This window comes from Tetrahymena thermophila (genome assembly GCF_000189635.1).
Source record: "Tetrahymena thermophila SB210 genomic scaffold scf_8254764, whole genome shotgun sequence".
Classification (NCBI taxonomy): domain Eukaryota; phylum Ciliophora; class Oligohymenophorea; order Hymenostomatida; family Tetrahymenidae; genus Tetrahymena; species Tetrahymena thermophila.
The window spans coordinates 121896-266074 of NW_002476523.1; the positions used below are offsets into that span (position 1 = coordinate 121896).

At 22.1% G+C, this 144179-nt stretch overlaps 39 protein-coding genes across 39 annotated transcripts; 22 read left to right on the top strand and 17 right to left on the bottom strand. All coding sequences in view use genetic code 6, as the record gives it.

The window, feature by feature from the left end:
* Window positions 1–211: 211 nt before the first annotated feature.
* Window positions 212–6439, top strand: TTHERM_00633110 (hypothetical protein; the record flags this gene model as incomplete). The annotated part of the gene is made up of 6 exons (XM_001010049.2): window positions 212–837; window positions 907–1638; window positions 1696–1937; window positions 4293–5928; window positions 5985–6226; window positions 6279–6439. 6 exons carry the CDS (start codon window positions 212–214, stop codon window positions 6437–6439), a joined length of 3639 nt encoding a protein of 1212 aa, XP_001010049.2.
* A 453-nt stretch (window positions 6440–6892) lies between these two features.
* On the bottom strand, window positions 6893–13562 carry TTHERM_00633120 (transmembrane protein, putative; the record flags this gene model as incomplete). The annotated part of the gene is made up of 9 exons (XM_001010050.2): window positions 12448–13562; window positions 12019–12317; window positions 11137–11649; window positions 10888–11070; window positions 10542–10763; window positions 9872–10486; window positions 8861–9818; window positions 8209–8560; window positions 6893–8156 (listed from the first exon to the last, which is right to left on the bottom strand). Exons 1-9 carry the CDS (start codon window positions 13427–13429, stop codon window positions 6893–6895), a joined length of 5388 nt encoding a protein of 1795 aa, XP_001010050.2. The 5' UTR covers window positions 13430–13562.
* A 549-nt stretch (window positions 13563–14111) lies between these two features.
* On the bottom strand, window positions 14112–18858 carry TTHERM_00633140 (hypothetical protein; the record flags this gene model as incomplete). The annotated part of the gene is made up of 7 exons (XM_001010052.2): window positions 17714–18858; window positions 16862–17510; window positions 16393–16812; window positions 16134–16337; window positions 14684–15121; window positions 14506–14621; window positions 14112–14409 (listed from the first exon to the last, which is right to left on the bottom strand). The coding sequence occupies exons 1-7, from the start codon at window positions 18766–18768 to the stop codon at window positions 14112–14114; spliced, it is 3180 nt and encodes a 1059-aa protein (XP_001010052.2). The 5' UTR covers window positions 18769–18858.
* An 852-nt stretch (window positions 18859–19710) lies between these two features.
* TTHERM_00633150 (60S ribosomal protein L36a) lies at window positions 19711–21476 on the bottom strand (the record flags this gene model as incomplete). The annotated part of the gene is made up of 4 exons (XM_001010053.3): window positions 19711–19834; window positions 20725–20821; window positions 21187–21292; window positions 21474–21476. 4 exons carry the CDS (start codon window positions 21474–21476, stop codon window positions 19711–19713), a joined length of 330 nt encoding a protein of 109 aa, XP_001010053.1.
* A 3805-nt stretch (window positions 21477–25281) lies between these two features.
* Window positions 25282–28524, top strand: TTHERM_00633160 (tristetraproline, zinc finger protein; the record flags this gene model as incomplete). The annotated part of the gene is made up of 4 exons (XM_001010054.3): window positions 25282–25745; window positions 26251–26383; window positions 26817–27073; window positions 28329–28524. 4 exons carry the CDS (start codon window positions 25282–25284, stop codon window positions 28522–28524), a joined length of 1050 nt encoding a protein of 349 aa, XP_001010054.3.
* A 3046-nt stretch (window positions 28525–31570) lies between these two features.
* Window positions 31571–32713, top strand: TTHERM_00633170 (7 transmembrane receptor (secretin family) protein; the record flags this gene model as incomplete). The annotated part of the gene is made up of 3 exons (XM_001010055.3): window positions 31571–31995; window positions 32099–32409; window positions 32472–32713. 3 exons carry the CDS (start codon window positions 31571–31573, stop codon window positions 32711–32713), a joined length of 978 nt encoding a protein of 325 aa, XP_001010055.1.
* Window positions 32714–33128: 415 nt separating this feature from the next.
* Window positions 33129–35270, bottom strand: TTHERM_00633180 (hypothetical protein; the record flags this gene model as incomplete). Its single annotated transcript, XM_001010056.3, has 7 exons — window positions 33129–33309; window positions 33409–33549; window positions 33716–34380; window positions 34443–34679; window positions 34733–34796; window positions 34865–35024; window positions 35159–35270. 7 exons carry the CDS (start codon window positions 35268–35270, stop codon window positions 33129–33131), a joined length of 1560 nt encoding a protein of 519 aa, XP_001010056.2.
* Window positions 35271–36574: 1304 nt separating this feature from the next.
* On the top strand, window positions 36575–37657 carry TTHERM_00633190 (ER lumen protein retaining receptor; the record flags this gene model as incomplete). Its single annotated transcript, XM_001010057.3, has 2 exons — window positions 36575–36664; window positions 36869–37657. 2 exons carry the CDS (start codon window positions 36575–36577, stop codon window positions 37655–37657), a joined length of 879 nt encoding a protein of 292 aa, XP_001010057.2.
* Window positions 37658–38392: 735 nt separating this feature from the next.
* On the bottom strand, window positions 38393–39682 carry TTHERM_00633200 (hypothetical protein; the record flags this gene model as incomplete). The annotated part of the gene is made up of 7 exons (XM_001010058.3): window positions 38393–38512; window positions 38761–38833; window positions 38886–39018; window positions 39084–39198; window positions 39249–39396; window positions 39449–39507; window positions 39617–39682. The coding sequence occupies 7 exons, from the start codon at window positions 39680–39682 to the stop codon at window positions 38393–38395; spliced, it is 714 nt and encodes a 237-aa protein (XP_001010058.2).
* Window positions 39683–40747: 1065 nt separating this feature from the next.
* Window positions 40748–41679, top strand: TTHERM_00633210 (protein kinase; the record flags this gene model as incomplete). Its single annotated transcript, XM_001010059.2, has 2 exons — window positions 40748–41489; window positions 41621–41679. The coding sequence occupies 2 exons, from the start codon at window positions 40748–40750 to the stop codon at window positions 41677–41679; spliced, it is 801 nt and encodes a 266-aa protein (XP_001010059.2).
* A 1883-nt stretch (window positions 41680–43562) lies between these two features.
* Window positions 43563–45798, bottom strand: TTHERM_00633220 (hypothetical protein; the record flags this gene model as incomplete). Its single annotated transcript, XM_001010060.2, has 7 exons — window positions 45529–45798; window positions 45256–45476; window positions 45112–45199; window positions 44912–44989; window positions 44614–44803; window positions 44193–44554; window positions 43563–44123 (listed from the first exon to the last, which is right to left on the bottom strand). The coding sequence occupies exons 1-7, from the start codon at window positions 45697–45699 to the stop codon at window positions 43563–43565; spliced, it is 1671 nt and encodes a 556-aa protein (XP_001010060.1). The 5' UTR covers window positions 45700–45798.
* Window positions 45799–46461: 663 nt separating this feature from the next.
* On the top strand, window positions 46462–47942 carry TTHERM_00633230 (hypothetical protein; the record flags this gene model as incomplete). Its single annotated transcript, XM_001010061.4, has 6 exons — window positions 46462–46670; window positions 46770–46850; window positions 46912–46950; window positions 47001–47072; window positions 47194–47280; window positions 47336–47942. Exons 1-6 carry the CDS (start codon window positions 46600–46602, stop codon window positions 47940–47942), a joined length of 957 nt encoding a protein of 318 aa, XP_001010061.3. The 5' UTR covers window positions 46462–46599.
* An 861-nt stretch (window positions 47943–48803) lies between these two features.
* On the top strand, window positions 48804–49179 carry TTHERM_00633240 (hypothetical protein; the record flags this gene model as incomplete). The annotated part of the gene is made up of 2 exons (XM_001010062.2): window positions 48804–49046; window positions 49111–49179. 2 exons carry the CDS (start codon window positions 48804–48806, stop codon window positions 49177–49179), a joined length of 312 nt encoding a protein of 103 aa, XP_001010062.2.
* A 79-nt stretch (window positions 49180–49258) lies between these two features.
* TTHERM_000633249 (hypothetical protein) lies at window positions 49259–49675 on the bottom strand (the record flags this gene model as incomplete). Its single annotated transcript, XM_012796111.1, has 2 exons — window positions 49259–49469; window positions 49596–49675. The coding sequence occupies 2 exons, from the start codon at window positions 49673–49675 to the stop codon at window positions 49259–49261; spliced, it is 291 nt and encodes a 96-aa protein (XP_012651565.1).
* A 1584-nt stretch (window positions 49676–51259) lies between these two features.
* Window positions 51260–52840, bottom strand: TTHERM_00633250 (transmembrane protein, putative; the record flags this gene model as incomplete). Its single annotated transcript, XM_001010063.3, has 1 exon — window positions 51260–52840. One exon carries the CDS (start codon window positions 52838–52840, stop codon window positions 51260–51262), a length of 1581 nt encoding a protein of 526 aa, XP_001010063.1.
* A 272-nt stretch (window positions 52841–53112) lies between these two features.
* TTHERM_00633260 (hypothetical protein) lies at window positions 53113–54154 on the top strand (the record flags this gene model as incomplete). Its single annotated transcript, XM_001010064.1, has 3 exons — window positions 53113–53449; window positions 53868–53955; window positions 54052–54154. The coding sequence occupies 3 exons, from the start codon at window positions 53113–53115 to the stop codon at window positions 54152–54154; spliced, it is 528 nt and encodes a 175-aa protein (XP_001010064.1).
* Window positions 54155–54529: 375 nt separating this feature from the next.
* Window positions 54530–56425, top strand: TTHERM_00633270 (FAD-dependent oxidoreductase; the record flags this gene model as incomplete). Its single annotated transcript, XM_001010065.2, has 3 exons — window positions 54530–54850; window positions 54971–55179; window positions 55858–56425. The coding sequence occupies 3 exons, from the start codon at window positions 54530–54532 to the stop codon at window positions 56423–56425; spliced, it is 1098 nt and encodes a 365-aa protein (XP_001010065.2).
* A 2511-nt stretch (window positions 56426–58936) lies between these two features.
* On the top strand, window positions 58937–61214 carry TTHERM_000633271 (kinase domain protein; the record flags this gene model as incomplete). Its single annotated transcript, XM_012796112.1, has 8 exons — window positions 58937–59075; window positions 59275–59616; window positions 59713–59889; window positions 59949–60007; window positions 60076–60198; window positions 60367–60668; window positions 60720–61131; window positions 61194–61214. The coding sequence occupies 8 exons, from the start codon at window positions 58937–58939 to the stop codon at window positions 61212–61214; spliced, it is 1575 nt and encodes a 524-aa protein (XP_012651566.1).
* Window positions 61215–66019: 4805 nt separating this feature from the next.
* On the top strand, window positions 66020–66654 carry TTHERM_000633273 (hypothetical protein; the record flags this gene model as incomplete). The annotated part of the gene is made up of 3 exons (XM_012796113.1): window positions 66020–66074; window positions 66325–66394; window positions 66513–66654. 3 exons carry the CDS (start codon window positions 66020–66022, stop codon window positions 66652–66654), a joined length of 267 nt encoding a protein of 88 aa, XP_012651567.1.
* Window positions 66655–67683: 1029 nt separating this feature from the next.
* On the bottom strand, window positions 67684–68085 carry TTHERM_00633339 (hypothetical protein; the record flags this gene model as incomplete). Its single annotated transcript, XM_001471152.1, has 1 exon — window positions 67684–68085. The coding sequence occupies one exon, from the start codon at window positions 68083–68085 to the stop codon at window positions 67684–67686; it is 402 nt and encodes a 133-aa protein (XP_001471202.1).
* A 2465-nt stretch (window positions 68086–70550) lies between these two features.
* Window positions 70551–84069, top strand: TTHERM_00633340 (cation channel family protein; the record flags this gene model as incomplete). The annotated part of the gene is made up of 15 exons (XM_001010072.2): window positions 70551–70683; window positions 70805–71672; window positions 72199–72308; window positions 72809–74511; window positions 74579–74967; window positions 75636–78229; window positions 78617–78942; window positions 79020–79397; window positions 79712–80106; window positions 80188–81016; window positions 81317–82230; window positions 82287–82431; window positions 82564–82963; window positions 83015–83629; window positions 83699–84069. 15 exons carry the CDS (start codon window positions 70551–70553, stop codon window positions 84067–84069), a joined length of 10170 nt encoding a protein of 3389 aa, XP_001010072.2.
* Window positions 84070–85304: 1235 nt separating this feature from the next.
* Window positions 85305–85871, top strand: TTHERM_00633350 (ciliary basal body-associated B9 protein; the record flags this gene model as incomplete). The annotated part of the gene is made up of 1 exon (XM_001010073.3): window positions 85305–85871. One exon carries the CDS (start codon window positions 85305–85307, stop codon window positions 85869–85871), a length of 567 nt encoding a protein of 188 aa, XP_001010073.1.
* Window positions 85872–87329: 1458 nt separating this feature from the next.
* Window positions 87330–87698, top strand: TTHERM_00633360 (histone H2B.1; the record flags this gene model as incomplete). The annotated part of the gene is made up of 1 exon (XM_001010074.3): window positions 87330–87698. The coding sequence occupies one exon, from the start codon at window positions 87330–87332 to the stop codon at window positions 87696–87698; it is 369 nt and encodes a 122-aa protein (XP_001010074.1).
* A 1814-nt stretch (window positions 87699–89512) lies between these two features.
* Window positions 89513–91944, top strand: TTHERM_00633370 (hypothetical protein; the record flags this gene model as incomplete). Its single annotated transcript, XM_001010075.3, has 3 exons — window positions 89513–90033; window positions 90697–91192; window positions 91270–91944. 3 exons carry the CDS (start codon window positions 89513–89515, stop codon window positions 91942–91944), a joined length of 1692 nt encoding a protein of 563 aa, XP_001010075.3.
* Window positions 91945–92437: 493 nt separating this feature from the next.
* On the bottom strand, window positions 92438–92866 carry TTHERM_00633380 (hypothetical protein; the record flags this gene model as incomplete). The annotated part of the gene is made up of 1 exon (XM_001010076.1): window positions 92438–92866. The coding sequence occupies one exon, from the start codon at window positions 92864–92866 to the stop codon at window positions 92438–92440; it is 429 nt and encodes a 142-aa protein (XP_001010076.1).
* Window positions 92867–93974: 1108 nt separating this feature from the next.
* On the top strand, window positions 93975–100497 carry TTHERM_00633390 (hypothetical protein; the record flags this gene model as incomplete). Its single annotated transcript, XM_001010077.2, has 18 exons — window positions 93975–94129; window positions 94292–94415; window positions 94571–95226; window positions 95289–95710; window positions 95765–96018; window positions 96087–96317; window positions 96372–96843; window positions 96910–97303; window positions 97411–98015; window positions 98216–98376; window positions 98436–98578; window positions 98642–98756; window positions 98832–99045; window positions 99227–99579; window positions 99633–99926; window positions 99997–100122; window positions 100202–100318; window positions 100408–100497. 18 exons carry the CDS (start codon window positions 93975–93977, stop codon window positions 100495–100497), a joined length of 4926 nt encoding a protein of 1641 aa, XP_001010077.2.
* Window positions 100498–101103: 606 nt separating this feature from the next.
* TTHERM_00633400 (peroxisomal membrane protein) lies at window positions 101104–102015 on the top strand (the record flags this gene model as incomplete). The annotated part of the gene is made up of 1 exon (XM_001010078.2): window positions 101104–102015. The coding sequence occupies one exon, from the start codon at window positions 101104–101106 to the stop codon at window positions 102013–102015; it is 912 nt and encodes a 303-aa protein (XP_001010078.2).
* A 1782-nt stretch (window positions 102016–103797) lies between these two features.
* TTHERM_00633410 (hypothetical protein) lies at window positions 103798–105686 on the bottom strand (the record flags this gene model as incomplete). Its single annotated transcript, XM_001010079.2, has 10 exons — window positions 103798–103906; window positions 103970–104053; window positions 104176–104268; window positions 104520–104630; window positions 104685–104777; window positions 104901–104993; window positions 105050–105145; window positions 105210–105308; window positions 105395–105481; window positions 105682–105686. The coding sequence occupies 10 exons, from the start codon at window positions 105684–105686 to the stop codon at window positions 103798–103800; spliced, it is 870 nt and encodes a 289-aa protein (XP_001010079.2).
* A 3191-nt stretch (window positions 105687–108877) lies between these two features.
* Window positions 108878–110399, bottom strand: TTHERM_00633420 (hypothetical protein; the record flags this gene model as incomplete). Its single annotated transcript, XM_001010080.2, has 7 exons — window positions 108878–108986; window positions 109068–109151; window positions 109277–109369; window positions 109610–109720; window positions 109776–109868; window positions 109994–110086; window positions 110143–110399. The coding sequence occupies 7 exons, from the start codon at window positions 110397–110399 to the stop codon at window positions 108878–108880; spliced, it is 840 nt and encodes a 279-aa protein (XP_001010080.2).
* Window positions 110400–116239: 5840 nt separating this feature from the next.
* TTHERM_00633440 (hypothetical protein) lies at window positions 116240–116751 on the bottom strand (the record flags this gene model as incomplete). Its single annotated transcript, XM_001010082.2, has 2 exons — window positions 116240–116509; window positions 116650–116751. 2 exons carry the CDS (start codon window positions 116749–116751, stop codon window positions 116240–116242), a joined length of 372 nt encoding a protein of 123 aa, XP_001010082.2.
* A 225-nt stretch (window positions 116752–116976) lies between these two features.
* TTHERM_000633479 (transmembrane protein, putative) lies at window positions 116977–118029 on the top strand (the record flags this gene model as incomplete). The annotated part of the gene is made up of 1 exon (XM_012796114.1): window positions 116977–118029. The coding sequence occupies one exon, from the start codon at window positions 116977–116979 to the stop codon at window positions 118027–118029; it is 1053 nt and encodes a 350-aa protein (XP_012651568.1).
* Window positions 118030–118898: 869 nt separating this feature from the next.
* Window positions 118899–121838, bottom strand: TTHERM_00633480 (transmembrane protein, putative; the record flags this gene model as incomplete). Its single annotated transcript, XM_001010086.2, has 4 exons — window positions 118899–119589; window positions 119643–120158; window positions 120646–121022; window positions 121113–121838. The coding sequence occupies 4 exons, from the start codon at window positions 121836–121838 to the stop codon at window positions 118899–118901; spliced, it is 2310 nt and encodes a 769-aa protein (XP_001010086.2).
* Window positions 121839–122323: 485 nt separating this feature from the next.
* On the top strand, window positions 122324–125054 carry TTHERM_00633500 (hypothetical protein; the record flags this gene model as incomplete). Its single annotated transcript, XM_001010088.2, has 7 exons — window positions 122324–122422; window positions 122505–122636; window positions 122730–122964; window positions 123061–123184; window positions 123770–124225; window positions 124704–124752; window positions 124821–125054. 7 exons carry the CDS (start codon window positions 122324–122326, stop codon window positions 125052–125054), a joined length of 1329 nt encoding a protein of 442 aa, XP_001010088.2.
* Window positions 125055–126445: 1391 nt separating this feature from the next.
* On the top strand, window positions 126446–129847 carry TTHERM_00633520 (dual specificity phosphatase domain protein; the record flags this gene model as incomplete). The annotated part of the gene is made up of 8 exons (XM_001010090.3): window positions 126446–126736; window positions 127323–127500; window positions 127924–128222; window positions 128402–128477; window positions 128755–129002; window positions 129109–129250; window positions 129360–129503; window positions 129783–129847. The coding sequence occupies 8 exons, from the start codon at window positions 126446–126448 to the stop codon at window positions 129845–129847; spliced, it is 1443 nt and encodes a 480-aa protein (XP_001010090.2).
* Window positions 129848–130635: 788 nt separating this feature from the next.
* TTHERM_00633530 (proteasome subunit beta type protein) lies at window positions 130636–132667 on the bottom strand (the record flags this gene model as incomplete). The annotated part of the gene is made up of 9 exons (XM_001010091.3): window positions 130636–131005; window positions 131068–131271; window positions 131331–131392; window positions 131497–131671; window positions 131774–131888; window positions 132108–132119; window positions 132185–132296; window positions 132410–132494; window positions 132606–132667. The coding sequence occupies 9 exons, from the start codon at window positions 132665–132667 to the stop codon at window positions 130636–130638; spliced, it is 1197 nt and encodes a 398-aa protein (XP_001010091.3).
* Window positions 132668–133807: 1140 nt separating this feature from the next.
* On the top strand, window positions 133808–134284 carry TTHERM_00633550 (hypothetical protein; the record flags this gene model as incomplete). Its single annotated transcript, XM_001010093.2, has 1 exon — window positions 133808–134284. Exon 1 carries the CDS (start codon window positions 133835–133837, stop codon window positions 134282–134284), a length of 450 nt encoding a protein of 149 aa, XP_001010093.2. The 5' UTR covers window positions 133808–133834.
* Window positions 134285–135221: 937 nt separating this feature from the next.
* On the bottom strand, window positions 135222–137016 carry TTHERM_00633560 (hypothetical protein; the record flags this gene model as incomplete). The annotated part of the gene is made up of 2 exons (XM_001010094.1): window positions 135222–135761; window positions 135850–137016. The coding sequence occupies 2 exons, from the start codon at window positions 137014–137016 to the stop codon at window positions 135222–135224; spliced, it is 1707 nt and encodes a 568-aa protein (XP_001010094.1).
* Window positions 137017–137973: 957 nt separating this feature from the next.
* Window positions 137974–139358, top strand: TTHERM_00633570 (iron-sulfur cluster assembly accessory protein). Its single transcript, XM_001010095.2, has 4 exons — window positions 137974–138172; window positions 138294–138465; window positions 138561–138673; window positions 138757–139358. The coding sequence occupies exons 1-4, from the start codon at window positions 138023–138025 to the stop codon at window positions 138790–138792; spliced, it is 471 nt and encodes a 156-aa protein (XP_001010095.2). The 5' UTR covers window positions 137974–138022; the 3' UTR covers window positions 138793–139358.
* Window positions 139359–140977: 1619 nt separating this feature from the next.
* TTHERM_00633580 (hypothetical protein) lies at window positions 140978–143448 on the bottom strand (the record flags this gene model as incomplete). Its single annotated transcript, XM_001010096.2, has 3 exons — window positions 143053–143448; window positions 142336–142957; window positions 140978–142155 (listed from the first exon to the last, which is right to left on the bottom strand). The coding sequence occupies exons 1-3, from the start codon at window positions 143392–143394 to the stop codon at window positions 140978–140980; spliced, it is 2142 nt and encodes a 713-aa protein (XP_001010096.2). The 5' UTR covers window positions 143395–143448.
* Window positions 143449–144179: the final 731 nt, after the last annotated feature.

Genomic DNA, 144179 nt, shown 5'->3' on the forward strand with positions numbered 1-144179 from the left:
TTTATTAAACAATAAGACAGAATCAATAGATTTTACTACTAATCCATTCGCTTTCAATGTAAAATCTAGATCTAAAAGCCTTTATAATTTGAATTATTAAGTTTTTGTTACAGCATTATTTTAAAACGAGACAAAAACCTAATCAATTGGAATTACCTTTTAAGCTTGTTAGGATCCTGATTTAATTGATTACTATTGCTTAGATTAGCTAATGTTTGATGGTGAAATCGAAGAAGAGTAAAAATTAGAATTATACAACAAGGATTACAATTACAAGTTAAACACCATTATTTTTAATGTGGGTAATTGCTTTCCAAATTTTTAGTCAGATTGTTATTTACAAGACGAATTGGATTAAATCATGAATAGTGGAGTAATTTCAATAAAATTGCCAATATCTCAGTTTAACATATAATCTAAAGATATGGAGTGGTCATATCAAACTTTTACTTTTTACACTTCCTCTAATTTAGTTAACTAGCCAACAATCGGGATGTAAAAATAATATGTCTTTGTAAAAGATGGAATGTTTATTCAATCCTAGCATGTTTATTAGTCTCCTGTGAGCTATAGAGTTGATAATTCAAATATAAATAGGACATATCTGGTAGAAAATAATAAGTATGCTCCTTATTTTAACTTGGAATTAGAAATAGATTAAAAATATCAAAAGATAAATATTTAATATCCAACTTTACCTTCCATTTTAGCATAAGTTAATAGCGTTTTCAATCTTTTAATGGTTGTTGGTATTATATTGAGATACATTTCATTTAAATCTATTAATTAGTACTTCTTTATGATTGCTTTACAGAATATGTTCTAGGAAACATACTTGTAACTATTAAAATATAACAAAATTTGCTAGCATTTACCTTAAAATAATTTAAAATTAATTAAAAAAAGCTGTATTACTCAAAATTAAAGTGGAAAGTATTAAAGAGATTAAAAATAATCTATATCCTAAGCAAAGTATTTCGAAGATAACTAAATAAAAGAAAATTTCTAAAAATAATTTTAGATAAAATAGAATTTAAAAAACTCAAATGACTAAGAAGAGAGCTAAGAAATAAATTTAGAAAATTATGAGAATTAATCAATCTACTAGAACCAATTTAAAGAAACTTAAAATGGTGTTTTTGGACCAAAAATTGTCAAAAATTAAAATGGAATCTCATAAAATGGGAATTTGTGTCAAGTAAAAAGATAATCTTAATAAAATTAAGAAACTAAAAACGAGCTTGATATGTTTATGATAAGCTTTTAGGATATAAAGACAGATGAAAATTAATGCATAAAGGAAAAAATTAATCTTTAAAAATAAAATTCAATATATTCTCAAAAGCAAATCTAAGTAATTAACACCGATTCAATTAAAATACTCTTCAAAGATATTTAACCAGCAGCTAATTTCTATAACTAACTAAAATAGAAAAATAAATCCTCACCTAAACAAACACCTAAAAACAAGTTAAAGTAAATTAGTAACACCTTAATTCAGACATAGTCAACAAATCTCAGATCTACTTAAAATGATTATAAAGCATAAAAAAGTGCTTAAGATTCATAAAAAAAGCAATGTTGCCCAAAAAAAGAAAAATAATAGAAAATATTGGAAAGAATCCTTTTTGGTTTTAAGTAATTTAAACTTAAAAAAAAAATATTTCTAATTTAAAATATATATTTTAAATAAAGGATGTTTAACAAGAAAGAACAATTAGAATCAAAAGGTTTTTCTTTGAGAGACAAAAATAATATTTAAGAGCTAGTTGAAAAAGATTTAGACATATATTAATTCTATAAAGACATAATATTTTTAAAAAAAGCAATAACGATTCTTCTAACACATGAATAATTAGCTTCTCTTCATCTGATAGGGTGTTCAACTAATTTATTTGAATTAACTAAGAAAAAAACTGGCAGCTAAATTTTAGAAGGTAATCAATCAATTAATCAGCCATTATTTATTTATCATAAATATATTCAATCATTTATTTTTTGTTAATTTTTTTCATTATTTGATTTTATTTAATTAATTAATAAAAAAGAATTTGAAAGTAGTAATCATTTTGAAAAATAATATGCAATCTTATTATCAGAAGAACTCTAATAAATATATATTCAAAATTTTATATAAAAATGTTCTAGCTCTGAAAATCTTAATGAAATAGATAGTAGAATTTTATCATCGATATGCAAAAGCTATTTTTATTGAATCAAATAATAGCATGAAGTCTTTAATCATTTTATTTTTTTATTTTTATATCAATGTAACAAATTTTATTTTTTAAATAATAAAATCAATTTTATTCTTAATTTTTACAAATTTTACTCTAAATTGTTTATATATCTAACAGTTTAAAAAAAATTTTTAAATTAATAAAAATAATTTTATTTAATTAGTATATTAAGGTTAAAAATAAAAATGGAATGCACTAAAAAAATAATAACTATAGTAAGTATTTATGATAAATAAAAAACACAAATAAAACAATTTTAAGTGTGCAAATTTTCAGTAAATTTTAATCATTAGCTATTTTTTCTTAAAATGAATGAGATATAAACTCACAAATTAATTTTATTTTAACCTTTTAGTAATTTCTCTTCAGTAAAACATCTTTAAAAATTTATATGTTTATTTATATGAATTAAAAATAAAAACAACAACAATAAAAAGACAATTATTATAATATAATCATTGAATAACTAAAATTGCTTTTATAATTTTAGATATAAAATTAATTTAAATTTTGACTTTAGAGGATCTTAAAGTAGTAAGTTAACAATTAATTTTATTAAAAGGCACATAAATATTGACAATTTTTTTCATTATAAACCTATTATTTAAATTAAGAGGTAACTAACTATCTAACCAAAGAGTCAACTAAAATATTTTTTAATATATTTAGCAATATAGAAACTTTACATAATAAAAATAACATTTAAATAAATTCATTTTAATTTTACCTATAACCTAAACAAACAAGCTGAAAGCAACTTAATTTAATTAAGTATATCAAGCATGCTATTAATAGAAAAAAAAGACCATATCTAACTAAATTAAAATTTAAAAAACTAAAAGACATTATAAAAAATATTTTTATTTATTTTAATGATTACTTATCTAAACCTGATTCATTTAAAAAAGGATTTTCATGGAAGATGAGTCCTTAAAATCAAAAGATTTTTCTTTAACTAATAAAAAAATTAAAGAGTAAATAGAAAAAGATTTAAATATATTTAAGTCGATAAAGATTTATTTGATATTCTTAAATAACATGATCCTTCTAACACATGAATGATTAATTTTGTTCCTTCTAATTGATTGGGTGTTTGTTCAGCAAATTTATTTATTATTTCTAACAAAAATAAAATACTAAAAGCTAGAAATAAGAAGGTAATTAATTAATTAACTCCTTATTTTATTTAATCTAATAAATTTTATTTGATTTTACTCATCTTTAAATAGAACTATAGAATAATTGTCATCTAACTAGAAAAATCTTTTAAGATTAATTTGTCTAAAGAGCTGTATGTAATAGATATATATTTTATATTTATAAAAAGACATGCGCGCAAATTCAGAGAGAGAGTATGAACGAAATTGCTAAAATATTTTATTTAAAAAAGCTATCTATTATCTATATAATAAAGGAAGAAAATTATTTATTTGTTATGTAAGAAATTTATAGCATAATTTGTATTTTTTTTAAAACAGAATTGAGCTTTTAATAAGATTTTCTCTTGCTTTATCAATTAATGCATCATCCTTCTTAATTTTATTTGAATTTATAAAATGTATATTACTAAAAAGAAAGAAAGAAATGCTGTAATTAAATTCTGTAAAATTAGAAACTTGCTATAAAATTTTTTTAATGGTAAAAATCAAGATTTGAAGATTTACTGAATAATATCTAAATCTATAAGCTTACAATATATTTGTATTAATTTTTACTAATCCCTTTCCTTAAAATAATTAAGTATAATAAATTTATTTGATTAAATTAGATAATTTTTGTAAAAACTATAAAAAAAAGTAAAATTAATTATCATTAAGAATAAAAATAAAGATATATACACATATATATATATATATATATATATAGATAGATACTGATTGAATATGTTATTAACAAAATTAGATTTATTTTCTAGCTAATTTAATTTTAATGTTAGAGGTTCTAAAAGTGGAAAGGGAACAATCAGTGGCTCATTAACTTCAATTTCTATTTTTATTATCACACTTTTATATTTCATTTATTTATTTTAACAGTTTGTTAATAATTAAATAGAACCTATTTTTAGGTCTTAAACCATAATAAACAACTCAGTTGAATCAGTAGATTTTTTTTCTAATGTCTTTGCATTCAGAATGAGTTTTAGAGGTGCATAAGAATACCAATTTTAATATAGTTAAATTGAGTTATTAGCTTAATTTTAAAATGGTACAATAACCTAATAGTTCTAGATTAGTACAAATAATTGTTCAGATCCTAATTTAATTGGATATTCATGCTTAGGTGATATTATAATTGAAGATAATGAATATCAAAGTGTCTTATAATAAAAATAAGAATTATATGACAAGAAAAATAACTATAAATTAAATTAAGTCTTAATAATTATAAAAGGTTGCAATGCTTCTACTTCATCTGATTGTCCTTCTTAAGATGAAATAAATGCTTTAATGAATAAAGGAATTGTTTTTTTAAAACTACCAATTTCTTAATATAATACATCATAAAAAAGAATGGAATAATAGTTTGAAACTTTTTCATTTATAACTTCTTCTGATTAAATTAAAACACCTTTCATAAATATATAAAATTAATTAACAATAGTAAAGGATGGTATATTTATTCAATCTGAAGAGGTTCATTAATCTCCTATTAACTATAACATTGATAATCAAAATGTTAATAGATAGTTCTTTTCTGACGATCTAGATTAGGCTCTATATTGCTTTATAACATTGTAAATAGATTAAAAAATATAAAAAATATCTATTTAATATCCGACTCTGCCTCAAATTATAGCTGAAGTAAATGGTTTGTTTAGCCTATTAATGGTTGTTGGCTTACTTATGAAATATGTTTCTTTAAAATCTATGGAAAAACATTTTTTTATGATTGTTTTAAAAGATATTTACCAAGAAACATATTTATAAATGCTTAAACGCAATAATTTAAACATGCCAAAAATATTAAATTATATTAAAATAAGTAAATAAAATAGTTTAATTTAAGGTAAAAGTGGCTAGTAAGAAGTTAGAGTTTAACAAAATTTAATATTGGCAAACTAAATTAAAGAGTAAAAACCTTCGAAAATTGATACTAATTAATTTTTATAGAACTAAAATATAATCAATGACTAAGCAGACAGTCAAGAGATTAATCTAGAAAATTATGAAAATTAATCAATTTATTAGAATTAATTTAAAGAGCGAACAGATGGAGTTTTTGGACCTAAGATAGTTAAAAATACAACTGACTAAACTGAAATTTTACATAAAGCAAATGTTTAAACTTAATGTAAAAATGAACATGACACGTTTATAATAAGTTTTTAAGATATCAAAACTGATGAAAATTAGTTTATTACAAAAACACATTTCTAAAACTAGCATTCAATATTTTCTTAAAGGTAAATATAAGCGATAAGAAACGAAACAATAAAAATACTCCTTTAAGATACTTAATAAGATAAAAATATTGATAAATCAAAAAAGTAAATCGATGATAATTTATCGTAACAAAAATCTTAAGCTTAAATAAAAAATATATGCGTTTTGACTTAAACAACAAAAGAATAATTTACTTAAAATTAGAAAAAATTAAATAATAAAACTCATGATAATTAAAAAGAGAATTGCAATAATTAATAAGAAGAGAACTCAAAAAAACTTGAAAAAATAATTCATTCTTTTAAGTAAGTAACTTAATTTTTTTACAAATTTTAATAAAAATAATAATATTTTTAAAAAGGATTTGTTAATAAGATAAATACTTAAAATCAAAAGGCCTTCCTTTAATTTATAAAAATATGATTTAAGAGCAAATTGAGAAAGATTTGGATATATATTCATTATATAAAGATTTAATATTCTTAAAAAAGGCTATAGCAATACTTTTGACATAAGAACAGATAGCCTCTATCAATTTAATTGGGTGTTCTGTTGATTTTTAAAATCTGACTTAAAATATCAGTAATCATCAAACAGAAGAAGGTAATTAAGATTTATCTAAATAAACTAATTTAACTTTATTTTAATAAAAAAGGTTTAAATAATCATTTTGAGTAATCTCTTGCAATTTTAATGTCAGATGAATTGTAAACCAAGTTTATGCAAAATTTTATAGAAAGATGCTCTAATTCAGAAAATTTAGATGAAATTGATAAAAGAATTTTATCTTCTATATGCAAAAGTTATCTAGACTGAGAAGGAAAATAATTAGAATAATAATAATTTATAAAATTTGCTATCTATCTATCAATTCTTTTGTATTTTTGATAAATAAAAATTCAAATTCTTCTTTTTATAAATTTGCATAAGCAATTTTTATATATTTTCAAATCATTATTTATTTATTTATTTATTTATTTATTTATTTATTTATTTATTTATTTATTTCAGTTTCACTTATAAGTTAAATGAGCTTAAGATTTGAGTTTTTTAGTAAAATAAGAAAGGTACCGTCTGTACTCATGTTTAAGAGTGATTTGTATTTAAGGATGGTTTTTATTTAGGCATAAATTTTTTATTAAAATATTAACAATTTTTATAAAATAAATTAATTATATTTTATTAAATGTTTACATTAAGATATATAGATAAATTAGTTATAGTTAATTATTTTAATATATATTATTTATATAATATTTACATATAAACTCATAAAGAATATTCTTTTTTTACATAGTTGGAAATGAAAGGATTTTCATGAATGAATTCATAAGAAAACAAACCATAGATTTATCTTGTTTCGTAGATATGATTAGCTAAGTAATTGTAATATTTATTCCACAGGATTAGAAAAGTAATTGAAGCCAATATTAATACAAAAATAAATATTCCAAGCAGATAATTAGTATACTAATCGTAGTATCGATTAGCTTCAGATATTATAAAGTTCCCAATCATCAAAGGGACTAATCTAATGTATTGATACATTTTAATAAACTAAGCCCCATTATCTTTCTTATAAAGACTAGCCAAAGAAGATATAAAATTTTCTGTTGTTTACGAAACTTAGTACATTTGCTTAAAATCTAATAAAATGCTAATCATTGATTGTAAACCTAACAGGTATCCATTGTTCCAAATACCATTTAAAATTGTAGAGCAATCTGATAAATCAATTTAATTTTGCTCGTCTATATAAGTTGAAGAATATTTTTAAAGAGGCTGACAGATGTTATCATTCATAGTTGTTTCGACAATTTCTTAATGAAGTGCCTTATCATAAATATTGTTTTAATTTGATTCATCTTTGAGTAAAGTAATGATTTTATTTGTAGTAGTTTATATGTATGAATAGGTATCATCCAGCTATTGATCAAGTCCATTTAAAAGATTTTAAGGACGCTGTTCGTAAGTAGCTGTTTATCTTAAGAAATTAAATGCTAAAATAATGGGAGCTTTACCTCTAAATGAGTAAATTTGACCTAACTCATTAGAGCTATACTAAAACTTGCTGATAAAATTATCTGTGATAACAAAATTAGTGATAGGATAGAGTGAAAAAAAGCCAAATAGCAAAGATGCTAAAAATATCAATGCAATATTCATCTTTTAAAGGTCATTTGTGGAAGAAGTTGTTCTCTTTTTCATTTAATTATTTTCTTTATTAACTACTACCTAACTTGCATGTCCTTGAAGTATATCTTAATTTATAAAATATTCGCACTAGCTAATTCTTTCTTTGAGTAAGTTAGGCTAAAAAGTGCAAAACAGCTTCAAAATTTATTCTTTTTTGTATTGTATGTAATAATAAATTGGAATGACCTGAAAAGCCATTAAAAATGTAAAAATCTCCAAAAGCACTATTTAAGTAATTAAAAATTAGTTCATCGTATTTATTTGATCATTCATTTCCTCCACCTATAAGTCAGCTATATCTTAAAATGTGTGTAAGATGTCTTTTTAATTGTAATGTCTAATAATAATTTTTTAAATATTATTTTTTGGTGTTTAAAAATATTGTTTACATATAGCGAAGAAAAACTTCTGTCATTTTCTAGGAGTACATGTACAGATTTTGAGCCATAGCGACTAAACTGTAAATTTTTTTTAATACAAGAGTTGATGAAATATTTCTCTAATTAAAAACTATTATAGATTGATATTCAGTTCTTAGATATTTACCATATAGAGTATTTTAGTCTTAATTTTCAAAATCAACCACTGAATTTTTAAATTATTATTAAAGTACTAAAGGTTGATCTTTCACGACTAAATATTCCTAAGCAGTAAGTTTATTTTCAATAATTTAATTATTGTACATTTTAATATATTCTGTATGGGCAATAATAGAAATAAAAGAATTCATAATTTCATATCCTTTTGTATTTTAAATAATGTTCAAATTAATTAAAAAATATTAAAATAATTAAAGCTCTTTTTTAATTTATTTATTTGTTTGTTTTTTTTAGGGAGAGTAAATAAATTTTATAATTTAAGATATTTATTTTTATGATGATTTAAAAAATAAAAAATGTAGTTCAATTAAATTTTCTTATAAAAGTATACAAAATTTTCAAAATATTTTTATTAAATAAAACAGAAAACCTATTTTTAAATATTTTTAAACTAAAAAATTTAGAAATTTAGAGATGAACTTAAAAAATGAATTTTAATTACCTTTTACTAGATTAGAATTAAGAACTTTTGTGTGTTAGAATTCATTGTATTATAAAATATATAATACACTAACGAATATGATTAGAACACTTATTTTGAAAAATCCTGTCAGATAAAGAAGTTTCATAGTTTTGCTTTAGTGATTTCTCGACACTGCTGTTAAAAGTATAGATTTAAGTGTATGATATTCGCTCATGCCACTTGAAACAGAACTTGCTTGATTGAATTAATGGTTAGACTCTTTTTTTGTTCCAATCATAGTTTTACTTTATTTATTAGTATGCTATTATGATTTCCAAAACTCACTATTTTACTCTTAAGGAGTATTTGAAAGTGTTTGCTAGTCTTGTTTAATGCGATTATTTTTTACATTATTTATAAAAATATGTTCAATATGATTAGGAATTATTTAATTTGATAATATATTTTTTTATTCTTTGGAGTTTTATATTTCATTTAATTCTTATATTTATTAGCTATCTTGTATCGAATCTCCCTAATCACTCTTAGAGTTGAAAATATATTCGAATAAATCCGAGTGACCTATTTGTATTTCTTCTTATTCTTAAGCTTCAAAAATTGCTTCATTTGACATCAAGCCTTTGGTTTCAAAAAGAGGAAAGTTATGCTAATGCTTAGTTGACATTATTGGAGTACTGATCGCATTTAGATTTTAATCAAAAGATTAATCAGATTTAATATCTACATTGATATGTAATTTTTCTTGAAGGTTATTTATTAGCTTTCTGTTAGTATTTTAATACTAAGCCATAGTAATTTCATTTTGGTTAGACTCAGTAAGTTTAGTTACATTAATTGCGTCGTTGTGATTTTCATCACTACCATTATTTTCATTATTTTATTAATTTTCTTTGTTGTTAAATATTGATTTATGTGATACAAAGCTGTGTCTTTAAATTTAGCTTTATTTTTAATGCTTTACCTTGGTTTTAATATCCTACGAAATATTAAAATAATTATTTTCAAAGAATATTTTTAATTTAATTTTACATTGTTTTGCGATTTATGGATTAGAAAATCTAAAGAATTCAGCATTTTTGGAGGCTGCTACTACATTAATTCATTAATGTTTGTACTATTTTGGTTTTAAAAATCTTATTCTACTTCAAAATATTATCTAATTTTTTCAATTTCTTTACTGAGACTCCTCAAATGTTCTTTAATATCTGATTTGTGTCTCATTAGCTACAATCTTTCTATTTAAACAAACCCTAAAGCAAAATTTTTGTAGGAAGTTTGAAGTTTTCCTACCCTAAAAGATATAGAGTAAAATTTGTAATCATGAGAATTCAGTCTTTGAGCTAAGCTGAAAAAATCGTTAATGCTGCTGAAAGTAGAATTATTTGAAAAAGTCATAATTTTATATGATTTTTCATTTTGTGGACTAATTAAAATTGAATTATGTTCTAAACTTAGATTCTAATCTTTGCTCAAAAGCTACTAAAGATAAACATCTAAAATAGGCAAGACCTTAAATAAATCTAACTTTTATGATTATTTTAGAGTGTTTTCAGGAATTATTTTAGAAAAAAGCTGATAGTAAATTTTTCTAGTCATGTTACATAGCTTTCCACCAGTTGAAAAAATAATAAATTCAGAACTTTGCTATAAAGTTCAAAATAATTAAGTAAAATAAAAAAAACAAAATAATTTAATTTACGTTATTTTAGTAGGTAAAAAAAGCACTAGCTCCGAAATCATTTGCTTAAGTTTAATCAAGCTTCAGTCTCATATTTAAAGGAATGGCAAAACCATTTTATTTAATACCAAATACTTGAAGTTATCCTGCATTTATTCCATTTAATTAACCACTTGTCACAAATTTATTCAAAATATTATCATGGATCTATTTGAGTTGATCTGGAATCAAAATATTACAATTCTAAATAAGAAATTGAATAAATAAACAATTTAACATGTGAATTAAAACAAATAAATAAATAAATTAATAAATAATAAATAATTTGTAAACTGTAAGAGAAAGTTAATTTTAATATTGAAATTACTTTGTTTATTAATTCTGAAGGTGTATATCCAAATATTTATCTTGTTGTAAAGCTCGCATTTTTAATGATTCCTATTGGTTAAAGCAATGAAATGTAAACGACACAAGCATCTTGGGAAAATATTTGTATATTGCTATCAAAATTTCCGTATCCGTTAGCAAATTTTCTTCTCATGAGAATGGCCTTTTATTTTAATAATTAATTTTATTATTATATTTTAATCTCGAAGGATATTTGGAATTTGTTTACTTATTTTTAATAGTGATTAGGTTTTCTCTTAGAAAGGTCCAAACTTTCTGAATATATATAGGCCAGTTACTGGCATCTTTTACTGTAAGGGTGGTAGTGATACATTTTTTTAATTGAGAGGTAGGTTTCTAGTTTAAGCTTTGAGATCTTGCAAACTTACTTATTTAATTTAATTATATCTACATATTCTTGGCATAGAGTAAACAACATTTCTCTCAAAAATAATAAACAATTTTTCAAGTTTTTTTGTGTGGATAGAAATAGCTAGTCAAATTCAATGACCTTGTTCAATTATAGCTTCTGGTTGTATATAGTTGGATTATGAAAGAAATTGTAAAATATTTTTTCTCCATGATCATAAATAGATTAGAATATCATCTGGTCTTTAATAGACGATTGCTTTTTCTACTAATTTTCTATCTAAACCACTTCTACAAGCGCACTTGTGGGAACGTTAACTACTTCTATTAGAAATGTGAGGTAATTAAAGCACACATAATTATATTCCCTTTTCTATTTTAATAAAAAAATTATTAATTTTTTTAAATTAAAATCTAAGTAAGTCGCAATAATTCAAGCCTTTAATTTAATTAATATTGCACATTATAAATTTCCTTATTTGTTTACTTTACAGAATTATTATCTTGATAATTTTCATTTAATTTGATATATTTTTTTTTACTCACAAAATTAAGTAACACTAAAAAATTAAAATGTAAACTTCTTTTTCTATCTCATTAAGACTACTTTTAAGATTTAAATTATTCAAACCCCAATTTAAAAAAATTCCTAAAAGAGCATCAGAAATTTAGGCATAAAAGTGCTAAATATCTAATCAATTAATCAAATTAAAGTTTATTTAAATATTTTTTTGAAATATACTTTTAACGATCTTGATTTTTAAACTTAATTCAGGTATTCTGAGTACATTTAAGTAAAATATAAACCTATAAATTTATCTCTGTATTTGTATCCTTGAAGTTCCTCCCAGGAGAAACCTTTTTCTCTTTACATTTATTCACAAAAGCAGTCATTTCTTGTGCAGGTATCATAGTGGTTCTCATAAATACTTTCATAAAGGACTGATCTTTTTAAATCAGAATAGTCGTGCATATCAAGGTGTTTAACCATAAAATAGGCTGTTCTGATATGTAAATTTATTTACTATAAACTGGAGTAAGCTAATTTTTTTAAAATGTTATGTTTAATTTAAGTTCTTGTAATTTTTCTATTATGTAACTAAAATGAAAGAAAAATTAAAGGTTTTGCTTAAATAGCTTTTATTTGTTGTGGTATTTCAAAAATACTTACCTGGTTGTTTTAGGGAAAGTGAGGAGATTCGGTGGAAAAGAAGAAATCTAGCAAGAATATACGAAAAGGGTACTAGAGTAAGCATAATAAAAAGCAATTGTGTGCCATTGAATATGTGGGGAAGATTATAAGAAAGACAAAAAGTAATAGAATTAAAGATATGAAGAAACTTAAATAATAAGTTAGTCTAAATGATCAAATTATCGTAGTAAACTAATTCGTATAACTGAAGAGATATCTTACTGAGAACAAATATCATATGAAATGCAGCGATTACATTTTAATTTATATTATTAGTGCAAGAAAAAAGAATAACTAAAATTAGATTTAGAAGTAGTTCGAGCTATTTCGAGTGTGTGTCTATTGAGGCCATATAATCTTCTAATACAAAACTGAAACTAAAATCATGCAAATTCTGCATCAAGCTAATGAAAAGGGTTAATATCAAACAATATGCAGCGAGACCCACTTCTGCAGAGCTTAAACTGCTATCAAACATAATCTTAAAACTCGCAGTATTAAAGGGAAAGTAAAAAATATAAACATAAATCTTAAGAATGAAGCTATTAATGACATCAGAAAACTTCGCAAAATTCGTGTCTATTAGCTAATATTTGAATAAGAAAAATCTAAGCACTTAATTTATTATAATATAAGTGTTTAATGAGGTAGCAAATATTATAAAGGCATATAAAATTTGGTGTTCAGAGCATTTGCTGAATATGCTATTAAGCAAAGGATAAATCCTAAAATAGTGAGTAATTTAGGCATAATTATTTACTGCTGAAACATCTTATGTTTAACTTATATTATTTGTCTCTAAGAAATCCAGAAGATTGCTAGTCAACTATATAGATATAGACTAAACATTGCTGATAATTATCAATAGCAAGGATAAAATTTATCCTCTTAAATATATTGTTTGCTAACGACTAAAATGCTAGATGTAATATTATTTTAAATCTTATTTTAAGTTCTTCATTTGTTTGTAGCTTTAGAAAATTAATAATATTTATCCTTCTCTGTAATTTCTTTAGATTGTTATTTTTTTGGATCACAATGTTTTATGTTCTTTTGTAGCCTCTATTTTCTTTATAATTCAGCTACTAATTGAATAATTACAAATTTAATTTTTCTTTTTCAATTTAAAATAAATTCTGAAATTGGCTTTAAGGAAGTACCAAGTAAATTCTTATTTCAGTAAATCAAAATAGACTTTTTTTTTAATTTCAGAATTCCGTTCAAATCAAATTTCTTAAAAAATTTGTGATCTAAAATCAATCGAGAAAAACTCATTGAATTCCAGAAGAAATTTTACTTGTTTAAATAGAAGGTTATTTCAAAACTTTCAAATCAATACATGCACAAACATTTGACTGTATTTAAATTAAATCGTATTTTAAAAGAAGCTTTTTACTTTTATCAAATGCATATAATTAATTAAAACTTTTAACAAAGATCTATTTGATATGACAGATTGAATATATTTTCACTATTCAATCATTCATTTAATTTATTCAAAAAATACATATTTACAAATATAATTAAAGAAAATAGACAAATAATAAATAAATGCAAATATGATAATATTAATTATGTAAAACCATTAAATATATTTTTGATTACTTGTTTTCTAATCATTTTTTATATGTATTGTGATTTATTCATTAATTATCGTTGCTATCTTCTTAATTTTAGTTAGATATGTTGTTAAATTAATGATAATCTTGCTTGTTCATATATCCTTGTAAAATAAATTACTAGTTTTCATTCTGGTTATTAAATTACTATTTCTATTATTGCGATTGTTGGTATTGCTAGGACTAATTTAAGCGATTAGCAGTTTACTAGACTTACCTAATCTCTTATTACTATTATTAAGATTGTTATTATTAAAATCTTGATTACTACACATTTTGAGAGTGATTTAATTTGATCTTCAATCCAGTGATCTATTTATTTCTATACAAATTTAATATTTAATTTACAATTCATCCACTCAAATATATATGCTATTTTTTATAAATAAAATACAAACTATATTAAAAAATAGATTACAATTGTTCATTTTCAGAAAGTAAGAAATCGCAATTAGCAGACTTGTGTTCGAACTAATCTTTAATGTCATTCATCTAATTTTCTAAGTCATCCTTTTCCCTTTAAGCCTGTGAAATCTGCATAGTCAAATAGATAAATAAATTAAAATAGACTTTTATATTTGAAATATATTTTTTACTTGTTTTTATAGGTCTTCGACATTCTATTTTTCTTTATCCAAATATGAAACTAAATTTTTTATTTCTTAGCTGTACAATTGTATTTTTTCTTTTAATTAAGATTTATCTCCTTCTAACTAAGATATTTATTAATTCTTCTCATCGATTTCTTGGTTCTTTTCTATCTCAAGTTGCAATAATTATCTTTACAACTGCTTTATTTTAGTATCTAACTAAGAATAGCTATTCCCTTGAATATCCTATTAAGCTTTCTATGCTATATCTTACAGCTCTCTTATTCTCTTGATGCTGTTTTCCTGCAAAGATTAGTTTTCTAATTGTATTTATTCAATTTACTGTTGTAAAATCTTTATTTGGTGCTTTTACTCAGCAATTTTCTCTTGTTACGCTTTTTATTCCTTATCGTATTTTTCATTTAATTCATTCAAACTAGTTAACTAAATTATTAAATAATAAATTACTGATTAGATTTTTTGATTTAATTCTAAAATGTTTCTCCTTCTAAAAAATCAATAAGCTTTTAAAAATTACTAATAAAAGATTGCTATCTATCTATTATAAAAAAAGCTATAGACAGACAGTCAGTCTTTTAAATGACAATAATTAAAGTTAAGTAGTGGTAAAATTGCATTTTTCACCTAAGATTATATAATAAGCTAATTAATTTATAACAAGAGTAGATATTTATTTACATTGAAAATGATATAAATTAGTAAAAGAAATTTTCTTTTAATTAAAATTAGGTGATTAATTTTTTATAAAATGAAATATTATTTATTAAACTTGAGGATTTTGATTAGAAAAAAAATAAAATTAAATATTGAATTTTCATATAAAATATTCATTAATAAATATTTTTTATAATTTTAATCTGATTTCTTAATTTTTTTTCAAATAGCTTATTTATTTGTCAATAATTTTTGATTTCAATATTATTTAAAAAAAATTTGCATGTTTAATTATTAATCTTATTAAGATAAATATCACATTTTTGTTAATGGATTAATTAATGTTATAATTAAATAGTATATTTTTTCTGCACATTCAAAATCTTATCAACAAAAAACCTTGTGAAAAATTGTATTAAAATTAGTAGGACATTAAATTTTCTAGCATGTTTTATCTTTTGATATAAATGGAATTATTAATTTACATAGTAGTAATTATATTTAAAAATTGAGATGATTTTGAGGTAAAATTCGTATCATAAATAAGCAATTAATATTTGAAAAAAATCAACCATAAAATTTAGAATTATTATCCTTTTTATATAGGTCATAAATTAATTAATTAATTAGTTAAAAATTAATGAGTTTTGAAATAAAATGCTTTAAAGATTATTTTAAAAATAAATTTTCCAAGTATTTATCGAAGGAAATTGGCGAAGATTGATTGATTAATTTTTAACTTGATATCTTTTAAAGAAAGAAAATTGATTAAAATGATTACATTCTTTTGGTTTAGAAGTTATATTTTATTTTAACTCTCTGTTATCTCTGTGTTTTTGAGTTTGATGCTTTCTTCATATTCTAATTCTAAAGATTAGCATTTTTCTTTCCAAATTTAGACCTCTTTGGTCATTATTTTAACTTGATTATCAAGATAAAATATTTTTCCTTCTGATTCAAGTTTGGTTGCCTTAACTTCTTTTTCCTTAAAATAATTAATAAATAATTTAAATTTAATAGAAATATAAACAAATTCTTACTATGTTTGATTGCTTTAACTAGCTATGATGCTAATTCAATTCTTCTATTTACTGCTTGTGTTGTCTCTCTAAAGCTTCGCATTTTTTAGACCAAGTGTCTAATTCTCTTTGGTAATCTTTTGTTTTGGACTGAGATTTTTCTAGCTCAATTTTAGCATTACCTAATTCTGTTTCAATTTGAACTATCTTATTTCTCATTTTAAGAGTCTCTATTTCTTATTACTAACGATTATTTATTTCTTTAATTTAATCTTCTTTCTCCTGTTTTTTCATTTGCTCTATTATGTTAGCCTTCTCTTTAACTCCATTTTCTAAATCAGTAACTTTTTTTTCATAATTTATCCTCATTTCTGTATTTTCATTTTTGAATTAATCTAGCTAATTAGCTAATTGATTCTTCTCTTCCCTTTCATTTTTAAACTAATAAAATGATTCTATTTAAATGGATTCTTTTTAATATTATTTTTACTTCCATTGCCAATAGCTCTAACTTGCTCTATAGCTGCTTATATTAACTTTAAATTTCTTGCTTCTCAGCATTTACTCTTGCATATCTTTCACTTTCTTGTATTTAATTTTCTAGAATTACATTGCTCTTAATATTTTAATTTTCTAGCATTAGTTTTTGAATTCTTGTTTCTAATTCATCAATCTTTTGTTGATATTTTGAATTGTCCTGCTTTTAACTTTCTAAAACCTTAGTTTCAAGTTGAACTGCTTTATTTTTCCAATGTTCAGTCCATTGTTTTTGTTCTTGAAGGAACTAATTTTACTCATTAAATTAATCAGTTAATTATGCCAATTTCAATTGTATCTCATCCTTCTACTGCTTAACCATCATAAATTCGTAGTTATCGTCTTAGTCTCTTTTATTATTTTATTTCATAGCTTCTTAATATTTATTCATCCATGTATCCCTTTCACCTTTTAACATAGCTACCTCATCCTTTAAATTTTCTATCAATCTCTCATTAGAAGACTTTTGATTCTCAATAATTCTTGTCTATTCACCTTATTTCTTACTATATTCCTCATATTTTTCAATCTACTTTTTCATAATATTAAATGTTTCGCTCTCTTCGAATTTCTACTCTTTTTTCTTTTGCATCTCTATGTATCTTCATTCATTATATTTAAATCAAACATTATTTTATATCATAAATCATAACCAAAAATTAACATTAAAATTTCAGTTTAATCAAAATATTTTTTAGTATTTTGAAACGATTTTTTAATATTTTGAAATCATTTTTTAATATTTTCAAAAGAGAATTTAAAATGCAAAAATTATTAGATAAAAAAAATGAACATTTTAAATTACCTTTGCATCCAACTTTGTAATTCTTTATTTTTTTATTCGAGCAAAACTTATAGCTTGTTACACTCATTTTCAAGACTTTTAATGTAATTAACATCTTTAGCATTTATGTCAGACATAGAACTATTATTTGAATCTACAGCTTCTTAATTATTATTAGAATTTTTTTATTTTTTGCTTGTTTGCTTAGAAGGAGTTATGTTATCTGAATCGTTTGTAGTAATTTGGTTAACAAGATTAGAATTTTGCATTGTCAAATCATGATTAAGTTTTGATAGCTTGTCATTTTACTTGTTTAGACTATCAACTTAAGTTTCTAAATGCTAATTTTTAATTAGCTCTTTCTTGAGTTTGATTTCTAAATCCACTATTTTTTCAAGAACGTTAGAAGCAATCATTTCGCTATTGCTCTTGTTTAAATGTCTTCCGTATTGCTCTTAATTATCAGGTATGAAATTCAGACTTTTATTTTCTAATGTCATTTTTTTCAAACCAGAATTATTCTAATTTTGATTGAATGAGTTTAAAGTGCCTTATTATTTTTAAGGGCTTGTTGGAGTTCTAATTGATAAATTAGATGATCTTCCATTATTTTGCTCTTAAGAGTATTTCAAATATTATTCATGGATTTGCAATTTTTCAGGACTTTAGTTAATTTTCTCAATTACTTCACTTTCATTTTAAGGTTATTGCTAATACTTAGAATAATTCTTTGGACTTTTCCCATTTGAAATCTATCTTAGACTACTACTTGATTTGTTGAATGGACTGTTGAAATATTAATTATTTCCATTCTGATTCCCATTACCACTAATAACAAGCTTAGGTGGTTAAGATTGCTTTTCTTTCAATCTTTCTAAAATACTTGCTGTAGAATTAGAGAGTAATTTGCTTGAGCTATTGCTTTACTGCTAACGTATTGGCGAAGTATTTTTCTTTTAGTTTTAATATTATAATTAATCATCTTTATATTAATAACTAGAAGATTATTGATCTCTTGAGTTGTCCTGCTACCACTTGACTCTACTATTTGGGGATAAATTACTGGCTTGCTTCATATCTGAAATTCTATAAACCTATTTTAGTATTGCTTTGTTGCTATTTATTTACTACTGCTTTTACAACCTTTGATTTTAGTTTTGTGAATTTATAAACTTCTTGCACAACCACTAAATTGATAAATTTTATTGATATTTATAAATTATTTATGCAATTTTTTAACGCTGCTATTTGATGATAGATAAACTCTTTTTTATTTATTTATTGGATGAAATGTATCTAAAATAATCATCAAAAATGTATTTAAACCATTAAACACAATTTAATTTGCTTACTTCTTGCAATCAAATAAAATTATATATTTTTTCATTGACTTGTTTCCTCCAAATCCAATTAGCTATTTTTTTCCTTAAAAAATATTTTATTTTTCAAATTTAGTGCGATTTCTAACAAATTAAATTCAAAGAAAAATAAAATAGAATTATTTTTAACGTTAAAATAGATTCTGAAGTATTTTGCTATTAAATTTATAAGAAAAAGCTTTGAGAAGAAAAATCAAATGAGCTAAAAATAACTATTGGAAGGAGGTAGTTTAAAATTAAAAAAGCGAACTTTCTTTTTAAATTAAAGTATTGATGATTTTTTTGAAAAGTGATTCAAATCCAATAATTTACTTGGCATGTATAGAGAAAGCGACTGACTATTCATTCATTCGTGTCTATGCATTATTTGGATTGCAAATAAAGCAAATACAATAATTATTGAATAGACAGACAGACTGACAAACAAAACAAAATTAGATAAATATAAAGAATAATTTGTTATTAATATGAATTAATTTATTTTTTGAAGAAGTGATATTTTTGGTGAGTCAACAATTTAAAAGTAGTTTAAATATGTGTTTAGAAATATACATAAAGCATTAACATTTCTAAAATAACTTATTTTATATTAATAATATATATTATTTATAAATGGTAATGATAGAAAATCTAAGCAGATCACCAGTTAGGGTCCTTTTTGTTGACCTTAGCCTTTTTGATTTGAGTGATATCCATGAAAACAATAGTCTTACATCTCTTAATGGGAATAACTCTCTTAGTCTTGCAGGTGGTACAATCGAACCTATTCATAAATAAAATAAATATAAGAATTTTATTGATATTAATTTCATTTTATTCAAGGAAGTTCATAACGAAAAGTTAGTAGTGGATGCTCAATATTTATTTTGGTGCATATCTTTTTTATCTATTTATTTTTATTTCTTTCATAAAACTCCTAAGCAGAGCAAAATTTATTTTTAATGAAAGGGATTTGAGTTGTTTGTTATTGCATGTTTAATTAATGAGCCTTTAAGGATAAATACTCATTTGCATTTCTAAATCAGCTGAACAACAATATATATTTTAAAATGAAATAATGAGTGATTTTTTTTTTGACTTTGCTTAGAGTTGCTTGCTTGCTAACTTATCTATTTTTTTTAACTTGACTAAATTTTTTGGCTTGGCTTGTTTTTCACTTTAAATATTTTCAAAATATATATATGCTTGCTTGTAGGCAGAATAAAAAACTGATTTGCGAGCAGCCATATAACATGCTTAGGTAAAGCAACTAATTCAAATTTCATTTTAAGATCAAATCGTTTTAATTATTTTTTTTATCCTTCAAAGCTTTTTTAATTTTAATTCCTTAATTTTTATCTCTCTTTGTCTTTCTTTAAATCTTTGCTTTTGTTGATGATAAAGAAGAACCTTAGAAACATAATTTAAATCTTTTCAAATATCTTTTCTGTTAACAACCGATGCGATTGATTTCCCCTTAATTCGGCTCTCTTTACAATTTAGCGAGTTTGCTAAGATTGATCAAAATATCAAAATGAAATTGGTTTATTTGTTTGTTCAGCGATAACTTATTTCTTTAAGATGCGCACTTTATTTAATAATTTATATTTGAGCTATTTATTTTTCGCTTGAAATTCCTTGTGTTATGGTGACTTTTATTTTATATTAAATTACTTGAGGGCGACCTTCTTAGTAGTCTTGGCCTTCTTTCTGAAGATAGGCTTGGTTTGACCACCAAAACCTGATTGCTTCATGTCGTAACGTCTTCTACCTGTAATTTGAAAATAAAAAACAGCATTAATAATGTTATTACAATTTATCAAAATAAAGCAGGAAAACAAACTTATCATCTAATATTTCTTCATGTTATATAAAAATATTTCTCCCATAAAACAAAATAGGCATTCATTCATTCGTCTCTCAAAAATTAATTAGCATTTTGAAGAGTTGAAAAGAAACAACATATTTTATTGTGAAATTCTTGTTAGAACTCTTTGATCTACTTGGAGATTATTATTTGAATGATATGATTAATTACAATATCCGTAACTACAAACAAATTGATGCCTTCGAAATATCTTTAAACGACTAAGCCTTTCCTGCTTTCAATTTTATTTGAATTTTGTGATTAATTACCTTGAGCGTGGGTAGATTCCTTAGACTTCTTGTATTAGGAGACCTTGTGGTTAGTGTGGGAATTGCACTTCTTGCAGTAAGTCTTTCTAGTCTTGGGAACTTGGACCTAAATGATAAAAATGAAATGATTAACAAAGTCAATTTATTTATTTAATAAGAATAGCATGGACTATTAAATAATTGCTAAGTATGCGCCCTTCTAGGCCTACTGAAACTACTTGCAGTAAGCCTCAAAGGAAGTAATTCAGTCAATCAGTCCATGCAAAATTAAAGAAAAAGTGTATTACCATTTTAATTAAGTGAAAATTGATATTTTTTTTCTTTACTTTTATATTTGTTAATTTGTTTTTCTTTATTTTATTCCTTTCAGTCTCTTTAAAGCATAAATCGATCACAATGACTATTTTCTCTCTATTTTCCTTTATCCTCTTTCAAAGCAAAATTTGTATCACCCAGGCAGGACCAATTTGCTCTCCTTTTATACTTTTTATCTTTTAATCTGAATCTTTCTTTCTTTTGCACTCTCATTTTATTTATAAATAATTCTTTATCCTTAAATCTAATATAATATTTCTTTCTCATTCACATAATCACTCAGTATCTTACATCTACCATTTCCCTAATAAATATTCTTTCATTTTTATGCATTCTTGCATCAAAATAATAATTTATTTCAATCTAATAATCTATTATAAAAATTATATTATGACAAAAATAATTCATTTATTTTCTTTAATCATTATCAAAACTTTATCCTCAAGCATCCTTTTATTTATCAGATATTTGTGCGTTTAACATATATATAATTATATTATTAACATAAAAGACTTATATCATAATATAATTATTCTATTAATATATACAAAAGTACTTAAAAACAATCAATAAATATTTATATGATATCTAATAATCTATTATAAATCAATTAATTTAAATTTATATTAGAATGAAATTTTGAATTATTATCAATCACATTTTCATTTGTTTTGTTTAGAAATTCTTAAAATTTTTAAACAGCTAAATCTTTAATCTTCAATATACATAATCTTCTTTAATCATTCATATTAATCAGTATTCTGCAATATTCTTTTTAATAAAGTATTTTTAATCACTTATTAACATCAAAAATTAACATTAACTTATTTTTTTATTAAATATCATATAATTTATTTTATTTTTTTTATTAAATTTAAACTAAAATTATTTTTAAAGATTTAATTAAAAATATGAAAACCTATTTAAAATATTTGAATAGCTTAATTTTAATTTGCAAAAATAAATAATAAATTAGAAAATAAATAAAATTAACGTTTTTAAATAATTATTTTTGAAATTAATTTTAAATACGCCGTTATTTTAAAGAAAAGAATATTAGATAAGATTCTTCTTTTTATATATTTAAAATAAAAATAATTTTATATGATTATGCTAAATACTATCTATTAAGAAATTTTAATTTTTAAAATGTTAAGTAAATGGACTCATATCATTTTTATTAATAAATAAATAAGATAGACTTGATTTAATTAAATTTGATAGATAATTTTGCAACATAATCAATTAGCTATTTTATTTAATTTTAAGAATATTTTGTACATAGCGCTTTTACCACTTAGAAAAAAGTTAAAATATATTAATAAAAATAATAAAAAGAGAAAAAAATTATCTTAAGAACTATTATTCCATTTTAGATAATTTTATAATTAACAATAAGCTGTTTTTAATAAAATAATAAAAGTGAGAAATTCTTAAATTCAATTTATAAATAGAAAAACGTTTATTGTTAATATAAAAATTATTAAATAAAAATGAATTAAAAAGATAAATTAATTTATGAGAAACATATCTTTTTCCTATTAAATCCTGTCATTTATAATTTTTTATACAAAATATTGAGTTATATTTATTATAAAAAGCAAAAAGTAGATAGATATTAAACAAAATAATACTTTTACATCAGACTTTTGGCTAAATAGTATATAATAACATAATTAATTAATAAATTAATTCAACGTGTATTATAAAATATTATCACTTTAATTGATCATTTTTTTTGAAAAATTCTTATTTTGAATATTTTGCAAAAAAGAATAATTTTGTATTTAGCTAACTATAGATTATGATTGTGAATTTTTGCTCAATTTTTAAATAATTAATTAGCTTTAAATGAATACTATTTTAAAAATAAATATCCCTAAAAAATATACTGATTTTATTAATTTTTATAAATTAATTGTTATCTGATATTACTATAATTGAGTATTTTCTTTACTTCTGTATCCATATAAAATCTTTTAAATCTTCCAAGTAAAATTTACTATTGAGTTAATTGCGAAATGCTAAAAGTTTGCTTGCTACTTTTAACTTTAAATTTTCTGAATAAATAAAATATAAAATATTAAAAAGAATTTATGAAAGTAATAAATATGTTTGACATTTTTTTAATGTTACATACAAAAATACCAAGTTATGATTGGAAGATACACTAACCAATCTAATAATTTTTAAAAGAATATTACTTACAAAATTAATAAAGAAAAATAGCACAATTTATAATTAATATAGTGATTAATTAATTTCATCAAATAAAGTATCTGAATATTATAATTTACAAAATACTTACTATTAAGTAATTAAGTATTTTCTTCTTTATTTTAAATTATAACTCAATTGTATAAGAATAAGTCTACTAGATTTTTCGTTTTGATAATTTGAGTTTTATTTTTTAGTATTAAATAAACTCTAAATTAGAGAAAATTAGAATAACTTGGTTTTTTTATCTCAGTAAGCGTTTGTTATTCTTGCTATTTTATAAGAAATTAATGGCCAAAAATATTTAAATTTGATTGAAAAAATTGAAAGTTATTTTTAGTGTTCATAATAAGCTGTGAATACTTTTAATTAAATATTAGCGATCCAAAATAATAACTTTAAATAAATAATTATTATGGATGAATTTTTTAAATTATAAAATGTATGATGGCTGATCCTTGAAAGTACTTACTTATTCTCTGAAAACAACTTGGATTTTAGTGAATTTATCATATTTATGAGAAAATTATCTATTTTATATGATTTAAATGATTTATTTGGTTATAAAAAGAACCGGTTTTTTTTTGGAGCAATATGGAAAAGTTGAAGCTAGATAACTGGCAGTTTCTGTTACCAAAATATTAAATATTGGTAAAAGAAGAATCCTCAGGAAGTTGAATTTATATTCTATCTTTATTTTTTGAGTGAGTGAGTGAGTTTGATGAATTTTTCTATTATTAAAGAAAAGAGTCTATTATTTTTTTAATTATTTTAAAGTTTTTATCAAAATAAGAAAATTCACACATATAATCAAACAAACAAAAAAATAACAAGCAAGCAGAATTTATAAATTTATTTGATTGATTAATAGATCATTTTATTATATTAAATTTGATGATCGATTTATATATGAAATTAATAGTATGTGTTTATGATGATGGCCTTTTAGTTTCCAAGTTTATTTTTGGTTAATTCCTATAATAAATGCTGCAGTTTTATAGTCTGCTCTACTGTTCTTTGTTTTTATATATTTTTTGTTTGATATTTACTTGATTTTACATGCTTTCTGGTTGATTTTACATACATATTCTTACTTGTTGGATTTCGGATTGCTTGTTATAATATAAAAAAAAAATTAGGAAGAAGCGCAAACAAAACAAAAAATATTAATAATATCAAAAATCCTACAAAAAATTAAATTGAAAAACGAGAAGGCAGACAAAAAAATTAAGAAACAATCATTTAATTTGTTAATTAATTAATAATACAGTGAAGCAAACAAACAAACAAAAAATCAAACTATCAAGCAAACAAACAAACAAACAAAAACATAATAAAATCAAATTCAATCAAATCAGCAATACTAAATTCCAGTAAAGAGATCGTAAAATAAATAATCGCGCATTTGAAGAGAAAGGGAGGCGGCAGTAATACTTGATAGTAATAAATAATCTAAACGGTTTAAGAATTGTCACCAAAGAATTACTTAAATGAAGAATTAGACAAACGGTAGCTACAGGAGCATTGAGAAAACTTTCATAGATGAAAGTAAAGAACTCTATTATGGCATATCATCAACTTCTTAACCACAATAGAATGTAATAAATTGATTCAAACAAACAAAAATTTGAGAAAAAAACCAATTAAATATTCTAAATTCTTATGAGATTATTAAGATAAATAAAATCATTTTTCAATTTTATTTTTTTATCCTTTTTCTTAATTATCATTTTAAGTTCTCATAAAGAAAATTAAAACTTTTTGTTTGAACATTTCTTTATATTTTTTTCAATCTATTAACCTCTTTTTTCCTATAAATTTGTTGCGCGAAAACAGAATGCAAACTACTTGTAATTCAATTAGACAGGTTGCAATTCCTCAACAAAAGCATCAACACCCAATCACTCTGAATCAGAAGACGCCTATTAGGCATACAACTCAACAAACAGCCTACTTCTCGGATAGGGTTTTAACCCACCAAAGAAATATTCTACCGACGTTAGCTCTACTGAGGAATTCCATATTGAGTAATAAATTAAATAAATAACTAACTAACAATCAACCAATCAAGCAAACAAACAATCAAAAATCAATTAAAATATCAAAGAAACAGTCAAATATTCTTTGATAATCTCTCATCCCTTGCATTCAATTATTATTATTATTAATTTTTTTAACTCTCAAAGACTACTTACTATATGTATAATTTTTTAAGCCAATCGCCAATTAATTATTTATTCAATCGATTGTTTTACTATTTTCCCCTGTCATTCTATTAGTAATTATTAACCTAGTATTAAACAACGACTATATGCATGAATAAATCAAATAGTCATCAAAATATTCATTTAAAATTTTAATCAAATGAATGAAAGCAAATTAAAATTCATCATTAAATTTGAACTAAAAAAATCAATAAAAGTAATTTTTATATTTTAATCTTGCTTTTCACAATAATGAGAGAAAAGGATTTTTGGCGTACTTTTTTTTTTATCTGCTAAGCTTATAATTGTTTTTTAATAAATAATCTAGTGTGAAACCAAAAAGAAAAGTGTTCTGCTCTCCCGAAGAAAAGAAGAAATTTATCGATGATTATACCAAAAAGTTGAAGACAGAAATGTGCAAAAACTGGACAGCAACCGGAACTTGCAAATTTGGAGATAAGGTAAACTTTCTTTTAAATACCAAAAACAAACTTACAAGCAATCAAAAATTAGATTTAAATCAATAATGATCTTTGAAAATGTTAAGTTTAATTCTAGAGAATCTGATACAAAAGCAAAATTTTAAGCAAACAAACAAATAAACAAACAATTGTTCGAAAAAAGACAAATAGATAAATATACCATATCAATTTTTTATGAATTTCTTTTATTTTGAAAATTTATAAATTTCAGTCCAACTTTAATTGATAGAAATTTCTTTTATATTAAGGACCTCTTTCTGAATTTCAAATTATGTTTGATCAGAAATCAAATTTCCTTAACTTTTTATCACCTTTTTTTGAATTTTAGAATGAATTCTATCTAACTTGGGATGTTTTTTTCCTTTACCCCTTTTAATATTTTATGTTTACAATGTTTATATTTATATTAAAGTGCTCGTTCGCGCATGGAAAGGAGCAACTTTAAGGAAAGATTCATCTCCACCCTAATTACAAAACAAAACCATGCAAGAAGTTTTTTATCAAGGGTATCTGTTCTTATGGAAACAGATGCCAATACATTCACTCCATCACTTAGCTAATTGAAAAAGGCCATGAAGATTTCTTAAGATAAGTTTATCCTAGCAAAAAGCTATTTTAAGTGCCAGAGAGGCTAGAAATACTGCGCAAGAATTTCAACATACCAAGCAGGTACTTAAAAACAACTAATTATATTTGTTTACTTATATCCAAACAAAAATATAAAAATAAAATTCAATAAAAGGTTTTTTTTTCAGAAAGCGCAATAATTTATAAAGTTTTTCTTAAGTTTAATTCATTTTAAACCATTAAATTATTTTAAAACTAACTCGCTATTCTCAGCTCAGAAAGAAAAAAGAAATAAATAAATACAAAATTGTGAATAATTTAATAAAAGTGAGAATAGTGTTAGAGAATGCGCAATGACGCAAGTAGCAAAAGTGTTAGAAATCAATTAAAATTCACATATAAATGTGATAATATTATAAAGAAAGGATATAGAATTAATACTTTTCATATAAATTTAAATATCTCGACTCTACTAATTTATTTATTTATTTATAACCTTCTTAATTTTTCCACTTATCTGATTGATTAATTTATTACCAAATTTAAACAAAACTCCTCATAATTTCAAATTTTGATTGCGCAAAATCAAAGTTAAAGCTTTAGCGAATAAGACGTAAACCATTAAAATAAATATGTTTGGAATTATTGATGCAAATAAAATAGAAAAAACAAATGATTAGCGAGCAAATAAAATTTTAATCACTAAACATAAGTAACGAAATAAGAAAAGCCATAAAGATATAGATTAATTTATATTAAGCATTCCTTTTAATTGAAAAACAAAAGCATAAATGGTTAAATTCTTTTATTTATTTGTTCTAATTTTTTCACATTAAAATAAATGCAAACTATTATATGGGCTGGTCTGCCTGCTATCTTGCTTGCTTTTATGATCAATAATTGATTAAATCTTTAGTGAAAAAATACAAAAAATCTCTTGAAATAAATTCAACATAAATTTTCTATCTTCCACTTACTTACTTCAATTTTCTTTCTTTTGAATCAATTTTTTTCTTCTTTAAATTTTCTATTTTAAAATTTTCCATCAATTTTTGGTAAAAAGAAATCGCTATTAACTTTTTCTGTATTATTTCTACCTAACTTCTTTATCTAATAATTAATATGATATATTGTTTATTTCAAAAATATATCATAAAATTATTTTTAAAAGATTCAATTTACTTTATATAAATGCTTGTAAAAATAAATATATTAAGCATGTAATTAAACATTACTAACATCATTTCAAAATTTTGAAATTAACGACTAATAATTTATTTTAAGCTTCTGCTTAACTTCTTTCTAATTTACTTTATTTGATATAATTAATTTACTTAAATTCTTTATTTATTAATAGGCTCCCAATATTCTTTTAGATTTCAAGTTAACAGTCATCAACTGACGACTCGAGTTCTTAGGACGAAATTACCAGTGAAGATTTCTCTTCAACCGGAATTCGCTAAAAAGTACACTCAAATCCTAGCTAAGCTGAATTACTTTACTACCCAAGAAATGAAATCAAAGATTTCACCACTGAGTATTAAAACATTTGAAAAAAAGCTAAAAATGATACTTTAAATTACTTTTTTATTTTAACTCTACCTACTTCTATAATTAAATTCTACCAAACTTAAATTGAAACTACTTAGCTATAGAGCAATCTCATTTCATACAAAATCTTACTTACTATTTAAAAGCTCTACGGTTATCTACGCCCTAAAGTTATTTTCTTTTTCCAAACAAACACTTTAAAGTTTTTTGGTAAAAGTATTCAATGTCCTCCTCAAACCAACAGTTTATATAAAATTTACATCAATATATCAATCAATCAATCAATAAAACAAATAAACAAATAAACTAAAATACTGCATACTTAAATAAAAAGATAATAATATTTTAAATATAAACTTAAAACAAACTCAAAAATAATAAAAAGAGTAAATAGAATGTTAAATTCTATTACTGATATAAGTAAAGTTAATTTTAATACTAAAAATAAATATTGCTAATATAATAAAACTTACTTCTTATATTAAAGCATTCATTCATTATCTATCTCCCAACTAAAAATCTTCATAATAATCAATCAATCTTTATTTAAAATAACTTACTCAGTTTATTCTTTTTTAGTTAAAAGAATCAAAAGACAATTTTATAATTTTAGACTCTTTTATGATAAATATCTGTTTATTTATCATCAGAATCAGATGACTTGTAAACAATTTAATAATCTAAATAGCTTCAGATATCTGTTAACATTCTAACAGTCTGCTTTAAAATGATAGCATATCTCTCTAAGTTTCTATGGCTTTCTAAAAATTAAAAGTTGTATAAAGTTCGAAAACAATATTTAATAATTAACAGAAATAAATATTCACCTGTAGTTAATATAGCTGAATAAAACCCTTAAAATATTATCCGTAGGTGTATCAAATACAAAGATAACTATACAAACTTCAAGTATTTGTCTAAAGCTCTAAATTAGTCTAAAATAAAATATTTATTGTAGCATATATATATATGCAAATAGTTATCTAAATCCCAATCATTAAGAGCCATCTTTAGTTTAAAATAAAGGCTAACTAGAAAGTCAAAATTTTCTAAACAAAATACAAATAAATATAATTCATATTGATAAATCTAATTGTCTTTACATTCAAAATAAATAAATAAGATTATTTAGATGATTTATGAAGAATGGAATAAATTAGATGGAGATTATCTCAGATAAATATGAAAATTAAATCACTTGCTAAATTACTTACTTACTCACTTACCTTTTGACTTATTCTTTATAAACTAATTAATAATAATTCAAATACTTTATAATTATTAAGTAAAATTCATTCATGAATTTTAAAAATTTTACAAAATCATTTTTATAAGTTTTAAATTTTTTAATGGAGGATTTTTCATAATAACTTAAGAGCAGCATAATCAATACAAAAAAAGGAGTCAAACTTCAATTTTGTGTTGGTAGAATCTTTACTATCAATCCTTTTACATATTAGTATTAATAATCAGCCCAAAATACTTTATCAAACATTCAAAAACACTGTTGCATATTTAATCACATCTTATAACTAACTAACTAACTAACTAACTAATAACTAACAATCATCATACTTAATAAATCAAAAAGCTGATAAATATGATAAAAGAATACTAATTAGAGTTTTAAACAAAACGTACATAAAAAATTCAGTTATTAATTGAGAAAGCTGCTTGCTTGTGCTTGTTGATATCAACCAAACAATCAATTGATCAATAAATTCCATTTAAATCTTGTATTTAAATTCTTTCTCTATTTTTACTATATATTAAACACACACTGTAGATCATTATTATTTATAAATATTTTTATATATCATATATAAATTATATATACATATATATATATAGTATCATATATTAATTAAAATTACTCATTTATACATTCTTTCAATTTTTATTTATTTATTTATAATTTAATACTAAATCTTCTTATTTAAATTGCAAATACTTTTCTTAATATTTCTTAATAGAGTCTATGCTTAAATAGCTTTTGGAGAGATAGATAGATTCTTTTAATTGAAATTATATATTTATATTGATATTGCTTCTAATTAATAATTCAATAAATGCCTAGAATAAGTATGCATTTTCTATATATTTAAAAAGTAATTGAAATAATTTATTAAATATTTTGTTTTTCTAAATTAGATTAAAAGTATTTGATTTCATTTTAATTGAAAAAAAAATTAAAATAGAAAAAAATATTTAATTTTATTTTTGTAGTTATTGAGGAAATTGAAATTAAATATTAGAAATAAATTTATATTTTGCTAAAAAGGTAATCTTATTTTTATTCATTATAATTTAAATAAAATCTACTTGATTGTATTTATAATATTAATTTAGCCATTTAAGTGGAAATTAATAAATTTTAAATATTTTATTAGCACAGAATAATAGAATTTTAAATTTTTGTATTGTTTCTCAGATATAGAAGAAATTTACTGGTTTTTGTAAAAATTATATTAAAAGAAAATTAAATTTAATGCTTTTGAGGTTCCAAATAGCAGGTAGAGATGATTGATATAGATGGTATACAGTTTGAAATGAAATTTTGAATAATTTATTTTGATAATGCTATCAGAAAAAGAGATAGATAGATAGATTGTTTGCTATTCAAATAGACTTAAACTCGAATGAAATTATGATAATGAATACCTAATAAATAATAATATTTGAATGATCTAAATAGAATAACTTTTAGTAGTAAATAGAAAGCATTTTGATCTTTTATTAGATAGAAATATATGCCTTGTATTAGTAACATAGTTCTAACACTCAGCCTCATCTATTATTAAAACCAACTTTAAATAATTAGAGAATATTGATTGATTTTATGAAATGAAATGAGTCATTAAGAAGAATTTATTAGTAACTAGGCCAGAAAAAAAAAATTAAAAATTAATTAATTAATTGATTGTTTATTTATTAAATTATTATTTAGCAAATACTTCTAAGACATATTATTGTTATTTATTTTTAGCGCACTTAGTTAGCTACAAATTATAAAGTAAAAAGCTTGAATTAAGCCATTAGCATAGAGTTATGACGATTGTTTCTAACCACAATTAGGTCAACATTATATAGATTATAGCTATTGTTGTCAGCTCTTTTTCTCTTCTAGGAGCTATATTTATTATTGGAATATTTTTGAGTTTCAAAAAGCTCAGGGTTTTCCCCTTTATATATGTCTTTTGGCTCAGTGTAAGTGACTTAATATCTTCTATAGGGTACCTTCTTGTTACTGACTCGATTGGAGACACTCCTGAATAGCTTCAAGAGGCAAATTTTACTTGTAAAACTTAGGCTTTAATGATTAATTTTGGATAGCTTGCCTCTATTTGTTGGACTGCAGTTATTGCCTGGACTCTCTACAACTCCACCGTTAAAGTGGTAACAAACTTACAACAAAAAACAGAAACAAAAATGGTTGCGATTGCTTTTGGATTTCCCCTAATTATGTCATTGATGTAATCATAATTTATTACTTACTTGAGAAAATTACGTTTTTCATACTATTAAAATATCTTTAATACTTTGCTTTATTTATTAACTTTATGATAAATTAAATAGACCTTTAATTTTAAATGAATATGGCCCATAAGGAGGCTGGTGCTGGATAAAAAGTGAAGGCAGCAATAAAGTATTAACATTTATTTTGGTAGGAATAGAATTTTATATTCCTCTTTGGATAGCATTCGTATTTAATGGCATAACAATATACAGAGTAATCAAATATGTCAAGAGTATAACTCAAGATAAAAATTAGCTGAAACTAATCAATAGACTAACACTATATCCTCTTATTTTATTGGTTTGCTGGAGTGCTGGTACCGTAGAAAGAGTATTTGATTTCATCGGTATCTCGTCAGAGATACTTTCATGTAATTTATTTTTATTAAGCTATAGTAAAATAAGTAAAATTAATATTAATTTATTAATTTAGATTTGCACATCTTCTTTGGTGGATTGTAAGGATTTTTTAATGCTTGTGTTTACGGTCTCAATTCAAATGTCCGTAAAGTTATCAGAGAAAATCTATGCTCAAGCCTACCATGCTTTGCAAGTGCATATATATATGAAGAATAAAACCTTAATGAAGCTGAAGATCATCAGCAAGATAGTAAAAAAACTGCATCCATATCCTCTGGCGAAGGCCAAGTTGAAATGGAACAACTTAATCAATGAACAAAAAATATAAATCAAATCAATAAATTGAGATGAAATAAATATAAATATATTTAAATAAATTCTATTAACAAAAAAGAAATGGAAAAGCTTTTTTAAGAAAGATGAAACAAACAAACAAAATAAAATAAAATAATAATATACATTTGTTTATACAAATTAAATTATAATAGTTAATTAATGATTTATAAATAATTTAATATTATTTTTACATTTAATATAATATTGGAATAATGATAACCATTTAAAAGAGATGTCTGACTTGAGAGAAAGAAAATCAAACCAAATCAGTTATGAAATTTTATAAAGCAAATCATAGATTAACAAATAATGCCTTGCTAGCCTTTATCATAATACAAACTTATTTAATCGCTTTACACAAAAATAAAAATTGCTTGAAGATTATGCATGTAAATCAGACAATTTATGTATCTTCATTCTTTACTTAATCTTCAATGAGGAGAACATCTTTTACTTTCATTTTTTAAGGTTCTTGGTCCTTTTAATCCAAGCCAGCTATTTATAAAGTTTCTTTTTCTTTATATACAAAATTGCCTTCTAAGAACCCCTACAGATCATCACTGGTATCGTAATTTCTGCTTATTGTTCAAAAATTACTTAATGGTTGAACATAAATACATACATATATAAATAACTTAATAATAATTAGAAATAAATTCTTTGTGTTAATTTACCTCATAGGTGAAAATGATGGCAGTCGTTGCTGCTACTACTATCCTTGTGCAGCATTTTGGTTAAAAATAGTTTAGCCTGTATTATCTTCTCCATTAATTTCTTTTAAATTTATGACAATATTAGCTTAATCTTCCTTTGTACTATTAATAATATTTATATTGTAATTTTTATTATCTATTTCCATTTTTAACAAGCAAAAATTCAGTAAATTCTCAAAACAATTCAATTAATTAATTAAATAAATAAATAAAATGCTCATAAATATGTAAATTAGATACTAAACAACTTTTTCTAGTTAATTAATACCTTTATTTGCTTATCTTTGACTTCTTCAATCTTATGTTTTTTAATGGTTTTTTATCTGAGTTAGGCAATTGAGATTATTCTAAACTAAAATTATGGCTGTTATTTTTTTAAATATAAGATGGACCAACACTTTGATTTCTTTCAGAGTTCTATCTCGTATTCGGCTTTTTAATAACTTTTATACTTTCATCTTGTATGCTTTATATGTTAGGACTATATAGAGGACTGCACTTTGTTCTATTTTTTTATTGCTAGTTTTTATTATCATACATATGGAATACATTCGAAGTGTAGAAAGTCTAGTTATTCGAAGGTATTTGGTTTTTAGTTCCGATACTTCTTTAGAAAATAGTTTATTTGTCATTCGAGTGAGGTCTACTCTCTCTCCTATTTAAAATATCAGGAGTTGGACTCATATTTCTACTTTAAGAATAAGGGTTATTGGTAATGTAAGTAAGCTTCGATTAATCTGTATATTATAGAGAATGTACAGCTTATATATTATTCAAAACTCTATTAATAAGTTCTTTGTGTTTTCCATCATAGTTTTTATCTTATGAAACAAGTTTGGAATTATCTATCGATTGTATTTATTTTTGCTATAGAATTTGCTGTTGCTAACTAGAATTTGACTTTGTATTTTCATTGTTGTTATCTAAATTATTCTAATTGATATTTATAAATATTTCTTTTTCATGATAAGATAAATAAATAAACAAATGCTTACTTCTTCATAAATTTTGTATATTTAAGATGTTGCTTCACTAAACCTGTCCAAAGGATTTATAATAATATTTTAAGCACTTTGTTAATAATTTCCACTTGAAAATTGTCTTTTCCTTTAACTAGAAGAATTTGGAGTTCTTAAAGCTTTTACCTAGCTATTGTTTAAACTATTATTTTGGCTGCTTCCGTTAATCTTTGCTTTCATAGCTTTTGGCGGTGTTTGTTAGCTATCCTATCTCTATAATAATTTATATAAATTACTCATTTTATTAATAATTTGGTTATTTCTACTGTATTCTATTTTTCATTTGAGTGCTCCATTATTGAATCGCCTTTAATCGTAGTAGTTGGCATGCTTTATTTAGTTAATTATTTCAAATATCTTAAAAAATAAAATAACTATTTATATGTAAATTTGTTTACTATTATTCAAGAAACTCAAAATCTATTCCTACAAAATCTGCTAATTTTTTGACTGACTCTGAGAACTTAGGAGGTAAGTATTTATGCTCCTCCATTCCTTTCATCATGCAATATATTTTTCCAAATTTGAATTTAAAGCTTGTTATAGTTTATTCTGACTCTATATTTATATGATTTTAAAATGAAAAAGATCGTTTATTCAATAGTTTAATAAATCTTCATTCAAAATGACCAATATTAAAAACTATTTTATTCTATTTTATATTTATTTCTCAAAAATTAGTTTCATAATACCTTTTTCAATTAAATTAATCATTTTTGTTGAAAGGACCTGCAGCATTTACTCCAGACACCAGTTGTATTTAGACTCAGTTCTTCTTAAACCAAATCCTCCATAAATTGACATTATTTATAAAAAGAATGAAGCTCCTAATTTAAAATGAATCTCCTAAGTAAAAAATTTTTTAGGGTTATTATTTAGCTTTTTGTATTACCAAATAAATCAGAAATGTGAATGTATTTATGTATATAAGTAGCTATGCTTATAAAATTAATTAAGTAAAAAATATTACTTTTGTTAAGATAATAATAAAAATTCTTATTTTACTCTTTTTTATGAATTATTTGTTCGCAACCAATATTTTGTGGATACAGATTACATTAAACAAACAAATTAAAAATGAGCTAAAAAAACTAAGAGATTTTGTTTATTTATTTCTTTGTTTTTAGTTTTTCATTCATTTATAATAAATCCAAAACAAATTTTATTTTGAGCGATGCCAACCAATCAACAATCTTAGAATTAATTAATTAAATAAAAAAAATTAATTGATTATTTTGAATACTTCTTTTTAAGCTATCAGTTTATTAATTTGACAAAAACTAATCCAATTAATTCATTACTTAGTTAAACTAGCATAACAAAATTTTAAATAAATCAATTAAAATTTCGAATGTTAATCAATAAAAAAAGTTTAAAAATAAAAATCAGAGTATTTTTTTAAAAATATCAAAATGTTTTGTTAAAAATAATCTAAATAATATCTTTAATAATTAATTAATTCAAAAATATTTTAACATTTTATCTTAAATTGATTATTGTTATATTGAAAAATTAATTAGTGTTATTGTTATACTTAATTATTATTTATTTAACATAAATACTAAATTAGCATGAGTGAAATCGTTAGGAATTAAATAGTTGATTATGAATTTTAACATAACATAAAATTAGATAATAATTTAAGATAAAAAAATATGAGTTGATAAATTTTTTTTTCAGTGAAAGCACGTAGCAAAATATTAGAGCGCATAATTTATCAATAAAAAATCAAATTCTACATCAAACTTTTTAATCAAAAATAGATATTGATTGATAAGAAAAGATATTATTCATAAGGTTTGATTGCTAATGTGTGCATTGGGCGATATGTATTTGTTTTGAAAATATCATTAAATACATTAATTAAAAGAATGAATGAATGAATTATTGAATTATTCATAGGAAAAAAGAAATGTTCCTTCGGATAAAAAATAATTAATAAAACAAAAAATTTTGTGATAACACGAATCTTGTTATAAGTTTAAAAAAAGTTGTTTAGGATAATTAATATAAGCATAAATAAAAGATAAAGAAGCAATTTATATTGATTTATTAACTAATTAATTAATTAATAAGCAAGTAGCAACTCACACGATATAAACAAACAAATGGAATCTTTCAACTCTCTAAACTCGAAATCATTTTTAGAATCCATTAAGGACCCCAGAAAATTCAAGCAATTTTTGAAGAACAATTAAGTAAGCAATTCATTCAAATATTTTTAATAGCAAAATCCTGCTATTTGAGCAATTTTAGTCCATCTTTTTCAACAATAAATGTGGGATTGTTATTGAAATTGCTTTTTAAAGTAGCCAAATAGTTTTGTTGAAAGCAAGGATTTAGTTTAAATTAGAGTTTCTATTCAACGAAAATAAAATATTTATTTAATGTAAAATAAATAGAAAGAATTATTATAGTGGGGCACATTCGTTTTCATTACAATTTTTGTATTTTTGTTCTTCAGCAGCGGTGATTTCTCATTCATTCTCACTCTTAGCTCTCTAGTTTAGACATTTGGCTTCGTTTTACTCGTTTGGAAAGTATTCAGATCTCGTTCAATTAGCGGTTTATCTAGAAATACACTCGTATGCTACTTTGTCTGCATACTTTCTCGTTTATTTTCAATTATGAGATACGAAGGATATCTTCCTTATGATGCCACTGGAGATTTTGTCTATAGAATCACTGAAATTATTACCTTTGTCTGCTGCTGTATTTTGCTTTATTTCAGCTTCGTTTTGTATAAAGCAACTTATAACTGGGACATAGACACCTTCTAATGGTACTACTTTGTTATTCCCTCATTCCTTCTTGCTCTTTGCATCCATCCTTCTCTCAACCTTAGATTCTACGCTGATGTCGCTTGGACTTTCGGCTTATATTTGGAAAGTTTCGCTATGTTCCCTCAACTTGACGTATTTAGAAAGAAAGGAGGAGAAATTGAAAGCTATACCTCTCACTACGTAGCCTCATAAACTTTGTCAAGAATCATGCAATTTATTTTCTGGGTTTTCTCATTCAAAGAGTTGAATGAAACCATTAACAGTTCTTCCTTCTTCCCCTCCTATGTAGGTTTCTTTGTTTTAATCGCCCAAATTATCTAAATTGCTCTTACAGGTGATTTCCTTTACTTCTACATTACCTCCATTAAGCAAGGTATCCCTCTCACTCTACCTTCATATGTTATTTGATAACTATTATAGCAACCCAAATCAAAGCGATATTAATCAAACATGTTTAAATTTAATAAACGCCATCAAGGTAAGTAAGTAAGTAAACAAGTAAATAAGTACATACAGCCAACACAAAATTTTAAAAACAGCGCATACATACATATCACTATCTAATTAAATTTATTATCTGATATACTATATACGCGTGAACAGTGAATAGTATCAAATTTTATGTGTTTATAAAGTGCTTGACTAAATTTATTTTCAATTCTATTACATTTTTTGTTATTCAAAATTTAATAATTAAATTTTTCTTCTATAGAATAATATGCTTTTTTGACAAAATATCAACTAAATCTTATTTATTTATCAAACCTAATTAAAGATATTTTCAAAAAAAAACAAAAAAAAACGTAAAAAAAAATTAAATAAATAAACAAATTTCATTTTAACTTTTCAGAAAATCCAAAAAATATAACCAAATTATTATTTTAAACTCATAAAAACTTAAATAATAAAAGACATGAATTGAATTGATTTTATTGTTTTATGTTTATCATAAAATAAAATAATTATTTTTTATATTTGAAATATAAAGAAAATGAAAAGAAACCAAACAAAAATACAAATAAAAATAAATTTAAATACATAAATTAAATTGAAATATTTGATAAGGAAAACAAATAACCTTGTTATTAAAGTATATCGTTTTAGGTAATAATTTATTTATATAATACGATTATTATTGGTAAATCATCTTACTAATCTATCTTCGTCAGAATTTTCTGCTAACAGTTTAGGGTCATCTTACAAGCCCCAATTAATTTTTTTAGTTACTAAATCTAAGTAGGTCATATGATGAAGATATTATCTCTTGTTTAAATTATAAGATTATTTTATATAAAAATAAATAGAAATGTATTTATTTAATAAATCCAGTCAAAAACGTATTTTTATATGCTTAAATATATTTTATTAGATAATTTTTTATAAGAATAAAAGGAAATTATATAGTGAATATAATATGTGATTTTATTTATTTTAAATGCTTATTTTTTTAATCTGGCAAATTATTTTATCAAATTAACTTAATAAATGATAAAAATTTAAATAAAATTTACATGAGCCAGGTAATATTTTGTCAATTTTAGAGTAAATGGGTGATCCAATTTAAAGAAATTCATGAAGATTATCCTTTTACAGAATATTTGATGAGATTAATTTTTATATAAAAAATTTAGCTTACTTTCTGAGTAACTTATTTAAATTGTCTTCATTTTCTTTTTTGTTGAAAGAAAGATTGCCAAAATGATCTTGCAAGTTTCCTTCTATTACATTTACCCTATTTGAATAACTTTCTTAGTAGTATTATCTAAAGTCTAATTTTAATAATGCATTATTAATTAATATAGCAAAATCTTATTTTATATAAATATTCTTTTACCTTCTGCTGGAATTTCAGAATTTATACTTTCTGCGAATTCTAAAAAGTGCTTTGTTTTGCAGTAGTAGAAGAAATTGTCTGCTTCCTCTATTGCCATTTTAGTACCTTCTGATTTCTAATATTATTATTATATGATAAAAATGTTCAAATTGAATATATCCTTACCATTCTTTCTCTCAAGAGAGCAACATGAAGCGCCATCATGTTTGCATGGATATCTGCGCTATCTTAAACACATGGAAAGTTTTCCTGAATGTATTATGTTTAGAGCAAAAATTCAAATAGCTCATGAGACAAATTATAAGATGTCTCTCTAAATTTATTTAATATTTAATTAACTAATTAAAAAATCATTTTATAATTACGATAGGTAGTTGTTTGAAAATAAAGAACCAAAAAACCCTGATGATTTTTTAGCATAAACCTAATATAATTTTTAAAAATGTCTAATTAAAATAAAGCATTATACTTTGAAATATTAAATAATGCGATTTTAAAATATTTATTAGTGAATCAACACAAAATTTGTTTACTTTTTTTGGTAGGTTTGATAAAATGGTTTTTGAGCAAAATTTAAATATTAACTTGATGTTTATCATTTCTACTTTTATCTTGAAATTATACGAAGCTAAATGATTTGAATATACAAAGCTACTTTTACTGAGAATGTGTAAATTTTAATAAGATTTGATAAATAAATAGATAGATACTCAAAATTCTGTCAAACTATTTTATTTAGTATTATTTTTACAAAATTGGTTGATTTTATAAGAAAATTATTTTAAATATGAATTTTAAGAAATGAAATCTTTGAATATTGAAAGAAAATAAATATTAAATTTATATTATGAAAGTATTTAATCTAATTATATTCTGATTTGAGTATTTCATTATAATAAGTATACTTTTCTATGATAAAAAAACTTTAATACTATAAAAGCAGCAATCTTTTTAAATAATTCTATCTCCTCATTACTTATTTTCTTAATTGATAATTTATTCTTATAGTAATAGTATTAATGATGAGTGTGCAAAAGATTTAGGTAATCAAATCCAGCTTTTTGCTGAATTATGTTTATTGGGATAAACAAAATTTTATTGCTATCGCTAATATTATTGCTAAAAAATATAATTATTAAGATGTGATTTTTGATAAGAAAAATATTCATTTAAAAAATACTAAATTTTTAAATAATTCTACATTTTCAAGTGATTAAAGCCTTAAAAGAGAATTAATGAAAAAAAATCTATTTACACCCTACTCATACAAAGAATATGATTCATGATATTCTATTCTAAACTTTTTTATAAATTAAAAGAGGGTATTCTAATTTGAAAAATGTTTTGATAAGGAGAATATGTATGCTTATATATTTTTTGTAACTAACTTTTGAATATATTTTATTAATTACACTCCTCTTGTTTAAATTAAAAAAAATTATTATTATATTTAGTGTAAAATCCTCCCCTTTAAATACATAATCCTGTAAGACTCATTTCATGTGTATGAGTGTAAGAGGTTGGAAGGATGACCTTCTAAAAAAAGAAAACTTTTTAGTTGCTTAAATATTGAGAAGAAAGATTATATTCATCAAAAAATATAACATAGTATTCTTAAAAAATAAATACAATAACTACAAAAAATTAGCATTCTTTCTTGAGAAATGATAAATATCCCAACAATAAAAAAATTAATAGAGGATGAAGGTCATGTTTTTGTCTCTAGTTCCTAAGAGTAAGGCAGCTTTGGTTGTGTTATTTTTACTCACTTAAAAGGTCATGAGAACTATAAGTATGCTATTAAAGTCTTTGACGTTGATGACGGTTCGAAAAAAAATTGCAGTTAAGAAAAAATCTAAGAGTGTTAAAAGGAAGCTAGGGCTTTGAAAATTTTAAGCCATAAAAATGTTGTAGCTTATCACTCAGAAAAGTAACTTGGATTATTTTATTTTATTATCATGGAAATGTGTCAAAGTTCTCTCCACGTTTGGTCTTAAAGCAACTAAAATATAATTTAAGATAGCCTGTTTTACAGTATAGCTCGGTAAATCTTGGATGGCTTGGATTACATTCATAATAAAGACTGGATTCTCAGGGATTTAAAACCTCAAAATATTCTCATAAACTAAGAGGTTGAAAAAATTAAAATAAAACTATGCGATTTTGGAGCAGCGAGGTACTACCCTAAACAAATAAATCCTAAATCCACAAATTGCTTTGGCACTCTTAACTATATGCCACCTGAAGTTATTAAAGAAATATTTTTATAAAATCATAAATTGAAATAAACGCCATAAGGAGATATTTGGGCTTATGGAATATGTTTATTATCTATAGGAAAACCCATTTTAAATTTTAATGACTACATAAAAAAAAATTGGTAAGCACCATACACTCCTCTATTAAGTGAAAAAGCTTAAAAATTGATAAGATTTATACTTATCTAAGACCCAAAAAAGCGCCCTACAGTGTAATAAATAAGAAAAAAGATGAATGATCTTTTTTCAGAAGATTATTCTTATATTAATTTAAAAAAGAAACAAAATCTAATTTTTCCAGGGTCAGAATTAAAAGATCATCCCCTTAATCATGTTGATATCGAACTCTAATAATCAAACTAAAAATAATAAGAAAATGTTTCAAATGGTTTTTTTACTACTCAAATAAGTTCACCTGTTAAAATGTTAATCATACATATAAAAGAAAATTATGATTCCTATTCAGAAATCAATAACCAAAATTTTCCTGATAAAAGTGAGTATATTTGGTTGTTATTCTTTGCCAATTATTTGTACCATTTCATTCTAACTTTGCTATATGCAGCATTCACAAAAGCATAAAATGTTTTACTGGTTGTGCTACTTTCACTGAGCTTTGTCTTGCTACTATTTAATGCATACTTTATAAAAAATAAAAAAGTTTATTTCTCTTTGATTTTCATTTAGTGCTTGATAATTACTATTTTCAATTTAGCTTTAAATGAATTAGACCCAGTTGTATTCAAAGTATTTTTTGCTACTTATCAAATTTTTATTCTAATAATGGTGCTTTACTTTCTAAACATTCCTTATAAATTTGAGCATCCTTTATTGTATTCGATATTAGTATATCCTATTTTCTTTTAGCTTTAGTATAGCTTAATTCCTATGTTGTTTATTTTGATACTCTCATTTTACCTACTTTTATTTAGTATTTTACTTCATTTGTGGGCATTAGATAAAAAGATCCATTTATAAGGTATTTTTATAGCCAAATCATTTTTTAATTTCATGACAAATGTTCTTTTATTTGGTTTCTATAGTTAAGTTTTAGATAGAGCTGAAAATTATTGTGCTGCTTTCTTATTAAATATTTTTAGTATTGCTCTCTGTTCTTTTATATAGCTTAAAATCTAAGAAAAAGATTAATCTCAGAGCATTTATGGCTCCGTCTTAGCAAGAGCAATCTTCTTTTTAAACAATATGCTATTTTATGTGCTTTAATTTTGTTCTTTAGGGATAATTTTTGTTTGCATTATAAAAATCACACTCAGCTTATCTATATTAACAATCCATGTATTTATTTTTAAGATAGAAGAAGACAGATAAAGAAATAAAACTAGACTTTATTTAGAATCCCTATTTACTTTTATAAGTGTCATTTTAGATATATTAGGGCTTGCCTTTTCACATTTAACTTAATGCGATCAAGGAGTTGCAATTTTCGCCACTCTTTTTTCATTAGATGTTTTATTACTATTAAAATATTTAATTTGCATTTATCATGAGGATTATCCAAAAGATTATGATGGTGATTCTTATTATATAAGAGAATGAAAAAAATTAAGCACCAAAAAAAAATTAAATTAATAATTAAGTTATACTAAATAAAATGTATTCATTCTATATAAAAGCATAAAAAGTTTGTTTATAATTAATTAAATGCAAACTCTAAAATAAAATTTATAAACTTTTAAAAGATTAAATTTACTTTCTTTTTAAATAATATGTTGTGAATGCTAGTTAGTTGCTTATTTTTGATAATTATATATTTATGTATAGTACCCAAAGGGTACTGCCTTTTTCAAGGCTATACACTGAAATTTTAGATATTAAGGTAATATAACATTTTGCTCTTATTAATTATTTTAGAAAATTATCCATTTTTATTGAACTAAATATATAATATAAATAAATAAAACAATATTAAATTTTAATTCTATATACTTATTAAATTAAAAGCTATAATAATTACATATCAAAAACTGAAAAATGCTTCTAGTTGAATAATATAAAAATAGTTTTTTAAAGAAATTTTTTATCTACAAAAACATATTATGTTATTAAAAATATATATAGAGTAATTGAAGTGAATTCGAATAGTTATTTATAAATTTTGTGAAATAGGAAGGCTCATTGAGCTTTTAAAAATAATTGATTTATTTAAGATTATGACCGTTAATTAATTAATTAATTAACTAATAATTATTTGAATAGAATATCAATTAAACTAGGAAACTATTGGATAATGTCTATGTTAGTAGAATTAACTATTTTTTGGATTTGGATTGTTATTAATTTACATTTTAAAAGGAGCACTTGCAAATTTATTTTATAATTAGTTAAAAGTTTCACTTTTTGATTTATTTTTTAATTGTTTATGATAACTAGTTTAAGTTGCAAAATTGTATTTAGGAGAGTATGGGTTTGTATTGTAAAAATTATCTTGGATTGATTAGTTATTTATATAGAAACTTTGATTGTTGGGCCAGCAATTATTTTAATGGTGAGTTTTATCTTAATTGTGCAATCTAGCACTTTGCGTCATTTAGTGTTGGTAAGATATTTGTGTGGACATAGTAGTCGATGTTGGTTATTAATAATAGCATGATTGTTTTAGTCTTTAATCATCTTTTGGACTATCTGGTAAATCCATGAAACTGACTTACCTTTGTTTTTTAATGATGTATTTTTAAATTTTTTCTTTTTCCTTGATTTGCTAGTTGACTATTTGCAGTTACAATAAATAAGTTTGTTTTTGGTTGTCTTCATATAAAAGATCCTATTATTAATTAATTATATAAAAGAATAAATGAATTCTGTGAATGATAATTCAAAATAAAATGTTTACTTATAGTGTTTTTTAACTGATTGATAGCTCTTTTTCTGAATAAATAATTTGTTGTTCAATAAAATTTTGAATGGATTTTAGTGAATTGAAAATGTTCACCATTTCTTTTGTATCAGAGTGAAATTAAATAATAAATTATCTATATCTGTCTAATTTCGATTCTTTCAACTTTTTGCTATCATAGATTGATGGAGATTCGAAGATATTTTCACTACAGTGGAGACTGTCTAACCTACTTTCTAATTCTTCCTCTCCATTATAAGAAAAAGGAGTAATTGTAATGAAACTCTTTGATAGAATTTTCCTGTTATTTTACTAATAAGCTTCTGTTTCTTCAAATTTATCGTAGCTTATCATTTTTTCTAATTTACATTTAAGTATTATGCATGAAGAATTAATTTTAATATTTAAAATATCTTACTTGAGTTATAATTTTAGCGATATTTCAAGTAATCTTGAATTAAATTATTAATAGTCGAAAGTCGAAATCCTTTAGGGTTGAAGCAGGTAAATTGACCATCATGAAATCCAAACTTGAATCCACTTCTCTCGTTAGAGTAATATTGTGATGCTGGAGTTTTCTTAGAGTATAAAATATTAGAGAAGCTATACTGTTTTAGTTAAAATAGGTTTTTCATTTATAGAATTTTTGAATTTTGAAAATTAAATTCTACTGACTTAATATAATAATCATCAAATTAATAATAATAATAATTTACATTATCGTTTCTATCACTATGGAAGCTTTGATGCTAAATAACAACAGAATTTCTGCTAGTTTTTTACATTTTTGAGTTCTATTATTTACAAGTTTTATTGTTTGTATTTTATTAATTTTTAATAATAATTTTATGCAATTCGCAAGTATTTTTATAAAAAAAAAAGTAAACTCTATGTATAATTAATTATAAAAAGTAACCTTATGTTTTGGTTGTTGCTACTATTGCTGTTTTTAATAATTTCCTTTCATTTTTTGTTGCTCTTACAAAATATTTTGCAGCTTTTCCCTGAATATTATTAAATTATCAATTGAAGAAATTTTAAATAAGCTAGTTTAAATTACTTTATTCCTTTTATCAAGGAAATTTTTATAGAAAAATCAACTTTCATTGCACCTATTTTAGTAATCTAAATTTTGCAAGAAACGATTTCATTTGTTAACTTCTGATTATTGTAAATTATATCATCTATCTTGACAAATTATTTGCAAGTAATTCTTTAAGCATTCAGCTTCAATTCTTATCTCTACGAAGAAGGATATTCATGGGCTTCCATTTCATCGATCTAAATAATTTTACTTATTTTAATTTGAGATGGAAATGATTAATAATTCAACCAACAAATCAGTTCTTGGAGTTTAATACAAAGAAGTAGCTTGACTTAACTGCTTGGTATCCTTAAAAACTAAATGCTTAGGAGAGAAATTATCTTCCTTCATAAACTTTTATCTGCTAGTAATAGTATCTATATATAGCTTAGGAGTGCTAAGTTAATTACGATAAGACATAATATTTATATAATAAATCTAATTAATTAATAAATTATTTATATATCTATTTTTGATTCTTTTAATTTTTGTTTTCAAATTTATATTTAATGTTTTTTTCCGCACAATATTGATTAGAATTTTTACAAAGAATGTATATATGTATGTAGGTATGTATGTGGTTGGTTTATAAAAATAAATATGAACTAAATCGTTTAATCTACTAACTTTTATTTTTTTATTCTCTTTATAGATTTTAATAAGCTTTATCCTCGAAAAATATATTTTAGCAAGTTTTTGTGCTACTATGATAAACAACAAGATTTATTTTAATTTAGTTATGAATTCAATTTCAATTTGATTAAAAATTAATTTTATAATTTATATTCGTTAATTTAACTAAAGATCCAAAAATTACAAAAATGAATTAATTCGAATATTGATTGTTTCTTAAATTTTATACACAGTTAAAGAAAGGTTAGTAGAAATCAATATTTTTGTGTTTAATGCCTCGTTATCATTTTGCCAAATAATAAATAAATATGGAAAAGATTTGTCAAGTGAGGATTAAAAAATTTTGAATCATCGATGCAAATAGTATGACAAATAATTAATTAAAAATCAATGATTTTATTGGTAAATAAATGTAGATTATTGAATATTATTTAATAAGGAGATTTCAGCTATGAAATCAAAATGAAAGAAAGAAAGAATTTTGAAGTAAATTTAAAATTGTATGTAAATCTGAATGAATGCTTTTGTTTCAAATATTTTTATTTTAAATTTCTGCAATATTTCATATTAAATAAAATCCTATCAAACAAATAAAGCAAATTACAAACAAATACAGATAAACCATATTAAATTAAGGGAGGGAGCTTAATTGTCAAAAGCCAGCTATTATCTGAAATATAATCGAAAATGTTTAAAACAGCACCCATAAATTCTTTCAAGAATGTTCCTGAGATAGATCAGAGATATATCCAAGACTTGTAAATAATTTTCGATTTATTATGAAAAGCATAACAGCAATAATCAATTCAAATTCACAAAATTGTGTTTTTTGAAATTCGCTTTACTTAACAAAAAAGGTAGGAGAAAGATAGAATTGTTAGATAAAGAATCGAGAAAAGAAATAAAATGCAAGAAGATGAACGTCAATTGTTACTTTCGTAAATTAAGCCATTTTTTAGTGTTTTACTTAGACTAATTAAATATGAAATAAAATAATAGGAAAGTTACTAAAACCTTAGAATACCTTACAAACCACAAGTAAAGATATTTCTAACTGAATTAGAATTAACAATAAATTATAATAAAAGAAAGGATATGCAAAAAAGAAACGCAATCTTCTAAAATGACATGAGAGGTCACGTCGAAAGATTTCATAGAGAGTAAAAAATAACAAATAAATTTATATAAAAGACTTTGTTTGTTGCAAATGAGCCTTTATTTATTTTTCTTTACTTAAAATGGATTTTTTAAAATTTTCTTATTTGTAAATTTATTTTTTAGAATTGCTAAAGTTTATGTTGCAGATGAAAACTTAAGACAAACTAAGACGGTTATTGACAATTACCTAAGAAATTTCAGACCTTAAGTGTAATTTATTTGAAAGTTAAAATAATAATTTAACTAACTTGAATATAATTTAAAGCGCTGTTCAGCTCAAAAATGTATTATCAAACAACAATTATTCCTTAGAAGCAAAGATTTTTAATGTGAAAAACCATGCTCCTATTATTTTAAGCAAAAACAACGAGTTAATTAGATTAGAGCAAAAGTAAAGAGAATTGGAATAAGAAATTGTTAGAGAAGAACTCAAATAAGACATCATACAAACAAAATCAACTTATCCCTAATAAGTTAAATAGGATTCCTACAATAAGTAAAATTTTGTGCCAAACTAAAATGCAGAAAACAGAGAATTGGCTGCCACTCAAAAAATAAGTCAACCACAATAATCAAGCTACCAACAATATAACAGAGAGTAAATTTAAGAAGAAGATGACATCCAAAGATTTGATTAAGATGACTCTATCTCAGAAGATAACTATGCTACTTAAAAAAATAAATCTTCTAATAACAAATACACTCAAGACAACAACAGACCTTCTGCTAATCCCAATTTTACCCAAAAAAATTTAAATCAGAACACTTCATCTTCTCAATAAAATATTACAAACAACAAATCTAATAACGAAACTAAAAAAAGAGTAAATAACATTTTCGACGAAGTTCCCAACGACTTTGATGATGATTGAAGGTAAAAATACCTACTTATCTAATTAATTAAATTAGCTAACAAATACCATCACAATAATTAACCACAATTATAATTATAAATTGTATATCATAATGTCTTCTATGCATGTATTATATTAATCTGTACTATTTCTTTAAAAATTCAATTTATTGAAATGTCTCAAGTTCTAACTAAATATTTGTAAAATATATTCCCAAAAACTGAATTCATTTTTATATTTTCAAATTCTAGTGAAAAAAATACTGCCTTTATTTATTTCAAAATATAATAAATTTCAAATTTTACTTTTACAATTTTCATAAATTTTAAAATGCTGAAAACTAAAAATTATTTCAATTTTTTGTAATGATTATCCGAATACTATTTAAAAATAATGATTTTTGTTTGTCAAATAAAAATATTTTTATTACTAATTATATATAAATAATTAAACCTTTATTTAATATTGTAATGCATTTATAAAGGAAGAGGTTATTTTTCAACTAAAAGTGTAAAATGAATTTTTAAAGATAAATTTTAAAATACAAAAGAAATATAAATAAAGATAAAATTAATCTCAAAAACCTCCCTTTCTAGGCAATAAATAATTTATTTATTATAACTTAAATTTTGATAAATCTAGCATTTTTATGAACTCTAAAAAATATTTGAGAGTTTAATTAAGGATTTATTTAGAATTTATTTTAATTTCTAATAGATAGAATAAGACTTTTGACAAGATTGATGATTAAATTTGAAAAGATAATATTTAATAAATAAAAAGTTATTTATTTGCTAATTTGAATTTAAGAAGTACTATTTAATTAATAGATTTATAGAAAAGCGCAGCCAAAATAAATTTGAGTTTCTTGATAAATAAATGGCTAACTAGGAAGATATTACATTAAAAAAGTTAGAAGAAAATATATTAGTTATTCAGCAATAAAGGGATGCCTTATAAAATGAAATATTTAATGAAGAAAGAGAACTAAATGAGATGGAGATGGAATTAATGAATATGCAAAAGGAAAGAGATTATTTAACAAAGCTTGTCAACGAAAAGTAGTAAGCAGTTGATAAGTACGATTAAATGATTGCTCATTCAGAATAAGCTTATGATAAAGTAATTTCATTTTATTCTTACATTATTTTAAGTATTTTTAATTATTTTAAAACCATTAAAACAGCTTAAAAATAATACAGAGAAGCTTTATACTACTTTAAACTCCGAGTTTTAAAAGTTTTAAAAGCAGTGAACATGAAAAAAATAAATAAATAAATACAAATATTATTGAAATATTAAAAATGTAAATAACTAAATAAATAATTGATTTATCACAAAAAAAAAATATTTTCATTATGAAGTTCTATATAAAATTTATTTTTGTTAATTTAATAGAGATTCTTAGTTAGTTTATAATTAATTACAAATTATACCTTTTATGGTTATCTATCTTAATATTTAATTACTTATTCATTCATTTATTTATTTGTTTATTTATTTAGTAAATTAATCAAGCTTATCTTTGTGTTTTTTACTTGACACCTAATTAATTATTAATTTATTTCAAAAGGGGAAAAAAAATATAATTAATTTTAATCAAATTAAATTCAAAAGAAAAAAAATATCCTTAAAAAAATAAAAAAAGGATATGGAATCAAAAGGATTGACATATGCGCAATTCTGTTTGATGGGACAACTCGTTTCAGCTATTTAAAGCACATAAGCAGTTTTGTTCTTTTTTTAGTCATCTAAAAATATGAACAAACCAAGTTTTTTAATCCCCATATGAAATATTTAGACTCTTTTCATGAATTGATTTCAAGGCTATTTGACAACTTCAGATCAGAGACTAATTATTTCCCTTGCCAAACAAATTTTTAAATCTTTTACTTAGCTAGCAAAGAGCTAAGATAAATTTGAAACTGCATAAAAGCTTTTTAATAGAAGAAAACTGAGCCCCCAAGTATGACTACTTTGCATTTCTCAATAAATGATAAAGCAGCCATTCCTTGTCCAAGCCTGTCAAAAAAAAATCAACTTAAAAATAAAAATCTTAAAAAGAATCTCTCTCTTAGCCTTCTTAAATATATAATTAGTATTTTTTAAAACAAAATCTAGCATTTTAACTAAGAAGATGAACAGCAACAACAAATTGTGATAACTTGATAACGATAACTCTCAGCTCAGATTATTTTTAAAATAAAAAGAAAAAAGAAAGAAATTTAAAAAAGAAAGAAAGATATTAATTAATAAAAGAATTTTAAATAAGAAAGAAAGAAATTAATAAAAGAATTAAATAAATATATAAGATAATAATAAAAATTAAAAGATCAATTAAAACAAACATAAATTAAAATGAAACAAAAAATAATTAAAAAAAATCAAGGCACACAGACTGATAAAATATCAATAAATAAATAAATAAATTAATTAATTAAGAAAATATTATGAGATTTTGATATTCAATTTTAAATTTTAAATTATGACAAATTACAATTTTTTTTTGAAATCAAAGACAAACAAAATTTATATAGAAGAAGATATTTTTAGAAATAAAATTTAAATAAAAGAAGATATTTTTAACATTTTTAAATAATTTTTATAATGTGGTAGAAGCTATTTAACTATTTTTCTTTATATTTTTAATAAATAAAGTTTTTAGTTTTTTGAAATGTATAAAAAATAAAATAAAATAAATCCTTTAAGCTTTCAAATCTTTGATAATTTAACATTTTTTATGTTAAACTAACATTTATTTTCATTTTTTAATTAATATAAAAATTCTACAAAATATTATAAAATTAAATATATGACAAAATAAAAACATTAAAATTAAAATATAACAGATGTTTATAAAAAAATTTACTTTATCAATAATTTTAAATAAATAAATATATAATACTGTAAATCCTCATAATACCTCACCCCGATAAATATTCACCCAAAAAAAATTTTTTTGGGTTTTTATAAATAAAAATTGGAATTTTAAAGAAATTTTTGAGATTATTTTTTATGTAGAAAATAATATTTAAAAATAAATTTATAAAATAATAAAATTTATAAAAAAATAAAGAATTTAAAATCCATTTTTGATTAAAGGAAAAGAAATTAAAACCTAAATATCTTACTAACCAATTAAATACGCAAATAATTATTAACTAATTAATTAGCTAATTAAATAAATAGATATTAACTAATTAATTTAATATAAATCTGGCTAAATAAATTGATTATTTTTTTATAATTTTGATGAAATAATTGTTTGTTTTATATAGAGTATTTTATTAAAAATATTTTTAACTAATTAAATAAATAACTGTTTTGTTTTTTTTTCAAAATGAAGTTTTCTTGAATAATTCTAAAACTTGATGAAGATTATCGTAGAGCTCTTTTAGTTAGTCATACTTAGAAGTCGTTTCTAATAACTCAGATTAGATTTAAGTTTTTTCTTTGGTTAGTAAATTATTTTATTATTAAAGGAATTCTTGTTATTGTATATTGCTTTGAAGTGATAATTGTAGTTAACTCACATTTTAATTGTACTGCTCTTGCTAGTTTATCATGAGTTATTTTAATTACTCCAATTATAATTATAAATTATTAATATTTTTTTATTACTCAAATTCTTTCTGTTATTACACTAATTGTTATTATTCTAAACCATCTTTCAATTTTTATATAGTAGCATTTTATTCTTTTTCCAAAGTTATCTTTTATTCAGCAATTTCTTTTAGCTGCTGTTATAATTTCTGAGTGTATTTTATTTATACTTCTAAACTTGCTTATAGTTCTTTGAATTAAATTTATTTGAAGTCTTCTTTGAAGTAATTTAAAAATAAGAAATTAGGCATAATTTTTGGCTTTAAAGCCACCAATATAGCTAAAGTTATGGAAATCACTAGCAGCAAAAATAATAAAGAATTTTTATTATTTTAAATTTAAAATAGAAAATAATTTCTATTTCTAATCAACCTTTGTTAATTTTTGTTTTGCTTTCTAACATTATTGTCTTATCCTTCTATATTTTATCCTAAATCTTCCTAATTAAGTTTTTGAATTTGAATATCATTCGAATTGCTTTGTGAAATCTAGCTCCTATTTCTTACTTGAGATATATTTTAATTATCATCAGTAATTTCAATATTTTATATCAATTTTTTATCGCTTTATTTGTTTGGGACTCTCAACTAACTTTAATTAGCATCTGCAATTTCCTATTCTTCATTTTATTTAACAAAGCTAGAGCAATTAAATTATTTTTAACTATTATCTTCACCATTATTCTTTTTTTCTGATTATCGCCTTTGATAAACCTCATCATTTATAATTTAACTTTGCTTATTAGTATATTATAAAGTATCAACTTCATTTTCATTTTAAGGGTTTGAATCATTATGAAATTTAGAAATTTAATTGTCTGAGTTAAATTTGACATCTTTAAAATATTTATATTCTCTGCTAAGTTCTATGTTATTTAGATCTCTATAAAAATTTGGCTAGAATTTATTACTATTGTTCACACTCATCTACTAATAGCTAATATTTATGCTTTGGTTATCACCATTTTGAGGTTTAAATAGATTCTAATTTGAAAGATGTACTTTTTATTAATTTTAATAGTCATCATCTTGATGATTTTACTTTTATTCTTCATCTTCCTACTAATCTTCATCAAGAGAAAAGTTTAAATTTGATAAAGACTGTTGCAGATTAGATGAATGATTGCTCAACTAATTCTTTAAAATACTCCTAATAGAGGTTTTGATTTAAGAATCATGACTTTACTGGTAAATGCAACTTATTTCTTATAAAATGCTTTAAATATTGAGATCAGATTCAAGAAATGATTTCTGCAATTTGCTTATTGAAATATATTCTGATTACTCTTCTTTAATTTTAAAATCTTCTTCCATTCTTAATAAACTAAAATTAAAAATTAAAAAATATCAATCAAAGTTTTGTTAATTAAATTATCAAAGAAAAACAACATAATAGAATTATTTAATTAATGATTTATTGATAAGTCAGTATTTTAAAAACCGTAAATTTAGAGCCAAAAAATAAGAATAAAATAATAGTGTTTATTTGAGTAAATATAAAATAAATTATTTAATATTAATTTTTACAAATTCTTTTTTCATTTTTTGAATGTTAATTTAAACATCCAATTTTTTAGTATTGTAATATGAAAACAGATAATTCTCAATCACAGAATAATCTTTATCTTGAATAATTTCCATCTTTTTATATCTTTAGTATTAATTAACTCAAGATAAAACTAATAATTTATGATTTAGATGAAGATATTTAGAATCTTAAGAGAGAGAACCTTGAATCAAAGTTTCAACAACAATAGAGCTCTTTAAAAAAATAACAGAGACCCAAGGAATCCCGTTAATAATATTCTTTCTAGGTTGGTTAAGTGACTTATGAACACTTTTGTAAGCTGAACTCTTAGAGTACTAACTATGCTGAACTCACTATGGATTATGAATAAACTGTTTTTAGAGGAAAACCTTTGTGTTAGAAATTATTTTATCTCTACTCAGTAATTTAATCCCATTTTAATTGGTTAAAATATTTTATCAAAAAAAAAAACTTTGCATTACTTTTTATATTTCTTGTTAAAGTTAAATAGCATATAAAATATTTGCTAGGATAATTTGATTGAAAATTAATTAACTTTCAATTAATCAAAGCAGTTTTGTTTGATTGACTATTAACTAGTTGAAATACATAATTAAATCTAAATCATGTAATAGGTTTTAATTATTTAATTTTCTTTTTGATATTTTTTTAAAAGTAAAGATTATTTTTTTGTAATAAGAATAAATTATTTTAATACTGATTAAAATTAAGTTAAAATTTTAAAAGTAAGTCATAATGAAAGATTAAATTTTATTTCTCCTATGAATTGAAGCTTATAAGATTATTTTTGAGACAAAAAGTTCGTCAGAATTATAAAAGGTTACTTGAGGATAAAATTAAATATACGCACTAAAAGAAAATATAAGATAGAGAGAAATAGGTATATAGTTAATTAATTAACTAATTTTTTACGCAAATAATATCTTATTTTAAAACTTTTAATTTTAAGTATATTAGAGGACAATTATTGATATAGAAGAAATGGTGTTGAATATGTTATCACTATGTACCTAATTTCTGAGAAAAATATGAACCAAGACTCATTTGAAAACAGTTGCTAAAGAAATTTGTTATTTTGAAGGGTAGCAGAACATATTAATAAATTAGATTTATATTTTAGGCTGATAAATCTTTTGAGTCGGGTTGGATGATTAATTTATTTTGTAAATTAAGCTAATTAGATTTGTGAATAGAACGATTGAAAGATCTTTCTAATTTCTAAATTACATTTGTTTAATATTTGATTCGTTGGTAAATAAATGTGTAATATATAAAAAGGATTTGGCAATAGAAGTATTACTAAATAAGCGATCAAATTTTAAGTATTAGCTTTAAATCTTTAAGTTTGTATCATTATTTATTTTAATATTTTAATAATCATTAAATTATCATAATCATTCAATAATTAAGAAAATAAATACAAAATATTTATAATTAAACATTCAAACAAATAAATGAGCAACAAAGTTGAAAAGATAGATTTGATTCCTCCTAATTTCAGCAATGAAAATTTTTTAGGTTACAAGGCCGGTCTTAGACCATGTAGAAAAGGTGGTGTTAATCTGAGCGAGTAGATCATCAGAGGCAAGAGAATACTCCATAATTATGGTCATGGTGCTGGTGGTGTTTCCTTAGCTCCTGGCTACGCTAACATTTAGGTCAATAAATTCTTCTAAAGATACAGCTCTTTTAAGAACCTCAATCATATTGGAATAATTGGAAGCGGATATATGGGTTTATTCACTGCTTTGGAGTTGATTAAGCTTGGCTACAAGGTAATTAGCTAATTAACTCAATTTCATTTTAGCATTCTTAGATTCATAAATAAAATATGATATTAATTTCAAATTTTAAAGCTTTTACCAAAAATCAACTATTTGCTATTAATTAATTAGGTAACTATTTATGCAGACTAATTTGTCAAGGACGATGGTTTATGCTCACTTGAAACTGATAAGAATCATCCCACTGCTTCCTAGATTGCTGGAGGTTATTGGTTACCTTATGGTTATGAATACAATATCAATGAAGAAACCTAGAGAGTCCATGATCAAGCTTGTAACTTCTCATGGAACTTCTATAAAAACTCAATCGAAAAGAAAGTGTAATAAATACATAAATTATTTTAATTACAACTTAATCATGTGAATCAATCATTTTCCTCAACAATCACAAGTTCTTTCTACCAAAATAATAGTCAATTAATCATCAAAGATTTTAATAAAGTTATCAGAAATAGTAGAGGATGGATCTGATTAATAAAGTTAATAAAAAGATATTTATTAATTTGTTTGATAAAATAATTTGAACATTTAAGACTATTTTAATAAATAAAACAATTTAGTGAACAAGTAAAAAAAGAGTAAAAATAAATGTAATTATTCTAAAACAAAAATTTAGAAAATTAGAATAATTTAGTTCTAATTAAATATTTTATTCTACTAAAAAAGCAAATAAGTATGGTTCAAATGGTTAAATAAATTCATATTACACACACATAATCATTAAACAAAACCATTTTATTAATACCTATAAAAATACCACTTCTTTAATTAATTTTTGGATTGATTAAGTTGAGAAATGAATTGTATTATTTATTAATATATTAATTTATTAATTTCATAAGGTTATTTCGTTTCTAAAATTATTCTTTTTTTATTGAAAGATATTTAGATGATAAGATATTTATTGAATAATTTATAAATTAAAATAGCCTTTTTCTTAAAACAATTTGAGCTGTTTTTATATAAATAGATTTTTATTTAAATGATTTTAAAAATAGATATAATGGTGTTAGATACATGAAGGTTTATCATTTAGATAGTATTGATTATATTAAGAATTCTGTTCCCAAAGAGATTTTTAATGACTTTAAGCAAGTCTAAGTAAGCTGGGGAAATGGAAAATACTATGATGCATTTACTTTCACAACAGTTTTAATTGAAGGTGACATTTTCTTGAAAGAATTATTCAATGAATGCAAAAAATAAGGTGTAAATTTTGTTAATAAACACTTAAATGACGAAGGAGAAGTTACTGAACTACCTCATGACTACATCTTTAACTGTGCTGGTATTCACTCAGGAAAACTCTTTAATGATAAAAATGTTTATCCCATCAAAGGTTAATTGGCTGTTTTCAGACATACAAAGGGGGTTGATTACTATTTGAGTGCTCCTGGCCCTAATGGCAGCAGAGTAACTGTTTATCCTCATTCAACAGGCACTGCTTGTGGTATAACCCATGAAAGAGACGTTTGGGATCAAAGACCTACCCTTTCTATATGCTCTGTTGTTGCTAAAAATGCTTAAGATTTCTTTAAAGATAAAGCTGTTCAACCAAGACTTTGATATTTTTCAATTAAATAAAAATATTAATAAATCTATATTACTTACTATTGAATTTTTTTATATGTTTATTTCCAGTTAATATTTTTATTATTTCATTAAAGTTTAAAGCAAAATATTTTATTTTTTTAAATTTTTGATAAATTGATTTCACATTTTAGAAATTAATTAATTCATTTTAAAATATTTTAAACATATTTAGAAATAATCTTTTTGCATTTTATTAATTTAAATCTATAAAAAATTTAATATATATTAGAATTGTTAAAATTTATATTAATAGGAAAGCCTTATATTTTTACGCATTTTATTAGCTCAATAACACTCTAAATGGCCAACAGAAAATATATATAGAAGTAGGATCTTTAAAAAGAAAATCTGGTAGTGGCAGAATCCCTACTAAAGCAACTTATAAGAATATAAAAAGAATTATTAAAAATTTTAAAAATAAAAAAGATGGTTTTTCATAAAGAATTAGAAAATTTTAAATCCTAATAAGGCTATATCTCAAAAATAGTCAATAAGAAAATTCATTTGAAATGCTTTAAAGAGACCCTCAAGAAGCAATTAATAAATCATACCTCTGTTAAACAAAAATAACTAAGGTTTCTTTTTATGGCCTGAAAAAACACTAGTCCGCTATGCTAACTTTTAATTTTTAAAAAAGTGAAAAGTGAAATTTTTCTCATATGCGTAAATAAAATCCCTCTAATTTCCTGAGGCAAGAATCATCTAAAATATTTGAGGCAATTTCAAAACTGTTAGTGTACTCAAATAATTAGAAGGTTAATAACCTCACAGTAAAAATTATTAAATTTAGGCAATAAAGCCTTTTTTAATTTTTTAAAAATAAAATTAATAATTTTAAATTACCACATTTATTTATTTTTTATAATACTTTTTTGAATTATAATTTTATATTTTAATTCGTTGAAATAATGAGGGATTGTTATGTATGATAAAGCATTACATTTCTAGAGATCTAGAGATTTTAGGGTACTTTAGATTCTAATAATTATTGTAAAATCTTACAAAATTTTATCAATATAATGGATTATGGTTTCTTTCAAGACAGACTCTTTTAATAACATATGGCACCTTTTCATCAATTAAAAATAACATTATTATTATATAAATATGTTTTCTTATAAATAAAATTCTACTTAAAGAATAATCAAATAGACATTTAATCATAGGAGGAAAATTTAGATTCCGTTCTATACTCTAATAGTCTATTTATTATTTTCATATAGATAGAAGTTTCTTTAATCTTAAGGGATAGAAGGTTTCATAACTAAATTATGCCAAAATAGATTACATATCACTATATCAAAGCTCTTATAATCAAATAATTCAGTAAAAAATAGCTTTTTATACTTTATTTACTATATTCAAAATAAGATATAAATTTGTGCAATATTATTAATATGAGTTTTATGGGTATTTCAGTAAAAGAAACATCTTATTTATAGCGAGTTTCTAACTTTAGAGTTGGCTTAAGGTAGAAAAAACATTTACTTTTTTAGTTTTTGTTGCATATTTTTCAAGTTATTGATTATTCATATCAAATAATAATTTTCTTATCCATTAATCCTTTATTAAAAAATTAATTTTTTTTGATGAAATTTTCAAACAGTATGAAAAGTATACTACTCTTTGTCCTATGATTATATACATACTTTTGGTTACTTTTGTAATAAAAACGATGAGGCATAGTATTTTATATAGGTTACTTATTGTATTTAGTTAAGCAATTGAATATATGCTTTATTGATTGCCTTTTAATAATTTAAAATGAGATAATGCTTTACCTTTTTTTAATTTTATTTATAAAATAAAAGTGTCTTTTAATAAGTTTTGGTTTAGGGTTTGAAAATGTTAACATCTGTTTATAGTCTTAAATTTTATTGTTTTTTACAGTAAAATTTGCCAAAAGTTTGACATTTATGCATTATTTATTTAGTTATCTATTTTATAAATTACATGTTAATTTTGCTACTTTTAAATTATTTTGCCATTCATTTATTCATATATTTACTATTATGAAGACATTAATAAATTGTAATGATAAATATTATTTAAATTAGAAAACTGACTGTATGGTCAATTACTTCATTAGTTTCTTTAGTCGCTATCAACCTAAGCTCTAAGCTTATTTACTTCTATGTTTTACTAAAATTATGAATTGTTTGTTGTTTTCTTGTTTTATTTTGTTTGCGCATGTGTTAGTCTGCTAATTTTATTCATTATGTCATTTTTCATAATTTTGATTGAGATGATGGCAAGTAGGGATATTTAAATCTTATTTATAGATCTAAATTTAATGTGTACTATTAAAATGTTTATGAAAAAAATTTTGATTTTTCAAATATTCTTTTAACATGTAATTTGAGTAAATTACATCAGATTTTAACAAAAAATAAATATTTAAAAATTTAAGCAATACTTTTTATTGTCACATAATTAATTAATTCAACTTAATTTGTTAGAAAAAAAATATTGAGATATTAAAAAATGGATATAATAAGCTAAAATCTTGTCGAATCTTAAGAAGCTAAATATAAGCTTGCTTTGCATCTTCAAAACAGAAAAAAAGTCAAAGAGATGTACAGAATGAAAGGTGTATAAATGCTCAATAAGCCTGAGTTAGTCAGTAAAAAATATTTAAATTAAAATAAATTTTTATGAAAAGATAGATAGATAATTAATTATAACTATTGAAATATTAAAACCTGCACACAGATACTATTAAAACTTAAATATATTATTTGTATAAAAAAAAATCAAACCTTCCATTTAATAATTAAGCCTGTCTTTGTTCTAATTATATTTTATTGTAATTTTAACAAAAGTTTCTGATATCTAAGAACCTAAGTTAAAGCCTTATTAAATTTCTATTTATTAGACTATGAAAAACGAATTAACTGAAAAAGGTTATTCTGAATTTAGGTTTTTAGGACAGGGAGTATAGGGATTTGTTTTGTTAGCAAAAAATTCTTATACTAACATGAGGTATGCTATCAAAGGTGTTTAAGTTAGAGATCCTCAAGGAAATATTGATGAAGATCTTAACAATAGAGTGAAATAAGAAGTAGAAATACTCAAAAAATGTAGAGATTCCCCTTACGTAGTCAGTCTTTTAGATTAATTTGAAGGATAACAATTTAGTTACTTAGTTCTAACTGAGTGTTAAGGTAGAAATAAAACTAATTTTTTTAAAAAATTAATAAATTAAACAAACCATTTAATTAAAAAATTTTAATGAAAAATTAAATGCTATAAATAAAAAGGAACTCTCACGTAAATTTTAGAAAGGAACTAAATCATAAGACTGAATGAAATATCAGTAATCAAATATGCTCATGATATTGCTCAAGGCCTCTATTATATCCACTCTAAGAATTGCCTTGTTAATGATCTGAAAATGGATAATATCTTAATTGACTATCATGGAAATGCAGTTGTTTGTAAATTTTAAACAAATCCTAAAAAACTTGATTGATTTTCTATTAAATATATTAAATAGCTGATTTTGGTTTAGCAGATAACCTAATTAATAAATCTGGCTATGCGTTCAATCAATATGTATGCAATCATATTTTTATCATATTAAAGAGATATTCAAATAATTCAATTCAAAAAATATATGAAAGATGGGAAATGTTTTGTATCAAGCACCAGAGTGTATTGACCCAGCTGATCCATTCATAGGTAAGGTTTATCATGATGAATATTTAAAATTAGGTGTCACCGTGAGACAAGAGCCAAGTAATAGAGTAAATATTTTATTTAAATTATTTCTCTAAAAACTAATTAATATTATTCTTAATAATTTAAACAGAGTGAAGCATGTTCTTTAGGTATTATATGAAATAAAAAAAATATAATTTATTTTTATTTAAATAAATTATTAAAAAGGATATCTAATATATACATTGATCTAGGGAATAGATTTGAATTTATTATCAAATAAGCACAAACCATTAAATTATGATGGTGAATTAAAAAATTTTGTTTATCATAATTAGCTTAAATATATTATTGAAGGATTAACTAATTTTGTTCCAAAGAATAGAATGCCTATTAAAGAGGCTTTAATTATTTTAAAAGGAATTATTTCTTTTGAATTTTAGTTAGATGACATGCTTATTGAAATGATAGATGAAAACATTTAGTAGTTCACAAGTTCACTCAAAAATGAAATTGAATTTGTTAAAGATTTTTCAAATAAGTTTTACCCAATCATGTATATATGTTTGCTTATTCTAATCTATCTCATTTGTTCAATTTTTTAAAGTAAAAACGAGCAGACCTTAAACTAAGAGTTGAAAGAAGACCATCAAAAAAGATAATATGTTGATTAACAAATTTTACTTAAAATATCCTCAATTTAGTAAAAATAATTTATAAAAAAGGAGGAAAAAATAGAAGAATTATAGAAAGCAAATCTCTAACTATAATAAAGTATTAGTGAATAAGAAAAAACAATTAAAGATTTATTCAACTAGTTAGAATCATTTTAGAATTAGTTAACAAATCAACCTTAGATTATGAAGATACCAATGAAGGAAATGAAAGAATAGTAACATGTTATTTTTTAAGAAATTAAAAATAGGAAAAGAAAGATGAATTACCAATAGAAAAAATTAACTTTAAATTCAAAAAATAAGCTTTTAATAGAAACTAATAAAAATATTATGAAAAAGAAAGTATGCGCTTTTTATCAGTTTACTTCAAAAAAATTAATTAATTTTAATATTATAAAAAATAGAATGTAATTAATTCTTTTTGAAAATTATTTATTGACTAAAGAGTTACATTCGCTTAAAAAAACTGAATAACTAATAATTTATTTAAATTTATTAAACCTTAATAATCCATTAACTTCATATTTCAATAGCAAATATATTTATTACTCTTTAATTATTCTTCTCCTTTATTAAATTATCTTAACCTATTTTAGCACACAATAAAAGATGTAATTTTATTCAGTCAATTTAAGCATTTTAAAAAAATTTTTATTTAAAAGGAAGTAAGTTTGTTTGTTTGAAAAACATGATCATAAATTCATAATCACATTCTTTTAGAGGGTTTAATTTTTATCCATAATTACTACTTAATTCATCTATTTCTCTAATATAGAAGGTAATCACTCTTCCTTTCCTTAAAAAATACTAAATTTAAAAATATATTCAAAATAGCATGTAAAGTTTTTACCAAAAAATGCTCAAATAAGCTTTCATATTCAAAATAGCTAGTAATTAATATTTTAGAATGAGTTTTGATGAGAAAATAAATAAATGCTGAATTAACTTTCATATTCAAAATAGCATGTAATTGATATTTGAGAATGATTTTTGATGAGAAAATAAATTAATGCTGAATTAACTTTCATAATCAAAATAGACTGTAATTAATATTTTAGAATGAGTTTTGATGAGAAAATAAATAAATGCTGAATTAACTTTCATATTCAAAATAGTGGGTATTATTATTTTAGAATGATTTTTTGGATTATATAAAAGATATCTGCATAATCTTAAGACACCTCTTATTAAGTGATTGTTGTATCTGATATTGTAAAATATTCTTTTTTTTAAATATTTATAATCTAATATTTTAAATATTGTAGATTATAAAATTTAAAAAAATTGTAAATATTATAAAAAATTAAATTATTTATGGCTTTGAACAAATATTTATTTTAAAAAAATATATTTAATTTATTAAGATTTCTTAGTATTATATACCCTAACTTAAGATATTTTAATATTATGCATATTTCTTTTTAACATTATTTATAACCAGAAAATAAATGCTGAATTAACTTTCATATTCAAAATAGGGAGTAATTGATATTTTAGAATGATTTTTGATGAGAAAATAATTGCTGAAATAACTTTCATATTCAAAAAAATAGCATGTACTTAATATTTTAGAATGATTTTTGATGAGAAAATAAATAAATGCTGAATTAATTTTCATATTCAAAAAAGCAAGTAATTAATATTTTAGAATGATTTTTGATGAGAAAATAAATAAATGCTGAATTAACTTTCATATTCAAAATAGGGAGTAATTGATATTTTAGAATGATTTTAATGAGAAAAAAAATAAATCCAAAATTAATTTTCATATTTAAAATAGAATGTAAAAAATATATTTGGAAGAGACAAATAAGTTATATTATTGGAAAATAGATTGTAATAAATATTTTAAAGAATGGTTTATAAATAATTATCTAAATAATCAATTAGGGAGTAATATTATTTTATTCTATTTTTTTTAGAAAATACTGATTTAAATTATTTAGTAAAAACCGAATGACGTAATAATTTTAGTGAAATAAATAATAGTTAATGAGTTAAATAAAATTTTGAAAAGGATGTAAAATATTATTTTATGATTTAGAAGTATCAGATAGTGAAAAAATGAGATTATTGCATGAATTAGTGGGTACGAATTTACTTATAATATTTTAATTATTGTATAATTAATATTTAAAAATAGATAGTAATCTTTTGATTGTAAAATAGCTAATAAATGAATCAATTATGTTTTAAATAGCATGTAAATATTATCTTTGATTAAAAAAAATCAAAAAATAATTAAAATTTAAAAAAGCAAGTAATTATTAAGCGCTAATTGAAATAAATAAGATGAATTGCATTAAATAATTTAAATAGAGAGTATAATTTGAATATTTTATTGAAAGAAACTAAATAAATTATTTTAAAAAAGCGAAGATTGGTAAATAATTTTAAATAAATTTTAGAAAAATAAAATAATCTAAACATTATAAAAAGGAGGTAATAAAATCAACAATCATTCAGAAATTTTAAAAATTAAATTTTATAATTTGCTTAATTTTGATCAAATAACAATAATATAATAAAATAAACCCTAACTATTAGCCATTATTCCAGACTTTTTTTACCGCAAGATAGAATGTAATAATAATCAAAAACCGTGTCAGATTTTAAATTTTAAATTGACTGCTAATTAATAGGATGATGTATTGATTTCAGAATTACTTTATAATATAATAAATAGTAAAAACATTTTACTTTTGAAATAGGTTGTAATATTATACATACTTACTTTATTACAAACAAATATTCATTAATTACTTCAACAAAATAGCTAGTAAAATTTTTATTATTTTCTATAGATACTTTACTTATTTATTTACTTATTTATTTATTTATTTATTTATTTATTAATAGTGAGTAAAATTTTTAAATGACTTTAAATAAGAAGAAAATGAAATATTCTAAATAGGAAGTAAAGCATTTATGTTAAATGCCACTCTAAAATTAAAACGAAATATCTTTTATTCTTTTGTAGAAAGTATTTTCATTGATTGAATGATATCAAAATATTCTAAAATATCTTAAACTTTAAAATAAGGGATTGGTAATTTTTAATTTTAGCATTTTAAAATACCAACTCAAATAAAATGACTTAAATAGGAAGAAGTAAAAATCAATCTTATTGTCCTCTTGGCATGATATTATATTTGGTTTTATTTAAAATAAATAATAGACAGTAATTTTTTTGATAATATTTTATAATCTTAGCATGATGGACGATTAATAAATTAAAATTAATAAAATAGAATGTAGCAATATAAATAATTGAATTCTAATTTAAAAATACAAATTAAAACTTAATATAGTGGGTAATATTTTTACTAGAAAATATCAACAAATATTTATTTTCTTTTTTTATTTAAAAAAGCAAGTAACAAACATTCATTTGTTGTTCAAACTTTAAAAATCACAACTTAACTTTTAAATTAAACAGAGTGTAATTTCTTAAAAAAATTTATTCTAAATATCTCACTATTTTGATTAATCAAAACAGCTAGTAATATTCCTTACTTTATTTGTTAGAATATCAAACATATTTCGTATTTCTAATAGCATGTAAACCTATAACTCTGTTTCTTAAAAGAATAAATATATTTTATTTTATTATATCAATAAGTGGGTAATTTGTTTTTCATCTTATAGTAGACCTTCTTGGAATTTTTTACATACTTAATAGAAAGTAACTTTTCTAAATTTTTTATAATTATTAGATTTTCAATCAAATTTTAAATAGGCAGTAAATAAAATTTTAGAATGATTTTTGATGAGAAAATAAATGAATTAACTTTCATATATATTCAAAATAGTGAGTAATTAATATTTTAGAATGATTTTTGATGAGAAAATAAATAAATGCTGAATTAACTTTCATATTCAAAATAGCGAGTAATTAAGAATGATTTTTGATTAAAATTAAATACTAAATTTACTTTCTTATTCAAAATAGCGAGTAATTAATATTTTAGAATGAGTTTTGATGAGAAAATAATTGCTGAAATAACTTTCATATTCAAAATAGCTTGTACTTAATATTTTAGAATTATTTTTGATTAGAAAATAAATACTGAATTAACTTTCATATTCAAAATAGAGAGTAATTAAGAATGATTTTTGATGAGAAAATAAATGCTGAATTAACTTTCATATTCAAAATAGCTTGTAATTAATATTTTAGAATGATTTTTGAAAAGGAAATAAATGTTGAATTAACTAACTTTCATATTCAAAATAGCTAGTAATTAATATTTTAGAGTGATTTTTGATAAGAAAATAAATGCTGAATTAACTAACTTTCATATACAAAATAGGACGTAATTAATATTTTAGAATGACTTTTGATGAGAAAATAAATAAATGCTGAATTAACTTTCATATTCAAAATAGTGGGTATTATTATTTTAGAATGATATTTGATGAGAAAATAAATGTTGAATTAACTTTCACATTCAAAATAGGAAGTAATTAATATTTTAGAATGATTTTTGATGAGAAAATAAATAAATGCTGAATTAACTAACTTTCTTATTCAAAATAGATAGTAAATAAAATTTTAGAACGATTTTTTATGAGAAAATAAATAAATGCTGACTTTCATATTCAAAATAGCTTGTAATTAATATTTTAGAATGACTTACTTTTGATGATAAAATAAATGAATTAAATTTCATATTCAAAATAGTTGGTAATTAGCATTTTAGAAAGATTATTGATGAGAAAATACATGCTGGCTGAATTAACTAACTTTCATATTCAAAATAGGGAGTAATTAATATTTTAGAATTATTTTTGATAAGAAAATAAGTACTAAATTAACTTTAATGTTTAAAATAGAGAGTAATTAACATTTAGAATTATTTTGGATGAGAAAATAAATGCTGAATTAACTTTCAAATTTACAATAGATAGTAATTAAAATTTTATAATGAATTTTGATGATAAAATTAAATTTAAATATAAAATAGTGAGTAAAATTTAATAAGAGTTAAAAATAAGAAATTAAAGAAATAAATCAACTTTTGAAAAACAGATGGTAATTAATTATTAGTAGATTATAAATAAGACAGATGGAAAATAAGTTTAATTTGAATTTACAGCGAGTAATATTTTATAAGAATAATTTTGATAGAGAATCTTATTAAAATGTATAAAATAGATAGTAATATTTTTGAAAGTTACTAATGTAGAGTAAGTATTAATTTTAATATGAAAAAAGTGAGTAAGAGTTATGAAAGTAATTGAAAAAATGTAACTAACTAACTATATTAATTCTAAACTAGATTGTAAAATATTTCACTGATTTAAAAAGAATATTAAAAAAGTTAAAAATAATAATAGATTGTAATATATATTTTAAACAATTTTGGATGAAATAAAATCAAGAAATGCTTTTTTTAAAACAGCTGGTAATCATTAATTAATCCTATTAAGAAACCAAAATATGAAATCTATTACCTATTTATAATAAAGAAAGTAAAAATTATTTATAAGAAAAGTAAGTTTTCTTAGTAAACCTTTGAATAAAATAAATAGGGTATAACACATTGAAAGTTTTTATTACCAAAAAGCAAGATTTAAAAAATATCTATAAAAATATTAGAAGGTAATTAATTAATTAATCTTTTTACATACATAAATTAATTTATAATTTCCATTTAATTATTTAATTGAAAAATTTCAAAAAAAAATTAAATATAAAATCATTTTTTGCTTTTAAAAAGTGATGAATCACATAATATTTGTAAGATTCAGGCAACACAGTTTAGGAGATCAGAAATACACTTTTTTTTTGTTTGTTTGCTTGTTTATTATAAATAAAATAATAATTTGAATTATTATTAATAAATATTAAAAATAATATGAATATGTGAAGTAAATCTTTATGTTTTCTATATTCATTGTAGCTTTAAATTTTAATTACTTTTTTTTTTTTAGACATGAAAAACAATAAATTATTCAGATTTAGTTTTTAAATATTTTTTATTACCAGATAGATAACCTAACTTAGTAAACATACTATTATATTTAATTTTTTATTTAATTGAAATTTAAAATTCAATTTTTTTAGAAGTAAGATAAAAATTTCATAATTGATAATTTATAAATAAGTACATCATTAAAAGCTTAAAAAATCCAGATATTCCTAGTTTTTGAAAATTATAATTTAATTTCCATTCAAAATGTATTTGTGATCGAATTTCAAGTTATAAATTAAATAGTTGCAAAATTTAAATTTTAACATTTATTCTAACACAATTATGCTATTTATTTAGTTTCAGTTAATAAAACTCTCTAATAGATCAATTTTATAAAAAAGTTAAAAATTTGATCTTTCATCATCATCTTGCTCTTCTTCTTCAATAAAAATTAGTAAATCTAAATATATATTTTAGAAGAATTTAAAGAAAATGAGATAAAAGGTATCAGAATTAATTGATTTTGTGTTTGATAAAGCAAAAAAAATTTTCATTCAAAATTTAATTATATCAAAAATTTTATATTGAGTTAAGAGAATTTACAATCGGAGCATTTTTAGATCAGTAGGCAGAAAAAAACCTCTCTGCCTACTATTTTTTCGCCTTCCAAGTATTTTCCTTGGAGGGCTACGAAACAAAAACTTTTGGATAAACTAAAAAAAAGAAAAATAAAATTATTAAAAATAATACTGTATATAGATTTATTTTAATACTGCTTTAGTAAATTTAAGTATATATTTATACATTTATAAATTTTTAAAAAGAGAAAATATTAAAGAAAGTTTATTTTTCAATACTCAAAGATTTTATTTACTTATTTATTTACATAGATAGATTTATTATTGATATTTTATAAACTATTTTACAAAAATCTAAATATTAATTTTTAAAATATATTTTTAGATGCTCTTTAATGTCAAAAAAGTAAAGAAAATGCAGCTAAGATAAATGCAGATAAAGCTAATAATGAGCTATTTAACTTGCCAAAGCATTAATCAGAAGAATTAACATAAGATACAAGAGTCTAATCAGCACTTTTTGCTTTGTTGTCACAAGAATTTTAGCAAGTTTTAAAGCTAGTATAATCAGTTACCCAAAAGCAAGGAGCCCAACAATTAAGATAATCAGTTGCAGAAGAAATGCAGGAAGCCTAATTAGAAGATTTTGCGCATGGATCTCCAGATATAACTTATTTCATGCAAGTAGCAAAGTTGTTGAATTATTCTTAGGTAGTCCAACTAGGGACATTTGTGGGAAAATCTATGGCATTAACAGCAATAACTTAAAGTACTACTAATAAAAGAACAATTATTTTCATTTTTAATTTTATTTCTTTTTGCTTTTATAATTTTTTAATTAATTTCAGGAATAATAAATAAGCAAAAATCTTAAATTTAAAGCTAATATTAGAACAATAAATTAAATTGATAATCCATAATTTTAGAGTATAGACTCTATATTAAGAATTGCGAAAGCAAGCAATTTTGGATGATAATTAATTTACTCTATTTCATGTGATTTATGATTAAAGACTATTTATAAATTTAAAAATAAATATAAGCTTAAATTGTAAAGTCTATATTAATTATTTGAAAAATTATGAGTGCACGAAATGATATTACATTTTGTAAGCTATTTCTAAATCGCTTTTGTAAAAGATTTTGCATTCATAAATAAAGAAGCCCTGCCCTTCCTTTTTAAAAATAAAATAATTTTTTCATTAGTAAATAAAGAAGACTTTCCTTATTAAAAAAAATGATTTTTCTTAAATTCAATAAAATATTTATTTTGTTTTATTCTTAATAAATAAATAAAAACATAATAATATAATGAGATAAAACTTTTAAAATCAAGAAATAGAAAATGTAAAAATTTTTATTATTTTTAACAGATAATTTTATCTATCTTGCACTTTCATAAGCAAAAAAGTATAAACTTTCCTTTAATAAACTAAATCAATCAATCAAATTAAAAAATTAAATTTTACTGACTTTATAATAAAAAAGAAAGATGTGATAAATTTGATAATAGATTTAATTAAATAAATTATTAAAGCCAATTTTAGATCAAATTAAATAAATTATTAACATAGTATGCAAATTATTATATTGAAAAGAATCTAAATAAATATAAGGCTGACTGGCTGGCTGATTATAAGTCTATTACATATTATTTAAATTTGACTTTTGAAATAATTTATCTATATCAATTTTTAAAAAAAGGTAGCACAAATCTATTGATAATAATATAATAGTGAACCTTAATGAAATTTCACTTTCATATTTAATTTATTTTTGCTTTTCTGTTTTACTTTTATTTATGAAAATAATATCTATACACTTATAAATAAAAATTATAATATATAGCTCTCCCTTCTGACATTTAAATATCACGAACCATTAATTGAGATTTTCAAAGTATTTATTTATGTATGTATAAAATGAATGAATAAAGTAAATTTTAGTTTTTTATTTAATTTCTACTTCAATAAAAATAAATAAATTAAAATTAATAAAATAATTAAAAAAATAAATAATTTATTTAAAATATGTTTTTTTTAATTAATTAAAAAAAAGACTTTAATTCCTAAATTTATCAAATTATTAATTATTATATTAAAATAATTTATAATGTAAGTATAAAATATAAATATAAATGTAAATGTAAATTTAATTAAGGAAATCCTATTTAATTTAAAATAAATGAATAAATGTGTAACCCAAATCAAAATAAACAAATTATTTATAAAAATTGCAAATTTAATTTAGGAAATAAATAATTTCTTATTTAAAAGAAATAAATTCATTCTATACTTAAAATTAATTAAAAATTAAAAATTAATTATATTTTGCAAATAATTTTTATTTAAAATTATTCAATTTTGTGTTTAAATTTAAATAATTAAAGAAAAAATGATAATAATAAATTAAAAATTTTAGAATTATATATATTTTTTGTTATGAGAAAGAAATGAATATGTGTCTAAAATAAATAAATAAATAAATAGACAGACAAATAAGTAAATAATAAATAAATATTAATAAAAAATTGCAAATTTTATAAAATAAATCTTATTTTTTTTTAAACAAGTAAATGAATTCGAATTTCGAAATTAAATAAAATAATAATAAATTGAATGAAAAAATCCTATTTTTATTATGATAAAATTACTGTTAAATATAAAATATTTCTTTCAAATATAAAATAATTTTAGCTTTTTAAAATCAAAATAAAATTGATTATTTGTTTTAAAAGAGATAGATAAATAGATAAATAGATAATAATTCCTTATTAAGCGTTAATAAATTTCATTTATTGAGTAAATTTGTTTTAGCATTAAAGTTAATCTTATTATTTAACTACTTTAACTTTTTAAATACGTTTAAATTAAAAAATTCTATAGAAAGTATCAATTTATTCATAGAATAAAATTTGTAATTCATCTCTATCTACTTGATGAGTAATTAATTATATTAATAATATTTATAAAGATATAAATGATTTAATCTAATTGGAAATTTTTGATATACATGTATGTATATTTTTTTTGGCTAATTGTTGGCTTCTTAGTAACTAGAGAGTACTAAAAGTAATACTTAAAATACAAATTATATAAATGATAGAAGAAATTCGTTGCTTTATTTGTAATGGATTGAAATACTTAAAAATTTGTTTGTTATTAAATGAATGTAAAAGTAAACAAACACTTTAGTCATTGATATGTAAAGACTTATAAATATTAATTAAGAGATTATTTATTGATTTTTAGTTTAATTAAATCCTATGATAGAGATTTTTAATTACAACTACAACAAGAAAACTAGGTAAAGGAAAGACTAAAAGTTATAGAGAACAAAAAAGAGAAGGCTTTCGCTACTTCAAGATGTTAATCCTGACAGTTAATTTAGTGGTTTAGGTAGATTTTTTAAAAATAGTTAAGAAAATTTTAAGCATTTAGAGTTTGATTTAAGAATCAATAGTTATATTTAGTAAAAGCAAATGATGACAAAGAAATATATTTTTTTTTGTATAAATAGATGATTATAGCTAACTGTAAATTGAAAGGAAGAGTACAAAAAATATATTAAATTATTTTAAAACCTTTTCTTTTTATTGGTCTCTGTTAATTAACTGCTTTCATATTTATACGCTGCTATCTTCTGTATTTTGGATGAGTAATTTGGGGTATCCAAGTGGACCATATTTATCGATTGAAATAGTCATAGAAATATTTATTATAGTTGATATTATTCTTAGGATAATATTCTCGAAGTATGCAAGAAAAAATAAATTCTTTTTTATGAATTTCATATTAAACGAAGTGACTGTGCAAACCCTTTTTAATGTATTATACATCATATCTGCTATTCCGCAAGCAACAATTTTAAAAATAATTATGAATAACACTAAGTTTATAAATGAAAATAATATATAGCTTGAAGATTATTTAAGTTATATTTTTGGAATTAATATTATCAAGCTCTTAGATTTATGGAACTTCTTTTAGAAGCTGGAATTCGTTTTTATTTATACGTAATTTCGAAAAATAATTTATATAAAATTCATAAAAACTTGTTTGATGTTTTTCTTACTGATTCACTACGTAGCCTGCTCTTGGACTTTTATAAACAAAATAGAAAAAAACACATAAGCTTAGTCTGGTTATTATTTTGAAGATTTAGATTAGTCAGGAGATTATGACATTTTCAATAGGTACATTTTATCACTCTAATGGGCTATTGAAGTCATGAGTGGAAACTCTACAAACGATGTCGTTCCTGGAACTAAAATGGAGATTTTATTATCAGTCTTAATGATGGGAGTTGGAACTTTTATCTTAGGAGCAATCTATGCTAATTTTGATACTTTGCTTTACTATTCTAATTTCTAAGATTATAAATAGAGGTAATTTATTAATTAATCGGTTATTTAAAAGTCTACTTTAATCCCAAATTTAATTAAGTGTTTTTAAAATCCTATCACATTTATTAAATGCATAAAATGTCAATCAATCAATGAATGATTAATAATAGATAGACGATTTCTCTAAAATTAATTAAATAATTCAGCTTTATATTAAATATTAAAAATTTAAATAAGGAGTGGTTGGCAATTAACCTTTATTTTTCAAAAAATTTTTTAGAGCAGTTAAAAATACTGCAGTTAGTTATTCTTTATTAGCATTTTAAAGCCAAAAATGATGAATTTTTAGAGTAATTTAGTATCCTATGCAAAATATATATATAATTATATATAGCCATTTTAATCTAATTATTCAATCTGATAAATTTTATGAAAATATTACCAAAAAAATTAGTTTTTTATTATTTTTAGACATAATATTTTTTTTTTTATTTATCAGCTCTGTCTGTCTGTCTATTTGAAATATTAAAAATGAATTAATTAATTGTCTTTAAAATATAAAAAATAGAACAAGCTAAGAGAAAACAAGAAAGTTTTGTAGATATAAAAATCTTAGAGGCATGATTTTTAAGAATATTAATAATTATTTTAACCATATCCTATAGAGTAAAAATGATTGTAAATTCACTTACTTATTCTTTATTTTTTAAATTATTTATTTTATCTAGTTTTAGAATTATTTAGATCTTAAAATTCAATTTATTAGTAATAAAAACAATTTATCATGAATTTAATAATTCATCTGATAAATAGAAATAGTTTCACTGAACTACTTACTTGCTTTAAGAAATAGAATAAATAATCTTTCTTAAATATTTTAGCTTAAAATTATGCTATCTAATCCAACTTCATCAAATAAAAAATTTCAGAGAGAAAATATAATTAATTTTCATTTAAAATTGAAGATAAATAAATAATTTCTAATAGCAAATAAAATATTTAATTTAATTTGTTTGCTTTTAAGTCATTTGCAAACAAAACAGATTCTTTACTAAAAAACCTATTTTAAATAAGATTTTAATTTACAATTTTTATTAAATTTAATTTGATTTTTAATAAATTTTACAGCAGTATTTATTTATTTAATTTGACAAAATATTTTCTTTATTTTTTAATAGATAAAAACTAACTGGATATAATTTAACTTCCTATGAGCCTTTAGGTAGAATTAAAATTGCATTTAAATTAGGATCTTATTAGGAATGTTAAACTTCTTAATTTGGGCTCACCTGACTTTATACTTGAGACAATGAAGTACCTTTATCCAAAAATTTGCATGAAGGGCGACATAGTTATTTGGTATGGAGAAATAGCAAATGAGATGTATTTCATTAAGAAGGGAAAAGTTTAAATAATAACTGAATGCCATTCAAGAGTAATTGCAATTTAAGAAGAAGGGTCATATTTTGGAGAGATTGGTTTGTTAATTACAGGCAAAAGAACATGTATAGTGCAAGCTATTGAAAATTGCATCTTCATGTGCCTTAAAAAGGAACATTTCGATTTAATTATGCAGCAATTTCCTGACTAAAAGAACCACTTAATTAAAGTTAGTAAGCAGAGATTGCTAACAACTAAAGCTTCTGATTTACCTTAAGATAAAATCATTGAAAAAGTAGAATTTGTAGATTAAAAAAAAGATGATAACTTTTAAATGTCTGCTTATAACGTATTCATGAGCAACTTAAGCATGTACAACGATAGCTCTAAAAAAAATAAAAATAAAGCTGTAATGATCAGCAACAGCCCAAGAGCGAACAACGATGAAGATAACAAGTAATAAATTGCAGACATGTCAATTCATGAAAATAGTAATAAACATGGAGAAAACACTCCAAACAATAACAATGTCTCAATATAAAACTCCGATCCTTTAAATAATAACAACAATAATAATATTACTAACAATAACAATAATAACTTAAATAAAAGCATCATTACAAATAAAGATAAGTCTAGCTATTTTAACTCATTGAAATTAAAACTCTATTAGAATTTCTTGCGCAGGTCTTAGGCATTCAAAAATAATTAAAACACACAAGCTTCTTCTAAGCGTTTATGTGATTATAAAAAATTAAATAACTTGAATAGCATTTGGAAAGGTATAATAACTTTTGTGCTTGTCTACAATCTGGTATTTGTACCTCTTTCAATAGCCTTTTCAATAGATTTTGAAGGGGGATTTCTAACTTTAGAATATTTTAATTTCATTATTTATTTTTTGGACATTATTTTTTGTGCTTACACTTCTCAGAAAGAGAAAGAAAAGAGTTAATAAAATAGCTACTAGCCAGCTTCTAAATTAAATTCAAACGATGTCAATTCTTAATTCGTTGACTAAAATCAAAGTTAACTTAAGGCGTCAAATCAAAATAAATCAGCTTTGAATTCAATAGCTTAATCAAGCGTAGAAATAAATTCTAAATAAACTAAAACCTAAGAAAATAACTTTAATTATAACAAAGCAGTTGATAATTACTTCAAAAAAACTACCTTTATAGTTGACATTCTCTCAACGATTCCAATAGATATCATGCTCTCTTTGCTTAATGTTAATCCTATATTGTGCAGAGTGACAAGGTTGCTTAGACTTACCAGAGTCTATAGATTGTTTAATCTGTATAATCTACTGCACAATCGTTTATAATGGAATAAAGCCTATTTATTTTTTAAGTTTTTTATTATTATTGCGTATGTCAATCACATTTTTGCTTGCATTTTTTATATCATCGCAATTAATGAGCTTGGTTCAGTAACTAATAATTTATTTACTAACTTTGACTCATAAGCTATACCTTCAAGAGTCCCTCTTTTCAAAGAAGTAAATAAAAAAATTAATTATCATTTTTACACTGTAAAATCAATAAATTACTTCATTTATTTAATAGGACATATGGGCTATTTACATTGAATTTTTATACTATTCATTCAACTTAACATCCTAAGGTTGCTTTGGCACCGTCCAAGCTATGTCACTTGGAGAAAGAATTGTATAAAGCTTAGTCGTACTCTGCTCTAGGATTATTACTATTTTTTTTATAGCTCAGGCACTCAATTCTGAAAAAATGGATAAAACGCTCTCCAACGAAACGAAGTCAAAAATGGAATCAATCAGAGTTTTTCTTCATTTCAAGAAATTCCCTCACAGCATAAGCAACAGGATATACAAATTTTATGACTTCCAAAATATGAAATTTAAAGGAATAAATGATGAAGAAATCTTATCTGAGTTACCAAACACAGTTTAGAATGAAATCATTCTCTAGCTATTTTAGAAGTATTTATTGATTTTTTTCATTTCTTTACATTTTTTTTATCAAAATTGTTCATTTTAAATTACAAAAAATAAAAATTTTATTTTCTAAACAATTGTTTTAGAAAATGTTTTTGAAAATATTCCCTCATAAATCATAAATGAAATAATAAATTAAAATATTTAAATAATATTCATATGCTCTCTCTGATTTTATTTTTCTAAAAAATTTCAAAACAAACTCCAATTTAAATAAATATTTGAATTTCATCATCTGTTAAATATATATTATTTTCTTTCTTTCTTTTAGATATTTATTTAGATTTCGCTGAATATTTCAAATTTGAATGAAAATATCAGAATATTAAATTAAGATTATTTTAGATTTTTTTCTGTGAGATCAATGAATTTAAGACAAGTTATAAATGAAATAAATACTTTTTTATTAAAATTCAAATAAATTATCCAAATAATTATTAATTAAAATGATTACTTTGATTTTAATGAGAAAAAACATTTTATGCACATATTAATTTCATTGAAAGAGTTATTAATTTATTTATTTAAAATCAAAATTTTAATGAAATAAATTTGATATTTAATGAGAATGAAATTCAATACAAGATAAATTTTAAAAAATTTTATTTAACTTTGATAAAAAAACAAAATAAAAATTTTTTATTTAAATTTAGCGTGCTTTAAAAGATTTAAACGAATTAAGCTAAAGACAAAGGCGTTGTACTTTCATTAATGAAGATGATGAAGTAAAAAATTATTCCTAAAGATGAGCATGTCTTCAAAAAAGGAGAAATAGCTACAGATATGTATTTTATTATTGAGGGATAAGCTACTGTGATGATAGAAGATGAATTTTATTTGAAGCCTCCTGTAATTTTAGCTGAATTAAAAGAAGGTGATTACTTCGGAGAGATGGCTATTCTTGATTTAAAGATAAATGTTAGAGGAGCCTCGGTTATAGCAAAATCCAACCTCCATTTGGCAAGCTTGGATATTAAAGACTTCAAGTTTGTGTGCAGCATATACCCAGAAATATACTAGATCATCTAGCAACTAGCTGATTAGAGGAAATTAAAAAATAAATAGAAAATGCAGAAAAAATCTAATAAAAGTATAAAAGTTAATAAGGATAATCAAAATCATCAGGAGGAAGAAGAGGAGAATATTGCAGATGATAATTTTAAAACAAATCCTGATCATTTAAAGGAAAGCACTTTAATAAAGCCAATATAAGAATAGAGAAGTGATTATTTACTGTTGAAATAAAATGTTGATACGAACCAAACAAAGATTCTACATGATTAATTATAAAATGAGACAAATCTTTTTACTAATGAAAATAATGTAACTTCTTAGTAAAAGAACCTCAATTCATAGCATAAATTAGTTTTTAATCCAACAAAAAACTTGTTAGGCCCTTAGATATATAATACGAAGGTCAATATAAATTAATTTGATTTTTAAATAGAATCTGTTGAAGATAATATATTCAATAAAAATAATAAAAACATAAGAACAGCATAGGAAGAAACCAATTATTAACTTGAATAGGATATTTTAATGATAACAAATAAAGAATAATAAGGTCAAGAAGAAAATCATCAAAATGAAATCTAGCAACAATTAAATAATTAAACTTAATAGCTGGAATAGGTTAATAAAGCTAAGAAAGATTTTTTACTTTACATAAGAAAACAGTCAAAGAAAAACACTTTTATTCAATAACCGAAAATGAAAACTTAACCTTTAATCGAAAATAACAATGAAGATGATTTTAATATGGCTAATTTCAACAAGAATTTCGGAGAAAACATCACTTTAAAGAGGAAAAAGAAATAAAAAAGCTAGGTAACTACTTATAATGAGGTGAAACAGCTTTTTTAAGAAGACAATAATAGCCTTACCTAAAAAGATAGTTAAGGGAATCCTTTTAAGTAATTGAATAACGGAGGAGCTCAGTCTACTAATATTATAGATTTGATTGATATTGATGAAACTAATTTTAAAAACAACAAAATGTATTAATAAAAAGACGATCACAGCGATTAGATTAAGAAGGAGGACTGGACTATCAGTTCAAATACAAATATTTAATCGATCAATTAATATCAAAATAATGGAGAAGAATAAAAATCTTTGTTTGAAAATTTATTTTTACTTAAAGGAAACTAAAAGTTAAATAACTAAGATGAAAATGAAGAAAATTTTACTGAAAATGTATTAGAAAAAGAAAGCAAGAAGTAAAGCATGCCTAACATCTTATCAAAAATATCAGGTTTAAATGATGAAGACAATAAATTAGATAAATAAAGCATCTTTAATAATTCTCCTATTAACAAATAAGAAGAAAAAGGAATAATGTTTGCAGAAAATGATGAATATAATTTTAAATTGGATGATAATAAAAATAAAGCACTATCAATATCCTAATAAGATCAGATTCAGCCATCAAATAATGAGCAAAAGAAAAAAGATGACTATAAAATAAATATATTTTTGTCTGCATAACGCAGCTTAGATAGAAACTCAGACAAAAAATCAGAAGAAGATCCTAATTTGTAACAGTTTACTAAAAATTATAATTCTTTTACACTTGAAAATCATGAAAATTAGCTAGAAAACATATTTAAATAAGCAAGAACTATGGAACCGAGTTTAAATAATGACAAGAGTGCTATAGATTCTGCTTTAATATTTTAGAAAAGCTCTTTCCAAAACAAAAACAAGATATTATTTAACAAGAGAAAAAGCCAATCTGCAGAAAATTTAGTCCTAGGGTTTAACCAAGAAAGCTCCTAGCATTCTTCATAAATTTAGCAGTCATTCATCAAAGAAAATCAAAAAAATACATTTTTCTAATCATAAAAAGTGTAATCAGAATATGATAAATAAGATAAAGTATTAGAAGAAGAGTTACCAGACTCAAATGAATCATCTTCACTATCCAGTATTAAAGGTGATGAAGAACAAAAAGGATTTTAAATAAGAAAATCAGATCTGAATTTTAAAACATCTTCATTGATACTTTATTCCTCAATAGCTGCGAAAAACTTAAGTACCTTCAAGCCAAATCATTTTCTAATTTTCAAAAGACATTCTCTAATCATGATTATAGTATCAATTTATAGTTGTATTATCATCCCTCTTAACATAGCTTTTGAGTAGGATTTCTCATTTAGACACAATGTAGCGCTTCTGATAATTGAAGTTCTAAGCACAATAATCCTTATAACCTTCACTATCCAAGAATATAGAAGAAACTCCTTAAGTATTTATTTAAATTTTTTTACCTTTAAAAAAAAACAATAAATAAATTTTAATAGTTTTTGAAAGAAATTTGTTTTTCACATAATTATTGAAAAAATCTTCATATTAATTTGCATGAAGAAATGAAAATTAGGCATATTAATTTTCTTCTTCTTCTTCTTCTTCTTTTTATTTTTTAAAAATTAAACGAAAATAAAAATCTAGAAAGAAATAGAAGCTAATTCATTAAATTTCTTCTCATTATAGTTAAAATTTTAAATAAAAAATATAAAAATCTTATTTTTTATTGAAAGCTTTTCAAAGAAAATAAAAAAATTTCAACTATTTAAAAAAAAAACAGTTTAAACAAAAAAATTTTATGAAATTTTATTAATTTTTTAAAATAAAGAACTTCAAAAAATGAAGAAGAAAAGAATGAAAGGAAAGTTTATTGATATTTACGATTAATATACAGCTATGAAAAAAGTTTATTAGCATAAATTTCTTATAAATCTGATTATAGCGATTCCGTTTTGTTTGATTTTTGACCTTGCACAAATAGATTAGCATAGAAATGACATATTTCTGATAATACTTTCTCTTAATAGAGTAGTTTGCATTTACAATATTTATTATTCCATCCGCTACTACGACTAGAATTAGCAGATCTACATAGAGATTATAAATAAGTTTATGATAATAGCTTTTTTAAATCACTTGAACGCTTGCATTTGGGTAACAAAAATCAAAATATTTACATTTAACAATTAAGAAAAATTTCTATTTACTGATTAACATTTACTTTTTAATAGGTTGTAATTGGCAAGCAGGAGTCAGATTGGAATCAGTGCTGGTTTAAAAGAATTTCTACTACACAAATTAACTAAAAGGAACTACCAAACATTACAATATCTGACTTTTCTCTCTATTTGAATGCATTAAGTTGGGCATTTTAAATTATGACACATACAACTACAGGAGATTCTTCAGCTGTCAACACTAGAGAAGAAATTTATTCTTGCATAGTCTTTCTTTGCACTATTTTATTTTCAATTAGCTTCTTTGCAAATATTTCTTCTCTTATCAAAATAATATCTTCATCTTTAAGAAGAGATTTTCTAATGAGATACAAATTAGTTGTAGCCTTTATTAAGAAGATGGGACTAAAGCAATTTAAGCCACTTGTAGAGGTATAATTTAAATTTCTCATCTACGTTTCTAAAATATAAATAAAATAGCAATGAATCTTAACAAACATTTAGTAGTAATCAGATAAATCATTTTTATCAAATTATAAAATTTCATTTAAATAAGATAAAATTTTCTTTACAAAAATGATTAATTTTAATTAAAAAGCTTAAAGAATATTCTTGAGATAAACAAAACCAACATTTTTTCTTTTTTTTTGTTTAACAATTTTAAATTTAAGTTTTTAGTTTATAAAATTAATTATAAAAATTAAATTTTTTTATCAACCTTTTTATGAAAATATTTGTTTTTAAAGATTTATTTTAGTTATATTTGGGAAACAATGCTTGGTATTGACGAAAATAAATTTTTAAAAGAATTTCCGGTAGATTTAAGAGCAGATATAATAGAGTATATGTATCCAAAGCTTATAAAATACTCAATATTCTTTAATATCGGACATAAATGGAGAAATGAATAGATAAAACTGTCTGTTTTAAGATTCTTGACATTCGAAATATTCATGCCAAATGAGGTAATAGTTGTGGCTGGAGAAGTATGCAAGGATGTATTTATCATTTTAGAAGGATAAGTTGAATGCTATAACTTTGAACTGTTTAAAATGCTTTAACTCAACACAGGAGATTTTTTCGGAGGAGTCTTAAATAGCAATCTTAGAAGAATCAAGCAGCCAGCTTACATCAAAGCATCGTAAATAATTTTTAATCAAAAAAATTAACTTACTTATTTACTTCATAGTATTGTGTAAAATCAATCAATTTTTTAAAATAGTAAAATATGCAAAGTAGGAAAGTTGTGTTTTTAAGATTTTGAGATAATTTGCTAAGCTTTTCCAGAATGGTTTTAAAAATTGCAAGAAATATAAAACGAAAGATATTTGTTATAGATGAAGTGTTTAAAATTTTTCAACAAGCCATAAATTTTTGATTTGAAAAAAAGAGCTTTAGGTGCTAAAGTGAAGAATGCCACTCCAAAGGATAAATATAAATAAAAAGCAATGAATTTTAAAAATGCAGCAGAGCCATATGAAATAACAGAAGAACTCTTAAAAGAGTACAAAAACCTAAAAATACAATTTTAACAATATGAAGAATCTAATTCTATAAGCTAGTCTGAAAGCTAAGGAGAATTAAGCAGTCATTCGAGCAATATATAGCAAACTGAGACTAAAAGTCCTGAAAATTTATAGTTTGAATCTCATAAAAGCCATAATCTAACAGTTAACTAAGAAAAAGGTACTTCAAGCAATAGAGGCCAGACAAAAACAAAGATAAATCAAGTTGTCCCGAAAATAAATTTTAATAGCTTGATATTAAACTCTCCAACCTCTGAAGGTTAAAAATAAATCTAGACTCAAAAGCAGTAACAATTTTTAGATTTCATACAGTAAAAAATGGATTAAAAAATAGAATAATAAGAACACACTGTAAACAGTAGATTACAGCACTAAAATAATAATATCATGAATAACATATAAAGCTAATTAAATAATAACCTCATCATAGTCAAATCCAAAAAGCTATAAAGATCATAAGTTTTGAATTTACCCATTGGCGAACAGAATCCTCAAGAAATCTTCTTTACTGATCCAAAATAATTTGTATAAATTTTTTTTATTTTATTATTTTTAATTATATTTTTTTTGATAAAATAATTTTTCATCAATAAATTTATTTTATTCATTATTTTATATAATATTGGCTTATTTTTATTGATTTATTTATTTTATTAGTTATTATTTATTTAATTATTTTTTAATTTATTTACTTTATCAATTTTATTGATTTATATGATAAATAACTCTGATAAATTATTTTTTATTTATTAATTTATTTGCCATTCTAATTATGGTTGATATGTAATTTATTAATTTATACATAAATGATTTTAATTAAAATAGAGCTTTGATAAATATCCAGATGATGAGATATTCTTAGTATTAGCAAATTTAAAAAATGTATGGAGATTATTAAAAGAATCAAATAGGAATATAAAAATATTTTTGCATCCAGCAGGTGATTTGAAGTAGAACCTTGACTACATTTATATTACATTTGTTTCAATTTATTTACTTTACGTACCAATTACTATTGGATTTATGCATTGTTGCAATATCAATGTAGTTATTTTGATAGAAGTCATTTATATCTTTTGTTAACTGTCACATATCATTATGCAGTTGAAAACCCCTCCTTATCTAAATGGCTCGATACATGCTGACTAAAAATATATAAATTAATTATACGTTTAGTAATATAAACATATTTATGATGCTGTTACGATTCTACCTCTTAACTTGATTATATTTATAATTAAGAACTAAAATTTGATTAGTAATTCAAGTCATTACGTTGTGTAGGTGATATTAGATATCTTTCGCTTGAATTCTCTTCTTAATTTCAAGTACCTTTTTTATAAGTTTAATAAATTGCACTCTTCACTTCGTAGCTTCTCAAAAGCTTTCAACATTATCAAACAAGTCTACTTTTTCATGAGCATAGTTAATCTTATAACTTGTCTCTGGTCATGGGTAAATCAGTTAGGACAGGAATATACAAATGATACATGGATGATGCGTTTTAGCTTATAATAAGAATCGTTATATATTTAATATTTATATTGTGCCTTCTTTGTTCTAAACACAGTTTAATCTACAGGCTATCCTTAAATGGTCATAACAAACGACTTGGAAAGAGGAACTTTCATAATGATGGTATTAACTGGCTACACACTTTTTGCAGCAATAATAGGGCTTTAACTAAATCAGCAAATGAGTTTAGATTTAAAAATGCATGATCTTTACATAACTATGGAGTAAATTAATTAATTAATCAAAATATTTAATCAAAACTTTTTTCTTTTAAAATCAGGAAAATCTATAACTTAATAGAAAGCAGCAACATGCCTAAAGGTCTTAGATAGAGAGTTGATATGTATTTCACATATCTAACAGAAACTAATATGAATGATATAGACGAAATTACAAAGATAAAAGGCATGATACCTACTACTATGGTAATTCATTTATTTATTTACTTATGTATTGATTTATTTATTTATTAATTAATTAAATTTGTATGTAAAAATTAATATTTATTTATTAAAGAAATATAAATTGAATATTTTGTTTTTTAAAATATAATTTAGTATAACAATATCTTGTACAATCAGGCTAAACAAAATTTAAATCAATTTAAAGTGTTTAAGGATTTAAATAATTCTTACCTAGTAAGGCAAATATCTCCTCTTCTCAAACAAGAGATTTTTTTAGAGGGAGATTACATAATCAGAAAAGATGAGTTTGGAAACAGAATGTTCTTTTTGATTTCAGGAAAAGTCTAAATAGTCTCAGAAAACGAATTTCAAACTCTCAAAGTCATAAATCCAGGGCATTTCTTTGGAGAAATATCTCTTTTTACTGAAAATTACAAGAGGATAGCTTCTGTCATAGCTAATACTGTTGTGCATGTCTATTCAATAAAAAAATCTGATATCCAACCAATATTTTAGTATTTCCCTGAATTCAAAGAGTATATTATGAAATAAGGTAAATAAATATTTTTAGTTTATCATTCAATCATTTCTGTTTTTTTAATAGCCACTGAAAGATTAAGAGATACCAGGTAAAAAATATTAAATGAAGAAAAAAGAAAGTCTATATTCAATAATGATGTTGCATTTAAAATGCTAGATAAAAATTAGAGCTCTCCTCCAAATACAAGATAAAGGTCACCCTAATTTTTTAATGTTTATTCAGGATAAAATAGAAAGGAAAAATAATAATTTTAAATAAGTGATGAAGAAGAAGAATAAGCTAACTAAATTTAAAAATAAGAGCAAAATTAAGTGATTATTATTACCAATTAGCAACAGCAAAAATAAAAAAATAAAAGTACTCACGATGCCACACCTAAATCTTAAAAAAAGACAAAAGATGGGTCTCAGAAAATTATTGATAAAAAATCTACTATAAGCAAGAAAAAATTAACAAAAACTCTTCATTTATAGAGAAAGTTTGATGAAGATTTTGAAGCTAATAATGAAGAAGTTGATTTGCTTATTTAAAATCATGACTTAGATCTTTCTGATATAGATGTTGATCTTCCTAACAGTATAGACCAAGAAAGCAAGTAGATTTACAATACAGTAGCATTAAGCAATCTTTTTAATGTTAATAAAATAGAGATACTCTGCTCTCGTTATAAAGACCAAAGTAATTTATTTATTTATATATTAATAAATTTAAATGAAAACATTCTTTAAATGGCATTTTTAATATTAGGTAATGTTAGCAAAATAAGAAGACATAAATTAATTAAAAATAATCTTACCGAATTCACAGAAGATGAAGGATAGAATGGAGATGATTCCTCTGAGAAAACTCTTATTAAGGATAATACATAAAAATAAGATAAAAATGATGGTTAGAAAAATAATCTGCAAGATTTCAGAGAAAGGATTAGCTTTAATGAGTTAGTGCATTAAAATGAAATGGATTTCAAAAACCATCCAGACCTGTAAAGTCGAAGAAGATTATAATTTAACAGAAAGAGTGAAAGGAGATTGAGTAGAATTAATCTTAAAAAGTAAATTAAGCTATCTAAATAGTCAGAAATGAGGCTTTAGTGGGGTATGAATTTAGAATATAATTGACCTCAAATACAAGTATTTTTGATATATGATTCGATTATGCTTATTAAAGCTTATATTAGTGTTAACTAATTAATTGATTATTAATTAATTAATAAATAGAGTGGCCAAAAAAGTTTTAATTTTCAAAACAAAATCTTATTTTCAAATTTTAATAATTTTTACAAAATAAAATAAACAAATAAATAATAATCTTTCAATATTAATTAAATTAAAATAAACTCATAATACATACATACTAACTAACTAACCAAAAGCAAAGTAAATACTTGATTTTGAAAATAAAAATTATGTAAATAAAAAAATTGATATAATAAATATTATAAATTAACTATAAAATAAATAAAAAAGTAAATGTATTTATTTATTTATTTTTCATAAAACTTTCAAAAATTTTGTCAAATATTTCTAAATTATTTCAATATATTTAAAATTAACATTTATTTATTAACTTAAAAAATAATAATAAAGAAAGAAAGACCAAGTTTTTATTAATAAGTTAAAAAATAAAAATAAATGGCTCATTTTAAAAACAAAAACTTTATTATTAAGGTTTATAATTACTATATTTTATTTTAAATGATATAGTTACTATCATTTTATTTTTCAGATATTTTTGAATAATAAAATTAAAATCCAACCATTTTCTTAATTCCTCTTTGTTAATACTAAGAAACATGCATTTATAATGTTTTTTAAACATTTTTAAGTTTAGTTTAAATCAAAATACTTTTTAATTTTATTATAAATGTTAATAGATAGATAGCTCTTTAAAATTTTAATTAAAAATGATAATAATTAAATAATTTATAATAATTTAAGATGGATATAAATAACTATTATAAATTTATTAATAAACAACTGTTTTAATTTTAATCATTCATTTATTATTTTTTTACAAAAAATAAATGTGAAATAAAATTTTGATGCAAATTGAAATATCATAAAAAAAAAGAAATTTATTAAATCTTGTTTGGATTAAATTTTAGATATTTTAGATGACATTAGATTTTAATTATTTATTCAATAACTTTATATCAAAAAATATTCAAATTAAGGAAAAAATTTTAAAAGTTGAATAGATAGATCCAATTACAATACAATACAATAGAAATAAATTTAAGTTTAAACAAGGTTTTTTGTGTAAAAACAAAAATAGTGGATTGATTATCATCAAATCTTCATAAAATTGAAACAGTTTATAAAAATTACAACATTGTGAATATAGAAAAATCTAAATGAGTGATCTTCCTAGACCTTAAGTCAATATAGTAGGGAAAATAGCAGGAGCTAAGCACTTTGATTACCAAACTATTTATGTAAAATATAACTTTCTTACAGGTGAAGAATGGAAAGTTGTTGCTGGTATTACTTAAGGCGATACATTTTAATCTACTGGCATGCTAAATTAGGTGATTCCTTTGGAACATCCCTTTGATATAAATTATGCAACCAAGTCTATTAGAGGCTGGCCAAAATTATTAGTAGAAGCTTGGGGTATCGATGCATAAGGAAGAAATAGTTTAGCAGGATATGGAATTATTGGATTACCATTTTAGACAGGCGAATACAATCTCAGTATTCCTTGTTGGAGACCTCGCCCAGAATTCTCAGACACAATTATTGGCTCATATCCAGAATTAGTGTACAAGGATGTATTAGTTTCTAGTGATTCAAGATTTGCATTTAAAACAGAAACTACTGGTTTTATAACTGTTGACGTAGGAGTATTTACTAAAGACTTTAATCTGCATGGTGTATAGCTTTAATAAGACGCTGATGATGAAGATAGCTTAAATAACTGAGGAAAATCAAGTAATTATATATATAACAAAAAGCATGCAAAAGCTAGTCAAATAAAAAGAAAAAATATTAAGATAAATGAATAATCATTTAATAGCTTCCCTAATTTTTCAAATAATGTAAAAAATATATAAAAAAGGCACATGTGAAAATGAAATTTTAGTTATGAAAAAAATGAATAATTTAAAAAAAAAAGTGATTGTTGACTAAAAATAATTTCAAATAAAATATAATTTGAATGATAAAAATTCTTAGCAATCAATCTCTAAAATAAACATTCTTTAGCCTACCTATTAATCTTAAATACACACATTCTATCTATATAAAGCTAGTTTCTGTAATAACTAATATATCAATGTCTCTAAAAAAGCATTTATTCAATAAATTATGAATTTATTAATATAAAATAATAAAAAATTAGCATAAAATATAAATTATTTCCAATGATTATTAATTAATATTTAATACATTTCTATATTTGTTAAAATTAAAGCAAATTTAATAAAAATGCTCAAATATGTTTGTTTGTATAATCTCTTTGCTTCTTAGTCTCACAAAAATTGAAAAAAAATTCATTTTATTTTTTTACTAATAAAAATATCTTAGCTTATTTTCCTATTTATTTATTTTATCAAAATAATTCAAATTAAACTATGTTTTGTCCATTTTATTTATCTTTAAAATAAATACTCTAACTTAATTAATATTTATTTTGTTATTAATTTATTAGAATTTTAGTCTTTTATTGATAAATAAATAAATATAGGCATGTCTGTCTAAACGAATTTTAACTCTCTAACAATTTGATTTATTTATTTATTTAATTATTTTCTTATTATTTATGAATATTTCATTTATTTTTTAAAATTGCTTTTATATTTATTGATTGATTTATTTATTTATTTATTGACTGTCTATTTATTGTTTATGAAGCACTGTTTATGATTTTGCTATTAAAAATAAAACACATAATTGCCGTTTAAATAAATACTCTTTTAATATATTTATAACTCAACCTGTCTCAATAAAATAAATTGGCTTGCTTTCTCTTTCCTTTTCATTTTTTAGAAATTAATTGGTAGAGAAATTAAAAGAAATGGCGGAAAATTTTAAATGCGAAAAAAAAGGATTTTTAATTCAAAAATTGAGTTTAGAGAAATGAGCGGAAGCTGAGAAGAGAGAGAGCACATTGAATAGTTTGCTTGGAGCATTCAAGTAAAAGCTGGGGTGTAATTTGGTAATTAAGCCCCCAATAGATAAATAATAAATAAATTATCCAATTTAAAAATAAATTATCCAATCAGAACGCAGAAAAAGAAGATTATCCAATCAGATGCTTTTTTAATAGAAGATACAGATAACTGGAAGAGATAGAAAAAAAGAAAAGGATAATGCAGAAAAAATCATAATTTAATCAAAAAATATAAATTAAAAAGAAAAAAAGTAAAAAATCCATTTAAATGGCTCCCAAGAAAGCTCCCGCTGCCGCTGCTGAAAAGAAGGTCAAGAAGGCCCCCACAACCGAAAAGAAGAACAAGAAGAAGAGATCAGAAACCTTCGCCATCTACATCTTCAAGGTCTTAAAGCAAGTCCACCCTGATGTCGGTATTTCCAAGAAGGCTATGAACATTATGAACTCCTTCATTAACGACTCCTTCGAAAGAATCGCCTTAGAATCCTCTAAGTTGGTCAGATTCAACAAGAGAAGAACCCTCTCATCCAGGGAAGTCTAAACCGCTGTCAAGCTCTTATTACCCGGTGAACTCGCTAGACACGCCATCTCCGAAGGTACCAAGGCCGTCACCAAGTTCTCTTCTTCTACCAACTGAGAAAATTTATTGATACATACTTGCAAACAATTATTAATCATAATTTAATCCAATAAATACATATAAACAAAATATACATCAACCTTTTACCATATAAAATACTCTGTTTTATAAAATAACTTATTATTAAAACTGTTTTATATATTTTTTATGGTGTACTAATCAGTTTTCATCGAGTTTAAGTCGTCTCAATCACTTCTCCATCCATTTCCATATACATTTTACTTAAATATCTTCATTATTTACTCATTCATTTATATATCACTTAGATGTTGATTAATTCTATTAGTTAATTAATACATAAATAAGTACTCAGTCTTTATTTAGATAAATAGATAATTAGATAGATAGATACTCTATTAAATTTAAAATAGATACGATTTCTAAGAATTTGTTTTATTTTCTTAACAAACTATCCTTAAATTAATTAATTAATTAATTAATTATCTAGCAATAAAAAATCAAACTATTCAAAATCTTTATTTATTATATTTTTTAGCTTCCAACATTAATTTTTTTGAAACAAATTTTATTGATCTTTTATTAATTCAAAAGAATACTAAAATTTATTATTTCAAAGCAAAATATTTACATTAATTCAATCATAATTAAATTTAAAATATTCAGCAAGCTTTTTTCAGTTTAAATCTTAATATATCATGGATATTATACGTTTTTAATAATATATTATTTGATATTAATATTAATAATCAAGTAAAATAGTTAATAAATAAATATGTATTTACATAGTTATTTCAAGCGAATTACTACTCAAAAGAAGATTTTATAAAATAAAGAAAAAGTATGCCAATAATTTTTAAATTAAAAACACTTTTATAAATTTTATTTTAAAAATACAAATTTAAATATTTTTTAATAATAATTTAGCATAAATTGCAGGATTTTAACTTTAAATAAATTTTAATAATTAGCAATTAATCTATCAAAACTTTTAATATTGAAATTAAAAACCTTTTTTAAGTTATAAAATTATTAAATTTATAAATTAGAATTATTTATTCATTTTTTTATCGTTTTCTACATTTAAGTTTATTTATTTATTTTTAAAAATTAATTTATTTTTTTTTGATTAATTCATTTTAAATTACTTTGAATTTATTTACAAAATTAAATATTTTTATTTAAATTTTTTAGTAAAATAAGATTTAATGAAATAAATAATTATTTTATTTAATATTTACTTTTTTTTAATCAAATTCTATTTATTTTTTATCTTATTTTTTCTTTTTATATCAAAACTTTTGATAGTAATTTGTTAGTATTAAGGAATTTAAATTTAGTATTGCATTTTAAATGAATTTAAATTTTTTGTTGATAAAATCTTAAATTGCACCTTAATATTTAATACTGTATTAATAAGACAAATTTTTCTAGGATTTACTTTTAAAAAAACTATAACAGCTATTTAAAAACTAGTTTAAATAATTTTGATAATGTTAAATTGAAAAGAAGCATATTAAGTAAGACATGTTAAAAAAACAATATGCCATAATTTGATTTGATTTTAATGAATTTGCTGATTTGTAACTAAAAAATTATTAAAATTTGACTTGGTAAATAAGTTGATTTAGTTGTTTATTGTTTGATTGTTTGGGTAAGGAAATCAATCAATCAAATGATAATAATTAATTAATTAATACAATAAATAGAAAGTGTAGAGTTAGATATAGGTACATCAATCAAAATATAAAATAAGTGTTTAATAAATAGATAAATAGATATAAAAGTAATTTAGCAAAAGCATTTGAGAGCTACTAAAATTATAATTTAATTGGCATTAGAAAAATATAGTCATGGTAGATACATTTTCAAATAACTAGTCCTCTATGGGACTAAGCAAAAAATTCGGAACGACTACGAATTATAATTTACTTTCTAACATCCCTAGGGCAGTTATATTGCAGATTAAGAATGATGGAAATCTTTTTAGATAAAGAGCTGTTAAGTTTAGTTAGGAATTATGGAAAACAATGAGAAAGAGCGATTTTACTTCCAATCGCTAACTTGGTATTAAATTAATTGAGTAAATCTATGAAAAACACAAGGAAGATATCATTGAATAATTTTAGATCAACTCTCCTAATGAGTTTCTCAATATATTCGATTCAGATAATGATGGATTTTTGAATGAAGATGAGTAGATATTAGTTTTCTCTACACTTAAGGAAAAAATGCAGCATACTGCAAATAGTTTACTTAAGATTTAGGAATACTCTGAGTTTAAGCTTCTGATGAAGGAGCTCAGAGAAATCGAAATTTTAATTGCTGAGTATTAAGATCAATTGAGACAACAAATTTATAATAATGAATTAAAGTAAAAATTTGTTTCATTTTGCACTCTTTATCAACACAAAATAAAGCAATCAACAATTTTAAAGGAAGAGTTTGTTTACTGATTAATATTTTAAATGTTGAGCTTTGGCATTTAAAATTAAATATGAAGCTTTTACAAAATAAAAGATCATTATATTTTCATTAATCATTTATTTATTTATTTTTACTTTTGCAAACTATTATCAAAAGCGTTTCATTAACATTCTCAATAAAATTCTCATCAGTAAAACAGCTATAAAATAAATATTAACAAAACTATTCAAAATTAAACTAAAAAACCATAAAATGTTTTAAGGCTAATACAATTCCTTTTATTCTTATTATCATAATAAAATATCTTCCAGCTTTCTTGTGTTTTGATTAATATTTTTAATGAAACAAATTCAAAAAATAGATTTAATATAAATTAAATTGAAAGATTTCATATTAATTAAATTGAAATAAATAGAATAATTAAATATAAAGAACAATTTGAAGAAAGTATTTAATAAAGAAAACATCGTTTGTTTGTTTATTATTTTATTAGATATTATTCTAAGAAAAAAATATTTTTGGTTGATATTAATTTTAACAAAGTATTTAGATTTTAATAAATAATTAAAAGTTAATGTTTTTATTAATTCAATTTTTATATTAATTATAGTCTCTATTAATAAATTGGTGAAGAGAGACTCGATGATTTCTATGATTCTTATTATGATGAGTTTGGAAAACTTGAAGAATATAAAGCACAGAGAAGAGCAGAATTGTAGCTGAAGTAGGTAGAAGAGAGAAATATGCTGGAAGATAAACTTGGGAAAGCAGTAGAACTTGTAAAAATTAAACCTAAAAAGAAACTAAAAGAGTATTAGATTCAAGAAAAATTAGTCTCTTTAGATGAAAGGGTTGAAGAAGCTTTAGATTTCAGAAAAGAGTTAAAGGATTTGGAAGCTAAGGAACAAGAAAGAGTAGAAAAACTATAAATTGAAAGAGCTGAAAAGTAGAGATCGAATCTTTAAGAAAAGCATAAAAAAGAAAGACAATAGCTTGAAGGTAAGCTTTAAGAGGCACAATTCAAGTTAATTATAAAAATGAAGAAAGATTTTAATACTCTCAGTAAAAAAAACCATCTTCACGAGCATGAAATAAAAAGAATTTAAGTAAATATTTTTGATATCTTTTAATAGATTTGATTTTAAAATGCACATGTTCATTCAACCATGATAATTTAAAAAAGGGATTAACTTCTAAAGGTGCTATGAAAGATGGACTAAATCAAGGAGAACTTATGAGAACTAAGAATAAATCAAGATAGCAAAATAACATAATTATGGAAAGTAAAAAAATCACATCTAATTTTAATTCTTTGCAATCTTCTGAAGATTAAAACCCTCTCTTTAGAGGCAGAGTCACTCATGGTGGAGGAGCAACTACAGGAGCAGGAACAATCAACCCATTTTAAGGAGTTGCAAGAAGCACTGTAAGAGGCCATTCCACCTCTGGAGGAAGCTAAAATTAAGTTGGAACTATGAATACTAATGTTTCCTTATTGAATACAAATGTGGTTTCTCCTAAACATCAATTTTCTTCTAATTAATAATACTTGTAGCACATTATAAAACACGGAGATATAGTTAATTTTTACATCAAAAAGAAATGGGGAGCTGACTTACCCGTTAATCATAAATAAGAGCCACATAATAATGGAAAAGCTATTCCAAACCATGAAAAAATTGAAAGAATTCTCATGGCCAAAAAGAAAAGTAAGCTCGATATTCTTCCTTCTTTAACAGATCTTTATGACGAAGAACTCAATTTAAGGGCATTTAATGAAACCAATAGGTCAGAAGAAGAAATAAAAAAAGAGAAGTTAAAGAAGAGACAATATATCAACGAAATGCTTTCACTTTGAGCAATCAAGCAAAAGAAAACTTCACATTCATCATCCATCCATCCATCTATCTATTTATGCATTCATTCATTCACCCAATAATTCTTTTTAAAAAATATTTCTAAAATAAATAAATAAAATATAATTTATGTTTATAAAACTATTAATTTAACATCTCTCTCTATATATACATATTATTTTTATCAATAATATAATATTAGAATTCATAGTTTTAAAAATTAATATAAAATATCATTTAATCAAAGAAATGAATGAATTTGATTTAACTAACTGATTACTTTTCTTTGTAATTTAATTTTAATATATTATTAAATTACTTGATTTTCATGGTTTATTTCAAGGAAAAATTTTAAATATTAAAGCAAATTATATTGTTTCATAAAAAGAAAATTTAATGAATAAAATTATTATTATTATTATCATTAATACTTGACATATAGAAAAATATAAACTACGCAAAAAAATTATTTTTTTTAATTAATTAAATTTTTCTTCACATTATTTTCTTAAATTCTTAAAAGATTATATTTAATGTAGAAGTATCAATATCTAAAGTCTTATCAAATTGGCATAACTATAAGTGGTAATAGCATAGTTTTAAAATTTTTCTTCTAAACATCTTAAATTCTTCAAAAACCATTGGCTTTTTTGCCTTGTCATACCAATATGATAAGGAGGTGAGATGATATGGTACTACTTTAGCATATAGAGACCATATCAAATCAAGATCTTCCTGAGTGACTGTATGTGCTAAATTAGGTCTTGCTAAGAGGTCATTTTTATAATATTCTTAATTTAATCTAGATATTAATATAGAAATGTCTGGGCGACATTTTAGTAATTCATGCAGGGTATTAGTTATATTGCTAAGTCCTTTGAAGTGGTCAACAGTTTTTTCTTCAAGTAGTTATTAGGAACTCATTTATATATATATTTTATTTTTTTTATTATTTGACAATTTAATTTATTATAGGAAAAAGAGATATTTTAGGCATATTTGAATCTGGGAAAAAAAGAATATTTTGATAATTGTTTTATTTTATTTTGTAGACACTTTCAAATTTTTTAATTTGTTGGATAAAATGAATATTTGGATACTTTATTTGACAAAAATAAATAAATAAATAAATTTAATTTAGATAAATAATTTTAAAGAAAAATCATATTAAATTTATTTAATTTAACATCTAATCAGACAAAATATTTTCAAAAGTAATAAAAGAAATTAGAAAACATACAAAATAAAATTTACTTGAAAATTGACAAAATGATTTCTCAAATAAGACAGAAAATATATTATAAATTAATATAATGACTAAATTTAATGAAATTATATATATAAATATGAATATTTCAAAGCACTTAGCTCTTATTTTTATTGATTTAAAACAAAATAAATTAGAATTAAATATTTTTAGAAAAATCATATTTTAAATCTTTAAAGAGAATCCTTTAACTATTTTTTTGATTTCTACTTTTCAAAAAAGTTCTTATTAAATGTAAATTTTTAGAAATTTTTCAACAACATTTAAAAATATAAATGAATGAACAAATAAATATATGGGAATTAAACATTTATTTTTACATATTTTAGAAAAATATTTTATAAATTAACTAAAAAATTTTATTTATTTTTAAATAAATAAGCATTTTATAAATTAAGTCAAAAAGATATTTTGAAATATTGAATTGTTTATATTAAAAACCAATCATTTTATAAAAACTAAATTGTAGTTGAAAAACAAACTACTATTTATTCGATAAGAATTTAATTAGATTAAAGTTTAAAATAAATAAAGAGTTTCAAAATTAGTGTTTATTGATTGATATAAATAGAAAGTGATAGTTAATTTATTAATTAAATAAATTAAGATTAATTTGCAAGTATCTGAAACATTCATTTATTAATATTTATAATTTACAATAGTTACTACTATCTAAGCTATTCATAAAGTATCAATATATACTGGATATTAGGATATTAATTACATTTAGATATATAAAACATTACCTAATAGCATACTTAATCCATGGCGAATGAAGTCGAGATAAAATAGTGGTTGAATAGCGACCTAAGAATTGAAAATAAAATTAAAAATTTAGAAGATGATATGCGTAATGGATATATTTACAGAGATATCTTAATGAGATTAGGTTTAAATGTGCCATCGACAATTGTCAACAAGTAGCAATAAATTTTATTTAGTTAATCAAACAATCAATCAATCATAATTATTAAAAGAATTTATTTTATTTACTTTGAATTCACATTTTTCATAAAGACGATTCTGCATATTGCATACGATAGATAATTGAAATAAATAGTTATTATTTTTTTATTTAAAAGGACTGATGATGCTACAATCAAGTAAAATTATTAAATAATAGCAGGAATTTTAAGGGAAAAACTAAAGATAACTTTAATGCCAAAGCCTGGAAATAATCTTGAAGTCCTTAAATAATTAAATAAGGTAATAAAAACAATTTAAAAGAGATTGATTATTGATTGTTTTTTAAAGATGGTTATTAGTATTTAGATTTTTATAGAGTTAGTTATGCTGCTGATAAATTAGCAATTTCAAAGATATTATTGAGGGATTTTAATAAAAATTTATAATATAAATAGTTTCATGTAACGAAAATAGTCAAATAGAATAATTCTACAGTGAGTGATGATGCAGATTAAAATTTAATTGCTTAGTTTAATAAATCTTTAAAAACGAAAGACAGACACCTTAAATCTAGTTTTAAATATGATGAATAAATTAAATAAAATCTTCCTCCTAAAATTATGGATATTGAATAGAAGCTAGAGAAATTTAGATAACAAAAGTTGAAGAGTGAAATTCTTGCAAAAACTTTAAAGGACTAAGAATTAGAAAGGGAAAATTAATGGAGAATTGAACATAGACAATTTGAAATAAACAAAACTCGTAACAATCACAAATATATTGAAGATAAAACTAAAAGCATTTATGAAAATTGGCTTAAAACTCAATAAGTTATGCAAACCAGAATTAATAAAGAATAAACTCTTAATAATTACCTCACTAACAGATTAAAGGAAGAAGTAAAAGCTGTTGAAAATTACGAGTTTAAAGAGTATAAGGAGGGATTAGATTATTTTAAGGAAAATTGTATTCAGTAAGGTGTTTCTTTGAGACATGATCCTGATAATTATAAACCTCCTCCTATTTCTCACTTTAATCTGAATGCCACTATGATGAGAATCAGAGAAAGCACTCACAAATCTATTTTGGCTAGAAAGGATAAAGAAAAAAGGTGAAACTTTATTATTGATAAAATTTTGTTAATTTATTTGAAAATTTTTGTATTTATATTAGAAAGAACAGGATGTTAGTTGAGTAATAGAAATATGAAAAAGAAATTTAAGAGAAGAAAAGATAGTAAGACATGTTGACAAAATTTTGCGAATTAAGTGTTGCTGGAGCAGAGGAAGGAAGAAAGATTTATATTGCTCAAGAGAAAGAAAAGATAGTTGTTAGGAATAGAATTGAGAAGGAAAACCAGATTTAAAAGGAAAGAATGGATTATTTTGACTAAAAGCATGAAGAATTTAGGGAAAAAGCAATCGCAGAAGAAATAGAAAGAAAGAAATAATGGAAACTGCAAAAAGTAGAATACATGGAACTTAATCTCTAGAATAAAATATAAAAAAGGAAAAAACATAGTAAGACTTGTCAAGACTTAATTGATATCATTCTTGATGTCACTGAGCTCTGCCACAATGCTTAGAGATAAAATAGTAAAAAAAGAATATTGTTTATGAATTATTTAACTTTTTGTTATTTTAAATAAGATTCAATAAGAGTTCCAGAGTAGTATTGGAGAGATCTGATGGAAAGATTTGCAGAAGGAAGACCACTCTGTGAAGAAAAGGTTGTGACAATATTTGAATAATAATAACAAACATAACGTCAAGCTCACGAAGCTGAAATCTCGGAAGAGCTTGATTAACAGTTATCTATGATGTTTACTGATTACAACCTAGGTTTCTAGATGTGGTAACCTTTTCATTAATTTGAATAGCCAGAAAATCAAATTTTAAATCATGTAAATTATTAATTCTTTTGAATTTTATCATAATCTAAAATAAATAATCATAATATTAAATTATTTAGGCCTACAATGATGATCAGCTTGGAGATTTCTTGCATTAAGTTATTGACAAAATATATCCTTAAAAAGCTATTTAATCAAAGCCTCATGACATTCCTGATCACATGCCTTTGAGAATCAGCATTATTGGTAATAGATTTTCAGGAAAGAAATCCCTTTCTTAATTAATTAAGTAAAAATATGGAGTTGAAATCATCGACGTATATGATGTTATAGATCAGGCTATTAAATATGTAAAATTTAAATTTTTCTTTTTATTTATTCATAAATATTTTTCTTGATAAAAGGCTTTTCCTCCTCCTGAAGATGAAAATGAAAAAAAGAAAAATGCAGCAAAGAAATAAACTAAAAAAGGGTAAGTTGAAGAAGAAAAACCCGATAATCCTCAACTCAGAGAACTTGGATAATAAGCAAACGAAATGAAAACATAAAATATTCCTTATACTGATGAGATTTTAGTGAGGGCTGCTCTTATATAAATAAAATAAATTTTCCCTGTGGTAACACCTGATTAACTCATTCAATAATTAGCAGATGCTAAGATAAAAGAGTAAGAAAGACAAGCTTAAATGAAGAAAGAGTGGGAAGACTACTTAAAAAAGAAAGAAAAAAGTAATCCTAAAAAAGCTGCAGGAAAAGAAGGCAAAAAGAATGTAGGTTCTAAAGTAGAAATAGAAGTAATAGAAGACCCTCCTCAAGAAACTTACGAAGAAGCAGTTTATCGTTTAATGAATCAAAAAGAATTTGAATACACACCAGGTAAAAACTAATTTTTATTTAATATTAAATATTTATTTTTAATTAATTATTATTATTTTATTTTAGGCTTTGTGCTGGTTAACTTCCCTCAAAATGTTAAGTAGGCCAAGCTTTTAGAAGAGGGTTTAACAGGATTTGTGATGGAAGAAGAAAGATTGAATCCAGAAGGTGAATAGATAAAAGAATAAATAGCTTAACTTGTTAGAGCAGGAGAGAAGACTCCTGACACCAGTCTTAAATAAGGCGGAATCGATTTGGTGATAAATCTTAATGTCGATGAGACTATTGCAGAAAAGAGAGCGGCAAATAGAAGATTAGATCCTTAAACAGGAAATATATATAATTTAGAAGATAATCTTCCTCCTCTTGAAGAAAAAGGACTTGCTGATAGAATACAGCCAATAGATGATCCTTAAAGCAGCTTAGAAAAAATATAAGAAGCCAACAAATAATTCATTGAGTATAATTATTAAAAATATTTTTTATATCTAATTAAAATATTCTTGTTATGATTATTTTCAAATTGAATTATTGATAATTAAATTTCATTTCTTGTATTATTGATAGAAACTTAGATTATTTGCAAGAATGGTATGGTATGTTCGGATTTGAGACAGAACCTGCTAGCAATTTAAATACAGAGCAATAACAGCCTTAATCATAAGCATAATTATAGTAGAATGAAGATTTGGCATAAGAGCAACAGGAATAGGAAAAAAATATATTTGGAGCTATTTAAAGTTTGGAGTCTACAACTAAAAGAATTGAGGTCTTTGAATAAATAGACAAGAAGCTATCTGATCTGCTTAAAATTAAAAAGAAAAAAATAGAAGAGTAAATCTAAAACTACTAACAAGAATAAGAAAGATTGTAGTAGTAAAGAGAAGAAGAGAGACTCCTTTAAGAAAAGCTAGAATAAGAAAGATTAGAAAAAGAAAAACAATAGCAATAACAATTATAAGAAGCATCTAATTCAGCTAACACTTAATCTAACAATCCTAATGCTTCAGCCTCCCAAGAATAATTGTCAAGTCAAAACAAAATCCCTACTGATAATCTAATTAGTAACGACATGGCTGACACTTCTAAAATAAACTAAACAGATCAATCTATGTAAAACTCAGGATAAGCAGGAGGTGACTTCTTTGACAGACTTAAAATGGACAATTTGAGTAATTCGTTTTTTACTATTTTAAAATTAAAAAAAAATATTAAAAAATATTTTTACACAATATTGATTTGAATAAATAAAAAAGCAATTTTTAGAAATATTTAATTTTCTAAATAAAAAACATAAAAAGAATCAAAAAAATAAATATTTTAAATAAATTTGTTTTTATGAAATAATTTTTAAATTTTATCAAATATAAAGAAACTGTGATGAAAATGTGGAACGAAATATAGACTAACTATTTCAAAGAAATAAAATAAAGCTTACATAAAATAGATAACCATAGAGAGGTTATTTCAAATCGTTTAGCTGATGTATAATTTAGATTCCTTTCGGTTATTCAAAGGCCAGATGATAAATAGGTATGCTATATTTGAAAGCTTTTACTTTGTTTGAAATATTTTTTTATATTTTATAAAAGCATAAAATAAATACTTTCAAAGACAACCTAAATAAATTCTTTGATGATAATCCACAAATGCTTAGATTCTAAAACACTAAAGATGAATTAAATCAGCACTTAGAAACTTTGTATGAAAATCTATGGGATTCTGTAGAATAAAAGTAAAATAATTAATCAATAAAATCAATAAGCTTGTTTACAAAAATAAAATTAATTTTACTTAGAAAAGCTGAATCAATTTAGGAAAGAAAAACAATCATGGCTTCAGGATGGTTTGACTCTGAAATGGCTGCTCTTTTTTCTTCTTATTAAAGATTTTTCTAGCTAGAATTAAATAAGGTATATTCAAAATTAAATGATATTTATTATTTCACTTTACTTATTAATACAAATATAATTTTAAATAAATGAAAGCTTGAAGAAATTATAGAACTCATTTTATATATCTAAGATGTTGTAGAAGGAAAACCCATTAATGAAGTTTAAGAACATATCATTTTAGATCCCTTCCCTAATGGGCAACCTCCACCAATTTATGATATTGAAAATCCTAACCATTTCCCTAGGGTAGAGAAAATGTTTGATCACTTTATGCATTCAGTTGATAACATCAGCGAGCTTATTGGAGGTAATCAATCAATTCAATCAAATTGCTTCTCTTTTTTATTTTTAGAAAAAATCATTTCAATTAAAAATTTAATTTTTGGAAAAAATAATTTCAACTAAAATTTTTATTTTTAGAAAAAATAATTTCAATTAAAAAATAAATTTAAACGTCTAAAAAAACTTGATTTTATATTTGTAAAAAGACATAAGAGCTAAATTCTTTAAAAAGAGAACTGCTGGTCTATCGTTTTAGACTATAAACGAGAAGTCCTATCCAGGCTTGAACGATCTCTATAATTAAGTACTCGAAACTGAAAAAGGAATTTGCAAGTATAGAGGATACATTTTGAAATTTACATTAATTAGTAGAATTAAGGAACTTAAAATGATTGAAGTAGCTCTGTACAGCAAATTAGATGATTGGATTATATTTGGTTTAAAGCATGAAAACGAAGTTATTTATGATGCAGTCAGAACTTTGAGATAAGCTATTCAATCTTAAAACCCTGTAGACACTTTGGTTGTGAGTGTTAAAAATATTTCTGACACATACAAAGTAATAATATTTTTAATAAAAATAAATATTTATTGTAAAATAATTATTTAAAGATATTGAATTGCTTCAATCAAATTCCTGCTTATATTCAACCACTCGAACTAGTTGAATCGGTTGATGACTTTAGATTCACAATTTTCGGTATTAAGCTTCTTTATGAAGAACTTCACACTTTATGTGATAAAAGAGACATCATAAATCTAAAAATATTTGAAAATGTATTCTTAAGAAGAAAAAAACATTCAAATCACCTCCCAAAATTCATAAAGTAATTGCCTGATAAATGTTTAGAGAGCATTTATGCAAACTTTGAATCACAAATACATGACGATAAAATAGATTTTAAGGTAATTTTTTAAATAAATATTTATCAAATTAATAAAAAAGAATTTTTAATTAATAATTTTAATAAAATAGGACTTAATGATTTGTTTCATTCTGTTTAGCTCTCCAGTTCCAACTGAAGACCTCATAGAAGAATACAAAGATCAACTATTGACCTACTCAAACAGTGGTTATTTAGAAACACATAATTTCCTTCGTGTAAATAAATTTCAATTCGACTCTATCATGCATGATTAAAATTACCAATTTATAATTTAATTTTATAATTTTAATTCAGATCGAAGCATGGTTTGACGAATATGAGAGAGATAGACAACTTTATGGTTAGAATTTATTCAACAGAGTATTTTTTGTAAAGCAGCTTTTGTTTGATCTCTATTGCGAAAATGAACCCGTAAATTATTATCATTTTGATTATAATTAATTACACATACTCTGATAAATTACATTGATAATTTATTTAAACCTATTTTGTATAAAAAGTACATCCTAAGCATTAATTAATACATTGAGTCTCTCAAGAGATTGTCTAGTAAGGGCAAAGAATATTTCTGGCAAATTCTTTTTGAGTGAAATTTTAATTGAAAGATTTCATAAAATAAAGTCATTAAATTATTAATAACATTAAAAAAATCAATAAAAGCATTTTTATATTGAATTATTTTGTCTCATTTTTATAATAATTCTCATTTTTTTTATTCAAAAATTGCATTCTTAAAATGTTGGTCATTTTCATTTATTTAAATTATTTAAAATTTCTTTCTTTTGGCTAAAAAAATTAAAATGAAAATTTGAGGAAATTAAGAAAAAAAGAAAATAGAATTTTTCTTAATTTAGAACAAACAAACAATATGAATAATGAGAGATTTCATTGCGTAAGATGAAAATATTACAAAACATACGCACTTTTTGTTTTAAATATGAATTTAAAAATCAAATTAATGAGTAAATCTGACAACAATATTTACAAATACTGCTTAATAAACTGCCAAATCTAAAAGTACTCAAAATAAGCTATTCATCTCAAAAAAAAAAAAGAATTTAATAATAATAAATCGAAATCTTTTGCGCAAACAAGATAAGAATTAAAGCAAATAAATAAATAGAAAATTTAGGGAGAGAACACCAAGCAAACAAAAAAACACAAAAGTATTATTTAGAAATAGTTTATTTGATAAAATGGATAGCTAGCAGGAAAATAAAAGCAGTTAAATCTATTAAAGTTTTTAGCAATACTAGCACATCAACAAAAGTCTCAACAAACTTGTTAGCTTTGAATTTTTGCTTGAACAGACTCTTAATTACATCTCAAACAAATCTACATTTTTTAACAAGGATAGATTCTTGGAAATTCTTTCACTATCGCAATTTGTCAAGGTTTATTTTAAACTTTAGAAAATGAACATCAGCCAAAAGTAGATTTACATCTCAGAAGGTAATATGCAAGAAGAATTAGATGAATAAAACCGTTAAAAAAGCGAGGCTTTTGAAAAATTCTTCACTGAAGACTATATTGAAAAATACAGAAATTTGCAGCCAGAGGAATAAATCTAAAAAATGGCCGAGACATTAGAAAGAATTAAGAATCGTCAGCAAAATGGGATGACATTCAATGAAGATTTTGAAGAAGAGTTGTAAAGAAGTCATAAAAGAGTTGGTTTACTCTCTAAGCTACCTATACCTAAAGATCTTTTAGAGACAAAGCAACCAAATCAAAAAAAAAGCGATTACATGATTTTTGTTGGAGAAGTCCTATTTATAGTAAGACCACTCATTTACTGCATTTTGTTGCGTATGTTTGGTGTTAAATCATATACACCTTATATGATTTCCCTTATCATTGATCTTTTTCGTCTGATTCTCTAACGCAAAATAAAGTTTTATTAACCTGCATAGAGAGAAGAGTTTAAAACAAGAAATAAAGAAATGATTCTAAATTATCTACTTAGAAACCCCTTCTACAGTCACATTTTCAGAAATAAAGTGTTAATTCCTATGTTAGATTCCTTATTCGGAAGTAGATTATAATTTTTAAAATCCTTCATTTTAGGTATAATAGAGATGCGTTGTTCAATTTGTTTACTCTTGTGATCGCCTCTACTCACTCTCATATATCTTCAATCAATCAATCATTAATAATAATAAATTTAAAAGATATCAGATTTTCTTTCAATCTGAGCTGATAAATAAATAGATAGTATAGCTAATTAGTATAAATATAAATTATACCAATAAAAATTAAAGCATCATCAACAACTTAAAAATAATATATTTTTTCTTATTTTAATAATACTAATTTATACATTTTCAACATTTAAAGCTTCTAAACATAGCCAATAAATGAAACAAAATAAAAACATTAATCCTCATAAATCAATTATTAATACTAATAAAGTATGAACATAAAGAATGTATACATTTTTTCATATTCTAAAAGTAAACAAACATATTTTAATAGAAGAAAATAAATCTTTCTGTGTCCATCCATTTTTTTGTTTTTTTCCATTTGAAATAAAAATTTAAATCATCTTAATAATAAATTATATTAACTTAAATCAAATGATGTACATATTAAACCATTTATTTATCATTAAAAAAGAGTAAAGAAAATAAAAATTAATTACTAAAATCTTACGTACGTACTCAAACAATTATGAGAAATTTAATTATTATTTGTAAAGTTAAATCTCAAATATTTTAAATATATTTTGTAAATAACTTACAAAAGAATAAAATTAATATGATTCACTTACTATTACTTGCTAACTACAATACTTTTTAATAAACCACTTTATATTTTTAGCTAATTTATTTACTTTATTACAATATATTTTTAGTTTTTAAAATAAAAGTAATTTGATTAAGAGAAATAAATAAATAAATAATTAATTAAGTAAATGAATAAATTATAAACTAACTCAAATAAATTCTTTATTTAAAAATTATAATGTCTTCTTACAAATTTTCTGAATATTTTATGATAAACTAAATTAATATTTATATTTATATTGGATTAAATTAACAAAATAGAATGGTAAATAGATTAAATGTAAGCCTTTTGCATAAAAAAATATATATTTAATATATATTTTTCTAATATTTTTTTTTTTTGTGGTGCATTTAATCATTATTTATCATTTACTAAAAATATAAAATATTTTATTGATTATACTAATAATTTATGATACTGTATTCAACTCGACTCGTTTTATTTTAATTATTGATTACTATTATACTATAATATTAGAGTAATGACTAATTTTTAAAACATTAGTAAAATTCAACGAATTGGTTGGATGGATTGATAGGGTATATGAAATATTACTTAATGTAATAGATATAATTAAAAAGATTTTATTTTATTATTTTCAAATCTTTCTTTGTTATTTTAAATAATACTGTTCAATTAAAATAAAAAAATTTTTATATTTTTTGGTAAAAGAAAGAAAACACTTTATTGATTCTTTTTGATAATTATTTGAAAATGTTTCCTACTTCATTCAGCTAAAATTACGATAAAAGTTTTTTAATAATTAGATGTTAATTTGATTATTTTAACATCACATTTAGTTAGTTAGTTATTTAGTGAATTTACTTACACTTTAATAATTTTAGATATTCAAAAATGCATTTTGATAAATAAGAAGGGGAAAAAAAATAAAAACTACAAAAATTATAGATTCAATTTAATACTATTCTCAAATAAATTTTAAATAAAAAGCATGAATTCATTTATTTAGTTACAATTTTTTACTGTTTAATATGCTCTTGAATTATTTTAGCAATTAATTAACCAAAAATTTATCTCTTTATTAATCTATTTTTTTTTATTCAACAATAATTATAAATAAACAATAGAATTTAAATTATATTTCAGTAGCAGGTTGATTTAAAACTAAAATAAACTAATTTATTCGTCTTATAGAAATTTGTATAACAGCGTCCTACTTCATCATCATCAATATAGTGCTAATAGTACTCACTTTTAATTTATAAAAGTAAATTATTTTTTTATTGTTTTATTTAAAAAATAAATTAAGTTTACCCAATCACTAGCTTTAATACTTATAATTTCTTCAATTTATTTATAGATTTAGGAAGCTAATTTATGCTATTTAAGCGGTTATGCCTTTTAAATAGTAAATATTTAATTAGAATTTCATTTAAATTATATTGATAGATAATTTTAATGAATTCTAAACTCATCCTGTAATTAATTAAATAAATCTAAATTAAATTAAATAACTTTACTGTAAATTTAAATCCAAATTTTTGATATTGGATTATGATAAGCTCTATATAAAATCATAAGCATCTGTTGAATTACAACCAATAAAATTATGACTTTTTATTTATAAAAAATAATTAAAATAATAAAGATAATAATGATAATAACATATAAAATATATATATTATGCTTCTTCTACTTTTTTAGTAGAAAATAAACTTTCTTTAATTCAGAAAATTCAAGAAATAGAAAATCTAACAACATTAAATAAATAAATAAATAAATGAGTGAGTGAGTGAGAGATTACAGAATATATTTTTAAAAATCAGCTATAAAAATTAATTTATTAAAAAATATTGTAAATTACCTTAAATCAATTTTAAGTGTTGTTAAAGATTTACTATTGGCAATAGAGCTAAAGAAAAGATAGGCTCCATTCTTGTCAATTCTATTTTCACGGTTTTCGTTGATAGGTCCTCTGTTTTATTATGTTTATAGTATCGATTTCAGTATTGTTAAAAATTTAAATTACCCAAAATCTACTTTTAAAATTTTTAGGTTTTTACACTTAGCAAAGTTTTAACCAAGACCTGGTAATAAAATTTGGTTTATTTAAGGAAAATTGCTTTTTTTTAAATTAAAATAACATTAATTTCATGAATTTTATTTATTTTTTATAATCAATGTTGGAGAAAATTTATTTTTTTTATTTCTAAGATTTAATCTTAAAAAAATAAATAGCGCTTACGATAATCCAAGTGAAAAAGTTAAAGAACTTATATTCGAATTAGAAAGATGACTGGCAAAATTAACAAGAGTCATTTCACAACCGTCCCAATTACTAATATTAATTAATAAAAAATAAATCAAATATTTATTTTTTAATTAATTTATTACAAGCCAAAACTAATATTTATGTCAGTTAATTTAAAGCAGTTAGCTAAATTAATTCCGAACACTGAGAGTTAATCTGAAGAAATTTGAGGGTTTTGACTTTAATTAAAATAAGATATTTATTAACAATTTAAATTGTTGCTATTTTAAAATAAAATTTTACTTAAAGTAGGAGCCATTAATTGAAATAACTAATGTATTAAGTTCTTTATTTTTTAGCAAAGCTTTACTGAAACTCTAAATAGTATCTTAATTCCATAATCTTTTTAATTCATAATAATATTATTTTAATAAAAGGAAGCTTGTTAGAATAATCCAAATAAGTCCAAAATATCAGTCATATTTTACAAGTATTTTAGGCTTAAATAAGAGAGATTATTTATTTTCCCTAAATTTGAAAAGACATCATCTACTTATGAACTTTCAACATCAAATCTAGTTTGTAACAAATAAAAAAATATTCAAATTCTAATTTAATTTATTCTAATGTATTAAAAAATAAATATTCTGTGAAAGAAAGTAAGTAAGTAAGTAAATAAAAAATCAAACCAGAGATTGTCTAAGATATTTTATTATTAAATTAGATAAAAACCAACAAAATTTAAACACAGTTAATTTTAATTTTAATAAATTACTTCATATCTAACTAGACTTCGCTAAGATTTTGGCATGATGATATCTGATTCAAAAAACTTGAATATGACTTTTAAGTTAAACTATAACTATTATTAAAACTTTTATTTATAAAAAAAATGAGCTATCATTATAATTATTTGAATAAATTTTATCTTAAAATAATTTAAGTTTAAACCTGAAAGTAATTTTTAGAGTTTTTAGATTATAGGCCTACTATAATCCCTGTCCTAATAAATTAAAATCTTTATCATTAAAGAAAACGCCTTAACCAACCCTATTAATAATAATTATGTTTTAATAAATAATAGGAATTAATTAATATAAAAATAGATTTACGATTGATTTAGCTAAAACTCTTTTAGCTATTTGCAAGATACAAAAACTTAATCAAACGAGGCCAGATAACTTGAATCAATTTTTTTAGAACTTTAAATTAAAAAATATCAAAAATTAATATAAAATTAAATAAATAAATAATCAAAGTAATTTTATTTTTATCCATCTAAACATTTTAATTTAATTAAAGTCATCAATCTATTTAATTATTTTTTTTAACTTTTATCAAAATAATCATTAATTATGATTTATTAGATAATATATATATATATCCCTTAATAAACAGGTTTTTGCTAAGATTTAACAAATCAAGAAAAGATAATCAAGGCTAAAATATTTTTCAAGCTCATTATTTATTTCAATTTACAAAATTTTGAATTCTACTTAACAAATTTGCTTATTAACTAAATGATATTTTAAATGTCTTAATTTATCTTTAATTTTATATGTAACAAAGTATTTCATATATTATTATGGTTGCTACTGCTGCTGTTATAATAATAAACCAATATTATATTGATAATGTCAAAATTTGTGATGAAATTTTTAAAATGATTCCTATTTACTGTAATTTGCAAAATATCAATCTTAAAAATGGTCCTCTAAATTAAATTAGAATAAGACAATAAATTTGAAATTATTTATGTAGGGAGGGAGGGAGGGAGGAGGTTTACATATTTAAGACCGACAATATATTAAATTAGATGAATAAAATAATTTTAATTCCTAGATAAATTTATTTACTTAATAATAAGTTTGAGATATTCTAGTTAAGTAAAATTAGTAACTGCCAAGCATATTTTAGTAATAATATAAGAGTTTACTTCAGTTGGACTTTTAATTTTATTAAAATAATAAATTTAAAATATTCATAAATATTTTTCCTTTTATTTTCATGTAGGTGATTAAACAAATTAAAAAATTAAAATTCTATTTTCTTTATTTTTTATTCTATTTTGATTTAAAAAATATTTAAAATTACTCTAAGTCAATAAAGAATCTTTCAATACTTATGCAATTTTAAAGATAGGAACAAAGTTGAATTAATGATTCATTTGAAATCCAAGTTTTATAAGATCCACTTTTACATAAAATAAAAATCAATAAATTTTATGAGTAAAAAACACTAATTTCAAAATATTTTATAAAAATTAGAAAGTTTATTTATTACCAAAAGATCAAATCCAGACTTTTCAGATTTTTTATAGAAGTTAAGGCCTATCCTAAATTTAGTATTTTTAAATAGTCTAGTGAAAGAAATCTTTTTATATAAGTTAGGAATTAATTAACGTAAAAATAAATAGTAAATGTTAAGAGATTTTTTTTTATACCTTAAATCTAGTACTAATTACGATAGATTAATACATTTTGCAAGAGTAGAGCCTAAATTTGACGTATTTAATATATTAACTGATTTATTACTTTTAAATTAAAATAAGAAAGATAATTAAGATAAAAATTAAAATTTATAAATAAAATAATTATCAAGTTCAAATAAACACAATAAGTTTTATAAATAAAGTAAATATAAATTTTAGTAGAATTTTAAATTTGAATTTTTTATTAAGAATTTATTTGATCATCAAAAATCCATTTTTACTTGAATTAGATTTTCAATTTTTAGAGATTAATGCATTTTTCTAAAGAGGAACATAAACTAGATTCTTCTTAACTGGAGTAATAATATTCCCTAGTTAAATATTGTTAAATTTTCAACAATAGATTATTATTTGATATATAAAAAGATTAGCAAAATAGGCTTTTAAATATTAAATCTAGTCACATTAACTCAATACTCAGATCAAATTGAGATTCAAACGAAGATTTTAAAAACTATTTTTATAAATAAAATAAAATAAAACAAAAGATAGATTAAAAAATAAAATTACATCTTATAGTTTATAATATTTTATCTTTTGTTATTTCATTTTTTTTTGAAAATACCTGTTTTACAAATTTATTAATAAATTAGCTAATAATAAAAATATTAAGTAATTAACTTGGTTTTGATACAATTAAATTACAGTATTCATAATTATATCAAATTAAATATAAAGAAATTGGCAATTCGATATGACACTATCGAAATTTAGGGTCAATATATTCTCAAATTCGTGATAATTTATATTTTGATTAATATTTGATTAATTTAAATAAAAAATACAAAATATTTATGCTTAATATTTACAGTAATTTCTCGATTGGTATAAAATCATAAAAACTGGAGTTTTTTAGAAAAAAATGAAGTTAAAAAATCAGTAAAATTCGGCTAATTGATTGGTTGGATTGATAGGGTAAATGAAATATTACTGTATGTAATATAAGTAATAAAAAATATTTTATTTTATTGTTTTCAAATCTTTCTTAGTTATTTATTTTGAATAATATTGTTGAATTTTAATAAAAAAAATTTTATATTAATATTTATAGGTAAAAGGAAAGAAAATATTTTATTGATTCTTTTTGATAATGATTTTAAAATTTTTCATCATACACTTCATTAAACTAAAATTATGATAAAAGTTTTTTGATAATTAGATGCTAATTTGATTACTTAACATCACAATTAGTTAGTGAATTTACTTAAATTTTAATAATTTTAGATATTCAAAAATGCATTACGATAAATAAGAAGGGAAAAAAAAAAAAAACTACAAAAATGATACATTCAATTTAATACTATTCTCAAATAAATTTTAAATAAAAAACATGAATTCATTTATTTAGTAATAATTTTTTACTGTCTAATATCTTATAAAATTAATTTAGCCATTAATTAATCAAATATTTATCTCTTTATTAATCTATTTTTTATTATTCAACAATAATTATAAAAAACAATAGAGTTTAATTTGTATTTCAGTAGCAGGTTGATTTAAAACTAAAATCAACTAAGTTTTTCGTCTTATAGAAATTTGTATAACAACGTCCTACTTCATCATCATCAATGTAATGCTCATAGTACTCACTTTTAATTTATAAAAGTAAATTATTTTTTTATAACTGATATTTTTTTAATGTTTTATTAGAAAAAATAAACTAAGTTTACCCAATCACTAGGTTTAATACTTCTAACTTCTTCAATTTACTTATAGATTTCGGAAGCTAATTTATGCTTTTTAAGCGATTATGCCTTTAAATAAATAGTAAATATTAGATCATAATTTCATTTAAATTATTTTGATAGATAATTTTAATGCATTCTAAACTCATCCTGTAATTAAATAAATAAATCTAAATTAAATTAAATAATTTTACTGTAAAATTAAATCCAAGTTTTTGATATTGGATTATGATAAGCTCTATATAAAATCATAAGCATCTGTTGAATTACAACCAATAGAATTATTTCTTTTTATTTATAAAAATTAATTAAAATAATAATGATATTAATAATAGCATATAAAATATATACTGCTTCTTCTACTTTTTTAGTAACAAAAAACTAAATAATTAAATCAATATTAAAAATAGAAAATCTAACAATTTTAAATAAATAAATAATGAAATGATTGAGTGAGTGAGTGATTGCAGAATATATTTTTAAAATCAGCTATAAAAATTAATTAATTAAAAAATGTAACAAATTACTTCAAATCAATTTTAAGCGTTGTTAAAGAATTACTATTTGCGATAGAGCTAAAGAAAAGATAAGCTCCATTCTTGACAATTCTATTTCCACGGTTTTCGCTGCTAGGTCCTCTGTTTTATTATGTTTGTAATATCGAATTTCAGTATTTTTAAAAATTTAAATTACCCAAAATCTACTTTTAAAATTTTTAGGTTTTTACACTTAGCAAAGTTTTAACCAAGACCTGGTAATAAAATTTGGTTTATTTAAGGAAAATTGCTTTTTTTAAATTAAAATAATATTTAAATGATGAATTTTATTTATTTTTAGAATCTGTGTTGGAGAAAGTAAATTTATTTTTTTTATTTCTAAGATTTCATCCTAAAAAAATAAATAGCGCTTACGATAATCCAAGTGAAAAAGTTAAAGAACTTATATTCGAATTAGAAAGATGACTGGCAAAATTAACAAGAGTCATTTCACAACCGTCCCAATTACTAATATTAATTAATAAAAAATAAATCAAATATTTATTTTTTAATTAATTTGTTACAAGCCAAAACTAATATTTAAGTCAGTTAATTTAAAGCAGTTAGCTAAATTAATTCCTAATACTGAGAGTTAATCTGAGGAAATTTGAGGGTTTTGACTTTAATTAAAATAAGATATTTATTAACAATTTAAATTGTTGCTATTTTAAATGAAAAATCTTACTTAAAGTAGTAGCCATTAATTGAAATAACTAATGTATTAAGTTTTTTATTTTTTAGCAAAGCTTTACTAAAACTCTAAATAGTATCTTTATTCCATACTCTTTTTAATTCAAAAAAATATTATTTAAATAAAAAAGAAGCGTGTTATAATAATCGAAATAAGTTCAGAATGTCCTATTTTACTAGTGATTTAGGCTTAAATAAGAGAGATTATTTATATTCCCTAAACTTGAAAAGACATCATCTACTTATGAACTTTAATTATCAAATCTAATTTATAACAAACAAAAAAATATTGAAATTCTAATTTAATTTATTGTAATATCTTATAAATAAATATAGTGTGAAAATAAATAAATAAGTAAGTAAGTAAGTAAGTAAGTAACTTGAGATTGCTCTAAGATATTTTATTACTTAATTAAATAAAAACTAAGGAACCAACAAAATTTAAAGACAATAAATTTTAATTTTAATAAATTACTAAATATCTAACTAGACTTCGCTAAGATTTTGGCATGATGATATCTGATTCAAAAAACTTGAATAGGATTTTTCACTTAAAATAAAACTATTATAAAGACTTTTATTTATAAAGTAAATGAATTAGTTATATTAGAATTATTTGAATAAATTTTATGAAACCTCAAAGTAATTTTTAGAGTTTTTAGATTTTAGGCCTACTATAATCCCTGTCCTAATAAATTAAAATCTTTATCATACAAGACAGCATCTAAACCAACACTATTAATTATAATTATGTTTTTAAAATAATAATAGAATTTATATAAAAATAGATTTACAATTGTTTTAGCTAAAACTCTTTTAGCTTTTTGCAAGATGCAAAAACCTAAGCAAAAGAGGCCAGATAACTTGAATCAATATTTTTAGAACTTTAAATTAAAAAAATATCAAAAATTAATATAAAATTAAATAAATAATCAAAGTAATTTATTTTTTATCCAACTTAAATACATTTTAAAATAAAATTTTCTTATTCTAATTTAGTCTATTTAATTATTTTTTTAACTTTTATCAAAATACCGTAGATTCTCGGTAATTAAGGACCAGTTTAATTATGTACTTTTTTGAGTGGTATTTAAAAATGTTTAATGTCAAATTTAAAATTATTAATGGAGGGAGGAGGTTTACATATTTAAAACTCAAAATATTAAATTAAATGAATAATCTAATTTTTATTCCTAGATAAATTTATTTACTTTATACGAAGTTTGAGATATTCTAGTTTAGAAAAGTTAGTAACTACCTAGCATATTTTAGTAATAGTCGAAGAGTTTACTTCAGTTGAACTTTTAATTTTATTAAAATAATAAATTTAAAATATTCATAAATATTTTTCCTTTTATTTTCATGTAAGTGATTAAACAAATTAAAAAATTAAAATACTAGTTTCTTTATTTTTTATTCTATTTTGATTTAAAAAATATTTAAAATTACTCTAAGTCAATAAAGAATCTTTCAATACTTATGCAATTTTAAAGATAGGAACAAAGTTGAATTAATGATTCATTTGAAATCCAAGTTTTATAAGATCCACTTTTATATAAAATAAAAATCAATCAATTTTATGAGTAAAAAACACTAATTTTAAAATATTTTATAAAAATTAGAAAGTTTATTTATTACCAAAAGATCAAATCCAGACTTTTCAGATTTTTGATAGAAGTTAAGGCCTAACCTAAATTGAATATTTTTAAATAGTCTAGTGCAAGAAATCTTTTTATATTAGTAATTAATTATTTAATATAAAAAATAAATAGTAAAAGTTTTTGTATATTTTTTTTACCTCAAATCTAGTGCTAATTATGTTAGATTAATACACTTTGCAAGAGTAGAGCTTAAATTAGAAGTATTAAATATATTAACTAATTTCTCGCTTTTTAAATTAAAACAAGAAAGATAATTATGGGAAAATAAATTTAAAAATAAAATAATTATCAAGTTCAAACAAACGCAATTAGTTTAATAAATAAAGTAAATAAAAATTTTAATAGAATTTTAAATTTGAATTTTTTTATTAAGAATTTATTTGATCATCAAAAATCAGTTTTTACTTGAATCGGATTTGCAAATTTTAGAGGTTAGTGCATTTCTCTAAAGAGGTATATAAATTTGATACTTCTTAACTGGAATAATCTTTTTCCCTAAATAAAAATTATTAAATTTTCAACAATAGATTATTATTAGATATAAAAAGATTTGCAAAATAGGCTTTTAAATATTAAATTTAGTTACTTTAACTCTAAACTCAGATCAAATTGAGATTCAAACGAAGATTTTAAAAACTATTTTTATTATTAAAATAAAATTAAACAAAAGATTAAAGAATAAAAATTACATCTTTTAGTTCAAAATATATTGTCTGTTTTTATTTCATTTTTTTTTATTTTATAAGATTCCTGTTTTACAAATTTATTAATAAATTAATTAATTATAAAAATATTAAGTAATTAACCTGGCGTTGATACAATTAAATTAGAGCATAAAAATGAGATCAAATAAAATATAAAGAAATTGACTATTTGATCTCATACTACTCGAAATTTAGGGTCAATATATTTTCAAATTCGCCATAATTTATATTTTTCTTAATATTTGATTCATTTAAATAAAAAGTACAAAACATTTATCCTTAATATTTACAGTAATTCCTCGATTGGTATAAAATCATATAAACTAGAGTGAGGAGTTATTTAGAAAAAATAACCACAAAAGTTAAAATAAAAAGTAAAATTTGATTTCTCCTTGAGGTATTGTTTAAATTATGGAATCTAATTAATTAATCATGATAAATAAAATAAGGATAGAAATATGATTGATAATATTTAAGATTAAAAAATAACCGGCATATAAAAGCTTTGCATTTATATAATTTAATAAGATATAATATAAAACTAAAAGTTTCAAATTATTTGATCGCTTTTGGAGAAACCGAAGGGGTTTGCTTAGAGGATTTAATTTATTTAAGTAAATTTAATTTTTTATTTTGATAAATAATTTATTTACTTACAAAAATATGAATGTTATTTATAAATATAAAATCTATAATAAAATTTATCTATCTATTTTTTTTTAGATTAAAAACACTTTTTCAAAATATTATATAATAAAATATATAATATTATTCAAACATTTTATATTTATTCATCCTTTTTTCACCAGTTGTTTATCAACAGAAATATATCTTAAAGACGACTAATCTTTTTGATTTAAGACACTTGCTTACTACTTTGAATTATTATAATTTATTCTTTTATCTAAAAAGTTTATAATAAAATTGTGTAAATTTTAAAATAAATATCAAAATAAAATAAACTTTTAAATTAAAAATTATTCTTTAAATTAATAAATAAAATAATATTAATGCAATAAAAAAGATAAAAAAATAAATTAAATAAAAGTTATCAAATACATTCAAAGAGCTTTTTTATTTTATATTCATTTTTATAGTTTAAAATATCACAATCCAAAACAAACAAACTGTTTTTACAAAAGGGTAAGTGTCAAATTAGAGAGATTAATGCAATTTGCTAAAGCAGAACCTAAGCCTGATGCACCTTCATCACCAATTTAATTTCCCCTTTTTAAATATTGAACAAAAAATATATCATTAAATAGTTAATTAGAAGGAAAAATATGAAATAATAAGATTAATTATTGAATAATAAAAGAAAAAGTTGAAAATAAAATGATGAGCTAAATTAACAAAGAAAGAACGAAAAAAGCAAGCACAATTTTTTTCAAAAAAAATGATATGTTATAAGAATATGAGATATATATTATTAGAAATAATATGAAATAATAAGATTAATTAATAATTAATAAATTTAATAAAGAATGAAAAAATAAGAAATAATAATAAAAAGAAAAAGGAAAACAAATCAAATAAATTAAAAGATATATATAATGTTTTAAATTAACTTTTATTATAAAAAATATTACAATGCAAAACAAATAAACTGCTTTTATTATGTGTAAGTTTTAATAGAAAAAAATGATGAAAAAATATCAAACAATAAAAAATAAAAAATTGAAATGAAAATTAAGTTAAAATATCTAAAAAATTTTTGTTTTAATAAAAATCAATAAATAATGATTATAATTTCTATAATAAAATTATTTATTTAAATAAATTGAAATTTAAATGTACAAAAAATATTAATAATAATAAAAATAATATTTTTTAATTAAATATACCTCAGATTAATAAGGAGAACCTAATGAGATAAAAGTGAAGAGCTTAAAAACTTTTTTTATTAATTTATATAAATAAAAAGGATATTAATACAAAAATTAATAATTACTTCTTCTAATTAGTTATATTTTTTAATCTATTATATCATTTTTTTTTTCTTCAAAAATATTGAATAGCAATTTATGAAATTTAATTAATTTATTAATTAATTATAAATTGATAAAAAGAACAAATAAATATAATAATTAATTAATTATCAAATATTAATTTATATATTTGATTTTATGAAGAGATATCATAGAAAAATTATTTTAAATTTATTATTTAATCTTAATATTTGTATTTAAACATATACTTAAAAATATATATAGTAGGAATTAGAGATGGTCAGTTATTTATTTAGTCCTATTTGAAAAAATTCTAGTTTAAAATTTGTTAAAAAGTTTTTAAAAATGTTGTAAAATGTTACCCTCCAAGTGAAATACTTGGAGGAAAATAATTTGGCATAATAGGTCTTAGTTTCGAACCTTAAAACGCTCAGATTGTAAAATTTCTCATCATTTAAGCTTTTAGCTTAATTTCATTAATATTTAATTAGATAAATTTACAGATCTTAAGTTAAATCATGTTAAAATTATTTTGTAAAGCTTTTGAAGTCATAATTTTTAATTTTTTAATAATAAAATTGTTGTTTTGAAAAGTAATACTAATTTCTTTTTTTACAAATAACTGCCAGTTAATTAATATCAAATCGATCCAATTAAAATATATTCTTTTTTATTTTAATTTTATTATAAATTTTTTCTGTAATGGTTTGCTTATAAAATATATCTTTTACTAAAAGCTTCTTATTTTTTAACTTTAGATAATTAAAAATTTATTTATTTAATATCTTATTTTTTGTTTTGAATAAGAAATCTAATTTTTATTCTTCGCTTTTTAAAGAAAAAACATCAATCCATTCAAAATACAAATCAAGTACTTAATTTTTAAAAAATATATTTTGAAAAATAGCTTGAAAGCAAATTAATAGAAAAGGAAAATTATGATTAGGATAAGTAAAAAATATAGCAATAAAAATTAAAATAATACTAGAATTCTTTCAAAATTATTTTAAGTATTTAAATAGCAATTAAATTATTCATATAAAAGATATAAATAAGCCTTTCAAAAGATTTTTTAGCATAAAATATGAATGTAAATAGATGATGTTTTTATTAAAGTATAGTTTTTCAAATTAATAAATAAAAATTGTATGGTATTTTTTAGAAAACTTTTAAAAAATGTTTAAAATTTAGAAAATAGAACTAATGTTTGGCGGCTGGAATAAGATCACTAAAAACATGTATAAAAATAACACATAATTAGAGCAAGAGTTATATTTGTGAATAATCAATAAATGATTCCTTTTTGAATATCAATAATTTGTTCTAAATCAACTTTTGATTCCCCTTAACTTCAATTTTTAGATTTTGCAGCTTAATTTTCAGAAAGATTAACTACTTAGTTGTTCTAATCACTGTTTTAAGCACCATAAGATTGGTAATGGGAATTTTACTAACCAAGCAATCAAATTACGCAATTATTGAAGTTCTTCTTACATCTTGTCTTTTTCAGCAACAATCTGTTAAATATACTAGTCTTTTTCAACAAAAAAATGTTTATTTTCAGCAAGTATCTGTTAATATTCAGCAAGAATTAATTTATTTTCAGCAACGATCTGTTCAATAAACTAGTCTTTTTGAGTAATAATCTAGTGTGTTTGAGCAAATTGAATGTTGTTTTTCAACAAGAAGCTTGCTTTATCTGTCAACAGTCTTTAATAGTCTTTTGTTTTCAGCGTCAAAGTACTTTTTAATATATTTGATCTTATCGTTTACTTTGCATTTTTGGAAAAAATAGTTAATATTGTTATTTTTTTATTTCAAATCAATCATTTGTAAAATTTACAGATAATTGCTCTAATGATGAGCAAAATTCACTTTTATAAAATCCTAGTTTTTAAATTATTAAAAAATTTTAAGAGTATAAACCTCATTATTAAAGTTAAATATTGAGATTTAAGTTGCAGAAGTCTAACCCGCTTATTATTCTTAATTCCCAACATTTAATTATTCTTTTGAGGAGAATTCACCTTTAGAGACTAAAAATATTCTTCTGTATACTATCCTGAGCAATTGTAATAGCAAAATTATTAATATAAAAAATATAAGCTTTTTAAAATAATTTTTAGCATAAAAAATAAATATAAATAGATGATTATTTAATTAAAGTATAATTCATTCAAATTAATAAATAATAATTACATGGTATTTTTTAGAAAACTTTAAAAAAATATTTAAAATTTTGATAAAATAGAACTAATGTTTGATTGAAATTAGATCAATAAAAATACATACATAAAAAAACATATTAATACATCGGCGCAAAAGTTTTCATTTTATAAATATACAATCAATAAATGAAGCTTCTTTTTTTGAATGTCTATAATTACAATATTTTGATTAGTTCTAAGTCAAGTTTTGATATCCCTAAGCTTCAATTTTTAGATTTTGATGCTTAATTTTCAGATATTATTGTTCTAATCATTATTTTAAGCACCATGAGATTGGTTTTAGGCTTTTTACTAAATAATCAAATTACGCAGTCTTTAGATTTCTTTTTCTTATTGAGCAGCAATCTACATCTTCTTCTCTTTTTCAGCCTTAATCTGTTCAATCTACTCCTTTCTTTTAGCAATAAACTCTAACATCTACTCGTTTTTTTCAGCAATCTGCTTATTTTCAGTAATAATCTTAGTAATAGCCTGTTCTTTTTCAACCAAAGTCTTGCTATAATCAGCAACCATATTTGCTAGATCTTCATTTTCTTTTTAAAGTACCTATTTTAAGATATTTTTAATATTTTTTTGACATATTTGTTAACTTTTCATTTTTGGAAAAATATTGTTAATATTGATTGTTATTTTTTTTTATCAAATAATTTTGCTATTATAAAAATCCCTATTTTAAATTTTCTCAGAATATTTTAGCTCAGGATAACGTACAGAAGAAAGTTTTAATCTCTAAAGGTGAATTATCTTCAAAAGAATAATTAAATGTTGGGAATTAAGACTAATAAGCTGGTTAGACTTCTGCAACTTAAATCTCAATATTTAACTTTAATAATGAGGTTTATACTCTTAAAATTTTTTAATAATTTAAAAAACTAGGATTTTATAAAAGTGAATATTGCTCATCATTAGAGCAATTATCTGTAAATTTTACAAATGATTGATTTGAAATAAAAAAATAACAATATTAACTATTTTTTCCAAAAATGCAAAGTAAACAAGAAGATCAAATAAATTATAAAAATATTTTAAAAAAGTACTTTAAAGCTGAAAACGAAAGTCTATTAAAGAATGTTGACTGATAAAGCAACCTTCTTGTTAAAAAACAACATTCAGTTTGCTCAAACACAAGATTATTGCTCAAAAAGACTAGATTATTGCTCTAAAAGACTAGTTTATTGAACAGTTCGTCGATAAAAATAAATGAAATCTTACTGAATATTAACAGATTCTTGATGAAAATAAACAGATTTTTGTTGAAAAAGACTAGTATATTTAACAGATTGTTGCTGAAAAAGACAAGATGTAAGAAGAACTCCAACAACTAAGTAATTTGATTGCTTAGTAAAATTTCCAAAACCAATCTTATGGTGCTTAAAACAGTGATTAGAACAACTAAGTAGTTAATCTTTCTGAAAATTAAGCTGCAAAATCTAAAAATTGAAGCTAAGGGGAATCAAAACTCGATTTAGAACTAATGAAAAAAACTGTAATTATTGACATTCAAAAAGAAATCATTTATTGATTATTTACAATTAAAACTCTTGCTCTCATGAATGTGTTTTTGTTTATAAATATTTTTAGTGATCTTATTCCAACCAAAAATTAGTTCTATTTTCTAAATTTTAAACATTTTTTAAAAGTTTTCTAAAAAATACCATACAATTTTTATTTATTAATTTGAAAAACTATAATTTATAAAAACATCATCTATTTACATTCATTTTTTATGCTAAAAATTCTTTTGAAAGGCTTATATCTTTTATATGAATAATTTAATTGCTATTTAAATACTTAAAATAATTTTGAAAGAATTCTAGTATTAATTTAATTTTTATTGCTATATTTTTTACTTATCCTAATCATAATTTTTTTTTTCTTTTAATTTGCTTTCAAACTATTTTTCAAAATATATTTTTTTAATCAAAAAAATGAAAATTTTTGGTGCAAATATATATAATCAGACCTTAATATATGAAGATATACATACAGTATAAATATTTAAAACAATAAATTAGAGCAATAATAATTTCATACTAAAGGATTTAAAGTCACAGTATTTAATTGTAAAAGTCATCAAGTATTTTACAATCAAATTAACTTATAAAAAGCTAATAATAATAAATATAAGAATTTGTGTTGTCTTTATCTAGTTGACAAAAAGACTATGAAATTTTATTAAATGGTAGTAGTTTTTAATTTATCTCTTGTTAGCTGTATGTTTAGAATTCCTGCATTTCTTCTTTTTAATTAATTGCTTTTTTAAGCTTTAGTTTATTTTTGATGATTGGGTAAATTATCAGCTAAATAATATTTATGAAGATGAATATTCCCAAAATAATATAAAGAACTACATAATACTTTAAGCTGAGATTATAATTATCTGAAACCCCTTAGGATATTGTAAAGTTAATTTATTCCCCTTCTGTTAAGAAAAATACACTTATAACAATAAAAACCATCCAAGTTGTCAATAGAGTAGCACTAGATTTAATATACTTCGCACTTCTATAGCTATAAATGCTATACCTTATAATAATCATGTATTTATCAATAAGGTATAAAATAATCGATGCTCCCAAAATGAAAAGAACACTATAAGGACATATAAAAATGTAAAATCCAGTGAAAGCTAATAACTTAAAAATTAGAATAAATCTTTTTTCTAAATTTAATTCAGGTTTTTGCATAGCCAAATTTAAATTTATTTAACATAGTTCAATTTTTCCAGTTTATTTAAACCTATTTTTTTATTTATTTGTTAATTTATAAAATTTAAATAAAAAAATAATTACATTTTTTAGATTTTAAATTTTTTGTAAAAATGAAGGATAAATTAAAAATCAAAAATATAGAGACTGATAGACATAGCTAATTAAACCACCATTTCATTTAAGAACGAAGAGGTTCTAAGAACTTTTTGTTGCTAAGTAGAGAAAAGAGAGTCAGATGAGATTAAAAAGAAGAGATAGCAAGGTAGAGTAACATAGTAGGCTAATAAGAAAGTAGTAGCATAATTTATGTAAAACCTAAACTAAGAAGTTTTGTTAAAATGCAGAGATTTTAATGAAACATATTTCAAAAAGGTGAGGATTATTTTTTCAATAGCAAATATGCCAAACGAAATGCTATATTGCACAACCCTGGTAGAAGTATCAATATCTTAATTTTCATTTCCTTCTAAATTATTTAGAGCTTGAGTCATTAAATAAAGTAAATATCCTAATCCTCCAATTAAAATAGAAAAAACAATCACTGATAGAGTTAAATACCTCATTTTAGATTTTATGCTTCTTCCCAGATTCACCCAACTATGAAAATAATAACAAATAAAATAGTTAGAAAAACAATACAAATTTATTTATTTAAGAAAATTTAATAAATAAAAAATAAAAATTAATTTAAAATTGAGATCATTTAATAGAGTAAATTGTTTTGTTGAAAAAGAAAATCAATAAAAAATTAAATTTAAAAATAAATTTATTATTAAAAACATTGAAAAAAATTATTTAATTATTTAAAATAGAATTTGAATAAAATATTTATTAATTTGTAAGTAAATTATTTGCATAAAACTTTATTAAAAATAAAAAAAGATTTGATTAAAATATTTAAAAAGTTTAATTTTATGTAAAATTGACAAATAAATTTTGTATGAAATACTTTTTATTTAAAATAGAGTAAAAAAAATAAACTTAATTTACAAAAAATATTGAAATGAAATTTGAATTATTTTTCATATAAATTGTTTAAAAAATTTAAGAAAATTTAATTAGTCTTTTTAATGATTTTATTTACATGTAGTCTTTTGGATGACTGGCTGACTTAATAGTGCAATAATCTGTTGTAGTAAATTTCTTCATTTTTCTGACAAGTATATAATTAACAATATCATAGATGAAAGACCTTCTGAGGGAATTTTTAACGATGATGCAATCTTACTAGTATTAAAAAGTTACTATAACTCTATATGAATAGGAAGCACCATTTTACTTTATAAGATCTATTTTTTACTTTAATTCTTAAGCTTTTTATTTATCTTTTTATGTGAGATTTTCTTTTTGGACATTCATTTTTTCATACATTTTGATATATTCCTAAAAGATGCTACTCAATTTTTGGTAGTTGTAAATTTTGCAGATTTGTTCTATTTTTGGTTTAATGTTCAAGCCTAACTAAATTTAATATAATGAAATTAATTTAAATGATTTACAAATGAAAGGTTTGAATTAATATCTGAGTATTTAAATTAAATAGATAAATACCTTTTCTTTGATTTTGTGTTGAAAGAATTCTTCGATTTTATCCTAAGATAAGTCAGGAAAGTTTAACACTAATATACTTCTGGAAGTAATATTATCATCTTTTATATTTTGTTAATTGCTATCTTCTTAATTAAGATATTATTTTCGATAAAAAAATTGAACATAGAAGTAAAATACTATAAGAAATCCTAAAACAATTACAAGAGCTGTAAATTTTCCATATTTAAGATTCTGAAAAAATATTTTTAGGACTATTTCTGGGACGATTTGCATTTTAAAAGACTCATCACATGTGATAACGGGTATAATTAAATCAAACTAAGATATGTTATCGCATAATTTGTTTGAAGCTACTATGAATTCACCGCAATAAAAAAAGAATACTAAAGTCAATAAAATGATGTTAAGTTTTTGAATAGTGAGATATTGAGGAACGCCCCATCCCCATTTTAAGATGTTTTTATTTTCACTGAGACAAAAAAAGTTTAATTTTTTTTCTTTGACTACTTTTTTGCAGCACTCACAAACTTCATTCATAAGTCTTACACTTTGTTAAACTTCTTCCCCTAATGAATTAGCTTCTCTGTGTATTAATGCTTTTTCCATTGAACCAGGAAAAACGTATAATTTATTTAAATCAAATACTGATTGAGCTCTTGATTCAGGATCCTAATCGTAAAGTGAATCATCAACGACCTAAATAGATGTTTTATCTTTTATGTTCATTTTAAAAAAGCGCTCTTAAAGTTACCTAAAGAGATTTTTAATTATTCTTTTATTACACTTATTTATAAAAGCGATTATTTTATTATTATTCTTATTTTTTGTTTCTTGATATCAAAAAATATGAAGTAAATTAATAAATTATCTTGTGGTTATTGCGCAATAGGCGCATGTGTACACTATTTACACTGAAATATATGTTGATTACTTTATATGCAATTTTCAAATTTTTTATTGTACTAAGTTATTAATTAAATTATAAATACTTTTATTCTACTTTAAATTTCACAAATATTTTAGTGGAAATTCATTAAGAAATATTTAATATTACTTATTCGTTTGGATTGTATTTTTAATAAATAAAAATTAGTTATTATTATATCAAAACAATATTTATTTTGCACCTTTCGTTTTATCCTCTACTTTTTACTAATATTAAAAAAAAAAAAATTAATAAAAGTTCATTTCTCAAGTTAAACTAAGCAAAAATGCAGAATTTTGATAATTATTTAAGGAATTTAGACATTTTAAAAATTAAAGATCTCATTTAAAATGAATGGGATGCGATTCCTGAAACTGATTTTGAAGTAAAATTAATTTATTCTTTTGATTTAGTATAATTTTATCAAGATAATCTAAATATAATTTTACCATTAAATTAAATAAAAGTAAAAATAGGAAATAGATAAATAAGATTTAATATCAAGTTTTTTAGATATCATCAAGCTTTACCTCATACAGTACGAAGATGACGAAGAAAATAAGTCAGATTCTATTGTAAACTTCTTCATGAGCTACGTTGTAATTGAATAATTAATTGATTATAATAAACTTTAGCATTAAAATATTAAAGCACCAAAAAAATGAAAAAATAAAATTTTAAATATGAATTAGTATTTGAAGTTTCAATGCATTCAAAAGAGCAGTGCACTTGCTTGGAAAATGATTAGAGAATTGGACAAAAAAAGCCAAAGGATACAAGAATTTAGATTAATTTTGTTTTTGTTTGAGTAAGATAATAAAAAGAGTCTCTGCAGTTTTTACTATAGAACAAGAAACATTATAATAGAATATTTAAAAGGTTATGAAAGTGATTTTTTAATTCTCGATGACCTACATGTATCAGTTGGTAAAAATCTTTAAAAATTTAAAAAATTTTAAAATCAATTTTAAATAAACAATAATAATCTTAAAAAGTATTAATTATTTATTTATTATCTTATAGATCAATGGTCAGAAATAACCAGAAGAATCTTTTAAAGTCATAAGCATGAAGAAGTCATTAGCAAAATAGCCAAAGTAATAGCATGTGACCAGCATGAATAGCATACATTCGATCCTTAGTTTAAGTATTTATTATTGATTAGATCAAAATTTGAATTTTTTCCTACTAAATATATTTATAACCAATAAAAAATCGAGTTTAAAGCTAAAAAATATTTAGCCCAAATAAAATATGAAAAAATATGTTTTAATTTTAGTCATTTGTAAAAATGCAAATGTTTATAAAAATAATTTTTCTTGAAGTGGGATAATTTGCAAGTTTTTTAAAAAAAATATGCAGTTAAGATGAAATAATTATTAAAAAAAGAAAGATATTTTGAATGTAGATATTTATAAATAAAGAAATAATTAATTTGAAAGAATAGAATTTATGATAATAATGATTAAAGTTTGTATTATTTTCTTCTACTTATTGTAAACTGATATAATTATTTCTTATTAATGAATGAATATTGTCTCACATCATTCGATGAGCTTTTAGTCACCTAAATGAATTAATTAGCTATTTAGATAGCCTCAAATTTATATTAAAAATATTGTTTGAGTGTAATGTGTTATAGTATGTATAGTTGGGGAATATATTTATTTACTTTTTTTACTAAGTCAATAGTTATAATAAATTAATGAATATGCAATATTAATATATGTAGGTTAAGCTGTGGGCGATTAATTCAAATTTGCTTGTGGATATATTTTAGACAGGTTAATCAGCTTTTGGAGGACCAAAAAAAGTATGAAAATCAAAGTGCTTTGAGAAATTAATAAAGAGAAGAGAATAAGATTCCTTAAAGCTTTTACTAATGGGGAAAGTCTCCTTTGCAGCTGAACAATTTTAAGAAGAACAGCAAACACATAGAAGCGATAAAATAGTACAGATTTTATAAATAAAAATACCCAAAGTAATCAACTCATAAAATATACAATGCCTCCCCTCCTAAAGTAAAGGAATACATGAGTTTCTACTTTTCTGACTCAAAGCTTAATTAGACAACACAATTTTATTCCCCAGTTAAATCCAGTAGACAAAACTAGATTCTTCATCAATCACTCTCTTTATAGTAATCTCCTTATGTTGGGGAATTTACCTCACCAAATTCTTAATCAGAGTAAATATTATTGGTTTTTTTACGGTATTTTACCAACAAACACTGCGAAATAATTAAGATACGTTTATGTCTAAATATAAAGAAAGATTAAATCAATATATTTTCCTTTAACAGTATTAATGTGGTATTTTTTATTGAATTTAATTGAAGACTTTAGAATGATTAGAAAAGTGGAATTACATTTACTAAATAAAGTATGATTTATTAAAAATATGGTACTATATTTTCACTATCAAAGTTGTTCAACTCAAAACATAAAATTCATGTAAAAGAATGCTTTAAAAACGTGATTGATACAGTAATATCTAAATAATTTAAAGCTAAGCAAATAGATGATGAGCAATTTTGATATTTTGTTAAGATAGTGTTTAAATTATGACACTTAATAAATTAGTATTTTTAGTTTCTGATTGTCCGTATTTAGGACACAATTTTGAATATAAATTTACTTAATATTTATATAATATATAATAATCAGAATTCCTGGGTTGACTAAAGATTAGAACATTTTTAATTAAAATAAGCACGTAAATAATTTATATGGACTAAGATGACGATTTTTTATCTAATATTGCATATTATATAACAAAATTAGTCAGAATATTAAACTTTCAGAAAAGACTCTCAGCATTTGTCCAAAAGCACCAAAAAGCACAGGTAATAGCTCTCACCAAGGAAGGAGTCTTTTTTCCAAATGCTAATATTTAATAAGACCCAAGACAATGCAGGTGAAAGGAAACAATAGAATGCTCATGATGAGAATAAAATGAAATAATATGAGGAATAAGAAACATGGTAAGAATACGAGTAAGATCAACAAGAAAATTGAATTTTTTCTGAAAATTAAGTGATTAAAAATTTATTTAAAGAGTTGTGAATAAGAAAAAAATAAATCTAAATATAAAATCAAAATAAGAAATTATGTTGAATGAAATAATATAAGAAAAGTTTATTTGTAATGTAAATTTTTAATGTAATTTTTGTATGTATTGATTATATTTATAATTTGATATTGTTATTTATTTTTTTAATTTCATAAGCAACGCAAAGAAAGCTTTTGTGTATTTTAAAAAATTAAAAAATGTAAACGGTTTGGTCTCATCATAAATAATTAATTATTAAGCAACTTTAGTTTTACTTATTTATTTTATTTTGATTATTCAGATTTATGATGAAAGGTGTGTCTTTGCATAAAGTTTTTAATTATCTTTTTATATAATGAGCGGACTATACTGAAGTATATATAACTTATGTGATTAGATTTGAAAGGACTAGCGTTATACGAGTCTTGTTTTTTTTGTTTGGTGATGTATTTATTCATGCTACACTCAAATTTACTCTATATTCAATCTTTATTCGTATTCTTTTCTTCTTTTACATTAAAAATTATTCTTTTAAACATCTACGAAGTTCTTATATCATCAAATTTAATGGAAAGGTATTTAAATCATACAAATGGTTATTGCTAAATACAATTCCTGTTTTGAAAATAGGTTTTTTAATTTCGTTATAAATGTAATTCTTTGGTTATTTCAGAATATATGCTAATAAACTAATTACTTTGAAATAGAATGGGAAAATAGAAAGAAAGGCTAATTAATTTTAAAAAAGAAATTAATATACATAATTACAAAGATTCTTGAAGAATCAGTGAGAGATATTTTAGTTTTATTTTTAAAAAGTAAAATGAGAGTATAATAAAGATCAGAGTAATTTAAAAAGAATACCATTTTGCTGCACTTTGACAGTACCTTGTTTTGCATATTCATGTAGATATTTAAGGATGGAAAAAAAATAAATTATTTTCAGATAAATAAAAATGATTGATTTATGAAGAAAGGATTAATAGATTTTGCTATTTTATCAGAATGAAAGATGAATTGAATTGAACTGATCTACAACTAAACAATATAACTAGATAAATTAATAATGATTGCACACTCATTATTAAATTTTCAATAAATTCTAATGAATAGTAAATATTAAATTTTTAATTTATTACTTATATTTTGTTTCGTAAAGATAAGAATTCAAATACTAACAAACATTAAATAAACAAACAAATAAAAAGAAAAACCAAAGATTTAATAAAGTGTGAGAGAAAATTGAAAGCATACATTCAGTGTTTGTTTGCTTTTTTCTAAATAAATAGCGATTCCCTAATAAGAAAACTTGACTCAACTAATTGAAAGCAAAAAAAAAGCAAAAACCGTAAGGTTTATGGGTTTTCTCGCAGATAATCCATAGGATGATTCAGAGGCCTTGTCAACAGCAGCATAGGCAACTCCATCCACAACACAAGGCAGTTCCGAAAGTTCTACAGACACCATTTCAAGCTCCACGCAAATATCAGGATTTTCGACTGCATCGCTTGTAAAGAAGCATTAATCATAAGTTAAATTCAAAATACATTATCAGGCCACATTTGGCTAATCACTCTACGTTGTAGGATCAATAAAAGCTCTTGGTAAGTGGCGAATAGAGAAATCTCTTCTTATGAAATGGACAGAAGTAATTAAATTAATTTAACATTGGAGTAAATTGAAAAAAGGCGAATAAATGTGATTTAATTGAAATGATATCATTTATTGTAAGAACTGATTGATTTAATTAAGATTTATTGTGTGTAGTAGGAGTAGCACTTCTAATTCAATTAATCTATTGATTAATTAATTAATTAATTAACAAATTAATTTAAAAAGTATTAATTGTATTATTAGTTAAACCTACTAATTGCTAGCACTCATTCATTAGTTAATAATATTTCATGTAGAGTATGGGTAAAAAATATTTGACTTTTTAGTGCTCCTAATACAATTATATCTTAGTCATCATGAGCTTTGCATATCAATTGGTTTTTCGATGCCTCCCATTTATGAGCTGAGAAAAACCACCAAATAAATTATATTTTGACTAATAAAACTCATAGACGACTATAAATATAAATAAATAAGTCTTTAAATAAATCAAGCAAATTAGTTAGATAGATATCTGAAAACTCCCTTTTAATCACTTTATTTATTAAACGATAAAATGAAGCCTCATTCAATTATATTTAAAATATACTCGATTTCATCAATTCCTTTTATTACAAAAGGGACATTATTGGGTTGCTTCACTTGCCTCAAGTGAAATCGACTCTGCAGAACTAGATAAACTCATCGAATACAAATATTGCTTGGCCAACACAGTATATCCCGAATAGTATCTCATTTTGTGGGAAGAAGGTCCAAATCGTTCATTCTACTTCCCTGAAGTTAGTCAGCTTTGCTTGAGTACATTTTATTAAAATAAGCATTATTTATTTTCTATAATTTGGATACTGTGTGTTGGGAAATTTTATTTTGCTTGTTAAGTGTTTAAATATACTGGTATTCATTTTTGTGATTTTCAATCAATCCTAAGAAATAATAAAGAATGAACATTCATTCTATCACATTTAATTATCAAAAAAGAGATATTTTGCAAATCGTGATTTTCAAAATAACTAATAAACACAATTATTTTACCACATAATTAATTACTAACATACATATATACACACACACACATTAACAATCAAACAAAATAAATAAGCTTTCAATAATATTAAACAACTCTTCAAACATTTCCAAAGATAGAAAAAAATTAATTTTATCTTTTATTCATTTTTTCATCACACATTTAATTGGCACATTAAACTTTTATTATTAAAAAAGATGACTTTTGGAGTCTAAGAAAAGTTATTCTCAGGTTATTTGAAGCCAAGAATGACAAAGATTTATACGTTTTGGGAGATTGTGAAGAAATTGGCACATATGAATCTCCCTCCAAAATGGAAAGAGTTGTGTAAACAAACTTTGCTGACTTAAGCTAGACCGTATTCTTTGAAAAGACTCTTCTTGTTAAAGCTCACAAGCAAAAAATTAAATACACATACGCAAAAAAAGATACAAATTAAATGCTGATAATAGACAGACAACCTAGGAAACTTCAGATTAAATAGCCTCCAAAGCATGTAATTGAATTAATTATAATTATTAATGCTTTCCTGAAAAAAAACTTCTTTCTTTACTTTTTGAGTTTACTCAATTTTGATAGAAAAATTATCAAAATTGAAAATTGGTTCACCTATTTATCTTTTAATCTTTAAATCATACATGTTCAATGAACTCATATTTTATCAAAATCTATTAGATTCACATTGAAATCAACGACAATTCGTTTTCGAGCAAGTTCTAGGTCACGAAAATAGACGATAATATTTATCTAGGTAATTTAATTATTACGTAATAAAAAACTAAGAATTTAAACAAAAACTATCAAAAAAACATAATTACATACATGCATTTTATTAATTAAAAATTTCTTTCAAATAAATACTGAAATTTAGATCAAATTTTTTATTTTCCTTCATAGAAATTAAGAATTTTGATGAATTTAATAGGCTTCTAAAAATAAAGCCTATGTATTAAATAGTACAGAATAATTTAATTAGTCAACCCGACAAATTCACTTTTAAACACTTTTAACTTACATTTAATAATAAGGTCCCTATCCTCAAAGCGAAGAAGATGTTAAAGAACTGAGTGAGAGAGGCATAAGGGCAGTGCTTAATCTATAAACTGAAAAAGATATGTAACTTAAGGGAGCAGCATACATAAAGCTCCTCCGTTTCTATAAGACTTATAACATTCAACCATTTCATTTCCCAGTTATCGATATGGATGTCATAGACATGTGTTACAAACTGCAGGATGTTTCCCGTCTTTTAAACTATTTAGTCTCCACAATGAAAGTATAACAAATATTATTTATACTTAACTTTATAGTCCTTATATTATTTAAATTACTAACAACTTATATGAGCAACTTACTAAATATCTAAAAAAATAAATATAAAGAGAGTGTATGTTCACTGCACAGCTGGTATGTTCAGATCTCCCCAATGTGTCATCGGTTATTATACTTACTTTAAAAACATGAAAGTCTAACAAGCTATAAAATATGTCGAAAACCAACATCCTCATTCCAAAATAAATAAAGGTAAATAATAATTAATTATTTGCTTTTAAATAATAAGAAAACTCAGAAAATATTCCGAAGATAATTCTTATTAAAACGTTAGATGCTTAAAATTTAATTTTTATAATAGGTTACATTGAAACTATCATGAACTGCACTCCAGTGCCGACTTATAATTCCATGAATGATATTGATAAAAAATACCAGAAGAATCACATATCTGATTCTGATTTTTTCGATGACGATGATGACGATGATAACAATAATTTACTAAGTAATACTTATGGATAACCTTATCGGAATCTAAACTTTTCTTAAATTAGAAAATTTAATTGATTTGAATAAAAATTATAACAAAATTAGAAATTTCAATTTTACTTTCTTCTCAACTCAATAGATTAATTCATTAACTAATACATTCATTCATTCTTTTAAACATTCATCCATCCCACTCTTAATCTACCTACACTCACTGATGTGTTAATAGTTATATTTATTCAATCTATCAATCAATTAATAGCTCTTTATTAAATATTTAATTTTATATATTAAGTTTCTCATACAGAATCAATAATTAATATCAACAACATCACAGATATTAGCCCAATTTTAACATGAACAGTACAATTTTAAGCACTTAAAAGAAAACACATCTAAAGATTTAATCTCGAAAGAATAAATAAATATCTCATAAATAAATTTACTATCATTTATTTTCAATTAGCCATAGCTTTTTTAATGCTAGTAAAATTTAATAGCAGTATTTTTAAGTTCTTTTTGATAAATTACCAGCTAGCTCATCAATCAATCAGCCAAAAAAATAAAGATTATATACAATTTCAAAAAGAATGGATTAAAGAAATTTAACCTAAATATAAATTCTACCACATAATTAAATATCCAAAATAAACGATAAATTCAGCCATAAAAAATAATATTATAAAATATTATAAATAACTAAACAAAAATTAAATTAATACATTTTGTTGCATATTCTTCTAAATAATAACTGACATTAATAACTCACTATTTAAATAACAACCAACTATTTTATAAATACTGAATAATAATAATAATAATAATAAAACAAACTAATAAACCAATTAACTAACCGATAGGTATATAGTTAAAATACATAAACACCAAGTTATATAGATCCTTAATTCATAGATATATTCATAAATAAATAAATTAATAAGCATAAATACTCCTCATAGCTTAATCTCATCATTAATAAATAAAAATAATAATATTAATTGATAAAATAACAATAAAAACTCTTAAAGAAAAAAACAACAAAATATTTTGATTATTGTTTAATATTCTAATTACTTGTATGATATTTTTAATTAATTAGTAAGTAACATAAATTTAATTTAATTTTGATTAAAATAACATTAAAATTTTCATAAATCCAATAAAAATATTTCATGTTCGATTTTATTGTACTTTATTAACGAATGATTTTATTGTAAATTATTAACGAATTATTTATTTAAAAAAATTATAAAAATAGATATGCAAATATTTTAATTTATCTTCAATAAATTTTTAAATTTTGGTAAAAATACGTGTATGAAGTCGTTAAAAATATATGTTTTAAATTACATTTAATTATATTTTATTTTATTTTTTAAGTATATTTTATAAAAAAGTAATGCCAAAAACGAATTTGCTCGCATTATTATTTTTCTCATTCTACTTCCATTTCGTTTTTAGAAGGATCGACATTAACGGGAATTTTTTCGATGGGAACATTGAATTATCTATGGAAGGCTATTTTTTAATTAAATATTGTTTAGATCTCTTCATGAAGTAATTAAGTAAAAAATAGTTACGGTGGTTGTTAGGAATAGCTTTGTAAGGGAATGGCTTGTTAAGTCTTTGGTTGTTATCGCTTTTTTTATATACATTTATTTATTTAAACTTGCTTGAAAATATAAAATAAATAAATATACGTCTTATGAAGTCTTAAGTAATCTACTTTAACATCTACCTTAGGATCTCTTTTAATAACACATACATCAACGTTGGAACCAGAACTATTTTAAATTAGTATATGTTTTAAAACCTATTCTTTCTTTTATATTATTTTATTTACCCTAAATCGTGAACAATACCAGATTCAATTGAAGCAGTAACTAAATCGATAGCTTCTTATTCCTATTTTTTTTAAATATATATTATTTAAATATTTTCCTCTTCGAAAATGATTGAAAAACATGTTTTTGTTTGATAATTATATATATATAAGTTGTAAAAATTACAGTTAAATCGTCTCTATATCTAGATTCTAAAGTGGCAATAGCAGCCAAACATCCTGAACCCATGGTAGCATAAGGAAGATAAGAGAAAGAACCATGAGCAGCAACGGATACTAATTGAGGACCTTGGCAATCAAAACCACCTAAAATCAAGTGAGCACCGACGTGACCTTAATATCTATTTGTTAATTATTTTAAGCATATCTTCAAATAAATTCAAATAAAAATCAATATAGAACTATAAATTAATAATAGTATATAGTGAATTTGATTATTTTACTGATATAAATGTTCTCTAAGACGAGCAATAGCACCAGCAATTCTAGATTATCTATTGGTGTTGAGTCTCATTAATTCTAATTCAGAAGAGAGTCTATCAGTAACCCATTAGGTATCTGTTTTGTAAAAAGAAAATCATTAATTATTTTTTTTTGACAAAAAAGCCTTTGATCTTTTATTCTTATTGTAATTGCAGAATTGTATAATGAAAAAATCTAAAATAGCTTTGAAAGCAAGTCATTTCTTGCAAATATCTTCATGTTAAATTATGATATAATCCATTTTTTTCTTTCTTTTTAAACAAATGATCAAAGAATTAATTAATTAATTATTACCAGCAGCAGTTCCTATTTATTTTTAAGTTTAAAAAATCTTAATCTCCTTAATATATTAAAGAAATTTTTAATTTTACCTGCACCACAGCAATACATATTAGGAGCAATATAATGAATTTTGCTGCAACTTTTTTCAGCTACAATAGTGCCAGCAGTAGCTCTGGTATCAGCACCCAAAACAACACCATCCTTTATTGTTATAATTATTAAAAGAAGTCAGCTAAGGCTTGTAAAAGTAAAGATGTTTAAGAATGGTTGTGCCAAATTGATAAATAAATTAACTGATCAATCAATCAATATACCTTATAAACTAAACCTACAATTGTAGTACCAGTCTTAGTGAAATGAGGGCTGGAAACGATTTGCTTGGAAACTAATTCATTATTTCTAGTTTTAAAAATGAATGTTAATTGATCAAGTGCAAAGTTAGTTAGCTTTATGAATCATCAAGAATAACTAACTAAATGATGCAAACATTAAACAGAATTGCTAAATTACCTCAAACATAAATCGAAATTGAATCCTCCCTAGTTTTCTTTAATGGCATTCAAGTAACTCATAATATTTTTATTGCTAATTAACTTATTAATTTTGTAAATCTTTAAGAATATGCTTCTTCTTATTATTTATATTTTGTGAATTTATTTTTTATATTTTAAATTCGGATATGTTTTAATCTTATTTTATTTAATGACAATTAACAATAAATACAATGAATTCAAGCAAAATACAAGCAAATCCTTTCAAATCAATTGAATTGCTTAATAATTAATTTCATCGTTTTTGATTATTTTCAAAAGCATCAATCAATCAATCATTCTATGTCTATTTGTCATCTATTTACAATAAGAATAGAACTGGGGAAGAAAAAGAATCAAATAAGCTACTTAATTAATTAATCAGCATGCAAACTATCATTTAACATATATTTATTATCACTATATTTAAAAGCTTTAAAAATATTTAATTTTTGTTTATTAACAAAAAATCAATTAATCATCAAGATAAGAATGATAAACAAGACATTCTAAAATTCCCTCTCTATTCTCAAACAAATTAGATAAGAAGCAAACTGAAAACAAATCTTCTCTTTATTTTTGTTAACTTTATTGCCAAATATCTTTCAAGATTCATTCATTACCTTCAATATTGATAAACTGGACGATAATTTATTTATTAAATATAAATTTATTTTAATTCTTAAAAATAAATATTTTATCAATAAAAAAATTTTTATTATTTATTGAAAAAAATAAGCAGCATTAAATTTTTTATTCATAAAATAATTTTTGTAAAAGAAAAACTTTTTATTTAATTTGTAAATTTGAACAAAATTTCTAATTTAAAAAATTAATCCAATTATTTTAAATAAAATAAAAAGTTTAATTAGTTGTTAAATATAATTTTTAATAAATAAATATTTGATAAAGCTAGTAAAAAAGATTAATTTAATTTACTCTCAACAACAATTTAATTCAAAATATTATTTAACTTTTCAACATAAACATTTATAAAAAACATATTTTAAATTGAATTGACTAAAAATAGAATAAAATATAAAAAATCTTTTAAATGAGTAAATGTTGTTTAAACAGAAAATTTATTAAAAAGCTTTATAAATCATTTGATAAATTGATAGATAGATATCCATTGAAATAAAATTTTATTAAATTTAGTAAATTTAGTTTATTTTGGAATATTTAATTGAATTTAATAGAATTAAAAGAATGACTAGCAAAACTGTAATTCAAAACTCTCTTTAGATTTTACAATAATTGGAAAAAGAGCTTGAAAAGAGCAAAACATCCATTCAATCTCAATCTTCCATGTCATAATTATCGTCTTCTTCTCCCTTGCAGAGGAATTAGTAATAAAGCATTAAATAAGAAAATTCAAAATAATCAGAAGCAATAAACATCATAAATGAAATAGATTTAATATAAAATAAATAATATAAATAAGCATCTCAACAAAACTCTTCTACTGTTAAAATATCACCGCTAAAGCGCAAATTGTTTTCAGAAGATGCATTTCAATAAAAATGTAATTTTCTAGAGAAAAGTATACAATAAGAAAGTAAATAATTTAGTCAAGATATAGAATTTCTGTATAGAGGTTTAGAACAAACAACTTAGAGACTTTAGTAGCTTTTACAAAACCCAAAGATTTATTAATGAAAGTATTTAATTTAGTGAAATGTAATTTTAGAATTTAATAAGGTTTGAACTATTTATTTAAGCTTTAAGTACTTAGTTAATATTTATATTCGATTTTAAATTCATATTTAATTGTGAATTAATTAAACAGATAAATTTTGAATAAATAACATCTACTTTTATATTCTATATTTAATAGCTTAAATTTAAAATGATATTTATTTTTCAATTCCAACTTTAAATTAAATATTATTTAAATATTTTTTAAAATAAATCAATAAAAAACTCGATTAATTAATTTTTAATTAAGTTGCAAGATAAACTTTAAAATTATTAAAATTAAAAGATTTCAAATCATTTTCAAATGATAAATTATACTATCTAAATATTGATAATATAGGATAGATAATATTTTAAATACTTGTTTTTTCATAAAATATTACTAAAATATAAATAGCAGGATTTATAATTTTAATTTATATTTAAAATTCTAAATTTTTTATTTTTTTTAATTTAGATTTTAGAAATATTAAGTGAATGGAATTTAGATTTTTAGATATTAAGAGTTTTACAATTTTAGATTTTTTTTATTCTGAGATCAACATTTCATATGAATAACATTTGATATTTTTATCAATACTTTTTAGATTATTGCTAGCATTAAAAAGCTTAAAACTTACAATAATTTGATTTATATTTTTATTTATAAGGTGATAAATTTTGTATATTTAGCATAAATTGATTTATGAAAGTTGATATTGTTGATTTTTAGATTTGATTGAAATTCAAATAGAAAAGTGTAATATATTCTTTATATACAAAATTAATAGATTTAAGTTAATTATTACGAATTAATATTTTGTAATTTATAGATGAATAAAATATTTGAAGTCTTAGGTTATGATTATTTAATTAATTATTATGGTTACGAAAACTCTATGACACTAAATACTCTCAATCAATAAGTAGTATTCAGCTTAACTGGGAAAGTGGAGGTCATAACTACACTTTCTAAGTTTTTATTTTTATTGTAAATATCACTCAAACACTGTCCTAACTGTGCATTTTTAGATTGGTTAGTTTTTATTAATGCTTCAATTTCAGTATAAATAGCATTTATTTTATCAGATATTGAACGAGCATTAGCTTGATTACCTTTAATTTTTTCTAATATGATTAATTTTTCATTTTCATGATTCATTTTTATTTAATCTTATCTTATTTTTTAAGTATCTTCTTGATCAATACATTTCTTTCTCCAATAATCTATCTCATTTACCATTTCGTTATTTGCTCTGCTCAGGTTATTTATTTCTCCTTTAACTCTAACTATTTCTAGCTAAATAGGTTCATTAATTCTAATTTCTTCTTTTATCAAAACTGGTTTTTCAACAATAACAGGCTTTTCTATTACAAGAGGTCTTTCAATTACTTTTTCCACAATTTCAACTCTCTTTTATTTTTTTTGTGACTCTATTTCAGCTTCCAATTCGAATATCTATTTAAATTTAATTAATATTTTAAACCCAATTCAAGACAATTTAAATAAATATTAAATATAATAAAATATGTTGTTTATTGTTTACCTTTTTTTCTTTTTTTTCTAACTTTCTTCTGAGCTTGTCATTGTTTTCGACCTTGTTTTCAATTATTTTATTGTCCGACTTTAAATCTAAAATTTTTTCTTTCTTTTTCTCTAGATCTCTCTTTAAAGAACTAATTTAAACTTGCTTTTCTGATTTTTTAGATTCTAATTTTAAAAAATCTTCATAGAGTGAGGTGTATTTTTTATTATTCTAGTCATTTTTCTTTTCAATTTCCTTTATTAATCTCTCTCTTTCATCTCTAATTTTATTCTAATCAAATTCTAACTTTGTTATTTGCTTTTTTATTTCACCAAGATCATTATGCAACTTTTAGTATTCAAGATTTTCAACTCTAATATTTTCATTTAAATTCTTAATTTCGTTATCTCTTTCTCTAATTTAAAGTTTTAAAGAACTAAGAATGCCATCAGTTCTTGCCACATCACCTATTTGAGATTCCAAATCATAATCTAATTATATCGCTCTAGATTCTAATTTCCTGATATTTATCTCCTTAATTTGCTTTGACTCTTAAACTTCTTTATGCTTTTACTGCAAAGAATCTTTTACAACTTTAGCTTTCTCAATTTATTCTTTGAGTTTATTATTTTTCATATTCAATTCTGTTTTGGCTTTTTCAGTCTGTTTTTTAATTATTTCCTTATCCTTCTTTAAACGGAAAAGCTTTTCTTCTTAGTCTTTTTTAATTCTTTCAACTTCTTTTTACTTAACTCTTTACTGCATCTCAAATAATTTCACATTCATCTGATTTACTTTTTATGAAAAATCTTCCTTTTTTTCTGGCTTAACAACTTCTTTAGCCTTCTATTCGTCTAAAATTTACTACTCTCTAGCATTCCTATTATTCATATTTTTATTAAATTTCGATCCCTTTACATTTTTTGGAGCAACTACTTATTTTTCTTATTATTGATTTTGCTATTCATTTGGTTTTTGATTCTCATTTTAAACAATTATAGATAACGGATTTTTGTCAATTTCTTCAAGTTCTTTTAACAATTCTTCCTATCTTTTTTTCATTAAAATGACTTGTTCTTACAATTTCTTAGAAATCACATCATTTGGATCTACTTAATCACCATCCTTCTTTTATATTTCTGTAACGCTAAAGCGATATTAAGGAGGATGTGTTGTTTAATTATTCATTTTTGTTGATCAAAAAAAAAGAATCTTTTATTAAATAAATTAAATATTTAGCGATTAAGATTGAGTTTACTGTTTCAATTAATTTGAAAAATTAATTTTTGAAAGCAACTAATTATTTAAATAATAAATACGAATAAAAATGACAATATCTTTTTGAATTCATAATAAGCATTTATTCTTATGATTATAAAATTAATGATGAATTTATATCATGATAAAATATTCTTTTAAGCTTCAAAATTTACATTAAAAATTTTTTAAATGAGAATTTAGCAAAAAAAAATGTCAAAATCTTTGAATTAATTTAAAATCAGAATAAAAAAATTTAAATTAAATTAGAATTAGAGATTCATCAAAAAAAATTTGCTTCTATTTAAAGCTTTTAAGACTAAAATAAAATTCTAATTACAGTTTGTTATCACTCAAAAACTTAAGAACAAACAATCCTACTCAGATATTTAATTAAATTTAAATCTGTCCAATTACATTTATCAATGTAGAAACTCTATTTTTTAAAATAAAATGTTCTCAAATAGTTTTCATAAATTATTAAAATATAAATTTTTTTAGACTTTAATTTAATCTATTTTGAGGTAGAATTAAATTAATTAAAATTTCGTTTATTTTAAATTTAATTCAGTCAATATTAAATCTATCAAATTTAATTGAAACTTTCATAAGTATTTGATAAAGTTGGTTTTTATGGTTAATAAATGGATAAATTTATGAATAATTTTAATCGAATAGTTTATAGTTTAGATGAAATAATTAAATTAATTTTTTAAAATTGAAATAGAAATGATAAACTAAAAGCTTGGATAAGAAAATTAAGGAATATTCGCTAAATATGTGTTTGATTATCAACATACTGATAGGAATATTCCTAAAATCAAGAAAAAAAGAAGGATGCATAATTCCTACAAAAAAAATTATAGGTAATAAATATATAATTAATTTAATAAATTAAATTGCATAATTAAAAATTAATATTTAGGATTTATATAAAATGAATAGCATACTTAAAAGTTTCGTTAAAATGCCTAATTTTGTCTAAGCACAATAGTTATACAAGATGCCTCAATATAAATTCTCAGAGGAGGTAAAAGTAGAAGCAAAGAAAACAACATTAAGACCTAAGAAGGCTTTCTTAACATTAGTAATAATTAGAATTTCTTGAGCTGTTTTACTCGAATAATAAAAATTTAAACATCAATTTATATCAAATAAAATGAGCCAACACATCGTTAATACATTATAAAATATTAATATTATATTAGACAGATAGAGCAGCTGCTAGAATAAAAGAGTTGATGATGAAAAGAACAAGCGAAGATGTTAAAGGTGTAAAGATTGGTGTTAGAAGAAGAGGATGCAGCGGTTTAACATATACAATGAATTATTGCACAAGCTTAAGCGAAAATAAATTTGATGAAATAATAAATGATAAAGGTATATTTTAATTGACTCTTTTTCTTTAACCAAACAATAAAGCTCCTATCAATTCCATTAATAATTTAAGTCATGCAAATTCTTTTAATAATTAGGAGTAACAATAGTTATAGACAATAAAGCCCTTATGGCCCTTGTCGGCACAGAAATGGATTGGGTAGAGGATGATTTGAAGGCTGAGTTTGTTTTTAACAACCCTAATTCAAAGGTAAAGTTTTAATTCTTTCTTCTACCATAAGAATATTATTTCATTCAGCATTCTTATTTATGATATAATCATTTATTTAAAAGGGAACTTGCGGCTGTGGAGAAAGTTTCCATATCTGATTTCTAAGAGGAATAACTTCGAAGAGAAATAAAACAATAAATAAACAAAAAAAACAAACAAACAAAATAATTAACTAACTAACTTATTATCTAATTAAGTAATATACAAAAAAAAACCAAGTGTGAATGAAAAATTACATAAATAGCTTTTGAAATAAAAACAACAAATATAATATTATACTATCTGTTTAATTCATGAATGAATCTTGGGATATAAAGATATAGATTGATATTTGTATTAAGAATTTGATTAATCAATCAACTAGATAGAGAGAGAGCACTTGAAAACATTAAAAACAGGCCAAAATAATAAATAAGCAAATTAGTGAAAATAAATAAAAAATTAAGACGCAATATTTTTGGAGATAATCTAAATTATTATGTCATATTTAAACTAAAAAAACACCTTACTTTATTTATATAACAATAATTATTAAAAGTTAATACATATCTTTAAATTTTTATTATTTGTATGCAACTCTGTAAAATCATTCTAATTAATATCTTTGTTTATCTTATCTTTAATTAATTATTCGAACAAGCGAAAGAAAAAAAATCTACTAACATCTTTCTTATTTTTATTGAATTTATTATTTCTTCCCTCATTTTTAATTTGGTTATTGCTTTTTAATTAAAAATAGATAATAATTGGTTCAATCAAAAAATAGATTGTTAGTTAGTTAAGTATATTCAAATTATTTTTTTACTGATGTCAAAATTTTATCAAATATTGAAACAAACATCATTCAATTGATTGTACAAATTCACAAAATTATTGATTGAAAAAAATAAATTATTATTAAAACTGTTTGATTAAATTATTTTTAAAAGATAATTTAATATTTTAAAAAGAACGAAGAAGGACTTTATTCTAAATTATAAAATTTGGTATTTATTGCGTTAAATTTTAGGAAATTAAAATTAATTTCATGTTTATCTATTACTTAATTTTTAAAAAATCATTAGAAATATCAGAAATAGACAATCAAGTTAAGAAAATCGAATAAGATAACCTATAAAAAGAAAATATAAAAAAAAAATATTTTTCATATTAGTTTATAACTCTCTATTTTAAGACAAATATGTGTTAATCTTAATATATTGAAAATTTTAAAATTAATTTACTATGAATTTGAAATAATTATTGTGGAATATTATTTGTATGAATTATTTTATATTTTTATATTTAAATAAAGGATATATTTTTATAATTTATTTATAAATACTAAGTAGATCACTCTGTATTTTCTCATTTATCAGAAGGAAATAATTATAAATAAATTAATAAAAGGTAATAGAAATAATTTTATGTAAGTAATTTAAAAAATAATTGAGTAAGATTAATAAATTACTTACATTTTTACATAAAAGCTCTCTAATAAATAATTCTCGTTTTTAATTTCAGAATTTTAAATTGTATTTTCAAATAAAATAAAAAAATAATTAAATAAATTTAATTTCTTACACTTCTTCAAAATTTGTAAATATATTTATTTTAAATGATATAAATTTTTAAAAAAACAAAAATAAAAACTATCATTTTATTTATCACTTTTTAATACAATTTAGTGCTTATGAAATTTTAATTGTTTGTTTATCAAGTTATATTCTAATAAATAATAAACTATTAAACTATAATCCTATAAAAATTTTTTGATATTCTAATTAAACTTTATATTTTTTAAAGTAAAAATAAAGATGATTTATTAATATTTTTTTGAAGTTATTAAATAATTTAAATGAAAGTATTCATAAAATATTTAACAATCAAGCAAGCTAATTTAATTTTATACCAAATAGATATTTCGCTTTATTTATTTTATCTTACTTCTTATGTGATATTAATATATTTAAAATCTACTATTATTTTGTATTTTTTTAAATACTGTAATTTCTCATAAATTAAAGAACAAATTTTTAAATTTTAAAAATAGTGATTTTTAGAAAAACCAAATAAATTTAAATAAAAAGTATTTTCAGATTTAATCTCTTTATATGAGAAATTATATTTATTATCTATCTACTTTTTTTTATTTTAATAAAAATGAATAATTATTTTTAAAAAGCAAGCTAGAAAACTTAAATTGAATATGTAACTAAGTAAATAAATATATAGGGAATTATTAATAAATATTATGTACAACCAAAAATTATTTTTAAGTAAAGCAGTCTCGGTAGGGTAATTTCAATAATGCAATTTAATCTATTGCTGAACATATCCTCCTCTTCTCATTTCATAAGGAATATACTTTTCCTCTATTATTTCTTCTTCTTAATTTTGAAGATTTTATTATTGTTCTAAAAATAGTACTAGGGCTGGTTTTTCTGGAAGGGTTAATATTTTAACTACCGAACGTAAATTAACAGATGTTGGTTGTTTTGGTGATTATAAACGAGTGCCGTTTGAAGTGTGAGGTATTTTTTTGTCAAATATTGCTCTGTTTCTTGGGGATAAGTGTTTTTTATCAGCCTATTTTGCTTGTACTTCCTCAACTGGAGTTTAAATTTAAGTCTATTCTTTCTTTTATGTCTTTACTTTCATTATAAAATTCTTTTCAGATGCATTATTTTTTAGTGTTTGAATCTCCTATCTGAGGACATTCTTGCCTACAATTTCTATATTTTCAATATCTTTGTTATCAATTCGAGCAATTTCATTTATAAAATATTTCCTATCTTAAATTTTGCTTTAAAGATAATCATGGCTCTTGAAACTATGAAAAGGTAGCTCGTTTTATTTTTCTGTTCTAAGTTTTGAACTAAAGGGCTTACGAACTTACTCAACTATTTAGACTTTCATTTCTTGATCAAACTAATTTTTAGGCTTAAAATTGAGAGGGTTATCCTCTTTTACAAGCTTTTAAATTGCTTCTACTGCTATAACTCTATCTTCTTTATCCTTACGTAGTCTCTTTTACCAATAATTTTATCCTCCAAACTTTTCCAAATCAGTTTTAACCATTTCAAGAACTTATTTGATTTCATTTTTGCTTCTAACTTCACCATCTTTTAACCAAAGCGAATCTTCAAATTTTTTTCCTACTTATTTACACCTTAATTCAATTATTTTTTATTATTATTTTTGCACATCTTCAAATTGCTGTAAAATTCTGGCTTCTTTTGTCAAGTAAAGTTAGTCACCTTTTTTAAATTTCGATATTTATTTCTCATTTTCTCTTTTTGCAAATTCTTTATTAGACTGCACTCTCTAAATAACCTTGTCAATGCATATCTGCAACTCTTCTTCATCAAGCTCTTGAACTTATACATCCTCTTCTTTATTAGCTCTCTTAGAAGCCTTTGTAAATTGAGTCTAAGTTAAATTATTCATAGATATCACCTTGGGAACATTACTTCCTCCTACTAAAATATATAATTTAAAACAACATTTAAATGAAATCTCAATTTTATATTTTGATTTTCTTTTTAAACTTAAATAATTTTCACAATAAACAATAAATTTGTAAGAATTTAAAAACAATTTTTACAGGCAAACAAAAAATATTTTAAAAAAGAGATCAATTTAAATAAAAGAATGAATACCTCCTAAATTAGCTTAACTAATTTGTCTGGACTAAAATACTGAAGTATCATTTTTATCAAGCTTGTCGTTTGAGCACATAGATTTGGTATCAATTAATTTATTATCCACTTATCCATTTAAAGAATTATCCATAATAGTAATTGTTGGAGCTTTAATTTTTTTGTTAAATTCTTTTTGTTATTTTATAAACCATTCTGGTTTTCCCAAAATTGTGTATTATTTTATTTATCCTTATTCATCAGTTTGTGGACCAATCTCATTTTTTAAATACCTTTCATACACCTTAGCAGCATCAAATATATTTTTAATAGGCTAAGCCTTCATTATTGCAGCAGTATGAGGCCTTACCTTCTTAAATTCTTACTAAACTTTTTGAACTTCATTTAATTTATCCTAATTATCATCATTGATTTCTTCAGTCTCTTATTTAGATTGATTTTCGTTTATAACAATATTGTTTTCATCAACTTAAATCAACTGCGTAATTTGTTTTTCCTAAAAAAATACATTTTTATCTGAACCTAGAGAAGGTGCTATAGGACTAATCAAATTTAATTCTTAATTACTCAATTTCTTAAATTTATGCGAGCTATTTAATGAGTTCACCGTATGAGTTGAGTTCTATTTTTTAAATGAAAAAAAATATTAATTTACTGACCCATCTTAAAAGTAAGTTTTATTATTTAATTGATATAAAATGAAATGTTAATGTAAACCTTTTCTAGATTTTTTTATTCCTCTGTTTATTCCTCAAGCTACTAATTTTCAGCTTTCTTTTCTTATTCTAGCTACTCGAAAGGATTGAACTTTTTTGCAACAAATTTCGCTTTGTATTTAAAAAGAGGAGGAGATTACTTACGAGGTTATTAATCTTAATATTAATTTGAATCTCTAAGTGGAAAATCCTCTTTTGATTTCCTCAAATTTGAATCTCTCAAATCATCCTTCCTTGGTGAAGGATTTACAGATTGTTCTTAACCTACTTTTGTAAACGGTTTGCTTGTTTATGGTCTTGTTTAGCTGACTTAAGAACCTTTAATACTGCCTTATTTAAGCATATCTTAAAAACTTATTTAATAATTACTTAATTAAAATGTATCAATAAATTTCAGCTTTTATAAAATTTGCAAATAGTTATTCTTTATTAACTAATCCACAAACTACTATTCCCTAAATTATCAATGATAATTCCAGTCAGGTCAATTAAATTAAATTTAAGTGCCTAAATTCAAATCCTTATTCAGTAAATATACAAAACTAGAAAATGTTTTAATATAAAAATAATAATTATAAATATAAATTAAAATTCTGAAATAAAGCGAATTTGCTATCATTTTTAAAAATATTTTTTAATATATAAATAAATTAATAAAGAAAAAAACAACATTGAAAAAAAATCTCAGCAATAATTTAATTTTTATAAAAATGGTTTGGTAAAAGTAGCATTTAAAATATATTAAATTAAAATTAAAGAGATTTTGATCACTGATTTAAATAAATCAAGAAAGAATAAATTTATTGTTATTTGAAAAATACTTATTATTAGTTTAATAAATTTTTAAAACTCTAAAAACATGTCTACACTTTAATAAAAGTTAACTTAAAAAATATTTTTTTTAAAAATAATAAACTGTTTGAAACTTTTATAAAAAATATTCAATATTACTTTTTTACTGAGATCTTAAGAAAAATATTTTCAATTTATTTATTTTTTTATTATTTTAATTTAATTTAAGTTTTATTAAGATTTAGTTAATTATTATATTTAATTTTTATTGAAATACATTGATTAAGATTTAATTAATTAAAAAATTTAATTTAATTCATTTTATTTTATAAAAGT